Source organism: Euprymna scolopes, chromosome 23 (assembly GCF_053919585.1).
Source record: "Euprymna scolopes isolate OS-2025 chromosome 23, ASM5391958v1, whole genome shotgun sequence".
Taxonomy (NCBI): Eukaryota; Metazoa; Mollusca; class Cephalopoda; order Sepiida; family Sepiolidae; genus Euprymna; species Euprymna scolopes.
In genome coordinates this window covers 78,137,737-78,255,404 of record NC_136504.1, presented here as the reverse complement: position 1 = coordinate 78,255,404, position 117,668 = coordinate 78,137,737, and the positions used below count along the sequence as shown (strand labels likewise).

Below are 117,668 nucleotides of genomic sequence, written 5' to 3'. Positions count from 1 at the left end.
TGGTATTGATGACTACTGTCTTCAGTAATTTCATTTTCCACAGTCATTAGGTAATATAGTCTTTTGTGTTATCGGCAGTTTCTTTCATTATCAGAGATAGGTTTTTATCACATAACAACTGTACAAGTTCTGCATAAGCTTCTTCATTTTTCTCATTATCAATTCCGTCTCCAATAAGATTTACACCTAAAACAGCATCTTTTAGACCAACCGTATGTAGATGATCTAAGAATTTAATTTCCCAAATTTCATATTTTGCTTCATCTCCATCAAATAATAATCTGCTTCAGTGGTTTCCATTATCACTTCTGAGCCCATAACCTGTTGCAAGTTGCATTGTCAGTAAAAAAAGATTAGAAAATAACAGAAATTCAAAAGAGGAAATATATGAGACGTGTGGACAGATAGAGAGAAGAGATTTTATTGAACACAAGCAAAGGATTATGGATATTTACAAACAAAGGGAGATAATTAGAAAGACAAGATTTATCAGACTTCGAACAGTACAAAAAAAAAATCAAATCCAATGGTACTTGGATTTAGTCCTGTCCGAAGTTAATTGGTTTATAATATATTGTTAACATGTAAAACTTTAATTTTGGATAACAAAGCTGAAATATTTCAGCATTTATTCAGGCAAATTTTCACTATTAAAACAGTTAATTGAGTTTTTCCCCTTCCAACATATTAAAATATTGTCTTTAAATATTTAAAGAAAAATGTTGGAATTTGAGAAAAAGAAAAAGAAAAAAAAAAAAGAAAAGAAATAAAGGATCAATCTTCTAAGAAAAAAATGGTAAAGTGAACACTGGGACATTTTTTGATTTATGTATTCATGTTTTTATGTGGACTTTTGATTTTTCTTTTCTTTTTTTTTTTTTTTTACCTCAAAGCATGTTTTAAATCCTTGTAAAGAATTTTTTTCAGCATATGACAAAGAATTCTTTGTAACAAAGAATGGTGGCTGTATGCAAATGCCTAGCTGTATATGAAGTGACATCATAGTAAGGAAAAAGGCTATAAAAAGAACATATGCACAGACTGACAATGATGTTCAAGAAAACAGCGGTCAGAAAGAAGAAGCACAATCACATTTTATTTGGGAAAGTACCTAGAAATAAATGTTGTTATAACGGAAAAAAGTGAGTTCAGTTATAACTTTTCTTCTATTCCTTGCAACATGCTCTGCTACTGTTGCATAAGATCCCCGGAGAGTGAAGTCAAACAATAAATTTGGCCAGAAAAGTGACCAAAGATCACATGCTTGATCTTCGTGTGGTCAAGTGATTGCAAACAAAAAAATCGGTCACAAGTCCATGCAAGACTCAGGAGATGACTTCAGTGTGAGGTGTAGGGGACTAGGATATATAAATACCCCAATCCCGTTACAAGAGAATAATGAAACGAATGAGGAATTGAAGGAAACCAAGACTCAATTACTGGAGAAGGTAAGCGTGGTTTATTTGCTATTGAAAGAAATGAACGTTTTAGTTATGACATATCCGCGCGTATGTAACCAATGTTCGTTGCAGGACTGGTGTTGTAGCAAGAAAAGGAAATGTGTTTTCATCTCAAGTTCGGGTCACTATTGTTTGTTCGCGCGTAGGAAGAGAAATAATTGTTGTAGGAAAATTGAGAATGGTAGTCCAGCGTGTGTATGCATTGATACGGAATGAACTTGAGTAGGGTAGTATAATTAAACAAAGCGTACTTATCTTTTCAGATGACGGGGTGGTAAGTGGGCGGCTGGTCGTGCTACTTCGGTGATATGTGTCAGGCTTTTAACTTGAGAGCGGCGACTACATTTATCAACCTAGCAGCGCGGCGTTTTCGCCTCCTGTGTTTTTCTTCTTTTTTTTCTTCTTTGGTTTGTGTAAAATAGGCATTGTTAGAATTGAAGGCGTCTTGGCTCATAACGTGAGAGCGGAGTTGGCTTCAGTTCACTGGTGCCTTATTTCTTCTTCTTCTTCTTCTTCTTCTTCTTCTTCTTCTTCTTCATCTCTTTAGGTCTGGTGGAAGACTGTCCGTGCGTTCACTGACGCAGCTGGGCGAATCTCTTTTTCTTTTCTTTTTCTTCTTCATTTCTTTAGGTCGGGTGGAAGACTGTCCGTGCGTTCACTGACGCAGCTAGGCGAATCTCTCCTCCCTTTTCTTTCTGGTCCCCTCCTTTTATAGTCGTAAACCGGCTCCCAGCGGCTGTGATAATTTAGGCCTTTATTTTCGGTGGGGAGCTCTGCCATTGGTTCATAATTCTTTTATTGTTTCTTATTTTTCTTTTTCCAAACGGAAACGATGCACGAAGCCATGTGCAAACGACGATTTTTTATTTTGTCTCTTATGCTGGAGACGTTAGCATCCGGTTGGCATGTTCCCACAGAGGTCAAATTTTAGGACACAAAATCTCTGATCAACATTTTTGTGAAACAGTGCAGTTTGGGCCAAATAAAAAAAAAGATACAAAGGAGGTTGCTTGGCTGGTTGGTTGTTTTTGTTTTACGGCATATCAACCCTTTTCGGGTTATTTAATGCCGAATCCAAAGATTTTAAAGAAAAATTTTTTAATAGAATATATTTGTTGTTTTCAAGTCGGTTTCTATTTAACCTATAGTTGGGTCAGAGTGGACCTGGGAGCAATGGTAATTAAAGGGTGGCTCCACACTCCCCAAAGCCCACAAGCTGGGACCTCACCACTAGATATAGTTTAAGGTCATATCCAGGACCCCCATTGAGGGACTTTTACCCTCTGCAGGGGGGCAGTCGGTGTATTCTAATGCCCCACTGACAGGGCCTACAAAGGAGAAACAGAGAAAGTCAACAAAACGACACAAGAGGGATGCTAGCAACACATTTTTCTGAACACCACCTACCAACCCCGTCACACCACCATTCGTCAATCTGTCATTGAAAACTAAAAGCCTATATTTAAAAAATAAATGACATATTTTTATCACCAGCTGCATGTATTTTTCTATTTCCAAGTCAAAGGAATGATAAAAATTGTTACTTTTGAAATTAAATAGACTTAAAAACAATAATTGTTTTGGCCATCATCAGAGTGAAATATAACCCACAAGTTTTGGTGCTGTGACTAATTTTATTCTCGCAAGAATAAAGAAAGAACAGCACCACAAAGACACAACCAGAAAACGGGTCCTTGAAGAACAAAGAAAAAAAAAGCAAGGATAAAAACAATGTGGCGTTCAATATTTTTTCCCTGTGTTTCTGCCCTTGAAAAGATATATATATATATATATATATATATATATATATATATATATATATATATATGCAAACGAAAACAAACAATTTATATATGTGTGTGTGTGTGTGTGTGTAACATGTATTTGTGTATGCAGTAAGTAACAAGAAGAAAGAAAAACTCAATTTTTTGTTAAAATTAATAATCTTTTTGTTGCTTCGTTATAAATTTAATTGTGATTTTTTTTTATTGTTACATTGTTGATTTCTTTCGCTTGTTTGCATACTGTTGAATATGGTGATTAAAAAATAATGACAATAAAATGGAGCAACTATTCTTTTCAAATTTCGTTTGGGGATTAGTCGCGGAGTTAAGAAATGCGATACAAGGAATTTAGAAGGTTCTACAAGAAGAATCCCTTCTAAAGAATATAAGACCTTTAGAACATAGAAGGGACAAGGGACATAGAGGGTGGATATAAGGTGTGGTTAGAAGATATAGAAAAGTATTTTAGAACAGTTAGAGCTGCGGATGAAGAAAAATGCTAGGCAGCACTTTTGACCATTAGGAGCCTGGTTGGGCTATTTGTGAATGGATTAATGTTAAACAATGAAAGTTTAACATGGTTAGAATTAAAACGGTCTTTAGAAGACTATTACAGGATAGTCGCAAATCCCAACAATAGTAGGACAGTGATAGTTCCCAGTAAAGGGGATCAGTCTAGGACCACTGGCAGCTTTTCAATGGAAAGATATCAGAAATAAAGGTTGTTGAAGAAACAGCCCAAGATTTGTTGATTCATTGGGGTGAGTTTTCTTTGCATCTGTTCCTGAGGATTCATAAAATAAGATCAGGGATGGACAAGGTATGTTTCTCCGATTGCCTCGATGTTACAACTGGGAGAGAATTGTTACATGTCCGGTGTTACAAATGTATCTGTTGTTGTAATTTTAAGCATTGCTGCATGTTACACACGTACACAATATATACACCTCTCCATATCATACAGACCCCCCTCCCCGCAACGTAACACTACATGAAGGTCTACATGTTAACGCATGTGTAAACGTGTGTTCAACATTACAGAAGATGGTGGGGATGGAGGGGCACTTTTTGCCTGTGTGTCACTTTCCTGTCTCCATAGTAGTCTGGCCAAGGAGACAGGGATGAAACAGGGACAAAGGGTGAAGGTGTTCAAGAAAGTTTTTTTGGCCATTTTAATCAGTTCTAAAATCGCCTTCCAGTTATGTTTTTGGAACTCCATCTATAGAAATTAAAAACATAACATTTGTCAACCAGCCAGAAAAGCAAGTTTTCGGCTGTCCCCACTTGGGAATGAAGCAACTTTCTTTTGGAGAGATTCAAAAAAGAAATTCCCTTTTCATTCATCAAATTTATTAACAAGATGAAAACGATAATTTAAACCGGAAGTAGTTTGAATGAAATTCCCTTTTTAAGTAAAAGGACTTTTTGTAAAAACAGTCTTTTATATTAAATTTTGGTCAAGAAAGCCAATTATATTCTCTTTTGAAGGTACTATTTTTAGTATAAAAAAGCTGCATTTCACCAAATTAAGGTGCGTATGTAACCCTGTCCCCAGGTCTTGTCATCTGATGTAATGACATCTTCACAAGCAGCCATTGCCACTTAACCCTTTGCTACAAAACTCACCACCAATTTACCACAATGACAGCGACGAAGGGCTAATAGTAGTTCACTGCCTGTTATCCATTCATCATTATTGTCTGCACCTCTCTACTATCTGCTAAACTTCGCCACAGTGCTAAATAAGACAACAGCAGCAGCAATATCAAAAATCAATAACTCAGTGAAAAATCAGAGGCTACTTCGACCAGGATCATCATCATCTTATAGTAATGACCTATCCTTTCCTGCCAGTTCACTGAATCGTGAACTTTTTCCTAACAGGTGTTTATTTATTTATTTGAAATAATAATTTGTATGAATCGGTATGATATACCCGTGTTGGCTGGTTTGATTCTGTTGTTATTCTTGCAGGAGGGACCACATAAAGGTTACCAACATTCCTAAGTGAAAATGGTACTATGGAAGTGAGTAGATTTGAACACCAAAGTCGTCAGTCTGTGCTGTTATCCACTTGAACACTGCCACCTTTTATTCTTTGAAATAAATACTGTGTTTATATTTTGTTAGATACACAATTTTTTCTCCTTTGTTATCATATTTATCACACATCTCATTTCATTTCATTTTTTCTTGTTAATATTTTATTCCTTGTTAATGCTAACAACAGTGACATGGATGAATGATTAGGTCATCGCCCATATTTGTCATCTATCCCATTACAATAGTGACTGTTAGTATTTTAAGTAAGTGACACCTGTTGTATTTTATTTGTTGTTGTGCTTCGTTTAGAGCTTTGTTTAGGTTAAACGAGGCTATTATTTTGTTCTCTCTCGACCAATTATTGTTGAATTTTATTCTTACTTCAGCATTTGGACCGAGGATGGACAAAGACTTTTTTATTTGTAACTTTTGGTACTTGTTTCTTATAATGTTAGAAGATTTGTTTCTTGTTGAAGAAGTGTCATTGTTTAAAAGTGTGTTATGCTAAATAAACAATATAGGTATCATCATTGGTTTTCATGGCTTTTTTATAGTTTTTATAGTTTGCATGTTTCTTTATTCCATGTCATTGATTTGAAGATAGTTTGGGCTGGTAATTATGTGGTTAAAATCTAATTCTTTGGCAAATGTCTCCAAGGTTATTAGCGTGAATTTGAGTTCATTAACAGTGACAACTTATTAAGTTCTGCCAAATTAAATTTTTTTTTTTTTTTTTGTAATTGTTGATGATTAGAAGTCATCTGATTTGTTGTATAGTTTATGATAAGACTTTGTTGTATGGTTTATGATCAAACTTTCTTACATAGTTTATGATAAAACTTTGTTGTATAGTTTATGATAAAATTTTGTTGCATAGTTTATTATGAAACTATAAAGTTAATGATAAAACTTTGTTATATAGTTTATGATTATGAAATTTTCTTGTATAATAAAACATTGTTGGGTAGTTTATTATAAAATTTTCTGTAATGTTTATTATAAACTTTGTTGTATAGTTTATTATAAACCTTTGTTGTATAGTTTATTATAAAATTTTGTTGTATAGTTTATGATAAAACTTTATTGTATAGTTTATTATGAAACTTTGTTGTATAGTTTATTATAAAATGTTGTTGTATAGTCTATAATGAAATTGTGTTGTATAGTTTATTATAAAATTTTGTTGTATAGTTTATTATGAAATTTTGTTGTATAGTTTATTATAAATATTTGTTGTATAGTTTATTATAAAATCTTGTTGTATAGTCTATTATGAAAGTTTTTATAGTTATTATAAAATGTTGTTGTATAGTCTATTCTAATATTTTGTTGTATAGTTTATTATAAAATTTTATGGTATAGTTTATTATAACATTTTTGTATAGTTTATTATGAAATTCTGTTGTATAGTTTATTATGAAATTTTGTTGTATAGTTTATTATGAAATTTTGTTGTATAGTTTATCAGTAAATTTTGTTGTATAGTTTATTATGAAATTTTGTAGTATAGTTTATTATAACATTTTATTGTATAGTTTATTACAGAAGTTTGTTGTATAGTTGATTATTAAACTTTGTTATATAGTTTATTATAAAATTTTGTTGTATAGTCTATTATAAAACTTTGTTGTATAGTCTATTATGAAATTTTTCTATATGGTTTATTATAAATCTTTGTTGTATATTTTACTATGAAATTTTGTTGTATAGTTTATTATGAAACTTTGTTGTATAGTTTATTATAAAACTTTGTTGCATAGTTTATGATAAAACTTTGTTGTATAGTTTATTATTAAACTTTTTTGTATAGTTTATTATAAAATTTTGTTGTATAGTCTATTATGAAATTTTGTTATATCGTTAATTATAAAATTTTGTTGTATATTTTATTATGAAATTTTGCTGTATAGTTTATTATAAAACTTTGTTGTATAGTTTATGATAAAACTTTGTTGTATAGTTTATTATAAAACTCTCTTGCACAGTCTATTATGAAATTTTGTTATATCGTCTATTATAAAACTTTGTTGTATAGTTTATTATGAAATTTTTCTGTATAGTTTATTATGAAATCTTGTGGTATAATTTATTATAGTCTTTTGTTGTATAGTTTATTATAAAATTTTGTTGTATAGTTTATTATAGACTTTTACATAGTTTATTATAAAACTTTGTTGTATAGTGTATTATAAAATTTTATTCTTTAGTTTATTATACAACTTTGTTGTATAGTTTATTATAGAATTTTGTTGTATAGTTTATTATAAATTTTTTTGTATAGTTTATTATGAAATTTTGTTGTAAAGTTTATTAAAAAATTTTATTTCATAGATTATTAGTAAATTTTGTTGTATAGTTATTATAAAATTTGTTTGTATAGTTTATTATTAAATTTTGTTGAATAGTTTATTATAAAACTTTGTTGTATAGTGTATTATAAAATTTTATTCTATAGTTTATTATAAAATTTTCTTGTATAGTTTATTATAGAATTTTTGTTGTATAGTTTATAATAGCACTTTGTTGTACAGTTTATTATAAAATTTTTGTTGTATAGTTTATGATAAAACTTTGTTGTATAGTTTATTATAAAACTTTGTTTTATAGTTCATTATAAAATTTTGTTATATAGTTTTTAAAAAAAATTTTGTTGTATAGTTTATGATAAAACTTTGTTGTATATTTTATTATAAATTTTGTTGTATAGTTTTTATAAATTTTGTTGTGTAGTTTATTATAAAACTTTGATGTATAGTTCATTATAAAATTTTGTTATATAGTTTTTAAAAAAAATTTTTTTGTATAGTTTATTATAAAATTGGTATAGTTTATTATAAAACATTCTTGTATAGTTTATTCTAATATTTGTTGTATAGTTTATTATAAGATTTTGTTGTATAGTTTATTATAGACTCTTTGTTGTATAATTTATTATAAAATTTTGTTGTATAGTTTATTAGTAAATTTTGTTGTATAACTAATTGTGAAATTTTGTTGTATAGTTTATTATAAAATTTTGTTGTATAGTTTATTAGTAAATTTTGTTATATACTTTATTATGATATTTTGTTGTATAGTTTATCATAAAATTTTGTAGTATAGTTTATCATAAAATTTTGTTGTATAGTTTATCATAAAACTTTGCTGTATAGTTTATTATAAAATTTTGTTGTATAGTTAATTATGAAATTTTTTTTTCTAGTTTATTATAAAAGTTTGTATAGTTTATGATAAAACTTTGTTGTATAGTTCATGCAACTTTGTTGTATAGTTTATTGTAAAATTTTGTTGTATAGCTTATTATAGAAGTTTGTTGTATAGTTTATTATTAAACTTTGTTGTATAGTTTATTCTAAAACTTTTTTGTATAGTTTATTATGAATGTTTTCTGTATAGTTTATTCTAAAATTTTGTTGTATAGTTTATTAGTAAATTTTGTTGTATAGTTTATTGTGAAATTTTGTTGTATAGTTTATTTGATATATCCTGTGGTGGGTGGCCATAATAAAAGGATATTCAAGAAAGGTATTCCACCAGGGAAATAAATGGATAAAGAGGTTCTGAAGTAATAAAGAAATAGAGAAGTTTATTGAGAATATTTACAGAGACAGCATGTTACATTTTTAAGTGTTCCCGCGCAGGGAAGGCTCTCCCAACCGGTGACCGGTGATAACGTTCTTTCGATAAAAAGTTCCGCCGGTGAATTGCTCATCTCGCCATATCACCTCCCCCTAAGACAATTTCTCCCAAGAGAATTTGGCTTAATATCATTTGCTTTTTGGCTTGGGGCTCAGCCGGTTAACTTTTCTTTTCACCCTTGTACTTTTTCTCCTCAATATCGTTTGAGTGGTGGAGTTGGTGGAGAAGCTGGAACTCTCCAATCTGGAGTAAGTTCTGTTAAGGGTTGGGGAATATTAAAAGAATCATACAAAACCTCTAGGGGCAGGTCATTTTCTTCTGCCTGTTTGTAGTCATCAGTGTGTTGAGGTCTTAGCTGATTTATATGCCTGCGACTGTCGAATTTATTACTTCTTACAAATATAGCATGTGTCTGATACTTTTTATGATAATCCCCTCCTCCGAAAAATTTTTTCCACTCCTGTAATTCAGGAAGAATATTCTGTCACCAGGTTTGTAAAACCTTGTTGGAAAATTTTCTTTTGTTGTTGTTACTCTGGTTGCACTTGGTAAAATTCTGTCAAATACAGATCTGATTTTCCGTGCAAACATCAGTTCGGCTGGTGACGAACCAGTATCAGTGTTTGGGTTCGGAGTTATCCTGTACACCAATAAAAATTGTTCAAGACTCTTCTCGTCTGTGTCCATGCCTTGGTTTTTCTGCAAGGCTCTTTTGAATGTATCGACGAACCTCTCTGCTAGGCCATTTGACCTAGGGTGGTAGATTGCCATTGTTAAATGTTCAATGGCTAGAGCCTTGCAGAATTCTTCAAATTCTTTGCTGGTAAATTGGGTGCCGTTGTCGCTGGCAATAGTTTTAGGCACTCCAAAACGACTGAAGAGAACTCTTAGTGCATCTATTGTACTCATCGAAGTAGGGTGTTTGTATTTAAACACTTCTGGCCATTTTGTGAAACTGTCGACGACCACTAAGAAATAATGTCCATTTAAAGGACCTGCATAATCGATATGTAACCGAGTCCACAGTGTATCAGTCTTTGGCCACAGTTGTATCTGCACAGGTGGTGCCTTTGCTGCTAGCTGACACCCTCGACACTCTCTTACGAGTTTTTCAATATCCTGGTCCATTCTAGGCCAATACGTATATCCACGCATTAAAGCTTTCATTCTCGACATGCCTGGATAACCACTATGAAATTTTTTTTTAATTCTTCTCTGAAGCATAGTCGGTATGACGACTCTGTCTGCGTACATCAAGGTTTGAGCACAAATGGAAAATGGTAAAATTTTAGGGTCTTTCTTTGATTTTCCATTTAGTTGTACCAACTTTTTTATTTTCACAATATAATCATCCTTTTCTGCTGCCTTATTTATTTCGTCTAGAGCCACTGGTAACTCTCTGATTGTGTTGCACAGTAATCCGGAGAGTTCTTTTTCCTCTGTCAAAGCAGCTATTACTGTGTCTTCCAAAGGTTCAGCACACTTTTGGATGAGCCTGGACAGTCCATCTGCATGTCCGATATTTTTGGATGAAATGTACTCCATTTTAAAGTTATAATTTAGTAGAATTATGCTCCATCGTTGGAGTCTGTTCGCAGTGTGCGTAGGTATGCCATTTTTAGAGCCAAAAATAGTCAATAAGGGTTTGTGGTCGGTTTGCAAAGTAAACATCCTTCCATGAATAAATCTATGGAATTTTTTAATGGCATAAATAATCGCCAAGCTTTCTTTTTCAATTTGAGAATAGTTTCTTTCAGCCGGCAAAAGTGATCTGGATGCATGTGCTATTGGCTTTGTTGATCCATCTTCAAGTTTATGGAGAAGAACTGCTCCTACTTCGTAGTCACTTGCATCTGATGCAACAATCAATTCTTTCTGTGGATCAATATGTGCTAGAGCTAAATCTGATAGCAGGCATTTCTTAATATCTTCAAACGCATTTTGGCATTCTTTTGACCAAATCCACTTTTGTCCTTTTTTTTTAACAAATCATTCAATGGTGCTCTAAATTTATGCATGTTTGGAATATAAATAGCATAATATTGAGCCAAACCCAAAAAAGATTGTAACTGGGCAACATTATTGGGTGCTGGCATCCTCTCGATTGCTTCTGTTCTCTGAGGATCCGGTCTTCTGCCTTGGCTGTCGATATTTTGACCAAGATATTTTATCTGTTTTAAAAAGAATTCACATTTTTCGGCACTTAACTTGAAACCAAATTCCTCAATTCTTTGGAAAACTGCTCTGATGTGTTCCTTATGTTCCTGTACATGTTTACTTTTGACAAAGATGTCATCCAAATATGCGATTGCAACATCTAAATCAGCAAGCATCGTATCCATTATTTGCTGAAATAGTGCTGGGGCCACTTTTAATCCAAAAGGAAGTCTTTTTAGTCGGAAAAGTCCTAGATGGGTATTGATACACAAATACTTAGAACATTCTTCACTGACTTTTACCTGGAGGTAAGCTTCCGATAAATTGATTTTGGTGAAAATTCTACCTCCATTCAGCTTTGTAAAAATGTCTTCAGGAGATGGAAGTGGATAACTATGATCCATCAGACAGTTATTAAGGCCTGTAGAAAAATCGGCACATACCCGAATCTTCTTATTTTTCTTTTTAACATACACAGTGGGGCTCGCCTACTCAGAATAGTCAACTTTTTCGACTACACCATTCTTCTGAAGTCTTTTTAGTTCAATTTCAATATCTTCTTTTGAAGAAAAAGGCACATTTCTTTTTGGTCTAAAAACAGGTTTCACATTCTGTTTTTATTCAAAATTTACTTCAGTTTTGGTGCACACTCCTAATCCCTCTGAAAAAACTTTGGGGTATTCACTTTTTAACACTGTCAGAAAATGGTCATTTTGTTTGGAATTTTTCTTTTCCAACACTCTCACATTATTGCAAAATGAATTTATGGGTAGCTCCCATAAATCAAACAAAACAATCCAATCAATTCCAAAAAGGCAAGAATTTATTCCTGGAACAACTGAAAGGTTTGAGGAAAAAGTTTTCGATCCAAGCGAAACACTGTAATTAAATTCTCCCATGAACTCCAACATTCAAAACTTTTCCCTTTGTCTTTTGGAAATGTCTTCTGTTTTACTACCTGGACTTGGGATGTGACTTTTCCCTCTATCCTCGTAGTGTCCCTTTTTACATTTATCAATTTTTGACATTCTTCTGTCACTTTTTGCAAGTTCATTTCCGGGTCTTGTTCCATGATTGATAATATCCTTGACCTTAAATCCTTGTCCTTCGGTGCTGTCAGTCTCTGGACAAATATGTAGTACTTAAACATGTCCACTGATAAATCCTTTAATTTAAACAGTTCACACTGGGCGTTGACTTTGCCCGCATATGTGACAATGTCATCAGTTTCATCTTTTGACATATTTAAACACCTATACCGTGTATGAAAAAGACTATCTCTTTCACCGAATATAACACACAAAATTTTCACCGCTTCCGAAAAAGAGATCTCTTCCGGTTTTTTAGGCAATATCAAATTCGTGAATTTACTATTTTCTTCTGTGCACATTTTTTGTGTTATTTTTTCCTCATCCGACCACTTCTCGCATCGTTTTGTAAATATCGTTTCAAACCTACGATAATAGGCTGGAAAAGTGTCACCTTTTTCTGGGTCATATTTAAACTCTGAAAGCGAGTTCACTATACCCTCAGCCGAAAAAAATCTGGATGCACCCTCCTTAGATTTTTCTGACAAAATCGTTTCACAAAATAAGCGATTATCCGTCGTTTGTTGTATTACAAGAGTTTCGAAACGTTCTTGTTGAATTAGCATTTCTTTTTGAAAATCCATTTAGGCTTTTTGTTGAGCGATTAAACTCTCAGTTAACGTTTTCGTCAACGTCGCTATTTGTTCCGATGTCATTTTCTTTTTAAATGTATCAATAGCAAGTTAACGTATACCACAGAGAAAAAAATATATATATTGTTCAAAAACAAAATGCTTATTTTCACAGAAAATTGTCACCACATAGGAAACTTCCGAAAAAAAAAAATCACCGTTAAAATAACACTTGACAAAATTGCAAGAGACTCTTTTTTCGTCTACTTCAGCAGACACATGTAAACTTCTTTTAAAAAATTTTCTTTATTAAATAAAGACAGATTCCTCAGTATTGTTCATTTGTTGTTTTTTTTTATCGTATTAACCAAATACGAAAAACACGTAAAAATATCTCTCATGAAGAAAGTCACAATTTACACACACACACACACACACACACACACACACACACACACACGTTATATAATGTCAACTCTTTGGGAGTTTAAAAAGAAAAAACGGAGTTTAACTCGTCAATAATATAAAAATTATTTTTTACTTGCGTAAATTTGTGGCAGACACCAGTCTTTCGCTTTCTCAGAAGCTTTTTCTTCAATTAAAAGTGAACTTTTTGAACAACAATTTTCAGAATGTTCTCGGTTACCACGTGTTGTTTTTTTTTGTCTTTTTTTTAGATGAATTTACAGTTTGTATCTCATCTTTGTCGCCAGTTTATATATCCTGCGGTGGGTGGCCGTAATAAAAGGATATTCAAGAAAGGTATTCCACCAGGGAAATAAATGGACAAAGAGGTTCTGAAGTAATAAAGAAATAGAGAAGTTTATTGAGAATATTTACAGAGACGGCATGTTACGTTTTTAAGTGTTCCCGCCCAGGGAAGGCTCTCCTAACCGGTGATCGGTGATAACGTTCATTCGATAAAAAGTTCCGGCGGTGAATTGCTCATCTCGCCATAACATTATTATACAATGTTGTTGTATAGTTTATTATAAAATTTGTTTATATACTTTATTATGATATTTTGTTGTATAGTTTATTATAAAATTTTGTTGTATAGTTCATAGAATTTTTGTTGTATAGTTTATTATAAAACTTTGTTGTATAGTTTATTATAAAATTTTGTTGTATAGTTTATTATGAAATTTTGTTTTGTAGTTTATTATAAGATGTTGTATAGTTTATTATAAAGGTTTGTATAGTTTATGATAAAACTTTGTTGTATAGTTTATAAAACTTTGTTGTATAGATTATTATAAAATTTTGTTTTATAGTCTATTATGAAATTTGGTTGTATAGCTTATTATAAACTTTTGTTGTATTGTTTATTATTGTTAAGTTTGCAGGGTGAAACAAGTAACGTAGAAAGCAATACAAATGACGACTCAACAAACAAAGGTAGATCAAATAAAAAGTGTATTAGAAAAAGGTATATTTACAGGATATTTACATACTGGTGTCAAATAAGAGAGTCTTTGCTGGAGAAACATATCTGCTCTTGGCGGCCTTCGGTGGCTTCTGGTGAACACACACTCAGACTAACAGTCTTCCTATTTATGTGTAATTACTATCTACATATGCAAATGAATGTGTGCCACCACAACAATTATAAAATTTTGTTGTATATTTTGTTATAAAATTTTGTTGTATAGTTTATTATAAAACTTTGTTGTATGGTTTATTATAAAATTTTGTTGTATAGTTTATTATAAAATTTTGTTGTATAGTTTATTATAAACTTTTGTTGTATTGTTTATTATAAAATTTTGTTGTATAGTTTGTTATAAAATTTTGTTGTATAGTTTATTATAAAATTTTGTTGTATATTTTGTTATAAAATTTTGTTGTATAGTTTATTATAAAATTTTGTTGTATAGCTTATTATAAACTTTTGTTGTATTGTTTATTATAAAATTTTCTTGTATAGTTTATTATAGAATTTTTGTTGTATAGTTTATAATAGCACTTTGTTGTATATTATAAAAGTTTGTTGTACAGTTTATTATAAAATTTTGTTGTATAGTTTATTATAAAATTTTGTTGTATAGTTTATTATAAACTTTTGTTGTATTGTTTATTATAAAGTTTTGTTGTATAGTTTATTATAAAATTTTGTTGTATAGTTTATTATAAAATTTTGTTGTATAGTTTATTATAAACTTTTGTTGTATAGTTTATTATAAAATTTTGTTGTATAGTTTATTATAAATATTTGTTGTATAGTCTATTATGAAATTTTGTTGTATTGTTTATTATAAAACTTTATTGTATAATTTAATATGAACTTTTGCTGTATAGTTTATGATAAAACTTAATTGTATAGTTTATTATAAAATTTTCTGTATAGTTTGTTATAAAACTTTGTTGTATAGTTTATTATAAAATGTTGTTGTATAGTTTATGATAAAACTTTGTTGTATAGTTTATTATAAAACTTTATTGTATAGTTTAATATGAACTTTTGCTGTATAGTTTATTATAATATTTTGTTCCATAGTTTATTATAAAATTTTGTATAGGTTATTATAAAACTTTTTTGTATAGTTTATTATAAAATTTTGTTGTATAGTTTATTATAAAATTTTGTTGTATAGTTTATTATAAAATTTGTATAGTTTATTATATAATTTTGTTGTATAGTTTATTATAAAACTTTGTTGCATAGTTTATTATAAAATTTGTATAGTTTATTATAAAATTTGTATAGTTTATTATAAAACTTTGTTGTATAGTTTATTATAAAATTTTGTTGTATAGTTTATTATGAAACTTTGTTGTATAGTTTATTATAAAATTTTGTTGTATAGTTTATTATGAAATTTTGTTGTATAGTTTATGATAAAATTTGTATAGTTTATGATAAAACTTTGTTGTATAGTTTATGATACAACTTTGTTGTATAGTTTATTATAAAACTTTGTTGTATAGTTTATGTTAAAACTTTGTTGTATAGTTTATGATAAAACTTTGTTGTATAGTTTATGATACAACTTTGTTGTATAGTTTATTATAAAACTTTGTTGTATAGTTTATGTTAAAACTTTGTTGTATAGTTTATGATAAAACTTTGTTGTATAGTTTATTATAAAATTTTGTTGTATAGATATGATTTTGTAATATTGTTTATTATACAACTTTGTTGTATAGTTTATTATACAACTTTGTAATATAGTTTGTAGTAGACCGGTTGTATAGAAGGAAATGCATGTTCATCTCACGTTCGGGTGTCACCAATTTGTAGTGAACTGGTGAATATATTATATATATCCCCCAGTCGTACAAAATAGGAAAAAATTAATTCAATTGAGAAAGGAACGAACAACGCATTTATTGAAATAAACGAACTAGAATTTATTTCATGAAGAACCAAATGAAAGAAAAGGGTACACCACGTGTTTAGTTTGGTGTGCGTCTCTCACTGTTAGCTGGTGAGAGGGAAAGTCTATTGTTTAAAGAGAGAGAGTGAGAAAGTCAATTCAGTTTGGCGTGCTTCTCTCACTGTTGGCTGGTGAGAGGGAAAGTCTATTGTTTGTAGGGAGAAAGAGAGAGAGAGAGAGAGAAAGTCAATCCAGGAGAGAGAAAGTGTGTAAGGTACACATACTGTCTGTTGGCTCTTGCCCCACACATAGTAGCAGGGGACGTGACGCACGCACCTGCGTGTGCCCCCCGAAAGAGAGCGGTTGGTCCGTCAACTGCTTAGGTCGGGAGCCGAGTCGAAAAAGAAGGAAACACCTCAGTTCTCTTGCTTTTATAGTTGTTTCCGGAGATCTTTTGCGCATGCGTGGATTTCCTTTAAAGGGAAGTGACGTTGCCCATGTCTGCGTACGTGTGCGCGTATGTGTGCATACATGTGTGTACGTTAGCGTGTATGTGTATGTACGTGAATGTGAGTGTATGTATGTGAACATGAATATATGTACGTGTGTGTATGTGCGCACGTATGTTTGTGTGCGCATATGTGTATGACAAGAAATGTGGTTTGAAATGTGAACGAATGTTTTGTGTGGGACTAGAAAAGCTTGCACAAGTTTATTATAAAATTTTGTTGCATAGTTTATGATAAAACTTGCCATAGAGATGGAAGATGTCCATTACCATATTTTTTTTATGCTAACAGCATTCCCCATAGGTTGGTTGAACCGGCTTTCTCAGAAATACCAAAGGAAAATTTACAAGCAGTCCTGAGTTCCGTGTATATCCTGATAAGGCGAGATGACCACGTTGTCCAAGAAATTACTTGCATTTTATCATTAATTGCAGTACATTGCTAATTTTTGTAATCAAACATCTCAGGTGTATGTTTACATGTTGCACTTGCTCACAGAATTGTCTTCATCTTCGCCTTCAATCATCTCCAAAACAAAACAAACATTGTGCAAATTTCTGAAAAAATCACAAGATCCTTGTTGTGAATATGGATTATCTCCTCTTTGATAATCCAAGCTATAAAAGCTGTACATTTCTGTCTGTCAAGTAAAGGAGTAGTAAGATTCTAAACGGAATCTCTTGTCCTGTTTTCATTACAATTTATTCAATTAAAAATGGAATAATTTATGCAACAAATCTAGAAAGTGATTCAGCCTACATGTACTGGAATCATTGGCGAGAAGACATTTACAAATTTCATCAAGGTTCTACATTCAGAAAGACCAGGACATCCCATCAATAAGTGTTCGCTCCTAACCAACTACCTGTCTCACACAGTCAACAAAATTATCTTGGATTGCATTACCTACGAAGAAGCAATCGATGTACTGAATGCTACATACATAAAGCCCAAAAATGAGATATTTTCTAGATACCTACTTGCGACTCGCCGACAAGAATCAGGTGAAACATGGGACCATTTCCTTAAGAGCCTTCGGACACTGGGCAAAGATTGCAACTTCTGCCCAATGATGGCATTAGAAGCCCAAGAGCAACACATTTTGGATGCCTTCATTAACGGCTTACATAATGCCAGGTAAGATGTCTTCTTGAGAATAAGACTCTTACACTTAGAACAGCTAACGAGCAAGCCTATACCTGTGCTATACAACAGTCTAGTTCTTATTTACAGCCAAACACAGTGGGCACCACGCTAAACCTACCTGTTCCTACTGCTCCCCCCCCCTCATGACGATAGTCTGATGAAGGTTCAAGAACAATCGGTCACTGCCGCTTTGAAAAGGGACACCTGCTATTTTTGTAGCTTATCAAAACACCTACGAGTTTCATGCCATCAAAGATACTCGTCATAAATGTGGAAAACTTGGTCATTTTTCAAAGGTATGCAGGTCTTCTAAAATCCTATACAAAGCCACTCATCAAAATACATCTGAAACTTTAGCTGCCTCCCCTGACTGCCTTTCAAAAACTTTTGTAAAAGTGAAAATTAACGTGGAGATTTATGAATGCTCTGCTCGATACCCAAAGCTCAGAAAATTTTATCGAAGAAAGCTTGGTAAAAACCAACAAATTGTATTTTGTTTCTTCCTCCAGAAGGGTAACAATGGCAAACACATCATCGTCTGCACAAGTAAGTGGTTATTGTTTGGTAGACTTACTATTTAATGATGTCTCCTATAAAACCACTAAATTATCCGTAATGAAAAACCTTTGTTGCAAAATAATACTGGGACACAATTTTTTGCAGCAACACTCACAGATTGAAATTCCATTTGGCCGTTCAATTCCTGCATTGAAAATTTGTGCATTGGCGACAGCAAAAAATCCAGTACCCGTCACTTTTCAAAAACCTAACTGAAAACCGGAAATCCATAGCAATGAGAAGCAGACGTTTTCCTTATAATAATAAAAAATTCATTGACTCTGAGATGAAAAGACTACTTGAGGAGGGTATAACTGAGCCTAGCAAATCACCCTGGAGGGCTCAGGTAGTTATAACCACTTATGAAAACCATAAAAAACGAATGGTTATAGATTATATATCCCAAACCATGAATAGATTTACTCTTTTGGATGCCAGGATAGATGAAATGATAAACAAAATAGCCAAATATCGTATGTTTAGCACTTTGAACTTGAAAAGCACATACCATCAGACCCCATTAGACTAGAGAAAAGTTATACACAGCTTTCTGGGCGAACAGTCGACTATATCAATTTCACAAGATTCCGTTTGGCGTTACAAATGGGGTAGCCACCTTCCAAAGGATAGTCAATCAAATCATAATGGATGAGAAACTGGAAGGCACATTTGTGTACGTTGTTTTTTGCTTTGATGTCAAGTACCGGCCTAGCAAAGAGAACTTAACAGCTGATACACTGTCAAGAGTATGCTGTACAGCATCAAGCAGGGACGAACTCCAAATGCTACAACAGTTGTTGAGGATAAGAAGCTCTGTTTATGTAATTGGGATCCCATCCTCTTTTGTTAATGAATGGTAGGTGATTGAGAAGCATGGTTCGCATAACAAAGAGATGAAATGTACCGATATACGATAACAAATAAATGTAGATTTATTTACATAAAAATACAAAAGAGAGAATGAAGTTAGAGATAGTAAGAGTTCATTGAGAAGAGAGTAACATTGCTTGCAATATCGTATTTGCTGATAAGCTGATGGCGGTCAGAAAAGCCGGTTGGCTGGCCATGCCAACTAGAGCGCGTTATCATCACATCTTGACTTGTTGAGAGTCCAGAAAAAAAAGAGAAAGAAATCTATAAAACAGGAAGTGACATAACTGCATTGCCTTCTGAGGGGTAGGCATAGTGTTATCAGAGTTAAAGGGCGATAATTGAGTTTAGCTTAAGAGTATCATTTTGTGTCTGCTGGCTGGGAGATTTCATTTCCCACATAAAAATCTCTGTCACCTCGGCATTACTCGAGTGGTTCATGTTGTGAGGTGTAGAAACTTGCCTTTCTCAGTTGAGGAGGTAAAAATAATTATAAATTCCTACCGAATGTGTGCTGAAATAAAGCCTCAGTTTTATAAACTCAAAACTGGCATTTTAATAAAAGCAACACAACCGTTAGAAAGACTCAATCTTGATTTCAAAGGATCACTACCAAGCAAAATAAGGAACCAATATATATTAACTGTTGTCGACGAATATTCACGGTTTCCTTTTACCTTCCTTTACTCAGACATATTAGCTACTGCAATTATACAATGCCTCTGTTCACTATTCACTGTCTTTGGAGTTCCTGCCTATATATATATTCAGACCGAAGGGTTTCTTTCATGTCAAAGTAGCTTCGATAATTTCTACAGGAATGGAGAGTAGCCATAAGCCAGACAACTCCCTACAATTCTAAGGATAATGGCCAATGCGAATGATATAACGGCATTTTTTGGAAGACCATTCAATTCGCTGCATCAAATAATGGATATTTGATTCATAATTGGGAAAATCTCCTTCCTGTCACATATGCCATTCAATCCCTATTGTGTACCACCACGAATGCCTACCCTGTTTTTACCTTTTCAGCGATAGAGTTCGGCGGGAGCTTCGCTTCCATCTTGGGTCTCTCGATCTGATACTGTGTTTCTGAGACAACATGCATGTTACACCAAGAATGATCCCTTGGTGGACGAGGTAGAGTTCATAGAGGTGAACCTTCAGTACACTTGAGTAAGACATGCAGATGGCTCAGAGACCTAGCACCTGTCAAAGACATACCAGGACCGTGGATAACTTCTGAGGACAGACCAACTTCCCTGACACTATAGCCCTTCTGGAAGATCATGGCACTGAAATTGCTCCTGACACGTCATCTAATGACACTGTATCCATTGAGGCTCCATGAGACACTTTGGATGGGCCAACACCTGAATCCCTGACAGATGAAGGACTAACACCGAAAAAACATGTTCATCCAGAGACTGACTCTGACGTGGAACGGCTTGCTCCTCTGAGAAGGAAACATTTCGGAGCGCGATATTTTAGAGCCCACAGACAAGCTCACACTGAAGAGCCTTCCTGTTTAAGTACTCTGACCCCAAATCATGGACTGCTGAGCCAGCCACCGCGAGCTCGTAGGGAGCCTGAGCATTTAAGGGATTTTCTTCTCTATCAGTGAGAAATTTGGTGGGGAAGAATGTTGTGAATATAGATTATCTACTCTGATAATCCAAGCTATAAAAGCTATACATTTCCACTTGTAGACGAGTAGAAAGATTCTTAATTAAATAAAAGATTACTAGACAGAATCTATAATGTCTTGTTTTCATTTCAATACTTTTTATTCACCTTTTTCGCTAAGGTTTATATTTGTGATGTTTTTAATGTTCAAAATGTTGACTGTGACAACGTTCTTTTGACCAACATTAAAACAGCACTGGTTATCCTATATTTATTTTTATTCCGATACAATGAAAAACAAAGTAATAACTTGAAAACAAAGAAATATATAAAATAACATTTATTGTTTGTGAACCTGACTGGATTTTTTATGAAGTTGTATTCTTGAGAATGTGTACAAAGAGAGTCTATAAATGGTGTGTGTGTGTGTGTGTGTGTGTGAACAGAACAAATCTTACATATAAAATTGAGCGACAGTTTGACTAATGTTCTTGGTAGCCAATCCTGAATGAAAGAGGGAGAGAGCCTGTTGTGTATTCTATCAAGACCAGGCTGGATGGAAGCAATTTGCGTGTAGTACTTTTTATAATCATTAATACTAGTGACACCTAGCATTTTTAAATAGAAGATAATCTGAGTTTGAAAACGTCCTCTGGTGAGAGTCTGTATAATTGTGTTAAGGAGGGTAGTTAATGCTATAAGTGGCTTGTCCACTCTAAGATTGATGATGAAGAAAGTTTTTATCATGATTTTTCTCTTGCAATGAGCTACACATATTATTGAAAAACCTACATGGATACTCGATATATTTTGTAGGCCTTTTTATCTTTTCTTGACACCTTGCCCTGAACAGTGGGAATCTTCTCTGGGATCCTTTGATTACTCAGTTGTCTTTAAGATCAAATCGAAGTTCAGTAAAGTCTCTGATGTTCCTTTATCAATGTAAAGGGACATCAGAGACTTTATTGAACTTCGATTTGATTGTAATCAAGACAACTGAGTTATCAGAATCTGTCGTAGAGGAGTAAAAGGTGTGTGTGAAAGTGCCAATCGACTATACAACTAATAAAGTAGACAAAAGGCAAAGGTAAATGACAATAGCAAAGAAGGATGACAAACACAGATGTTTTCCTTTTCAATATGTTTTCGTCTATTTCACAATTCATAAGTTTGGAAGAGTTTTCACTTTTCTCTTGTGCACATTTCATATATCGAACCCTAAGCGACCTTTTCTTTTATTCTTTTTTTTATAATTGTTATTAACTGTGCTTCTTCATTATTATCCTAAAAAAGTATGCTTTCATAACACTTGCAAGCATTGAGTACAGAAGTGTAGTTGAATTACAGATAGGTTGAGAAAGGATAGCCAGTTTATATGCAAAGAATGCAACACGATGAAGATGGATGAAAATCCAGATGTGGTGAAAGTGTATCTGGCTGAGAAAATTATTGAGGTTCTCAAGAAGTTTTGTTACCGTGGTGATACCATTGGAGCACAAGATGCTAGTGTGATTGGAAGATTTATGAGTAGATGGAGTAAGTTCAGGAAACTTCTGCCATTACTAACCAGCAGAGCATTACCATCACCAACTGAGGCATGTGTATGCAATGTGATCATGTATGGAAATGAAACCTTGTTAGTGAAGGTTGAGGACATGCATTGCATGAAATGTGAGTTTTAAAGATAGGCTTAGTTCTGATGACCTCAGAGAAAAATTAAATCTGGACACTATTGGGAGATGTGTGCAGAAGAGTAGACTTTGCTGGTATGGTCATGTTGAAAAAATAGATGAGAGTTTTAGGATCAGCAGATGTAGAACAGTTAAAGTAGCAGGTCCAGATCACAGGGGACCATGAAAGGCATAGAAGAAAATGATAAAAATGAAATTCAGAGCAAGAGGGATAAATAAACGTTTGGCAGAGATTTGGATCACATTATCACATTATCAATAATGAAACTGACACAAATTCTTGTTGCACCACTCTTATAAATAATCTAATTCTGACTAGTTTCAACCGTTGTTAACAATCATTATGTTCTTGTTCTACTGTCCTCCTGAAAAACTCATTAACTCTTATCCTCAAGTGGTATATGTGCCTTGATAAGCGTTGACTCGTTGATACATAAAAATAAAATAAATGATTGAATGATTTATTTAGGGTTGGTTCATCACCCAGATAGTGAGACTTCAGATGACAGTCAGTCTGAAGACAAGACTTTCATTGCTTCTCTTCAAACCCATGACATACACAAGCTGCACTGTTTCTGAACAGGTGTTATGAGTGTGATGATGAAATCCTAAAAAACAGAGTTAGTCATCTGTGTGTTTGTTGCCTACAGAGATGTGTCAAACGAGTTCAGTTGTGTCAAGTGTTGAGACATGTTGAACAGAGTGCAGTCTTGATACTGAGTGTGAAGTGTTTTCTAGTAAGAAAGATGGCGGCAGTAATTGCTAGTAACGAAGATGGCAGCCAAGAATCAAATGCGGTCTGTGACGTAGTTAACGACGAATTTGTATTTAGTCGTTACGGCCCCGACCTTGGCATTATCTACTGCCAAGGCCTTATTTGGGGTCCGCAACAACTTAGGCACCAGGGCCAGTAGGGGGAAGTGGGGAAAAATAGGGGTCTTTGCTAGTCCTAGGCTAGACTTGCGTTTGATAGCAAGTACTTTATTAAGTAAAACCTACACTAGAGTTTCTATCACGCACTAATTGCATAACCGCCTCACATTCTTACCAGGACCTACTTAAAATAACAGCTCCCCAGCTTACACGGATGGTGGGCGACATTTATGCTGAAAAAATTTTAAAACAAATATATACAAGAACAAAATAAAACTTATTTATATACAAAATAAAGTAATACATTTTTTTTTTCTTTTTTTTTTTAATAAATAATAAAATGGGGGTGAGATGATGGGGAGGGGAGCAAACTAGAAAACACCCAAAAAATAAAGAAAAAGAAAGCAAATAAACAAAATGCCTATGGGGGCAGGTTAGTAAGGGACCCTCCCTACCTAACAGCTGGTCTGTCGTGTGAAACGCCCACTGTCTTCTGCTCCTCTCCCTCGGGGGGGAAGAGGTGAAAGCAAGCAGGTCGTTCCCTAGAGGGGAGTGGAGGACCTAAGGTTATGTGTGAAAAATAACTTGGGGTTGGGGTAAACCGGGGTGGATGGCATCTTCCAAGATAAAAGTGCGTAATGGGCAAAAATAGGCCGGGGACAAAATAAACAAGTGGACTGGGCATCTTTGGAAGCTCTCTTAGTGCCAATCTAACGAAAAAATAAAAGACTACGGGAACAGGATAACATGCATACTACCCTAGTCTAGGCCCTAATAAAGCATAAGCTATCCACTCTTGGTGGTTACACACCTACCTAGCCTACTCCTACCGATCGTATAAGGTTAACCTTATATTACTTTACATAAGGGGCTGGGTTCCGAGAAAACCAAACCTCAGCACCTTAGGAACAATACCACTAGGGGGGAAACACGAACTCGAACCTAGCTCCTCATCGGATGCACAAACTAGTGCTGTGCACCCATCTCCTATCAAAGTCTATGCGGGACAATCTCTTCCAATCACATCTGATTTTTATTTTAAGTTGATGCTTAAAATAAACAACCAGATCCTGATCGGAAAAAATCGCCCCTCATAGACAATGCCCAGACGTGTATACCACGTCACTAACCGAGCTACCGCTAGGATTGCTAGAAACACCAACCGTTTCTCCCTGTCAAACGGCGGGTCCACATTGTCGACTACGTACGCTAAATCAAGTGGCACCGACTGCTCGGGGTCGATGCGAGCCGTTACCCCTTCGACATACTCCCAGAGACTCCGCACCCCGCTGCAAAGAAAGAACGCGTGTTCTCTCGTTTCCTCCTCCTCTACATCATTGCAGCGTGGGCACGGGGGATAATAATATTCGCTATCCCTACAATCCCTGGCTAATCTGCCAAAGAGTGGCAGCGCGTCCCGGACTAGCCTCCACGTTATTGAAAATTCAGAATTATTGATGTAGCTACTGGCAGGCGCCCAATTCCAAAGCGAGAGAACTTCCCCCCTCGACAGATGTAGCCGCTCCACCAGCGGGTCTTTTTCAGTCCCCACCACTAATTCCTCATATAGCCTCCACCTAGGCCGTGCAAGGTCCCTGGACCTCGGCAATGCCCTAAGGGCGGCTCGGCATTCGGTCAGGAAACACCGTTCCCCCGCCGGTCTTTTGCGACCTTCAGCGGCAGGGGCGGATATGAGCCGTGGAAAAGCCTGTTCCACGACTGGTACCCATGGCGTTTCCTCCATCAGTGTCCGACTCAGGAACGCCAATCTTTCTGCATGTTTATGGCTTTGCAGATCAGGCATCCCCAAGCCTCCCTCACTAAGCTTCTGCGTACAGACCTGTCTACGGACAAACGGCTTTCCTCCTTCCATAGCAGTTTGAAAAGGAGGCGCTCTAAAGCCTTACAGCGGTCCGCAGGCAGGGGAAGAACAGATAAACGGTAAAGGATCAAAGGAAACACGTACGTAGCACATGCCTTCGCGCGACCCTTTAAGGACAATTTCCTCCGAATCCAAGTCCCAACCGACGACTCGACCTTAGTCTGTACTTCCGACCAATTCTTGTCCAACTGGAGGTCCAGCCCGAACCACACATCGAGGATCTTTACTGGGCCATCAGTCCAGCCGAACGCACCTGGAAGCGAGTTTATCCCGGTCCAGGCGCCCAACCGCAGGCCAACGGACTTGCTGCGATTGATCACGGCCCCTGTAACAACTTCATACTCAGCGATCGCCTCTATCACCGCTCTAATATCGCTATGGTGACGTCATCGGCGTACGCGGACACCCAGAGCTATGCTGCGCAGGACTGGTCTCGCCGCCTCGTCCCTTAATTTGCGAAGGAAGGGCTCCAACGCCAGGACATACAGCAGAGGCGACAGCGGGCAACCCTGCCGCACCGACCGGGAGACCCCAAAGGGCTCCGACAACCTACCATTTACCTGCACCACTACCGCGGGATCACGATACAGGGCGGAGATCCACTTGCGGAAGTCCGGACCAAAGCCGGCGGTTTCCACAACAGCCCTCAGGAACCCATGGTCCACCCTGTCGAATGCCTTGGACTGATCTAAATTGATCAGCGCGGCTTCAGCGTCGTCTTCTAACCCCTCTATGATCGTGCGAATCAAGTGCAGATTGTTCTGAATTGATCGACCCTTCACAGCGTAGTTCTGATACGGTTCGACCAAGTCACCGATAACAACCTGCAGTCGGTTCGCAAGAACGCAGGCCAAAATCTTGAAATCTGCGTTAAGCAGAGTAATGGGCCTATAATCGTCTAGATTCCCCCCACCATGTTGGTCCCCCTTCTTCAGAAGCGTGACCACTCCTTTGGTTACCTGCCTCGGGATCGAATCCTGGGCAAACCAGTGGTTAAACACGCCCGTCAGAAGGGGCACAAACATGGGCGACAGCCTCAAGAACAATTCGTAGGGCAAACCATCAAGCCCCGGAGATTTGTTGTGGCCAACCTGCTTCAACGCAGTAATGACCTCACGCTCCGTAACCATCCCCTCGCAGCTAGCCGCTCGGGCCGCAGTAAGGCGGGGCGAGCCAGCTAAATAGCCGCCAAAATCCTGGCCGCGGAGTCTGGGTAGTTGGGTGAAGCGTTCCTCCAAATGTTGCCGAAACCCATTGCAGATCTCCCGTGCCGACACGAGAGAACGCCCTTCCAGGTTTTTCACCTCCCGAATGTACCCATCCGAGCCACGTCTTAGAGCAGCCTTACGCTCAACAGCGTCAACATTCATGGCTTCGTTGGAGACTCTGTTTAACCTAGCCCTAACTACTTGACCTTCATATCGCTCACTAGCCAAGCGATTGAAGTCCCCCTTAACTAGAGCTAGATTTAGGGAATACCCCCCTGCCACCGCCCGGGTCAGTCTATCCTCTAGGTGCCTTTTGGTCCGAGCCCTATCTAGCGCGAGGCGTTGGCTGTATTGAACACAAAAGTGCCTAATGGTGACCTTAAGTTTAACCCACCAGCTACTCCCGGTAACCGCCCCCACTAACTCCCTCTGAATTAGTGTTGTCAGCTGCTCCCGAAAGTCGTTCGACTCCAACAAGGAGACGTTCATCTTCCAGTAGCCCGCCAACCTAGGCCTATTACCTAATTTCAAACGGGCCAACACAAGTTTGTGGTCCGAATGACCTAACCAGTGGAACGTGGGACAAGATAGGAAATCTACGTCGCCCCTTCTAATTAACATCCGGTCCAAGTAAGTACTCGGACCGGCGGCCGAACTAGATTGCCACGTCCACATCTCCCTCCCTGGGTGATCCAGACGGAACCTGTCGACTAGATCGCACGAGGCCATAAAGCCAGACAGGGTGTTGTCACACCTTTCCAATCCACTAGCCCCCCCGACCTTATCTATCTTGGGGTCCAGGATGGCATTCCAGTCCCCCATTAGCACTACCCGCTCCGGACCCGAAGAGACAAACACCTCCACCCGCCGAAAAAAGGAAACCCTCTCGCTTTGGATGTTAGGCGCATAAACTGCCATGATCCGGAACGCGCCGCTTTTAACGGCAACATCGACCACGACCAGCCTCCCATGAGCGTCCGCGTGAACAAGCGTAACCGTCGCAGCCAGAGTGCGACTCACTAGTACAGAAACCCCCCGGCTATGGAGGCTGCCATATGCTGAGTAAACATGAAAATCGTCTACCAGCACACCGCAGTCCCCATCCCCAACAAAGTGGGTTTCTTGTAGGGCAGCTACGTCTACCTCAAGGGCCACGAGATCCCTCAGCACGCGAGCAGCCTTGCTTCGAGATCTCATGCCCCTTGCATTAAAACTAGCTAGGTTCAAGGCCATGCTTCCCTAACTAGTAATATTCTTCTACTAAGGGTCTAAAGTCCTCGGGAGTGAGGACGTCGAAGGCCTGACCAAGACTGCCCGTGAGCAGGTCGGACGTAAGCCGTCCGTCTCGAGCCAGGCCCCCCACGTCCAAGGGGAACGTCATTTTCAGAGCCCTATAAAGGGAGGGGTGAACATAAAGCGGGACCCTCCCTTCGCATTGTGTGGTTATTTTTCCAAGTGATGGGTGCTCCCCGTCCACGATTTTGAGGCCCCCGAAGGCCGACTTGGCTGCTTCTATCATGCGCCATAGCGCTTTCGCTCTTCCTCCCCTATTCACCCGGACGAAAGTGATGATAGACGGAGCATCCTGGAAGTTTCTGGGGTCTGTCACCTCTTTTCTGTCCACTTTCCGGAGACTTTCCAATTCCTTTAGGTATCGCCTCTGTCTCCCATTTAAATCAGAGACCGCGTTACTTAAGTCGGCATTGCATAATTGTTCCCCGGGTAGGAAAGGGTGCTTCCTGGTTTTCCCCTCCCTCGGGGCTGCCGACTTTTGTTCCTGCCTTTGTTCCTTTGCTTCTTCCTCTTGGACTTCTTGGACAACTTGTTCTTCTACTGGAGCTTCCATTTGCTCCGTTTCTTCGTTAGGAGTGGTGAATAGGGGAGGGGTTTGCTGATCTTCTTCCTGGGGGCTTTGCGGCTGAAGCTCAGTGCTCGGGTCTTGCTTGTCATCTTTCTTCTCTCTCTTCTCCCTCTGTTTGTCCTCGGCCCCTTCACTGTCGGAGCCCGAGGAGCTTCCTCTCGCCTTTCTTTTTGTAGCTGTTGCCACCGTTCTTGTTGTTGTTTGTGGAGCCGGCTCTTGTTTCTTTGCCCCCTTTTTGGCCGCCACTGTGCTCCACTTTTCTTTTGCTGGGGCTGCTTCCTCCTTCCTGGTCTCTGTTGGGGGGGTTTTCTCTGCCGATTTGCCCGTCTCGGCTATTCCGGCTTGTCTTTGAGGGCAGAACCTCGCTACGTGGCCTGTTTTTTGGCATTGCCAACACTGGGGTCTTCTGCCCTCCACAATGACGGCGAGTGACCAGCCCTCGCAGGTGAATTGGGCCGGGATCCCGTGGAATTCCTTGCGGGACAGCCTCATCTTGATCTTGTAGTCTCCCGACATTATATTCCGGGGGCCCTTTACCGCCTCGATGCCTTCAACTTCTCCATATTGGGACATGATTGCCTCCAGCTGCTCCTCCACAAGAAAGCACGGCACCCCTGTAATTGTGACCAGCGTCCTCCTCTTTGAAAGGTACTCTGGCCGTACCTTGATGTTTTTCCATGTGAGATCCCCTCTTGCCAGCTTCTCCGCATCGTCCTTTGTTGGCAAGAGGACCTCCCACATGGCGTTAAAGCGTCTAACGGCGTACTGAGCGGGGATCCTCAGTTCCCCCAGCAGCTCCATCATGCGGTCTTTCGGTACTCCCAGAAGGCCCTTTCTGGTGGCATTCAGAGTCAGCAGGGACACTGATCTCTCCCTTATCTTCGACAGTGTCTCTGGGACCACCTCTATCTGGTTCCCTTTTGTTAGGTCCTTATATTTCTCTTCAAAAAGCCTTCTGTAGTACTCTGGGGACTTCGCTGGTGCTGATTGCTTCAGCCCCCAACTCTGCTTGCTCTCGCTGGCTGTTGCCTCCACTGTTACCGCTGCTGCTGGGGTCCTCTGTGCTGCTGGTATCGGGGAATCCGTAAATGAGAGAGCTGGCCACTCCCCTTTCTTTTCCGACTCCACCATCTTCGATCCCCCCACACCCGGGGAGCACCCATCCACTACAAACACCTCCATGGACCTCGTTCTCCTCAGGCTTTCTTCCGTCGACTTTTTAGGGCTACTCCTAGCCGACTGCGAAACCGTTGGCGTTTCCTTGTCCCAACGCCTTGCGGGACGCCTCCTTTTCTTTCCTTTCCACGGTCCACCTGGGGTTTCTTCAACAAATCTTTTCCAGGCCTCGATCTCCTCCTCCCTGGACGTTGCTGTTCCCGTATCAGGCATGATCCAAGGCCATCCTGCATTTACTGATCTAGGGATGTCCTCCTGGGAGGTCATCCCAGCGCCCGAAACCCAACCGGGCGCACTTGCACTGGGGGTGCCCTGCACGGCGCCTGCAACCCTGCCAGACGCTATTGAGGTGGAAACCGACCGCGACGCAACCGAAAACGACCCTTCTGAGTTGGGGGTGGCGACCCCCGGAACCGCACCGGCACTCGACCCTTCCGAACTGGGGGTGGCGACCCCCGAGACCCTTCTCGACAAGAAACCCTTCTCGGCACCTACACCTGGGGCGTCCCCCAAGGTGGCAGGAGCAGCGGCCTGCTCTATCTATTTTGATGTCCCAAGGCCCAACTAGATGCCCGCCGATTTGGAAGCCAAGGGGACCTTCGCCTAAAAAGGCACGTCGGTTTCCCTTGGTCCTGCCGGCTGCTTAAGCACTAGCTGGACCCCGGACTACCTGGAATAAAAACGAAAACAAGAACAGTTAGTAATTTGCCCGAGGGCAATAACAAAAACAATCAGACTAAAACAATGAAAAGCAAAACTTTGCTGGTCCAAATCCCCAAGAAGGGGCTGGTCCTTGCGAAGTCAAGCGTAAAAAAAAAAGAACTCGGACTCTTAGAGCGTGGACTGCAGTCTGAACTTTAGTCTTGGCCGGCAGAGACCGAGCGTTGCCGTCACTAACGAGTAGGGAGCGGCGAATTGATTGAATCTAAAATTCGACAATTTTTATAGTGACTGTGGAAGATTTTCATTGGTTGGTTAGCACAGCCGGTAGTTATAAAAACGATTGTCAAAGTCATTGGTGTCATCCCCCCACCCCTATTTGGAATCAAAAACATTTTACACACCCCCTTTTTTGATATAATGGAAAAATCCTTTCGGATTCAATTTTTGTTTGACTTGAGAAAAGGAAAGAAAAATAAATAAATAAATAAAAATAAACAAATAAATGAACGAATAAAAATAAACCAATAAAATAATTGTTTTTTTTTAGGGGGGGGTATTTGTCTTTATTCTCATTGGTCAAAAAGAATTAATATATTGGTATAATGTGTGCAAAAAGATGCCATCTTTTTTTGTAAATCACATGGAGTTTTTTTATGCACTTTTCAAATATATATATATACAAACACACAAATAGAATCCTATTCAAATACATATAAACATATATGCATAAAAATTCAAATATACATTTTTTTTTTTAACAAAAGCTGGAAATATTATGTTAGGTATTAGTTGGTTAATTTGGTTAGTAAGATAGAAATGGTCGCAGTTTAACCTCATGCCCGGAACAATTTACAATTTGTTTTTGTTTTTTTTTGGTGTGATTTCGACTGTTCATGCTTCTCTTTTTGGGTTTCTGAAAAGAGATTTATTCATAATTAGATTCCAAAAAGTTCGGTTATAAAATGTTTTAATTTTATTCTTTTTATAGGTTTAGTGAAAATGTCAGCTATATTATTTTAAGATGTCACATAAGTAAGAGTAATAGATTTTTTACTGGTTTTATACCTTATAAAATTATATCTGATATCAATATGCTTCGACCTTTGATGAATCATAGAATTATTTGCTAATAAGATACTGCTCTGATTGTCGCAATGAATTTCTATAGGTTATTTACTTAGATCAGGTTTTAAAATAGATTTTAGAAGGGTGTTCAGAAAAATTGCCTCCTTTGTGGAATGGGTAAGGGCCACATATTCTGCTTCAGAAGTAGAAAGGGCAACAATTTGTTGCTTTTTAGTTTTCCAAGAGATCATAGGTCCAGTCTTTGACAGTCTAAAACAATACCCAGTTATACTTTTTCTATCCTTAGAGTTACCCCAATCTGAATCTGAAAATCCTTCTAAATTTAGAGGATATGTAGACTTTTTAAATATTAAAGATTGTTCCTTAGTTCCTTTTAGATAACGAAGGATTTGTTTTGCACGATTAAGGTCCTTAACTATCGGTCTCGATAAGTTTTGAGATAGCTTTGTTACAGTGTAACATATGTCAGGCCTAGTTGTGGTCATCAAATAGATGAGGTTTCCAACCATTTCTCTATATAATCGATTATCTATGGATTTTGTTTCAGTCTCTATATTTTTATTTATATCCATTTCGACGGGAGTTTTATGCAGTTTGCAATCTTGCATTATGAACTTGAGTAGAATTTTTTCAATGTATCGTGATTGGTTCATAGTTATAGTTTCATTTTCACAGGTAAATTTTATACCAAGGAACCATGACAGTCGTCCAAGATCGGCCATTTTTAATTTTTTATTTAATTTATTTTTAACATTTTTTAAACTGTTGTCGCAGTTTGAGGCAAGTAATATATCGTCAACCCAAAAAACTAAAATCAACAATTTATTACCTACATTTTTGGTATACATGCACGCGTCTACGGGACATTGTTTGAATTCCTGTTCTATTAAATAATTATGGAGTGTTAAATTTCAATTGTGAGCACTTTGTCTTAGTTCATATAACGATTTATTCAGTTTCCACACGCAATTTTTATTTTTCATTTTAAATCCTTCTGGAGGGTAAATACAGATTTCGCAGTCAATCGGAGCATTTAAATAAGCATTTTTTACATCCATTTGATGTATTTTTAAATTGTATTAAGTGGCAAATTGTAATAAAATTCTAATTGTCGTTAAATTTGTTGTTAGTGAAAATGCTGCAAAATATTCCACTCCAGAAATTTGTGAAAAACCTTTTGCAACAAATCTTGCTTTAAAAGTTTCACTGCCAGAAGCTGTGATTTTTTTGGAAAAAACACAGCATGAAGAAATTATATTTTTATCTGTTGGTTTTGCCACTATTTCGTATGTGTTATTTTCAGATAAAGCTTTCAGTTCGGATATCATAGCTTGTTTCCATTCTTGGTGATTTTCTGAATTAATCGCCTCATTATAACTTTCTGGTGCACTTTTCAACAAGTAACAGTAATCTACTGCATAGTCATGTATCTTTTCAATTTGTAAGAAGTCTCGCCTTTTTCGCTCCCTTATTATCAATGTGTCTGGTTAATATTTTCGTCAGTAGTTCTACTGTAATTGTCGTCGTTATTAATATTTTCATTGTGATCGATTAAGATACTAGGTAATATTTCACGTTTTTCATCCACTGGATCGCCATTTTTTAAATTTAATGTATCATTGAATTTTACACATCTAACCCTTTTTATGGCATTTTGGTAGATTAAATATGCTAGACTGTTTTTATCGTAACCTACAAAAATACCTTTTTCACTTTTAGTATTTAGTTTAATGACATTTTCTATAACTGCAAAACAATCTGAACCAAATATATGCATTCTGTTCATTTTAGGTTTTACACCACAAAACGCTTCATACAGCATTTTTCCTAGCCTCTTATTGAACGATCTATTTCTGATATATGCTGCTGCTATTAAAGCATATGTCCATAACCTATGCGCCAATTTTGATTCGATGAGTAGACATCTTGTCATCTCAAAAAGGGTTCGCCATCCTCTTTCAATAGTGCCATTTTGGAAGGGGGAATATGGTACAGATTTATTGTGTTTAATACGGTGGTTAATTAATAGAAGTTCAAAGTCTTTACTAGTAAATTCAGTCCCATTGTCTGAGCGAATGCATTTTACCGAGCCGTACAGAGCAATATCAGCTAAATATTTCTTAGTGGCAAGGATAGTGTCGGATTTATTTTTTTAGAAAATAAACTATAATTAAACCGGAAAAATCAGCAATTAAGTTCAAAACATACCTTAGATTATTTCTCCCCATCGGGCTGATCGGGCCTGCTAAGTCACAATGCACAAGTGTCTGGCATTCTGCTTATATATTTTGTCATTTTCCCTTGTGCACACACATCACAATTTGGGAGATCGTCCGAAGGTATTATTTTCATGCTTTCGGCTACATTTGGTAATTTTTTAATATCAGCTGTATTGCAGTGTCCTAGAATTTTATGCCAGGTTTCCAAGTCATGACAGGCAGTTTTTGAGGGAACCATACTTTTTAAATAATATAGTCGGCCATTTTCTTTAATGTCAAATACAGTTCCATTAGGGTATATCAATTTTGACTTGTTTTGGCCAAATTTTATATCCGTGCCTTGTTTAATTGCAGCCTGCACAGAAAATATGTCTTACTTAAATGTAGGTATGAACAGAGCATTTCTTTAGAATACAGTTACAGATTTTGCCTTTATTATTTTTGGGGGATATTTTAGCATCGCCTCTTTTCAAGACTATATCATTTATTTGACTACCGTCGGCAAGTTCGACAAAATGACTTTGAGGATTAAAGTTTGAATCAAAATTAATAAAATCAGGTTCCTTGGTGTAACATGTGCTGTAGCACCACAGTCTACAAGGAGATTTTTACCGTTTGTGGTATTGTCAAAGTTACATGTGAATAGAAATGTATGTTCTTCCTCAAAGTTCCCAACGTTTTTTACGGAGGCCATTTTAGAGCATTTATATCAACATTGGAAACTTTTGTGGTTGGGTCGTCCACAATTATAGCAGATAATTTTATTCTTTTTCTTGGGAAAATTACTTTTGGGACACATGTTGCGGTGAGGTGCATAATTTGGTGGTGTCTGTTTTCGAGAAGCATTCGAACTTCATAATATTGCTGGAGTTATTATTGTCCACAAGCATACGATTAGTCTCTTCGTAACTGCGCAATTAGTGGTGGGACGATTAATCGGAATCGGAATCGTTAATCGTAAGAATCGTCTATTTTGGGAGGTATCGGAATCGGAATCGCATCGTTAAAAAATACCTTAATTTTCCGATTCCTTCATTACGATTCTTTTAGTCTGATGTTGAAAAAAAGAAAAAAAATTCCTGATATTTCTAACCGCAAGAGAGAAATAAAAAGAAACCAAAGAAATTCATTATTAACAGGGCAATGCTTAGTGCCCCTCCCTTACAAGGTTCATTCATTCAGATCTATTGTAATCAAAACTACAAAAGAGTTAACTTGAAAAGAAGTGGCTCTACATTGCAAGTAAAAATAAAAAAAAACGCTTATCTTTTTAGCGATTGTTTTTTTTTACTGACAAATCTTCTAATACTGAATGAAAATGCTTTTTCAACTTATATTTTCTTAAAATAAAACCGAGCAAAGTCAAATTATTTAAACAGTAAACGGTTTAATAGAACAATATACTTTTTTTCTCTTTTTTTAAAAGAAGGCTTTTGAAAGAAATATCTCTAAAATGAAATTGATCACGTTGTATTATTTCGCAAAGTTTTGACAGTAGTCGGTTTCTTTTGAAGTTTCAAAAAAATCGACCCCATACCTATCTCTTCCAAACCTAAAGTTATTAAATAACCCCTTCGTTAATTTAAGGGTAATTAATTCAATTCAGTCAAGTTTTTTTTTTTTTTTAATTTCATTGAAATAAAATCCATTATATTTTTTTCTCCACAAAGATAAAACCCTGAATTTGATTATATTAAAAGCAGAATAATATAATCTTTTTTCTAGAATTTTAAATTGAAAATTAAAAGTGTTTTGTGCAGTTCTTTGCCGAACGAAAAAGAAATTAATATATATATTTTTAAAAGGTTTTGTAATCAGTTAATTTTTATGTCATTTACGATTAATTAAATAATTTCATTTTAAAAAGTATTTATAAATAGAATTTTACTAAGGACTTATAGTTGGGTTTGTATTACTGTACCTACACATAGATTCGAAAAAGTTGTCAAAAAACAAATATATAACAAATAAATGTTATCAAAGGCAAGATAAGTTATTTTTCTACCTAACTGGATATATTTTTCGGGTTTTTATTCAATGTAACATGTTTATTCAGCTCGAAAAGCATACAGTGTTTACCGATGTATTGGAAAATTCAAAATGGCGCCCGACACTCTCTTTAACACGGTAAGTTTGGGAAAAGATGTTATAAATAATAAACTATACAAAATACTGCTAGAAACTCGCTCAATGTATGTTACCGTGACATATTTTGATATATATTCGGTGTTTTTTTTAATAGTATTTTGTCTAGTTTATTATTTATAACACCTTTTCCCGAACTTACCATGTTAAAGAGAGTGTCGGGCGCCATTTTGAATTTTCCAATACATCGGTAAACACTGCATGTTTTTCGAGCTGAATAAACATGTTACATTGAATAAAAACAAAAAAAATGTATCCAGTTTGGTAGAAAAGTAACTTATCTTGCCTTTGATAATATTTGTTTGTTATATATTTGTTTTTTGACAACTTTTTGGAATCTATGTATACAGTAATACAAACCCGGTTATTTTGTATCTACGGCGCCATGTCACGTGGTATATTGTTTTTTTTTTTTCATTACGCACATTCATTTATAAATTATTAAATTAAATATTTATCTTTTTTATATTTAATTAGTATATATTTTCTTTCTCTTCCGCTATATTTTTTTTATTTAATTTATTAAATCTGTTAATTATGAGGACCAAAATAATGAATCGTGTGTATTTATTCTCTAATTTTCTTGTTTTTGTTCTGTTATATAAATTCTATTTTATTTGTTTTTTCTCTGAAGGATAAATTCTATTTTCTTTGAGTTTTTATTTTTCTGTATTCCAATTAAGTAAAATAAATTTTCTCTAGAATAAATTTTGCTAATTTTTCCGTTTAGTTTGCTATATAATAATTTTATTTAATCCAAAACACGACGGTGTAGACATAAAATATCTCTTCCAAAGTTAGGGAACATATTTGGGAACTACCGACCATAACAATAAAACTACCTGGTATATTTCAAAACAATAAATTCCCTAGGAATCGGAATCGGAATCGTACTTGGTATCGGAATCGTTAATCAATATTTTCCTGGAATCGGAATCGGAATCGGAATCGTATAAAAATTAGGAATCGTCCCAACACTATGCGCAATGCCACTTTAAATTCACTGAAATTTATGGGTTTGTCTTTTTGCGTTATAACAGTTGAAAATAGTTTAAAATCAGCTGGAAGTCCCTTGAAGGTCATTGATATCAACAAGCTATCGCTTATTATTTCACCTGAGAGTTTTAAGGCATTGGCGGTTGTTTCTGCCCTTATGACGTAGTCGGTGATCGTTTCATCCTTGTTACGTTTCAGAGACGTTAGTTCTGTTATAGGGATATAATTTTCGGTTTCCCTTTTGATAAATAATGTTCTCTTAATATGTTTAAATGCTGTCCGTCCGTCGTCCAAGACGTCTCTTATAATCAGAGACAGACTTCTATCGTCTAAGCATTGAATCAGTTCTGCAAAAACAGTCGCATTCTTTTCAAGAAATTCGGAGTCGTTAGGATTCTCTGTTGGAGATTGTATGACTTCGTGTAGTTTTCAAATCCTTAGATACCCCAAAAATTTTACCTGCCACAATTCGAATTTAGATTCCGATCCATCAAAGAAAAGACGATGACTGGGCACATAACCTGTTAAGTGTTGAGACATGTTGAACAGAGTGCAGTCTTGATACTGAGTGTGAAGTGTTTTCCAGTAATAAAGATGGCGGCAGTAATTGCTAGTAACGAAGATGGCGGCCAAGAATCAAATGCAGTCTGTGATATAGTTAACGGCGAACTGATTGAATCTAAAATTCGACGATTTTTATAGTAACTGTGGAAGATTTTCATTGGTTGGTTAGCACAGCCGGTGGTAATAAAAACGATTGTCAAAGTCATTGGTGTTATACCCTCTCCCTCCCCATTTGGAGTCAAAAACATTTTACAAGTTGCATCAGTAAAAGAAGGAAACAATATATGCCATGTCAACTCAAGTTGAATCCAAGCATAGAAAATTAATTTATCATGAAAGATTGCCGTCGAAGGAAGAGACATTAAAAGAGTCAGTTTTCTGTTGACAGGCCCTAAACTTTTGAGTTATGTGCTAATCAGATCAGATTTTATGGGAAAACTCTTTGGTTTCTACATAAGTAAATACAAATCCGATATAAAATGTTGTCCTAATGTGGTGCTAGAGTATATTATTTACATAACCTTGAGCCAAACTTATAAAAGAATATAGCAAATGTTCAAATATTGCCAGGTTATCAATGAAGTTGTGTTGATATAATGCTGAGAGTCATAGAGTGCAAATAGGTCAAAGAGTAAACTTGTTAAGTTTTTCTATGTGATAGCCTCTAACCCACATTTGCCTACAAAAAGAGATGGTAATGGAGAGGTGATAGGCAGTTCTTTTCCGTATCTTATTTAGTGAGAGAAAGAGTTTGTTCTGTAGACAATGATAAGCAGAGATTGAGACAAAATAAATTTAAATGGAAAAGAAAATATCTTGTTTATGTCTTATTCGGCAATTCCACTTCAGTCAGACCAAATTCAATCTTACAACATTCTTCTCTGGTAGAAAAGTAATGAACAGACCCCCCCCCCATTTGGATCAGTGATTCAAAAATAAGTTTTATGGATCGGAATCATAAAACTATAGGAAAAGAACTGGAGAAAATAAATGTAACTTTTGTGGTCTCACTGTATGCCAAATAGTATTATAATGAGCCTCAAATTAAGATTCCACATGGAGATAGTCCCTGAGGAATTCGTGTTAGTTACTAGTTGGTTAAAGCTACTTATTCCAAAGATTTTTTTTCCTCTCAACTTACTTTAGAGGGTGGATGAGTTTATTGCCTGCTGCCTCCGGTGCTGACATTTTAAATTTAGGGAGTTAAGCAAATTTTTAATATTGACTGCATTTTAAATTCAAAATATCAGTGCAAAAAAAGTTTGCATATTTTAAATTTTACTTGATTCAAATTAAAAGAATCCACATTATTCAGAGCAGGTGTTTTTTTAAATTCAATTTCAACTGTTTGCCCTTTATATTATCACTAGCATTTTAGCACGGCGTTGCCCTGGTGTTTGGAGGTGTGTGTTGTGCAAAAAAAAAAAAAAAAAGTGGTAGTAGTAAGGCAGGCTCAAACCCGTACTGCGAAGGAGGAAAAGAATGGGGGAAAAAACGTAACGTCTATGCTGTTACGACCACCGCCAGACCGGAAGTGACGTAGGTTTAAATTAAGGCTAGACAATCGAAAAGAGGGGATGACTTTCGAAAATATCGGCGAAAAAAGCGACCCCTCCCTGTTGAAAAGTGTCCAGTTGAGGGTGAAAAAATTAATGTTTTTAGCCAATTTTTCAGTATTTGTCGTCTGAAGAGTCGAGCTTCAAAACGATACTGATCTTGTGAAAATCTGTCGCCTCTGTCAAAAGTTTTAGGCACACATGCAAACATACATATATACATTTATATATTGGTAGCTCAAATTTTCGACCCGAACCGATTAAAAAGCTTGCCTTATCTCTGAATACCCTTTATGTAAAATTTCAAATGTTTAGACCAGAAATTGTCTGAGTAATTTGGTAGAGACCGCAGAGGTCAAATTTTTTTAAACTTTGATTCCTATTATGATCCCTTAACATTTATTGTTTTGGGCTCAAATCAAGTTATTAAGTTAGATCCATGTCCTAGGAACCTATATCTAAAATTTCAATTGTTTATACCCAAAATTGTTGGAGGAGTTTGGTAGTTCTCAAAAGTCAAATCGTTGAACTTTGACTCCTTAACAGCAAATTTCTGGCCGAAAATGGATTATAAAGATTTTCCCAAATCTCAGTATCCTGTATATCAAATTTCGAGTCTGTAGACTTAAAATTGACAGAGTTATTGCGTAGGGAAATGTACACAGACAGACACACAGCCAAACCTGTTCACTTTTATAGATATATAGATTTTATTAGTCACCTTTTTTAAGATTAAAAATCGTGGTTAATAAAATGATAATATATTTTATTAGTCACTTTTTTAAATATTACAAGTGGTTTATAAAATGATAATATATATAAAACAGAGATGGTTTATCACTCTTAATTATTTGCAATGTAAATTTATTGACCAACATATCAGTTTGGAGCAGTAAGTTGATTTGATGATAATTTTAATGTATTTTCTTGGTAAAGAACCAAGAATCAAATAAATATATATTAGTAAAAAGTCAATTGTATTTGGAATTATTATACGTGTTGACCAACTACCTTTTTTTAATTATTTTTTATTTTCTCCTTCTTCTATTTAATGAAAACCGAAATGAATAAAAAAAACAACCCCCGAAATGAAATTAAAAAAAATATAACTACAATGAAAAGGTTTATTCATTAAAGTTACCCATGCCGGTGTTGAAAAAGATTAGGAAAGTGTCCAAGTTTTTTCTTTTTTTTTTTTTTACATGGGGGGGGGGGGGGTCACCACTTATCAAGACCCGGAAGCCACTCGAGGATAAGGGTTATTGCATATACAGTAATCAATGGGATAGTATCGTAGTAATCGTTAGGATTGGAGATTTAATAAAGTGTCTTACTTAAGGGGGCGATTCATCAGGAATTTGTTTATGTTGGACTTGAAGACATCCAAGTTGTAGTCAGGTGGGAAACAGGCAAACGGAAGAAAGTTCCACAGGCGTGCACTTCTAAGAAATGAGCTTTGTTCATGGAATCTATGTTTTGATTTAGGTACAGATAAAGAGTGGGGAAAATTACTGACAGTGGTTTCAGCTAGGCAGGTGTTTTTCATGAAAGATTGGCGAGGGGAGGGGACTAAGAGATTGGAGCTCAGACGAGCACTTGCCATGGTAATAACAATAAAACAAAGACATGCTCACAGTGTCTCTTCTGTGGGAGAGAGGTTGCAGGGAAGAGAAAAGGGCATCCCCACTAAACCATGAAGTCTATTTTGTACTCTGTCAAGGCAGGATAGGCCCAGCCCACGTGGCAGCAGTACTCCATCCTTGGACATACTTGGCTTTTATACAGATAGAGAATTGCATCAGTAGTGAGATATCTTCTAGAGTGGTAGAAAGATCCCATAATTTTCCCTGCAACCTGGGCAACAGACTTGATGTACGTATTCCATTTCAGATCAGGGATAACGGTTAAACCAAGAAGCTTGTCAAAACATGGAGCCTCCCAAGATGAGAGCCATCCATTTCAATTGATGCCAGATGGGGATCAGAGCGTTGATGATGCAAAGAGAGGAACTTGGTTTTAGATGCAACCTCTTCCCACACTGTACCACGCGCTCAAGATCAGAGGAGAGAGAATCAGAGAAAACTTTGTCATTTATGGTCTTAGATGTGCTGCCATAGATGGTCGTGTCATCAGCATAGATGTCAACGAATGACTTAAGTATGTGCTTTAGGAGATCATTGATGTAGATCAGGAAGAGAGTTGGGCCCAGGATGGACCCCTGAGGGACTCCAGCATTAATACTGTGGGCCTCTGATTTCTGCCCATCAACCACTACTCTTATGAGCCTATCAGAGAGAAATGATCTAATAATTGAGAAAACATTGCCAGTTATACCATAGCTGGAAATCTTGTGAAGTAGGCCATTATGCCATACCTTATCGAAGACCTTTGATATATCAAGAGCAATTTCCCTAGAAAGGAAGCCTTTGTCGAGAGATTCACTAATCCTATGAGATATAACCATTAGCACATCTATCGTAGATCTAGCAGAACGGAAACCATATTGCATGTCACTAAAAAGGTTATTTCTCTATTTAATATGGATTCCAGCAACTTACTCATGACACACAGGAGACTTATTGGTCTGTACTGAGAGGGAGATGAGCGATCACCTGAAATTCTTAAATACAGGGCATACTGATGAGATTTTCCAGGGTGTTGGGAAGCACTTCTCCTTAAGGCAACGCTTAAACAGTTTTGTAAGTATGGGGGCAAGTTCTGGTTGGAGCTTTTTCAACACTATAATTGGAATGCCGTCTGGGCCAGTTGCTTTACTGGAATCAAGGTTCTTGATTAGCTTGGTGACATCACACACAGATATTTGTATGTTGCATAGCGTGTTGTCTGTTATAGGTGGAAATACGGGGAGTTGATGGCCTTCATCGCATAGGGTAGAATAAGCTGCAAAGTTCTTGGCAAATAGTTTGGCCTTATCTGATGCTGACGAGATGACCTCAGGTCCATTGATGATGGTTGGGATAGAACGCACGCTTCTGTTCAGGATCCTGTTTGCTATTTGCCAAAACCAAGCTGCTGCTCAGCTACTTTGGATTTAACGGACTAAGCATATAGCTCTCTTGTATTTTTTATTACTCTTTTACAGTGATTGCTGGTAATCCTGAAAGCAGCTTTAGTCTCAGTACATCTATTACATTGATAACAATGGAAAAAGTGATTTCTGTGCACGATGGGAGCAGCACATTCTGGGGAGAACCATGGCTGGCTGTTAGGCTTTTGTTGAAATTTTTTAGATGGTGAAGAAATGAAGAGTTAGAAAATTCTTTAGCTGTCAAAAATCAATGAGCAGTTCTTCAGATGAAGATAATTGATGCTTGTGAATTCAGAGAAGGATGACAGAGCATCCTTCTTGATTTCTTTCAAGAATCTCTTTCTGTTGACTGACTGAAATAGTTCTTCTTGTGATTGATAAAATAAATATGCTCTACAAAATGATTAGTCAGTGTGCAACCAAATTGCATAACATGGACATTTCTCTGTAAGAGAAACTAAGTCATTATTTATGTCTGCTATATCATTACCAACTATTACTTAACTAGCGGGCCTGTCGAAATTCCATGGAATAAGAAATATATTTAATCAACAAATATGTTTTGATAAAGCTGATACTTTTCTGTATAGTGCAAAAAATTAGTTTTTTGGACAGAAAAACCAATAGGATGCACCAAATATGAATTTATTAATATTTCTATGAAAATAATATCTATTTTATTTTAAATATAGGATAACTCAATAGATAACTCAATAAGTAATAATAAATACTCAGAAAATAATATTATGTTACATAGTTCAATACAAATAATAAAATCACGTCTTAGAGACAATAAAGACAATTTTAATTTACTCTTTCAATCCAGCACCTCTTGGCAGACAATATTTTTTTATCCCTGTTTCTTTCGAATGTTCTTTTTTTACATAAGGTTTTGCTGGCTTCATTCTTTGGCGAAGAATCGCGGCACATTGAAATTACTATGATTTCTTTTCTCACACCATTACCACTATGATTATATATTATTATAATGATATTCAAAAACGAAGCTACATCAAAGAGAGGTCACTGTCATATTCTTGTCTAGAGTTATCAGATGAGTGTTTTGCAAATTTGGCCTTTTTTGAAGTGGTTTGGCCTTCAAAAATTGTATTTTGCTTTTTTTCAAAGTGTAACGTACGGACTAACTAAGGAAGGAACCAACAAAATATTATGTAGATGTTATTATATAGAAAATTCTGACGGGATTTTGAAGGGTTACATGTAGAAAAATAAATATTAACCAAAATTTATTTTAAAATATCTAAGGAAGAACTCTGATTATTTTATATTTAGTCAATACGACTATTTATGTGAAAAATTAAATGGAAGTTAATATTTAATAAACCAAAAGACAAATAAAGATTTATTAAACTTAGTCATGAAATATTTGATTTTAAATTTTAACAGCTGTGAAATTTACATTTTAGTATTTAAAAAAGAGAGAAATATAGATATATTGATATTAAGTTAGTTTCGGAATTTTGAAAAATTATCACTTGAAAAAAAGGAAAGAAAAAGAGACATCAGACAACATTTTTCCTAAGTATCATCTGCTACCAAGAATATTTTCAATGAAATTTGTCGTTTGTTAATAACAATTTTATGAATATTTATCAGAACTGATATATTTGTGTCAATTTCTATGCATAGGCATTGGCACTGTAATAGTTAATGGAAGCAACGTTTTTTTTTGCTCTGGATAAAAAACAGTATAAGACCTTTTGTAAAACAAATAGATTTTTATTAACAAACTACATAGATGAGAGATAATAAAATAAAATTAATTTAACGTCTTCTGTTGACACTTATGTTTCTAAAGATAATGTTGCTTACAGGCCTCTGTACTTTTTTTTAAAAAGGCGCAAAAAAATAAAGATCACCCTCTATCAATTTAAATAATAAAATCATAATGAATTTTTTTAGGCTGATTTTGGATTTGCAATTTTTATTATCTCAAAAGTCATATATTCTATTATATGAATATATTTTTTTTTATTGGAAGCCTGTTATTAAAAAAATCTTTGTTTAGACTTCATATCGTGCAATATTTGAATTTAATATCATTTAAAGCTTTTTATAAATAATTATTTTTTAGAATTCTGTTTTTTTTGTTGTTGTTGTAATTTAAATAATTATATTAGAGAAAAATTATCAAGAAATTTTTTTTCTTAACATAATATTGATTTTATGTCTAATTTTATTTACAACTTTAAGGTAAGTGAAAAAAATAACAGGATTTTATATATATATATATATATATATATATATATATATATATATATATATATATAACTCTTTTCAGCTTTAAAAAATGCTGAAATCTTTATCAATTTACATTTATTTTGTTTAGTTTTCGTAACATGAAATATAAGGGGGGGGGGGGGAGTAGAACATCTAAAAAAAAATTTCCTCTAATATATTTAACGAAACCTACTTTTATTGTGTAAGTTTGTTTAATAATAAATAAATATCGAAAATTTTGGAAAATATGACTATTATTTGACTTTTCCCAGATTTTTAAGACATGGGTATTTTTTATGACATGGGTATTTTTTAAGACATGGGTATTTTTTACGACTTCAAAGACGTCACTACATAGGAACGTGGTTTTAAAGCGTCAATAATATAAACACGATTTTTGTCTTGCATTTTCATTATTTTTGTATGCTGTAAAATTTTTATTTTTTTTAATATTTGCATTTATTTGAAGTTTCTTCTTCTAAATGGTAAAAATGGTCGGATGATAATCTATCTATACTCCTATAAATTCGTTTTTCTTTTGTGTGTATTGATATTCATATTAAAACCCCTTTTTTCTATTTATTTAAAAAGAAAATACAATTTTCTTATATATAGGTTGTGAAATTGAATTCCCTAGCAAAAGATCTAGTTAATTTGCATATTCTTTTAAACATTCATTTTAATTAATTCCCTATTAGTTGCTTCGGTTTTCTAATGGGATAATCATTTTAGGTATTTTAATTTTAAGTATTACGTGTAATTATATTCGTGCAGATATGAGGGGCGTGCAATAAGTAATGCCCCTGACTCACTTCCAGTTGTCTGATCTAGCTGAAATTTTGCATGTGCAATGATTTATATCTCTACGGGTTATGTGGTAAATTACAGCTCTGAACTAATTGTGGTTTTTGTTTTACAGGTGTTTGAACTGAGTCACGTGTGAAATGGAGACTGTTGAATGTCGAGCAGTGATCCGTTTTTTTTATTTGAAAGGACGCACACCACAGGAGACTTTTGATGAAATGAAAGAAACTCATGGTGATGATACCCCATTATATGACCTTGTAAAACGCTGGCATTGTGAATTCAAACATGGCCGGAAGTCTGTGGAAACAGCTCCCAGACCTTCTGCCATTGATGAGACATCTGTCCATCAAGTTGAGCCTGCCATTTTGGAAGATCGGCGCATTACTATTCACCAAATAGCCTAAGATGTCAAGATTAGTACAGGGTCTGTGGAAACTATCATTCATGACCATTTGCATATACATAAGGTGTCTGCCAGATGGATTCCCAGGTTGCTCACATCATTCCAGAAGCGAGAACGCATTGAGTGCTCGAGGATGAATTTGGAGATGTGCCAAGAAGATGAGTCAAAGTTTTTCAAAAGACTGATTACACAGGATGAAACTTGGGTTCATCAATATGATCCAGAGACCAAAGCCCAGTCAATGCAGTGGAAGCACTTGGACTCACCACCTTGAAAGAAGGCAAGGGTGCAGCCCTCCGCTGCCAAGGTCATGCTCACAGTCTTCTGGGACCAGGACGGAGTAGTGATAACAGATTTCTTGGCAAAGGGTACCACAGTTACAGAAGCCTATTATGCTTCACTTTTGAGTAAATTAAGGGAAACTATCAAAATCAAGAGGCAGGGAGATCAGTAAAGGTACCCTCCTCCTCTAGGACAACACTCCGGTCCACAACTCGCATGTCACCAGATGAGAAGCACGGGCGTGTGGTTATGAAATCCTCCCCCATCCTCCCTACTCTCCTGACTTTCACTTCTTCCCAGCCATGAAGTTGTTTTTGAAAGGAAAGCATTTCCCAGATGATGCAGCCTTGATTTCTGAAGTCACGTTGTGGTTGGAGGACCAACCTGGGGTGTTCTACAAAAACGGTTTCCAGAGCTGCATCAAACGATGGGAGAAATGCATAACTCTAGGTGGTTCCTATGTAGAGAAAGACGAATAACTGTGCCAAGTTTTGTTGCTCTACTGCTATGGGAAGTGGGTCAGGGGCATTACTTATTGCACACCCCTTGTATTCTGCAGGATTTATACTTGCATAATATTTGCGTAAAATGTTTATAGTAGACACAAAATTGTTTCTATATATATTTATGTATACGTATATATTTTTGTTTAACAAATTTTGCCTACCAAACTCCTCCTAGAGTTTTTGGTCTACCGATATGAAATTTCATATATAAGGTATTTGAATCCATGCAAAACTTTATATTTGGGTTTTAGCCCAGAAAAATCGGTGCAAAAGTGTGAAAATTAAAAAGAATGAAACTTGCCAGGTGAAGGTCGAATGCCGGCATTACAAATGCTACGTAGTAGCTACTGGTTTATATTTTAATTTTTAGCCTTGCAGTAAACATGTTTTCATAGCCCAGTCATTCACGGCAGAGGCAAAATAAATCATGAACTGAACGTTTTGGTTTCGATTCTCGGTGGTGGCGCAGCATTCTTTTTTTTTATACTTTTTAAATCATTACTATATATTACATCCAATCTATCTATAAAAGGGAAAATGTATTTTCTCTATGGTAGTAAAGGAAGACTATTATACAGAAAAGCATTCCTTTGCATATTCACACTTTTTAATATGTACATATGCACACACAGTACATAGGGCTCGAGCAAAGTCGGGCGGAACTGCTAGTGTATCTATCTATATATTTATAAATGTGAACGTGTCTGTGTGTCTGTCTGTGTACATTTCCCTACGCATTAACTCTGTCAATTTTTAGTCTACAGACTCGAAATTTAATATACACGGTACTGAGATTTGAGAAAATCGATGTGATCGGGTTTCGTCCAGAAATTTGGCTATTAAGGGGTCAAAGTTCAACGATTTGACCTTTAAGAACTCTACCAAACTCCTCTGACAATTTTGGGTCTAAATACTTGAAATTTTACATATAGGTTCCTTGGACATGGATCTAACTTAATAACTTGATTTGAGCCCAAAACAATAAATGTTAAGGGGTCATAATAGGGGTCAAATTAAAAAAATTGACCGTTTTTTTGCGTGTTTTTTTTTCTCAACATACACCTCCAAACACCCGGGCAACACCGGGCACACATGCTAGTATATCTATAAAAGTGAAAATGTCTGTCTGTCTGTGTGTCTGTCTGTGTACATTTCCCTACCAAATAATTGTCAATTTTAAGTCTACAGACTCAAAATTTTAGATACGGAATATCGAGATTTGGAAAAATCTTTTTAATCGTTTTACGGCCAGAAATTTGGCTGTTAAGGAGTTAAAGTTCAACAATTTGACCTTTGAGATCTCTACCAAACTCCTCCGCCAATTTAGTGTCTAAACACTTGAACTTTTAGATATAGGTTTCTTGGACATGGCTCTAACTTTATAATTCAATGTGAGCCCCAAACAATAAATAATTGAGGTAAAAGTTTAAAAAATTGATCTCTGCAGTCTTTACCAAATTAGTCAGACAATTTTTGGTAAAAACATTTGAAATCTATCTATATCTATCTATATATATATAAAAGTGAACATGTCTGTCTGTGTGTGTCTGTGTGTGTCTGTGTGTGTGTCTGTGTATGTACATTTCCCTACGCAATAACTCTGTCAATTTAAAGTCTGTTGACTCGAAATTTGATATACAGGGTAGTGAGATTTGGGAAAATATTTGCAATCCGTTTTCGGCCAGAAATTTGGCTGTTAAGGGGTCAAGGTTCAATGATTTGACCTTTGAGAACTCCACCAAACTCCTCCGACAATTTTGTATCTAAACACTTGAAATTTTAGATATAGGTTACTTGGACATGGATCTAACTTTATAATTTGATTTGAGTCCAAAACAATAAATATTAAGGGGTCAAAATTGGGGTCAAATTTTTTAAAATTTTACCTCTGCGGTCTCTAACAAATAAGTCAGCCAATTTTTGGTCTAAACACTTAAAATTTTACATAAAGTGTATTCAGATCTAAGTCAAGCTTTTTATTCGTTTTTTTTTTTCTGAAAATATGGCTTCCAAGAGGTTCAAAAGATTTAACCTTTGCGGTTTCTAGCAAACTATTAAGCTAATTTTGGGTCTAAACATTTGAAATTTTACATAAAGTGTATTTAGACTTTTAATCAGTTTTTGGCCGAAAATTTGGCTGCCAAGAGGTCAAAGTTGAAAGAGTTGACCTTTGCAGATTCTACCAAACTCCTCTGCCAGTTTTGAGTCTAAACACTTGAAATTTTAGATGTAGGTTACTTGGATATGGTTAGACATTTTAATTTGATTTAAGCCCAAAACAATAAATGTTAAGGGGTCAAAATAAAAGAAAATTTGACCTCTGCGGTCTCTAGCAACTTTTCTTTATGGTTGTTAAGGAAGTCTATTATATAGAAAGGCATTACCATACATATGCACACTTTTTAATATATGCATATGCATGTATGTACATTTCTCTAACAAATAAGTGTCAATTTTCGGTCTAGGGACTCGAGATTTTACATTTGGGAAAATCTTTTTAATCGGTTTTTGGCCAGAAATTTGTCTGTTAAGGGGTCAAAGTCCAACGATTTGACTTTTGAAAACTCTACCAAACTCCTACCCCAATTTTTGGTCTAAATACTTGAAATTTTAAATGTAGGTTTCTTGGACATGGATCAAACTTTATAATTTGATTTGAACCCAAAAAAATAAATGTTAAGGGGTCATAATTGGGGTCAAAGTTTTAAAAAAATTGACCTCTGCAGTCTCTACCAAATTACTCAGCCAATTTTGGGTCTAAACATTTGAAATTTTACATAAAGTGTATTCAGACAGAGGGCAAGTGTTTTAATGTTTTCTTTTGCTGAAAATTTGGCTTTTCAGGGGTCAAAGTTCAAAAGATTTTACCTTTGCGGTCTCTAGCAAACTATTAAGCCAATTTTGGGTCTAAACATTTGAAATATTACATAAAGGGTATTCAGACATGCAACAAGCTTTTTAATCAGATTTTGGCCGAAAATTTGGCTTCCAAGAGATCCTCTACTAATTTTGGGTCTAAACACTTGAAATTTTAGATGTAGGTTACTTGGACATGGGTAAAGTTTTGTATTTTGATTTCAGCCCAAAACAATAAATGTTAAGGGGTCAAAATTGGGGTCGAATTGAGAAGAAATTTGACATCTGATACATAAAGATAAACAATAGTAAAGTTATGAACAATACATAGGGCCCGAGCAAAGCCGGGTTGAACTGCTAGTATTATAAAAATAAATTAAGTATTTCTGGGCTGCAGACATTAAATTAAACGTACAAACACATATATTTTTTTCCTTTTTATTCATTTATTGTTGGATAAACAAATTTTTAATTCTTTGACACTTTTAAATAATTAACTACCCTGACTAAAATACAAAATATTTGGAATATTTTCCGATATTATCAATAAATATAGGATACATTTGGATTTTGTTTACTCCAAATATAACCTTTGTTAAATAATGACATTGTCATCAACTTTTTCTTTGAATAAAATAGTTATTATTTGTGTTTTCTCCAAATATAACTTCACATAATGACTTTTCATCACAAATTCTTTTTGTAATTCTCAGATCCTTCCAAGAAAAATAAATTCAATACATTAAGTATCTTCAATTTTTTTAAATTAAACATCGACTCTCTGTCAACATATCTTTTTGTAATTCCCAAAATATTTTTCCAAGAAATTAATTCGTCTTTTGAAATTGTCTATAGCTCAAAATATAACTTAATTATATTTACTTAACTTTGCTTTACATAATCTCAAGAAACTATGCGCAAGCGTGTGCCTGCATGAAACTATGACTGACAAATCGAGTTTCATAATTTTTTGGCAGGGGTGGGGAATAAATTCGCCATAGTAAAGTCTTTTTATGGGGGATTCAAATCTTTTAAATCATTTAATTTAATTTTCCTTGGTTGGGAGCGTCAGCCAGGGGAAAAATAAATAAAATAAAATGAAGGATATAGAATTAAATTAAATGGACCTATACAATGAAGCCTGTTGGGAGGTGGTATGGAGATGCGCCAATCAACCGTACAACTACAAAGTAGACACAGAGGCAAAAGAGTAATGACAATAACAAGAGAAGAATAACAAACACTGAAATTCATTTTAAAGACGAGAAATCGTCTTTTATTTACCAAATAGAAATAAATGCAAATGGCAAATTCATAAGGCCTGGAAATTGTGGTTGGTTCAAGTAAATCAGTATCAATCTCTGGAATGGGACAGTTTGATGTTAGTAGGCACTGGAGGAGGTAACCAGACACTGGGTACTGAAATAGAGCTGCAGGAAACGATGGAAGACTGCAAGAAGATGTAGGGGGTGCTGGAGGGCTGCAGGAGGCGCTGAAAGTCTGCAGGAGGCACCAAGGGCTGCAGGAAGTACTGGAAAGCTGTAGAAGGCACTGAAAGCACTGAAAGACTGCAGAAAGTACTGAAAACTGCTGGAGGCGCTGGAATGCTGCAGAAAGTTATGGAAGGTGCTAGAAGGCTGCAGGAAACACTGGAAGGCTGCAGGAGATGGAAGGCTGCAGGAGGTGCTGGAATCCGCTGGTTAAAGGAGAGTAGTCTCAGGGAGCAGGCAGGCAGTAGTAGTCGCAGAGAAGTAGTTCATGGTTGCCATAGGAGTAGTTTATGGTTTGCAAAATGTAGTGTAGAAAAGGTAGCCCTGAAAATGGCTGTTTGAGCTACCGCTACTGCTGTTGAGTCTTTTTAGCTGCTGGGCTTGTTGACAACTGGAAACATCAAAGTCACGGATTCCAGCTGCGTTGAAAGATTTGAAAGAAGTTCACCACAGACACGCTGTATTCATGAAAGAGTGTTGTTACATCGGGTGTCGTTCTTGGTAAAAAAAACAAAAAAAAAAAAAAAAAAAAAACATGAATAGATTTAATTCCCAACTGAATTTGTCACAATAAAATGAGATGTAAACTGATTGTGTGTATGTTCGATTCGATTTGGAATTAAAAGTTTATTGTTATTAATTATTTGAAAAAAAATCAAATTTTATGTTTCTTTTCGTTTGCAGATAAAATAGATACCCTCAACCTCCCCATGTTAAGAATGACTTTAAAAATAAACACCCGATTTTGGGGAGGGTATGAAAATATTTGCCCCAAATTTAACTATGATATTCATTGTCAGCATACCCACCCGCAAATACTATTAAAAAAAAAAAATTAGGGGCAGGCAGTGTCAGTCGCAGAAAAATGGATTTGTTTCCGTTAGATGGCAGTATCGGTTTCAGATAAGTATATTTGTTTATTTCACGTACGTGCAACTGCAACATATCGTCCAGTGAATTACAGTGCATAATATAGGTCGTTATATCTCAAAAACTACTTCAGCAAAATTTAAATGAGATTTTCTTATTCAGCATAGTCGAAAACCTGTGAAAGTCGTCATTTTAAAGAAAATTGTGGAGGTGGACTTAATGTAAAAATTTACCAAAAATTTAAATGCAATATTCGTTTTCAGCATATCCGAAAACCTCTAAAATCATCATTTTAAAGGAAAATGTGAAGGTGGAAACCAAGTAAAAATTTACCAAAGACTGCTTGAATAAATTTCTATTTTTCTATTTGCTAATACAGTATATGTTGGTGCTGTTGGTCATCCGTACCTTATAATTTGTCTGGCGTCACTTTCGCCGAATGGTTTTGTAAACAAAGAAGTGCGATTCTCAACGAAAGCCCGTCGGGTCTCCCTGCTTGTGTTACTTATGAACAAATGCATCTCAATCATTTGTTTTTCTTTTGCAAATGAAAAGAACAAGTTATCAAAGATTTTTGTTCTCGTCATTTACGTATTTACAAACTAACCTTTTCGTTAACTTTGACCTTGCGACGGTGGCGGGGCGGGGGATAAAAAGAGGTCACTTCCGGTATGAAGTTCTATTCCTCAAACGAACAATTCACCAACATTTCTGACATGTAATTCTTTTCGATATTTGTTTTAAATCTTTTACGTTTTTCTTTATTAATGTTTTAATATTATTTTAAATATTCTGCTATGTCGTCGTCTCCATCTGAAAGAATGAGCGACGAAGAGTTTGCCCGAATCTGTTCGGACGAGCAAAAGATGAATGTCATGTATTGTTCGTTACGAGATAAATCGGTGAACCCGCAATCCTGGCAACAGAAGATGGACTTTTGGCACGAAGCCATTACTCGTCACTGCCACCAAAATGGATTGATCATCATCGAAGCGGATCGTCTGGCCAAACAATTCGTTCGTAATGGACGGACACCCCAATGCCTGGAAGCGGTCATTGCCGACATGAAGAGGTCAGTACAGTTGATCAGACGTGGTTAGAATGTTTACAATACTTCTCTTGATTTCCGCCGAAATGCTGAATAGAATTAAGTTTTGTCTTTAAATTGTATTTTCTCTTCTTTAAAAAATTTCGAATTCATTTTTTATAGTCTTAAAAATCGAACTTTTATTCAATGTTTATAGAAAATCAAACTTTATTTTTTTACATATGATTTCAAATGAAATTCAATTTTTACTTCATCATTGTTTATTAAATTGTTAGGGGGCGATAACTCCAATTTCTTCTTGGTCAAATAACAAACAAGATTTTTTGTTTTTTTTTCCGAATACAAAAATATTTCGAAAGCATTTATTGTATAAAAATGTGGTACTTCTACAGTTTATCGCCGAAAATAGAGACGACATTTTTTTTTTCGAGCACCTATCATTAGAATCAGGGGGAGAAATCAGTATTTTAAACTATGGCCGAAGTAGGAAATAAATAAAAAAATTTAGATATTAATTACTTCCGGAAAGAACTATGAAAAAAGTAAATAAAGAAAGTGAAAGTGTTTGGGTGCTAATGCAGAGAGTGATCCGCACTATTTTTTAAATCGTATTTCCAAGTTTAATTAAAGTTTTATGATATGTTTTTTTTATTCAATTGTAAGGTTGAAGTATAGAATAGGTACAAAACACCCTCCCCTCCGGCCCTCCATATGTTAAGAATGGCTTTTTGGTAATTATTAAAAACAGAAAATGAAAATGACATATTCATAATTGTTTACACTGGGCGAGTCCCATTAGAAAACCAGGCCCTCTTACAGTTTAAAGAAATAAAAATATGAGAAAGAAAATGGGATATGTCGTGTTTGGTAGTAAGAATGCCACTTGATTGGATTCGGCGTCATTTTTTAAAATATTGATAGAAATTTAAAAATTGAAATTATTCTAAGTATTCAATAATTATTAGTATAAAAAATAATTGTAAAATATTTTTTAAAAGGTAATCATATTTAAGTAACGCAATTCGATTGCCTATTTATAGTGAACTATTTTACTTTATTTTTAAAAAAAATTAATTAGATCTAAAAAAAATCGAAAATGAAAGGAAGTGGACAACAAATTGCTGATCAGATATTAACGCCGCAAACAATGACGTAAAACGGAATTTGTAAAAAAAATCTGTTTTTATTATTGTCAATGTATCGTTTATTTTTATAATTTTTAATTATTTTTATTTGTTTGTCATTTTATTTATAAAATTACGCGGGAGTTGGGTTTTTTTTTGTTTTTTTTACACAGGTATCACCACATTATCAAGGCCAAGAGGCCACTCAAGGATAAGGGTTAAAGAGTGTACAGTAGAAATTGGAAAATATAGTAATCATTAGTAATGAAAATTCGGTAACTTATATGGAACGGCTCATCAAGAACTTATTTACGTTAGACTTGAACACAACCATATTGTAGTCAGCCGGAAAGCAGGAAAACGGAAAAGAGGAAAACGGAAAACAATTCCACAGGCGTGCAGTTGAAAGAAGCTTTGTTCATGGAATCTACGTTTAGGTTTAGGCACAGATAAAGAGTGGGGGGGGGAATTATTCATAGTGTTTTCAGCTAGATGAGTGTTTCTGGTGAAAGTTTGGTGAGAGGGGACCATAGACTGAAGCTCAGTCGAACACTTTCCATAAAAATAACGATACAAGCTCGCAATATCTCTTCTGTGAGAAAGAGGTTGCAGGGAAGAGAAAAGGACATCTCCTACGAGGCTACGAAGTCTATTTTGAACTCTATCAAGGCAGGACAAGTTCTTTCTAGCAGCTCCTGCCCAGATGTGGCAACAGTATTCCATCCTTGGACGTACCTGGCTCTTATATAGATAGAGAATTGCATCAGTAGTGATATATCTACTGGATGGATAGAAAGATCCCACCATTTTTCCAGCGGCCCTGGCAACAGATTTGATGCATGTGTTCCATTTAAGATCAGGAGTAATTGTCAAGCCCAGAAGCTTGTCAAAGCTTATTCAATAAAAAATTCTAAACGGTTAAAAATCATTTTTTTTTAATTCCTGTATTTAATTAAAAAACATTTAAAAAAGAAATCTGTTTTCTAACATTGTCAATTTCAATATTTCATTTTATTTATAAAATGACATCAATTTTACTATCCAATCAAGTGGTATTCTTACTACCGGTGTAACACGACTTATGTCCCATTTTCTTCCTCATATTTTTGTTTCCTTAAACTGCAAGAGGGCCGAAAAGGAAAACATTTATTGTATAAAAATGTATCAAAATATAATTGTAAAGATATTTATTGAAAAGTCTGCGTAAGAAGATATAATTCTAATAAAACAATTTTGTAATTTTTTTATTTATTTCCCACTTCGGTCATAGTTTAAAATACTGATTTCTCTCTCTGATTTTAACAAGTGCTCGAAAAAAATGGCGTCTCCATTTTCGACAATAAACTGTAGAAGTACCAAAAATGTATCGATATATAATAGTAAAAACATTTATTTAAAATCGGTACTCATGCACTTATTGATCCGTGCTGAAATAATAACGTTATTTAAAAAGCCATTCTTAACATGGGGAGAAGAGGGTGTTTTGTAACTATTCTGTACAATTGAATAAAAAAACATATCATAAAACTTTAATTAAACTTGGAAATACGATTTAAAAAATAGCGCGGATCAGTAAGTGCATTAGCACCTAAAAGTCTGCATAAGAAAATATAATTTGGCTGATGTACATGTGTGATGTGAGGCCGCCATAGCAAACTATGCATCTTGTATGCAGCGCGTTCGAGGGAGCGTTTATTATTCTGAAAAGGAAAGAATTTTGATGTGTGTGACCTTGTTTTTTTTATTTTGGCTTGAACTTTGCGCTTTTTGGATTATTTTGTTAATTTTTTTTTAAACATGGATTGAAGAGGTAGATCTGATATAAATGTACGAAAGCTATCCCAATCAGCCATAGAGTATCAATATACTGTACGATGGAGAGGTATGTATGTATACTGTGAGCTTCTGATTTCTGCCCATCAACCACTACTGTTATGAACCTATCAGAGAGAAATAATTTAATAATTGAGAAGACATTTATGTCTTATGAGTTATGGAAATGTCTGGACATGATTAAGGGGTATACATTTGGTTAACTTCTGGAGGATGGGAGCTGTGACAGATGGAAGCATAGTTTTTGATGGTGAACAGAGTTTTGTTTTTGTCGGAAACTGGGTGCAGATTTTGGATGTCGGCTGTTTTGGAGGGGGTTGTAGAATTTTTTTAAAGGAAGAGGGTTACAGTTGTCTGGAGGATTCAGGTGTTCACTTTCAGGTCATCCAATTTCATCTTTAAATTCACTACTTCCACATACTTCTCCCTCCCTTGGTCATGTTAACATGATTTCTTCCCACATTTGTTATAGGGTCAGGTAGCCAGGGATCTTCTTTCTTGGCACAATTTGCCAAGACTTGTAATGAGTCCTCCTGGGGTGCATCATCTTTGACAGTTTCTTGGCAGAGGGTGTTGTGACCTAACATAAAATAAATTTCTTTTATACAGGAAGTGCATAAATTAGAACCATGATATTTTATTTTTTATTTTTTCCTTTTCAAACCTTAATTTCAACTGGAAAGTTTGAAGGTCTAAAAATGACTTTTGATCAATAAAGTGTAACGATAGTAATTACAAATTTAATTTCATACAAAATTTCTTTTGCGTTTTTTTCTATCTTTTGACATTTTCATTTTGAAGATCTGGAAAACTGAAACCTTTGTCTGTTGTGGAATCTGATGGAGCTGCTGTTGGTTGGCTTTATTGGGGTTATTCCAAGTTGATCCGGAACCCTCTCTCTTGGGCAGTGACCTTAGCCAGCAATATGATAGTGAAAAACAATAAAATTCAAGAAGAATGTGTCATGGAAGTCTTGAAGGTCAGTAACACATTCAAATAAAAACATTAAAATTTTGTCTAAAAGCATTCTTACATCGATTAGTAATGGAGACTTTAAACTGAAACTATCCTATTTTTTCATGTTCAATTAACTATGCTATTTCAGACTAATATATTTTCAGTGCTCAATTTAGGAGGATGGAAGTTAGGGTTAGTGTATATCTATTCTGTTATCATTAGACACCCTCTCAGGCATTACTTCCTCCTTTTTTGGAGGTCAGTAGTGTATTTCTTCTGTGGTCATGATTCTTTTCATCATTGTACAAATGTCTTTGCATTTTTGTAACAGCCATTTACCATTGAATTCACATTGGTAATAGTAGTTTTTTTTTCTGGAATTTTAGTGACTACATACTTTCTATGCCCTTTTAATAAAGTGCTTTCCTTTCTCATTCTTTCCATCTTCTTAGACCCTTAATGAACATTTTGTGTAATAACTATTAATATTGGTGTCATCATATGAGAGGGGGGGGGGCAAATTATGGGATTTTCATCCCATTGTTTCCTCTTCTTCCTCCTCCACCATCATTATCATGAATATTTCAATAAAAAAATTGGTAATATAGAAATTATAGTATATATTTTTTGTCTGTTTGGGTATCTTTTATTTTAATGAATTTTGTTTCAATTGAAATTATTATCTCATTGAATATCTTCTATATATACAAAGCTGTATTTTATTTGCCTGTTTGTTCACAAACTCTTCCTATGGTTTTGGAAATCAACCCACCCACCCCTATAGCCATATATATTTTGAAGTAACATTACTCAAGTTATGTGGGATAAATACATTTCATTTTGATTAAAGGGAATACAATGATATTGTAGGATCTATATTCACGCCCACACAAAATGTTACGTGTCTGTCCAGGGATATGAACGAACAACAAACTAAAAAGAAAAAAAAAGAAAACACAGAGTTAAAAATATAAATATTAGGTTTAACATAAAACAAAACATACAAATAATATTTACAAGTAAATAGACTTTATTAGTACTACTGCTAGTAGCTTTGAAAGCAATTATAGGATATATAGCGTTGATGGTAAAAGGGAGATAAGAACTTCAAATCATATGTTTTATGTACGGTAAATCTGATAAGAAGAATATTAAAATATATACTGCTTTGGTCAGTAAGAAAGTATACAGAAATTTTTGTATTTACAGAAATTCCATTTTCTTCAAATGATGCAGTGGTTGGCTTTAAAGAAGTTTCTTTCAGCTGAATTTTCATCTTAGAAACATGTCCAGAGTTCTTAACAACTGATGTGTCTACTAGTACAGCATCCTTACATGTTTTTGCATGGAATTTTTTTAATTATTCCAGATTGTTTTAGACCTTTCTAAATAGAATAATTTAATGTTCTATTAATTTTTATGTGGAAAATGAATGTTATAATACTTTTTTATAAGGAAAATGCACTCTCATAACAATAAAATTACATTGACACACAGACTCTTATTAGATTACTAAAGTTAAGCAATGTTGAACCTAATCAGTACCAAATGAGTGACCATTTGGGAATATCAGACATGTGTCAGTGGTTAATTATATTTTAAAAATAAATATATATATATATATATATATATATATATACACACACATGTATAGGGATATCAGAGTTTTCCTGTTTATTTTGAACTGCCATATCTATCCAGTGTATGTTTACATACAAATAATTTCTTGTTGTTTGCATGTGTCTTAATAAGTCTATTCAGTTTTTCTAAAGTTTGGCTGGTGCACTTTGTCATTATTAAAGCATCAAACATCACATTTTTTAATGTATAATTTTAAAAACAATACATCAAATTGTTTAGAGTTTATTCCTGAAAAATAAAACGCTGAGTTCACAGAAAAATCCTGAAAAACATTTATGTTGAAATCAAAACGTTATCAATAATAAATTATAAGAATGGAAGAAAATGTCTTGTTGGAGCTTTTAACATTTCAGGAATCATTTGGACTTTGAACTATCAACTACACAGCCTGCTCCTTTCTCTGTTGATCTAAGCAAATATGTTTTTGTTTTCTAGAAAAAAGCTGATCAGTTGCTAGAGAGCCATCTGGAAAGAGTTTGCACACATCGTGAACAACATTTAATTGACTATGACCATTTAATGGAGTTGTATGCCAATTTATGCACAGACAAAAGGGAATTGTCATTGCTCATAACATATTTAGTGAAACACAAAAAAGCTCTCATCATACCACAAAGCTCATCCAATGAAAAACCTGTGAGTATCCTTGATTCATTCTCTTATTTACCGTCAACTTTATTATGCTCTCTCTATCACTTTCCTTTAAATATATATATCTATTATATTATAAAACTCAAATTGTCTTGCTTAGGCATTGAAACCATCCATCTGGTTTCCAGTTTGGAAAATTCAATAAATAATAAAATAAAAACAAAGCCATGAAAGCTTTTTTTTAATCAGCAATTGTTTTGTGTTTAAAATATACTTATAAAAACGATAAGTAACTGTTACCAAATGAAGTAAAAGTGACCTCTCATAGTTAAATAGTTGATTAAGAAAAAAACTAAAATTCTATTTCTCACTGTAACTATATCCACACACAATAGCACTTAATACTTAAGTATTTGCTTTAGTTTTTACAATTTAAACTATTTTAAAGCCTTTTTATTGCATTACATTCTGTAAGTGGCAGTTTAAAGACGTTAAAATTCTTGCAAATTGTGTAATACTTTGAAGATTACTTTTTAGCCTGTTAAAAATAGGCAAAAGTTATAGCCGTTGACTTGTGATAAGAGTTTTTGCTAAGAGTCGCATTTCTTTGTTTACAAAGCTATTTGCCGGAAGTGACGTCAAGACAAATTTTAAGGTTTGGATGACCAACATTGTATATAATATAGCTCTTCTTTTTTTTTTTTTTTTTAAAGAAAATATAGAAATAGAATTTTTAGTAAATTTTACCTGGTTTATCATAACCATTTTCCTTCAAAATGATGACTTCTAAAAGTTTTCTGGTATGCTGAAAACAAATATCACATTTAAATTTGCCTCAAATGAGTAGTTTTCTAAATATTAAGCAATGTAATTCCTTATGCTAAAAGTGGTGATCATTGTTGTACGTGCAAGCGTGCATATTTTTGCCATAATTAACATACTCACTATTCCATAGTTAGCCATGACATATACTGACCTAACAGGTCACTGGTAGTCTAGTATATTATAAATTTAGATTTAAAATTAAAGATGGCGACATGAGAATTTTCCAATATGGCATCAGATGTTTTGAGGGAGATTTTCTCTGATTATAATCTTTAAAGTGAGTTTTTGTGTTTTTGACTTGCCGTACTTCTCATCTTTCATAATTACCTTTCTTCTATTTTTTGTTTTGGAATATTACCTGTTGTTGCTTGTTTGTTTGTTTTTTTATTAATATTTGATTGTCTTTGAAGAGCAGCCAAATAAACCAAAGACAATAATTTCCATTACCGGTTGCGAAATGTGCAAAGATGGTGAGGCAAAAATTATAGGCATTCATAAAAATAAAATTATGATTTTGGTTATTAGGATGCAATCACCCAGTATATATCATATGAAAGTGAAAACATAACTTCATTGAGTTTGTTATTTAAAAAAAATATTTTGTATATAAACTCTGAAATATATATGTGTGTGTTTGTATACAAAAATATGTATATATCTCTGCTTCGTAGATATTCTTTATCTATTTAATATCAATTTTCCCTTGTCCAGATGATATTTTGCAAGCTTACTTTCTAGTTCAGCATGTCAACTGTCTTCAACGTCCACTCTATATGATCTTGTGTGATTACTTGCTTGCAAGTTGCCTGACTGGTGCTACCAGATCAGGCTCTCTGAAGATACAGGCTTCATGACTAATAAATGCCCCAAACATTGATATTGTTTTTTTGCTTTCCCTTTGCAAAACTCAATCATGTTCTGCAAAGACATTCACAAAAATAATTTTCCTCTACAAAATAATCAAACCAAACACCATGAATAAATATTTGCAGATGTAAAGAACTTAAAGCATAAAACTATTATTATTAAAAAATTATTGGATTCAAAATTAAATAACTCAAGAAAGGGTTGATTGTCATAAAACAACCAAACCAACGAGCATGAATAAATATTTTAAGATAAAATTTTTCTTTTCCTCATGAACAGTGTCCAGAAAATGTACTGAACGGGTCAAAATAAGTATAGACGTATTTAGCTCAACATGATTTTTTTTTTTTTTAGCCCATAACCTTTTTGCAATTCAAAACATCCATGCTTCTTCAACAGTTTATCCAGTAAGATGAATGCTCCACATGATCATACCAGCATAACCAATTTATCCTTTGAATAATATTTATTAACTTTAATGTAAGGTACTATATAATTATTTTCACAATCCAATACAATATTGCAGCCCACGCAGATCATAAAATCCAAAGACCTAGACTCAAGTTTTATCTTCCTTTAGACTCTTCAGTAGGACACACCCGAACTTGAGGCAGGTAAAATGTAGTGTTTCCAGCAAATCATCTGACATGATGGTTTTTTGTCAGATTTCACATTGCAAATCTAATGATGGATCAATCATTGCGCTGTGAGATACAACTTAGTCTGGATGTAGAGAAAGACATCTCATTATGTTGTCAGCAACAACAGCCCACAAAATTTTGCTCATGCTCTTTTCACTCTCGTAATTGTACTGAGTTCACATTCATCACATGCATTCACCACATTTTTCCTAGATAGCAGTAGTACTACTATCTCTTTGTGGAGATGAATGTAAATAGGATATGCCTTCGTTCTCAAGGCTAATTGATCCTTCAAGTCACTACTCTTTTTGTGAATTCACATTCTGTACACATTACATTGTATCGCATTACATCTAACACCCTTCTGGTACAGAACAAGGATATCAACCAGAAATAGTTACCCAAAGAGAAATACACACCTTCGTTTTGGTTTTAGGTAAGTTCATCTTGACTGTTATTCCATATTTTCAGTTTATCCTATTAGTTTAACTGAATTTTTGAGGATTGATAATTTGGTTTATTCAGACAACTTTTCTCATTTTCAGTGTTATTTGCATAACATTTTGGCCGCTGTATCCTCTGATCATCTTCAGATGTATCTTATTGAATTTGGAAATCTTTCTGTTGAACTTGAGATATGAATGGAATTTTGAATGGAATCAAACATTTAATCCACAGGCTCTCATTCCATCAGCCATAACCGAGTAGAAGTCTTAAGTAATTTTTTATTGTATTGAGCATTAAACTTTCAACCTCCAGCAAAGTGTCGCCTACAATTTTATCAAGTACTTTATCTGTTACACTACAGGCCCTTGCAGATAATTCTAGTATGAATTTTGGGAGTCTTAATCCTATTTTTGTTTGATAAGAAGTAGTGCTATACAAATGGTGATATTGGTAAATAAACGTCAGTAATGTGAGGACATAGTAAATAAAGAGGAATACTGTCTGTGTGGGGAATACATTTTTTGAGGCAGTTTCATCAGAATTAATGTAATAATTTTTAAAAGTGAACACACTTATGGAAGTGGTGAGTGTGGAAGATTTGTTTAGGAAGTGTTCAGCTGTTTTCTCTATTGGAACTGTAGAGGCAGGGACAAAATCAAGATTAAATCATTGTATAGATGATAACAGATTATTGTAAAATAGAAAAAATATTTCAATTCTGAAGTTCTTCAATTTGTTTTTAAGTAGAAAAACTTATTTTCACATTTTTACAATCTTTTTTAAAATGCTATTTTTTTTTAATCATAAATTTGTTCATGCCATTGAACACGTTTTATCCAAAAGAGGGACTCATCAACTAAAATGCTGCTTATGAGTCATTAAAGAAGTTTTAATAATTTGAATTTTTTGCATTTTAATATTGTTTGTAATTAATGTTTCATCTAATATTAGTGGCCTGGCAAGGCTACAGGGGAGACAACCAAGCAAAAAAGATCCAAAGCAAAATTCATCCCAAAGCAGCAAAACTAAAGCTGACTTGCTAGGACACTATATAAATGAATCTATGCTAATTTGAGCATATTTTATTGGTTTGAAAATATAGGTTCTTTTTAACCAAGTGTCATAAAATTTTAACCATAGAATAGTATTATAATCTTCTAAAAGTCTGCAAATTTTCATGTAGTTTTGTCCCATAGAACCAAAGATATTCAATTCTGCTATGAGTATAGATATATCCATATACCACTTTTTGGGTCAATTTTTTAGGTTCGAAATCTCGGCAACTACTGATCAGAAGTTAACAAATGAGGGCTTGTTGGAAAGCTAGTAACCTGAATTGTGTAATGGGCTATATGACATTTGCGCTTAAGGTCACACATAACTGTTTCAAGAAGTGGGGATCACTTTTCTATTTCTATATTAATTTAACGTAAAATGATCACCCACTTTATGGCCACCTTGATCCCCCACTTTATAATTTCTTGATATCTTGGAAACAGCAAGCAGAGACTTCATTCCAAATATTTCTCATATTTTATATCTCCCCTCTTTGGTTTTCATACATAAAGTAAATTTCAGTGTATAAAGCTTATTTGATACTGGAGATATTTATGACCGTATCCTATTTCCAAAAGAGAGGAGATATAAAATATGAGAAATATTTGGAATCAAGTCTTACCTTGCTGTTATTTCAACTCATTTGAAACCATAGCAAGTTTTTGTCTCCCCTCCATCAAGACTGAAGGTTTTGAGGAAATATATATATATATAGAGAGAGAGAGCATAAATTATCATTTTATATAGAAATCCTTTTACTCCGTCATCAAATAAAAGCCACTCAACGATAATAAATGAGATGAGTTAATTGACAATTGAATGATGATGAATATTATTAGATGATTGAAAATAATGGAATGAATAAAATTTTATATGTTTATTGATATTTGAAGATGTCGTTTGATGTAGCCCTACATTTTATATATATATATATATATATATATATATATATATATATATATATATATATATAACGGCTTAATTCAGACCAAAAGACCAAAAAGCATAATGAACTTAAAAAATGAAAATAAAGGTTAGCTAACCAGGTTTCGTTCCTCACTTATCAAAGCTAAATCGATGAAAATACGATTTAAAACAAACAAAAAAAGTCATGAATATGGCGGGGGTAGGAAAAAAAAACAAAAAAAACCCCAGAAATAAACAGGAGAAAAACTTACATAGACTAAATTAAGTCCAAGAAGATTTTCTTTTTGCTTGCAAAGAGAAGGTCTCCATGACTTAATAAAAAGAGTCTCTAAAATTTTCAAATGATAGGGAGAGTGCGACTTACTAAGGATCGTAAACATGTCAGCACTAAAATTCGTGGCACACGATGGTTATTTATAAGATGGTCACAAATCGCAAAACCATACATATTACATCCGAGGGTGAAAAATTTGCATAACGAATCTTTGAAGGCACATGCTGTTTCAAACGAAAATCTAATCTTTGCGATGTTCGCCCAACATAGTGCACACTGCAACTAGATTTAAATAAATAAATAATAGAATTATTATGGTGGGGGGAAGAACATCTTTGCGAATAGACGGCAACATAGTCCTAGTTGAAAAAACAACACGCGGGTTCGATGCAAAATAACACCGTTGCACAGACAAAGAAATTTGCTTAGCAAATCAGTCACTGGTTAGCTAACCTTTTTTTTATTTTTTAAATTCATTATTTTTTTTGGTCTGTATTTAGCCGTTATAAAATTCTGTACCCCCCCCCCTGGAAAATTTTCAAATATATATATATATATATATATATATATATAATTATAAAACTCAAATGACTTTGTAACAGGTGTTGTAACCCAACATCCGGTTTACGACTCTGGTTGCGCATGCGTACATAAATAAATAATCAACGCGACAATAAAACATTTTTTACTGTGTATGTTTTCAGCGTCCCAATTGTTTGTTTTTGTTTTTTTTTGTGTTTAAATTATCCAAATAAACAATTGTTAATACTTTCTGCATTTTTTTACATCGTTCATTTCCATATTATGTTTATTAAGTTATTTTAATGCAATTTTCTTACAAATAAATCTACTTTAACCGGTTGACTACCATAAAAGCATTTTACAACAGCGATTTACTCACTGCTTTCATATTTTTAATTTATTCTCCATTTTTTAATACACCTTTTTTAAAAAACATTCATACATTTTCTTCTACACTACCAACATAAATAAATAACCCCAAAAATGTTTTTTTTTAATTTGCATTACAAATAAATAATCAACGTGACACTAAAACATTGTTTTACTGTGTACGTTTTCAGCGTCCCAATTGTTTGTTTTTTTGCGTTTTAAAGTAAAAGATATATCGAAATTTGAATTTAACTTTAAATATTATGGTATCTGTTCAGTACACATTTACCTATAAGTATGGCAAACCACTTATAATTCAATGGCTGTAATTTTTTTTTTTTTTCAAAAATAAACAATTATAAACAGAACGACTCATAGAAATCTATCTATATTCTTTTTTCATTTTAATATACTTTCATAGAAATGTTTCTGCTATGTCACAAAAAGGGATTTTCTTTACGTCACAAGTGTCATGCTCATACATTAATTCCATAGCTAATATAACATACTGACCCAACGGGTCACAGGTAGTCTAGTATATATATATAATCTCAAAAGACTTAAAATCAGAAGAGAACCAAGTTAAGACAGCAGATCTTTAAAGGGCTGAATGTGCTATAGGATAATAATAATAATGATAATAATGATGATGATGATAATAACTTCTAATAAAATGTACATAAGTTTAGTTTTTAGTGTAGTTTCATGATATTACCAATCATGAGAGGTCATTTCTTCATAAAATGTGAGACTTTTTAGTTGAAACTAATGAATTTATTTATTATTTTATGATTAAAATGACTTGGATTTTTTTTTCTTTCTTTTTTTTTTTTTCAGTTGGTCAAGTTTACTGAAAACAAAAATGTTGATGTATCACCAGTGAAATATACAGATTTAAAAATATTTCAGTAAGTAATAAATATTTTATTTGAGAATATACTTTTTTAATTTAGGTTTTGAATTTTAGAAATCTCAATTTTTATATAAAGCAATTTTTAAGAGCGTCTGTAATATATACATTTATAACTGAAATGATTTTCATAAAGTAATATTTTCTCGTTCTAAAAGGTTCTCCTTTTTCAAATTAAAATGAGTTTTTGCATTGAATATTATGTAGTTTCTGATTTCGGATACACACAGATTTGCAATTTTCCTTTTTATAATAGATTATCAAACAATTATCCCGATTTTTATCCAAAAGCAGATTCACAAAAATGATCATTTCCTTAATTTAAAACTCAAAAAATAAAATTGTTTCCCTTTACAGAATACAATGTGTTGAGCAACGACTGGATAAACAAGTTCACACGCTCACAGAAGATATCAAAAGGTTTGCTTTTTAAATACTTATGATTTTCACAAAGGCTTTCATCACTTTTTCATTTGGAGATTTTATTTAACAGATTATAGAACAATTTTAGGTTATCTCATACTGAAACACAAAAGATTCATTATCTACAGTTAATTGAAGACAAGTTGCTATTTTAGTACTCATAGCTTTAAGGAAATTGCAACTTCTCAATGGAACATGGCCATTATGCGCAAATCATGTTACAGTTCAAACCTCTCTTGGACCCCCATGCCATCTGGTACCATCGCAAAAAAAATCCGACTCTACATTTTTTTCTGTTGTAACACAAGTCGTTTATTACCATTACTTTCCAAACGTCACCACGGGGCCACATCCATCTCGCCTGGCACACACTTTTTTCTCACCTCGACCATACACCAACTATAGCCAGCCATTTCTCGTCTTCGACTTTACACATCCATCTTTCCTGCGTGTGCACTTTGCTTCTCTCTCCAATCATGTGGAGTATTTTTTCTTTTTCTTCTGACACAAGCACGCTTCCTGATTTGTACTTTAACAGCTGCTGCTACTCAGTTTCACAAGCCAGCTATCCTACAGCTCCTGATATTTTCACACGTGCCTACATGCACTCTGTTAAATCAACAGTATTAATGTTTAAATGACCAAAATAGATTGAATAGGATTTAATCTCAGCTTGGTCGATCTCATAGTTCTCACCAGTATCCATTTAGCCAGTCATGCACTCTGGTGCTACCAGATCAGGTTGGCTTCCCGAGACGAAATGCAGCTACATCGATTTTCTGTTTTTGTTTTCTATTCTCTTTTGTAAAACTTAATTATGTTCTACAAAAACAAAAGCAACAACCCCTTCCCCTCCCTTTCCTTTTCCTTCCCTACTTACCAACCCCGTCACTCCCCATCTTTTCTTTTTTTTTTTGCCCTGTTAGTAGGGCACTAGAATAAGCCAACTGCCCCCCTGCAGAGGGTAAAAATCCCTCAATGGGGCAACCAGTTAGCCGTGGTTTGCTACCCGTAATGCCTTAAGACGTGATCATGGTGATTGAGCTAACCTAGACCTGGGTGCATAAAAGTCTAGGCACTGCAACACATTACTTCGGCTAGACGGGCGGTCGGAGAGGCCCGATCTGACCACTCGGTCAGTCATGCCAAGCCCTAGCACTTACACCCAAAGTACCAACTACCACAACAAAGAACAAAACTTAAAGGTACTCCCATCTTTTTTTTTTTTTTTTCCCCACTACAAAAAAATAGGCAAACCAAGTAAGTGCTAGAAGGCGGTAGCAAAGGTCAATCAATTGGAAAGACCAGAACTTAACACTCCATCTGAACAAATGTATTTTTGAGGACATATTGAACAGAAAATATAGTGCTTGAGAACTCCTTACCAAAAGAGTATATCCTCCACGTAGCCCCGACATGGTCAAAGCGAATGGGTTTCCTCTTACTATGCCCCAATTTTGGACTCCGAGGTGGGTAGGGAGTGTGGTTGATGAAAAATAAATCCCAAAATCCATGGCTGATAAAAACAAAAGCATCCCTCTCAAAACCCTTAAAAGAAACCATTCCTCCGACTCTGACCTCTCAAGCTCAGATGAAGAACAAAAATTAAAAACTAGAAAAACCGTTCCAACTATAGATGAAGGAAACTTCCCACGATTCTTGGTTATTGAATTAATCGAAAATAAAAAAATTGGAAATTTATCACCTTTCCTAATAGAAAAGACATTATCCACAAAAAGTAAACCAAAAATGATCAAAAAAACAAAAGATGGAAATCTACTAGTTGAGATAACCAATCTTAAAGATGCTCAATCTCTACTGAAAATGAAGAACTTCCATGAGTACAAGTACAAGTCTTTCCCCATAAAACACTAAACACTTCGAAAGGAGTAATTCGAAGTTATGAACTATCGCTAGCAACAGAAGAAGAAATAAAAACCGAATTAGAAAAACAAGGAGTAATCAACCACATCTGCATAAACATAAAAAGAAACAATAAAATAATAACCACCAACACATATTAACGTTTAACAAACTAACAATACCTAAAGAAATAAAAATTGGCTACTTAAAACATATAAAAAAAGAAAGAGAAATTATAGAAGTAAAGTACAAAAAAAACACAACCTTTCCAGAAGCCAGAAAAATAGTTGAGACGTATATGAAAGACAACACATATGCTGAGACAACAAAAAAAGACAACTAAACCATACCAACATAATGAAATACATGATCAATATAGAGAACTGATAAACAAACTGATTACATTAAACATTAAAGAATGGCCAGAATTTCAAAATAACCTAAAAGAAAAATATTCAAATCTGGGAAACAAAATAGAAATAACAAATCCAAACAAAGAAAATAATATTCCATCCACAACAGAACCATTAAAAAAATTATCACAGAAAGCAACAAAATAACCACCAGCAATTAATAAAAACATAAGCAATGATAAAACAGCAAATAAAGAACGTTCAAGAAAAGAAGAAAACCAAACAATAGACACTCAAAATAGATTCCAAATTCTAGAAAAAATGGAAACCGAAAACACCCAAGATAAAAAAAGAAACCAAACACAAGTAATCAAGAGGGAAAAAAATGAACAAGAAGTCAAAACTGCAACATCTCAAGCAAGATCCAGATCGACGTCCAGATCCAAACAAAAAAAAGAAAAAACCCAGCAAAACACTTCACCAAAGACACAGACTCCGACAAAAGATAAACCCTCTACTTCTAAAGAGATGGAAATTGAGGAAAACTAAACAACCTCATGGATAGAAATAAAACACTACAAATTATCCAATGGAATTGTCGTGGAATAAGATCTAATTAGAATGAACTTCTTATACTCATTTCACTCTTCAACCCAGCCATTGTCTGCTTACAAGAAACCTTCCTACAAAACAATAACCATTTCAAAACACCACACTATGAACAATACAACTATTTCCCTAACACAGGCCTTCGTGCTAATGGAGGCACTTCAATTCTTGTAAGGAATAACATACCTCAAAGCAATTTCTCTGTCAAAACAAATCTCTAAGCAATTACAACTCAAGTCACATTACACAAAACAATCACAATCTGCTCAATATACCTCCCTCCTCATGAACCAATAAATGAAAATGAACTAAAAAATTTAATAAAACAACTACCTTCACCATTCATTCTTCTAGGAGACTTTAACTGCCACAGTACGTTATGGGGATGTGAAATCACAAACTCAAAAGGAAACAAAATTGAACAACTAATTAACAAAAATAACTTATGCCTTCTCAATCAAAAAAATCCCCCATACTTAAATCCAACAAACGGATCAACTAGTGCCATTGATCTTACCATGTGTGATCCATCAAGCTTCTTGGATTATACATGGAGCACTTAGGAAGAACCCTGTGGAAGTGATCACTTCCCTATTATAATCAACTAGCGGGGGTACCCGACATTGCCCGGGTGATTGGGAGGGGGGGGGGTTTAGGATCGAACCTGAAGCCCTGAGGCGAAGTTTGAAAATAAAATCGGCCAGCCAGAATGAGTTAGTGAAAGCTGTTTGAATTTATTTAAAAACGAAATTGACAGGTGCACGGCCGGAAGTCGTCGAGTGTTACTACGACGACCTAGGTTTGTTTGTTATATGCGAAGTGAAAAAAGAAAACAACGTTAACACTTAAGTGGGAAAAAAAACACAAAAAAAACTAACGTAAGGCAAACGAATGATGAAAACAGAAAAACGAACACGTGAAAAATGGCTTCAATAAGCCTGTTTCGATATTAAAATTTAAAAAATCGGTGGGTACCCGGGTGTTTTTGGGTGTCGCTAATAAAAAAAAAAAAAAAAAAAAAAACAGAAAAACGAAACACTGGTTCAATATTTAAATTTAAAAAATTGAAAAAAAAAAAAAAAAATCTCACACCACGATTCGAACCCAAAACGTTTAGATAATGAACCAAGGCCTTAAGCAACTGAGCTAACGCGACTTACATGAAATTTGTTCGGTTTTTCAACTATTTAAAGTAAATCAGGTCATGACGTCATCTGACGCATGTGTAGAATCGGTCATTGTCACAAGAGGACCGTTTTTGTTGCACGAGAGGACCGTTTTTGTCGATTTCGAGGTGAAAAGTTAACGTTTTTGGCCAATTTTTCGATATTTTTCGAGCAAAGGATGGAGCTTCGATGTGATATCGAGTTTGTAAATTTTCGTCGCGTCTGTCGAAAGTTTTTAGCAGACATCCAAACATACACACAAACATACATACATACATACATTTTCGCTTTTATATATATAGACTAGCGAGGGGTACCCGGCGTTACCCGGGTGTTTTTCGGGGTATGTGAAAAAACCCCGAAGCGTTGACGACGCGCAGTTGGAAAATAGTAAAGTGTTATTAAAAAAACAGGTGCGCGTTTTTGATTGACGTGACGGGGATAGGTATTCAGCAGTTATTTTGTGCGGGACAGTTTTGAATAAATGGGTTTGTTTGTTTTTAAAAACCCGCTCCCAGCGAAATGAAAGCTACAGTCTGATATGACGAAGTCGACATTGACCAAACTGGCTCTGGGCCTGTGATTAGAGTCGAGGTTCGCTTTTTTTATACCGAAAACCGAATGTAACGCGTGCCGATGCGGGAAATGTGGAATAATTAAGGTTTGAAAGTCAATAAAATTAAATAGAGAGGCAAGCTCCGTGGATAGTTCGTAGATATTACAATTTATAGATAATATAAAAAGTTTTAGAAAGTTGTGAAGCGAGCAAGCGCTTTGAAAGAAGCCTTTTGTGGACATCGAGGAAAAGTGAACATACATACATACATTTTCGCTTTTATATTTATAGATTACAGTAACTCCATCCAAAACCACATATCCAGGTGGAACACAAACAAAGCCAACTGGGCCGAATTTAAAGAACTTTGTTCACTAAAATTAACAGAACATCAAATCCAAACAATAGAAGAATTCACGGAAGTACTCATAACAATAGCCAAAGAATGCATACCCAAAAATTCTCCTCCTGGAAAAAAAAAAACAAACCATGGTTCAATCCAGAATGTAAAATGGCCATTAGACAAAGGCAGCCTTAAGAAAATTTAAAAAACAACCCACAACCATCAACTTAATAGAATACAAACACCAAAGAACTAAAACTCGAAAAACAATTAAAGAATCCAAAAGATCCTGCTGGCAACAATTTGTCAACAAAATCAACATCACCACTAAACCCAAAACCGTCTGGGAAATGATTAGGAAAATAACTGGAAAATATAATCCAAATCCAATCAAACGCCTTCTCACAAATAAACAGAAAATAACTGATAAAAAAGATATTGCTAACAATGCAACAATAGTACCAATACCCAAACTGGGAAAAGATACATAAATCCCAGAAAACTACAGACCAATAGCTCTCACAAGCTGCTTATGCAAAACGTTCGAAAGAATGATTAACTACTGTCTTATATGGTATCTAGATGACAACAAAATAATTTCTGAAGTCCAGTGTGGATACCAAAAAATTGAGGATGTATAGACCACATCACTAACCTCGAAAATTATATCAGAAGCTTTTATCAATAAGGAACACGTAACATCTGTTTTTTTTGATCTTGAGAAAGCATATGAAACTACCTGGAAACATGGTATCATAAAAGATCTCCACAACATCAGACTAAGAGGCAGATTACCTGAATTCATAAAAAATTCCTAACAGACAGATCTTTCCAAGTTCACATAGACTCAACTTTATCAGACCCACAAAATCAAGAAGAAGGAGTGCCCCAAGGCAGCATATTATCAACAAGTATCTTTAACATAAAAATCAATAACATTATAAAAGAACTCTCTCCTGATATACATAGCTCCTTATATGTAGATGACTGCTCAATCAGCTACAGATCTAAATACACTCACACTATTGAAAGAAAACTACAACATAACATAAATAATAGTATCCCCTAACATCGACCCAAGTTTAAGTAAATATGAAAAAAAACATACTCATCCAATAACTTCTCATGATGATCGCGATAAAATCAAAGAAAAGTATCCAGACCACACACACATCTATACAGATGGGTCTAAACAAAATAATGCAACAGCCAGTGCAGCAATACTCAATAAATCAATCAAAAAACAATCAAACCTCCCAAAAGAAACCTCAATCTTCAGTCCTGAAATACATGCTCTAATCCTAGCTCTCAAACTTGCCTCCAATAACAAAAAAAAACAAATTTATAATCCTTTCAGACTCCCAATCTACTCTAAAAGCGATTAAAAATAAAAAGATGGACAACCCCCTAATCGCAAAATTACTCCAAAAATTAACTGAAGAAAAAAAAAAAAAGAAATGATTTTCTGCTGGATATCGAGCCATTCCGGTATTAAAGGTAATGAATTAGCAGATTCTGCAGCAAAAAACGCCTTAAATCTCCCAATCGATGCAAATTTTAAAATTCCATACATAGATCTAAAAATATCAATGCATATACAACAGAGAAATCGCAAACCTACTGGAATGAACACCTAACAATAAACTTCACGAAATCATGCCAAAAAACAAGAACAAAATACGAAATTAAACAGAAAAGAAGTCAAACTAACAAGAATAAAAATAGGCCATACTCACTTAACCCACTCATATCTCCTAAAAAAAAGAAAGACAACCCATCTGTATACCTTGTCAAACACCATTCACAATCAAACACATATTAATTGAATGTACTGATTTTGTAACAGTAAGAAATCGATTCTACAAAGAAAACAATATTAAAGAGTTATTTGATAAAAACAACCCCCACATCATACTCTCATATCTTAAAAAAATTGGCCTTTATAAAAAAAATTTAAAAAGAACCCTTTATACAACGGTCCTGGATATGACCTAAAACTATATCTGATGGTGAGGCCCCACCTTGCAGGCTTGGGGGAGTATGGAGTCACCCTTTAATTGCCATTGCTCCCAGGTCCACTCTGACCCGGAGTGGTAGTACCTGTTAGGGTCCCAACTATGGGTTAAATAGAATCTGACTTAAAAAAATATACTCCATTAAAAATTGTTCCTCAAAATAACTAGATTCGGCATTAAATAACCTGAAAAAGGTTGATATGCCGTAAAACAAAACCAACCAACCAACCGCTTATGCACTGCACCCTTTTCAAGATATGTTTTATGTTAACAAAATTCACATTTAAATCCATTGAATACTTGATATATAGGTTCTGATACAGCTTGTGACCCATGCTAAAAGTAACATTTCTTCATGCAACGTTTGTGGATGTTTATATAAACAGCTGGAAGATGTTGAAGCACTTAGCCAATGAGACTAAGACAGTAAGTGGTGTTTTTGAAATGTGAATTGAGTAAATCGTAAAATTCATTAAAGGAAGATGGAATGAAAAATGAACAACATGAATTTAAAGTTTCATATAAATAGAAATTATTATTTCCAAATTATTTGTTTACAAAATATATTCCTACAAAACAGATTAATCTAGAAACCAGTTGTAGATAAACATTTTTACGCTTTTGACATAAAATTGCCCAACAATGGTTTCACATACCCTAAAACCAACTTTATAAACTGTTGAATGTAGCTTTGTTTTATGTATGTTTATATTTTCATCAGATCTTGCTGAAGATGCTTATATAAAATATTTGGCACTGTACAGTTTAATTAAGACATTAAAAAATGAAAATATCAAAAAAGGTTATATTGTACGTATCCGTTTTGGACTGAAGATCTCTGAAAAAAAATTTCACTTAATTTGATCAAGTAGTTTTTTTGGGGGGTTTTTTTTTTTTTGACAGCGCATTGAAGGTAGCCATCTTTGAATTTTTTGAACATGCCACAGTTTAAAGCACCGACACTCCCTCCCCATCTTTAATATTAGCTTTTCTTCCTAAAAATCAAACCTTTTGCTCGGTATCATAACACATTGTTTTTTTTTTTTGCTATAAAAAAAACTACTTGATCAAATTAAGTAAAAAAGAATTTTTCGGTGAACTTCATTCCATAATGGATACGTACAATATAACCTTTTTTTTGTTTTCGATATTTTCATTTTTTTAATGTTTTGATTAAACTGTACAATTACCAAATATTCAATAATAAGTTGGGATGATTAAGCGGAATCAAGAATTGGAAAAATTGGATTTTTGAGAAATCAATTTCCGATTCACAGAAAAAAATATTTTTGTTGTTAAAAACTTAATATTCTATTGAAAGAATATATATTGATATTGAATATATATTGATATGAAAGAAAATATATTGATATTGAACTGTCAGTAAAATTAAAATCTATAGCTCATAATAATGGATGTAAGTAAAAAAAAAATATAGCAACAAAAGATTGAGAAATCTTAATTGCTTCATTATTTTCAATTACGGGAAAAAACTTTAAGAAAAAAGAGATCTTTTGTCATTTGTTTACTTTTTCAAAAATATATGCATACATTAGACAATTTTTATGATAATCTGAAAGTTAAAAAAACAAACTTTCTAACTAAATATTTAGAAATTTAAAAAGAATCTGAATCGCCCACTCGTTTGTAACAAGTAATAATCATATTAATATTCATTTAATTATATTATTGAATGTTTAGAAGAAAATATAACCAGACAGGTATAGACTTGTCGCAGCCATTTAATATGAATGTTATTCGAATGGAAAAACGATAGATCTGTAATGGAGAAATAATAAATGAAAATAAGTGTTTATTAGTGATAGAATATTGTTAAAAAGAGAAATGCCTTTCATTTCAGAAAACAGATTCCGCATTTTGTCTCCTTTTTATTGAAAAACTCTAATTTTATTCTTCAGACTAACAGAAGAAGCAAGAGGTTATGTGAAGACAAAATCACGTCATTTGGTGAGATATTCGTATTTATAAGATATTCATATTTGAGATATTCATATTTATGAAATATTCATATTTATGAGATATTCGTATTTATGAAATATTCATATTTATGAGGTGTCGCACTGTTGTTAATTCCAATAAACTGTTTATCTCCTCTCTCAACAATTAACCCTAACCTCTCTCAACAATTAAAGGTAATAAAACTAACTATAAGACTTAACTGGAATAATCTATTTTAAACCAAATGGAAATATCACTACAAATACTAATAGCTGGAGAAGTAAAAAAAATAGAAGAAAAGAGTGATAAAGAGAGGTGACTTGGAGGGACTGTTTTTTAATTTTATTTTTTAAAATTTAATTGACTTTGTTTGAATGAGGAAAATCAGTTTGCGATTCCAAAAAAGCTTAATTGGAGACTCGGCAGTTCATTTTATTTTGTTGTATATCTAAATGAATAAATGCAAGTTTTTTTAATATCTAAATTGTATTTATATCAAAATATCTTCATTTTATTTAATACAGCAAATATTTTTAAATCTCAACTCAGATCAGCTTGCTTGCTTGTGCATTTAAACCGTCCATCTGGTTTCTGACTTCCGGTTTCAAAAAATTTGTCTGCTTACCTATTTCATGGCCGCCTTATCTTAAGTCTGATATTAAAAGACATTGCTGCTATTCAAAGCATACACAAGATCATATTTAAAAAGATTTGAATGCTTGACTTTATCTAAAGCTAAGATTATTTTTAATAGTGAAGTTGGAAGCTTTTAGCAGATAAGTTATTTGTGACATGTATGCTGTTTTATTAGATGCAAATGTTAATATTATTTATATTTATTTCAATTTTTAATTGATAATTTGATTGCTTTATTTAATAGATTTACTCGTCTAGCAAGTTGATTTTAAATATAGCATAGATTCCACAATTCTATTTATTTTTAGTTAGTGAGAGGGGAATCTATCACCATACTTTCCCTTAAACACGTCAATTGAACTTATATCAAGTACAATATCATCATTCTTTTTTTTGATGGAGAGTAGACAATGCATTGTGGATGCGTTATCGGCAGCTCCCATTACTCTCGCTTCTCTTTATTTGTCCCCCAGTCCTCATTTTTAGAGTGATTTTTCTGACAAAGGGAGAAGAAAAAGCTGTATTCAAGGTTGGCAGTATTTTACCTGAACAGTCGCCAGAGATGTCAGAAATTTTCTGACTCTATGTCTATCTTTGTAGCCATGTCACTAATAAGAGTGCTGGAAGTAAACATTTTAACTGAGCTTATGTTATCTGCCTGATAATTAGGGACCCGAACCTTGGATTAACCTCTAAGAAGGTGCAAAGTACTGGGGCTGTTGTATTACCATTTGGTGAGTGGATTCTGGACCATGCAGTAGCTTCTGGTGGGAGCCTCTCGATGCCATATTAGTGGATCATTGTTACGGCTTTACCTTATGTGTTACAAAAAATATATATATATCTCTTTGTTTCTTTTTCTCTCTTACTTTCTGTCTCTGCCCTGCTCTAAGCAAATCTGTTGACCGATTCCACAACTTCCAAAATTCCATCATGAAAAGATAGCTTCCCTACATTTATATCAGATCTACCTCTGCATTCCATGTTTAAACAGGATGTGTCCTCTATAGTATCAGACCTGGCAGAATGGTTAACTGTAGGTATAGACCGTTTCATATCTCATATGAAATTTCATATCCTCAAAAAAATTTCAGCAAAAATCTAACAGCTAGCCATGGTTCTCTCCAGAATGTGCTGCTGCCATCGCGCACAAAAATCACTTTTTCCATTGCTTCCAACGTAGCAGACATACTGAGACTAAAACCGCTTTCAGGACTGCCAGCAACCACTGTTTGTATGCTCAGTCCGTTAAGTTCAAAGTGGCTGAGCAGTGGCTTGGTTCTCACCAGTTTTGGCAAGTAGCAAAGCGGATCCTGAATAGAAGCGTGTGCTCTATCCCAACTATCATCAATGGACCTGAGGTAATCTCGTCAGCATCAGACAAAGCCAAACTCTTTGGCAAGAACTTTGCAGCTAATTCTATCCTATGCGACCAAGACTGCCAACTCCCCATATTTCCGCCTGTATCAGAAAACATGCTATGTGACATACAAATATCTGTGCATGATGTTGCCAGGCTAATCAAAAACCTTGATTCCAGGAAAGCAACTGGCCCAGACAGCATTCCAATTATAGTGCTGAAGGAGCTTCAACTAGAACTAGCACCCATACTTACAAAGCTGTTAAAGTGTTTTCTTAAGGAGAATTGCTTCCTAGCACCCTGGAAAATCTCATCAGTATTTAAGAATTCAGGTGATCGTTTATCTCCCTCTAATAAGTCCTATGCGTTATGAATAAGTTATTGGAATCTGTAAAATAAAGAAGTAGTCAACTACCTAAGCAAAAATAACCTTAGTGACATGCAATATGGTTTCCATTCTGCTAAATCTACAGCAGATGTGCTTATAGTTATATCTCATAGGATTAGCGAATCTCTTGACTGAGAAACCCACTGAATATATGTCAGCCTATGTCACGGTAACATATATTCAGTGGATTTCTTACAGTATGTTGTATAGTTTTTTAGTTTTAACTCATTTTCCCAAACCTAACGTAATGAACAGAGAGTCCGTCGCTATTTGTCTTTTTTCAGATACATCAATAAACATTGTTTTTCGAGCTGATGTAACATTTTACATTAAATAAAAACACAAAAAAATTATCCAGTTTGGTAGAAAAGTAATTTATCTTGTTTTTGATAGCATGTATTTATTATATATTTGTTTTTTGACAACTTTTTTGAATCTATGTGTATAGTAACCCCCCCCCCTTTCACCCAAATACTAATTAAAAACTCACATTTTTTAATACAAAAAACAACAAAAAAAACTCTGTTTAGCATTTCAACGTTTTAGCAATGCTCAGATTAATCCAGTGATTGCTGGTCAAGCTCAAGCCATGATTGACGGAAACTCCCAAGGATCCAGGGCAAATTCTGCAAGAATATATTTTTTTTCATTTTTGGGGTGGATTATTCATGATTGCTGTACTAAGAAACATGCATTTTCTCTTTTAGATTTTTTTTTCATTCCACCAAATTGAGCCACAGCAATGTGTGGCAAGGTATAGTTACCACCTGACGAAGGCCAGAGGAATAGTTGGCCGAAACGTGAAACAATAACTAATAAAGATGAGAATAATAGTCCGCAATAAATAAATTGATATAGGGTATAGCTAGTATATAATAAAATGGCAAGATATTGCTGGTCTGCGAATTCACATTCAAAGATAAATTTTTAAATTAACTATTTTAAAGTATTAAAAAATATTAAAAATGTAGTAGCTGACTTGTTTAGAAAGAAACAAAATAGTATTTGTTTCTCAATGCATTACATTGTTGCATCTTTTATTTAAATAAATAACATATCAATATTAAGTAATAGCAATCCAACAATAAAGAATTTAAAAAAACAGATGAGGAGATCCTTGATTTTAACCAGGACCTTCACATCTTCAGTTTCATGTACTTTGACCCGAGTTATTCCAGCTGGATATGTCATTTAATTTTAAGTGCACATGATTGTTCTTTATTAACTTATTTTTATTTATTTATTTTTTTGATAATATAGATGAGAGTAAAGGATGCACTCTGTATTAATTGGGTGGAAGGGGTAATTAGAGTGAATTTCAGTAAATTCATAGCTTTTATCCCCTTGAAATATATTCAGCATTTCCTTAAAATCCATGAAAACCTCTGTACACTCTTACTTTAAGCCTTGAATCATTAAAAATTTTTATTATTTTTTAATTTCTATAACTTAAGTTATAAGTAAAATAAAGAAAACATAATCTATATTTTCTTTTTTATCATTGTCAAGTGTTAATGGAAATCTCATGATAGTGTTCGAATATGTTGAATTAAAACACTTATAAAAGTATTCTGGGTAAAGTAGTTTTAGAATATATATTGTTATGCAAATCTATCTATAAAACATGCCTACATATAGCAATGCACACAGACGATAAAAATGCTTGAGATAATTACGGATTTTAAAGCGGTTCTGCTAAAATCATCATATTTTAAAAACCAAAGCATCTTAAGTACCGTTTTGTTCGAAAATGAATATCCTTTCAAATAAATTAATAAATAATAATGTACATTATATATTTTAAGAGTTTTAAGCAAATAAAATACTAAAAATGTGAACATCATAAAACAGCGTTTTCGGTAAGATTTTGTAACCCCCCCCCCTCTCGATTTCTGATTTGTAAACGGTCGTACTACGTTTTTCTTAAGAATTTCGTCATGAAATTTGGAAATTAACTAGAACAGATATTACTTTTAATAGATTCGGTTGTCTGAAATTCTTTTGACAGCTCGTTTTTTTGTTGTGTTAAATAAAAGACTTCAACATGACGAGTTTGAAAACTGTTAAATAAATCAATCTTGTTATTACATTTATCCGTTAAAAATAAAAATGTAACCGGCTTTATCTTGTGGTACGGAGCAATTTAAAATCATGATACCTGGAAAAAATCGTTCTATCTTTAAAAAGTATCTAAAAACGGTCTGTAGAAGCAGCAGCTACTATCGCTGATATAGGTGTATCAGAATTTTTGTAGGAATTTTTGAACCCCCTAACATGAAACTGCGAATAAAATATAAAAAACTCGTAATTTCTCTTTTAAAAGTGGGTTGTTTATTTTCTTTATGGATTATACTTCCAAAATAAACTATTAAAGTTGTTTTAAAAGTAATAGAAATATTTTTTTTTATTTTTTAAAAAACAGTAATGAATTTTACGAACTCAATATTTTTCAATTTTTAAACTTTAAAAATCTATCAAGATTTTTCTATTGAATCTATTTTTACAATATTTTCAGGGTCAATGTGAAATTTTATGCTCTTTCCAATAAACCAAATATAATATTTTAGACACACGTTTTTTTTTTTAAATAACACCCCCCCCCCATTTTCAAGTGTCTATTAAAAAGTAAATAATTAATTTACTCACCAAAGTTTTATATATCACAAATTGAAGAGAAAAGGTCAATAAATAATATATTCAAATTTAAAACAAAAAAAAAAGTAGTGTTTTTTAGAAATTTACCTGTAAAGTCCGAAGTTTAAAATCTTTTAAAAAAAACACGTTGTTTGTTTTTTTGTTTTGTTTTTTAATGAAACCTTGGTTCTTGCTCCTTTAATTGAAAAAAAAAATTAGGGTTTGAATTACATTTTTCGAGGAGTTATAAGCTTGGAAAGACGAGGTGGAATTATTCACTATTTTTCACGAAATTTCTGACACATCTATCGCTGATATTAATTATTTTACTGTAAAAAACTTTTTTTGTTTTGTCTTTTATTCCAGAACGAATTTAAAAAAAAATGAAAATATGAATATAAAAAAAAATTTCTTACATATTTAATTGGAGCTCATATTATTAGAACATAATTAGCTTAACTAGAGCTCGGTTATCAGAATATATAATTTTAAAGCAATCCGGCATTACTTTTAGTCAAATTTAAAAAATATAATTGAAAAACAAATATGTAACGTGTGCACTTTTGTCCATTACATTAGTTTTTAACGGTGAATTAAAGTATATTTTTTTTTGTTTCACGTGTGTGAGCAGTACCCCCCACACACACACACACACACATATACACACTCCAAATATATTTTTTTTGTCTTTTTTTTTTTTACAATTTTTTTCAGCGGATTATAATCGAATGGACACTAATCTACCCAATTATATATATGAAAAAAAAAATACAAAATCAATATTTAAATATTTGTAGGAGGTGCTCAGTTTCTAGTTAAGTTGCTATTTACTTGCCTCCCCACGAGGACAGTTAGACAAAAGGTCAGTTTTTAATGCAAGGAAAATCCAGCTTCCCAAAAAGGATAGAAACAAACATAAAAATTGTCTCAGTCATGAAGGATTTCTCCTTCACTGACAGAGGACAGAAAAAGTGAAGTGTTACATCACGCATCAGAATACTACACAGTGATCTTGGGCGGAAGTCCAGGTAGAGAAATGAAAAAAAAAGTCTTGAACTGGAAAGTTTAATGAAAATAATGTGTCACTCGGACAAGAAATGTAATTGAAAATAAAACCAAATTTATCAAAAATTTGTGAATGATTTGTTAGCTTTAGCAAAAAAATGTTTTTTGATATTTAAATAAGTGGGCAAAAATACTTAATAATTTTCCAAATGTCACGTTTTTTGTTAGTGACGTCACATGTTTTAAATGAAATTTATTTTTGTCTATTTGTTGCAGTTCTTCTAAAGTTTCACACCTCTTAAGAATTACAACAAACAAAAATAAATTTCATATTTTAAAAATAATTTGATGTCCAAAATCTAAGGCATAACATTTTCAAAGGCCAATAATTATGACCCACTAACCGTAAATATGGGGATCAAACGTCTTTTATAAAAAAACAAAAAATAACTCCCTTAATTCTACCTCTAACCCTAGGTACGAGTGGCAAGCCTCCTCCTCTTAGAACCTTCTTTAGCCCTAACAATAACGCTAAGTGGCAAACAAAGTGCCTTGGTAAGCTACATATAAGTGTCTAAAAAAAAAAAGAATCCTTCCTTAAAGAAAAGTGCACCATTTATCACGCATAAAAAAATAAATTAGTCAACTGTCCTAAAACGCTACAATGGTCTCAAAATGGTGAATTATTTTACATTAAATTTGTGAGACTAACCCCCACTCTAAATTCTAAAATTGTTTTTGTTTTGTTTCTATCAAGTCTTCAGGATGTTCACACATAATTTTCCTTAGCTCTATCATTAACCCAAAGTCAGTGTGGCAACCTCCCACCCTCTCATAATTGCACAAAGACCCTCTTAAAACCACACATAATCGTCTTTAGAAAAAAAAGGTGCACAGGATTTATCTTCGATAAAAAAAAAAATGGTAAACTGCCCTAAAACGCTAGAATGGCTCAAAATAAGGAATCACTTTACATTAAATTCTAAAATAATACTTGTTTATCTTTCATTAAAGTTTTTTAAGGTATTCACAAAATAATTGCCTACAAAGGTAAAATCGCATATTTTGGAAAGGTGGCCAGATGGGGGGGGGGGGTTAACGGAGGGTATTAATCTACAATAATACCAAAGAAATATTGCTATATATTCATTTTTAAACAGTCTTAGATTTCGATTTTTTTTTTAATTTTTTTTTATTACAGTTTCACCCCAAACAAGACACATTGCCACTTTGGTGTAAGGGGCTACTATCAGGGGCAACAACTACTGGGGTACTATGTAGGGATTTGGGCAGCAAGATGTCAGTTCACGTTGCACTTGAACTTCTGCACGTCAGTACAGTTGGGGAAGCAGGGACCTGGAATGGAATTCCAAAGTCTAGCGGTTCTGGGGAAGAAACTACTGGAGTAGAAAGATCTTTTACATCTAGAGATCTCTACAGTGTGGGGTGAGATTTTACAACCTGTCGAGTTAGTCAAGGGTGTTCACGTCGTGGGGGCACAAGTGCTTTCAGTTCGTCAGAGCATTCACCGTTAAAATACTTGTAGAACAGGCAGAGGGATGCAACGTTTCGTCGATGGGACAGAAGCTGAAGCTTAGATGCCAGTTCAGGGCCTATCAGATTTGCGACTCTCTTTTGAACCTTGTCAAGGAGCTAGAGACTAGTAGCCGATGCACCAGCCCAAATATGACAGCAGTACTCCATACATGGGCGAATGGTTGCCTTATAGAGGTACAGGATACTTTAAGGTGTTAGTAGTTTTCTAGCATGGTAGAGAGAGCCCACCTTCCTTGCAGCGGCTCTCGATGTAATTGTTCCAACTCATGTTTCCTGTGAACGTTAGGCCAAGGAGCTTGAAAGACGTACTCTCAGATAAAGAGTTGTTGGCGATTGCTATAGGTGGTAGAGAAGGTTTCTTGTAGTTATTGAATGAAACTAGTTTAGTCTTGGTGGCATTGAACATGACCATCCATTTTTGTCCCCATTCCACTACAGATTGGAGGTCATCCTCTAGTGTTTCTGCCATTTCTTTAGATATGCGTTCATTTGTTTTCCTGTCGTGCCTGTTATAGAGTGTGGTGTCATCAGCATATATACCCATCTCAAAGGAAATTTCGTTGGGCAGGTCATTTATGAATATCAGGAACAGTAGAGGTCCAAGGATAGACCCCTGGGGCACTCCCGCATTTATATCATATTGTTTAGATGTACGACTGTCGAGGACAACCTGAATTTTTCTCTTATCTAAGAAGGATTTAATTATGTTATGTATTCTACCAGTGATACCGTATGACCTAATTTTCCTGAGGAGACCCTCATGCCATACCTTGTCAAAAGCCTTAGATATATCTAGAGCTACCGCTCTGCCCTCCTCCGCTTTGTCCAGTGAATGGTATATACGTTCAGAGATTACAGTTAGGATGTCTGCTGTGGAACGAGCTTGTCTAAATCCATATTGTTTGTCAGTCAGAAGTTTAGCATCTGTAAGGTGATGGACTAAAGCATAGTTAATTAAGGTCTCAAATATTTTGGCAAAAAGTGGGAGGAGGCTAATGGGGTGATAATTTAATGGGTCAGTTCTTTCGCCAGAATTCTTGAATACTGGTACCACAGAAGCAGTTTTCCAACAGCCCAGAAAGCAAGATTCATTAAGGCATTGTTGTAGAGTTTGGAGAGAACTGGAGCTACTTCGGCTGAGCACTTTTTTAATAGCACAGCTGGGATGAGATCGGGTCCACATGCTTTTGAAGTGTCAAGGTTTTTTATGATAGCATGCACCTGAGCAGGGGTGATTTTCAGATCGTCTAGCGTGGTGTCTGTCCACATAGGAAATTCAGGTAGGGGGTGGTTGGAAGGGTCCAGTGTGGAGTTGGAGGCAAACCGACTGGCAAACATGTTACCCTTTTCGGTTGCTGAGCAAACAACCTCGTGACTGTTGGTTAGTGGGGAAATTGTTGATTGCCCATTATTTACTACACTGTTGTAGATTTTCCAGAAGTCACGAGTTCCTAATTTTTGTTCTTCGATGTGTTTTTTAGTGGTTTCTGTAAATTCTCTCTTAGCTGTCGCTATTTCTTTCTTAACCTTACTTCTAGCTTCTATGTACTCTGTCTGTTTGAACTGGACTTATGTCGGTTAAATCTGCGGTATGCATGCGTCCTTTGAGCAATGGCAGTTGCACAAGTTGAAGTAAACCATTGGGGAGAGTGGGGCTTGCTATAAAATTTCCGCATTGGGCACGTGTGCTTCGATTGCTGTTTTGAACCATTCAGTGATTTTGTTTGCGCACTGTTCAACAGGATGAGAAAAAATATTTCCCCATGGGGCATCTCTGATAAGATCTCTGATGGTTTCCCAGTCAGCCGTTTTATAATATCTCGTTGTTTTGAGCACTGGCTCTTCAGTTTTGGCTCTAGAGTTTAGGACAATTTCAACCATTATCACTGCATGATCAGTGTTCCCAAGTGGGCTGTCGGCATTCATTATACAATCATCAGGAACTGTGGTCAAAAACAGATCTAAAAGTGATGCGTGTTGTTCTTCCTGGTCAGGGAAACGGGATTTCGGTTATTTGTACATATAATGCATTACAATTCAGCTTTGAGTTCTTTAATTTTTTTTTCTTTTAATGGATACATGGCATTTTTAAGGAATTGCAGCATATTTATGTGCATTTACTGCAGATTATTTGGAAACCATTCATTTTTGGAGATTTTCAGTAGCATATTCTAATTTCTTGCACAAAAATACACTTATGTGGTAAATTTAATCGCTTAGTCTTGTGTTTTAACGAAGATATAGCATTTTTACTGAAAAAGTAGTATAAAAAATGTGACAAAACGTATATGGTCTTAAAGAGGGGAAAATATCCAAACGTGTGAGGCACAAAAATAGTCATAACTTCCTCAATTTTAATTGGATTTAAAAAATTTAAAGATTCGTTTTAAGCTCATCAAGCTCTTTCTATTGATATCAATATTGAAATATTTTAAGCTATTTCAATTTTTTCATGTGTATGATGATTATATGGTATGTCAATTTTTTCATGTGTATGATGATTATATGGTATGTCAATTTTTTCATGTGTATGATGATTATATGGTATGTCAATTTTTTCATGTGTATGATGATTATATGGTATGTCAATTGTTTCATGTGTATGATGATTATATTGTATGTCAATTGTTTCATGTGTATGATGATTATATGGTATGTCAATTGTTTCATGTGTATGATGATTATATTGTATGTCAATTGTTTCATGTGTATGATGATTATATTGTATGTCAATTGTTTCATGTGTATGATGATTATATGGTATGTCAATTGTTTCATGTGTATGATGATTATATGGTATGTCAATTGTTTCATGTGTATGATGATTATATGGTATGTCAATTTTTTAATGTGTATGATGATTATATGGTATGTCAATTGTTTCATGTGTATGATGATTATATGGTATGTCAATTGTTTCATGTGTATGATGATTATATGGTATGTCAATTTTTTCATGTGTATGATGATTATATTGTATGTCAATTTTTTCATGTGTATGATGATTATATTGTATGTCAATTGTTTCATGTGTATGATGATTATATGGTATGTCAATTGTTTCATGTGTATGATTATTATATGGTATGTCAATTGTTTCATGTGTATGATGATTATATGGTATGTCAATTGTTTCATGTGTATGATGATTATATGGTATGTCAATTGTTTCATGTGTATGATGATTATATGGTATGTCAATTGTTTCATGTGTATGATGATTATATGGTATGTCAATTGTTTCATGTGTATGATTATTATATGGTATGTCAATTGTTTCATGTGTATGATGATTATATGGTATGTCAATTGTTTCATGTATATGATTATTATATGGTATGTCAATTGTTTCATGTGTATGATGATTATATGGTATGTCAATTGTTTCATGTGTATGATGATTATATGGTATGTCAATTGTTTCATGTGTATGATGATTATATTGTATGTCAATTGTTTCATGTGTATGATGATTGTATGGTATGTCAATTTTTTCATGTGTATGATGATTATATGGTATGTCAATTGTTTCATGTGTATGATGATTATATGGTATGTCAATTTTTTCATGTATACGATGATTATATGGTATGTCAATTTTTTCATGTGTATGATGATTATATGGTATGTCAATTGTTTCATGTGTATGATGATTATATGGTATGTCAATTTTTTCATGTATACGATGATTATATGGTATGTCAATTTTTTCATGTGTATGATTATTATATGGTATGTCAATTTTTTCATGTGTATGATGATTATATGGTATATCAATTTTTTCATGTATATGATGATTATATGGTATGTCAATTGTTTCATGTGTATGATGATTATATGGTGTGTCAATTGTTTCATGTGTATGATGATTGTATGGTATGTCAATTTTTCATGTATATGATGATTATATGGTATGTAAATTTTTTCATGTGTATGATGATTATATTGTGTGTCAATTGTTTCATGTGTATGATGATTGTATGGTATGTCAATTTTTTCATGTGTATGATGATTATATGGTATGTCAATTTTTTCATGTATATGATGATTATATGGTATGTCAATTGTTTCATGTGTATGATGATTATATTGTATGTCAATTTTTTCATGTGTATGATGATTGTATGGTATGTCAATTTTTTCATGTGTATGATGATTATATGGTATGTCAATTTTTTCATGTGTATGATGATTGTATGGTATGTCAATTTTTTCATGTATATGATGATTATATGGTATGTCAATTTTTTCATGTGTATGATGATTATATTGTATGTCAATTTTTTCATGTGTATGATGATTGTATGGTATGTCAATTTTTTCATGCATATGATGATTATATGGTATGTCGTATGGTACATCAATTTTTTCATGTGTATGATGATTATATTGTATGTCAATTTTTTCATGTGTATGATGATTGTATGGTATGTCAATTGTTTCATGTATATGATGATTATATGGTATGTCAATTTTTTCATGTGTATGATGATTGTATGGTATGTCAATTTTTTCATGTGTATGATGATTATATTGTATGTCAATTTTTTCATGTGTATGATGATTGTATGGTATGTCAATTGTTTCATGTGTATGATGATTATATTGTATGTCAATTTGTTCATATGTATGATGATTATATGGTATGTCAATTTTTTCATGTGTATGATGATTGTATGGTATGTCAATTTTTTCATGTGTATGATGATTATATGGTATATCTACTTTTGCTTTTGGTTGTAATTCTTTACATTTGGCAAATAAAAATTAACATAAAAGCATGTAAAATTATAGATGCTATTATAATTTTAATATTTCAAGCTGTCTTCTGCTCTTCATCAAAAAATGATTTTTCATTCATTTATTAATGTAATCCACTTATTGCTTTCAGTAAAATGACCTGACAGTGTTGGATTTCACAACTATGCACAAGTAAACAATGATGTTATGAGAAAATGGTGTTCTGCATCTCGTCTAGTGCATAGCAGCATTTGCTGTGACTATACAATCGAAGCTGGAGTTGCTTCTCCAGATTTCCAATTTTGATGATATTAACAGAGATCCTCATTGTAGTTATAGTTTTATCAAAATAAAAGTGATAATTCTTAAGTGATTCTTCTTAAGACTCTGGCGAAAGAAATGCTGATTCCATAATGGTGAAAATTTTTAAATATTTCTCATTTTTCACAAAATTTATATAGTTATGGTTGTTTAAGGGATTGTTTATTAGCACCCCTAATAAAATAATTGTTTATTAGCACCTTTAATAAAATAGTTTATTAGCATCCTTAATAAAATAGTTTATTAGCACTCCTAATAAAATAATTGCGTATTAGCACCCCTAATAAAATAATTGCTTATTAGCACCCCTAATAAAATAGTTTATTAGCACCTTTAATAAAATAGTTTATTAGCACCCCCTTCTGTAGCAATGTCCGGCATGTCTTGTTCTTCTTTCTCTTATTACTGAAAAGATTCTGCGCAACAGACCAAACAGATGGCTAAAAGTTGGGTGTGTTTTCCAGTTTAAGTTTAACCCTGTCTCGTGCAGTTTAGTGTAAGTTCCATCTAACTTATTTTCAAGTGTTTTACTCAGAGTCCATGCTGGTGAACCATAAAGCAATACCGTCTCCACTATGGCTGTAAAAAAGTTTTGATTTGTTCTGAGAGAGCAGATTTCCATATAACTTTCAAGCTTTGTCTATTCTCACGTGGACGTCTTTTTCTGTGGATGCAATGTGGCTGCCGGGATATTCAGTCATCTACTTGTTTGAGTGGTGTTCTGTCCAGTGTTTCGATTGGGCCGGTTTGATGAGAGGACATATATTCTATTTTAGCTATGCTTGTATGCAGTCCAATCGTGACAACTGACTCTTTTGTGCATTAGCATTGTCCTAAAATTGCTGCAGCTTTTTTTTTTTTTATAAATATTTATAGAAAATAGACCAAAAAATCAAATATCCAGAAAATGGAAAGACATTGTCAAGGAAACCGAAGAGAAATAAACGAGAAAGTGTTTTTAAGAGATGAAAATGATAAAAAGTAGTAAATATATTTTAAAGGGTCTGAACAGAGATGAGAAGAGTGAATGTAGTTTTAGTGTTTATGTGTGAAGAAGTATAGAGAAGTGAAGTTCACTTTGCATGTATAGAGAAGTGAAGTTCACTTTGCATGTATAGACAACTTTCCAATACTTGCATGTTTTGGCCAGGAGTTAAAAAAAAAGAACATTTGTGAAAAAGTTTGGGTTTTTTTTTTTATTGTTTTTTATTTTTTTATTTAAAGGGGAAAGAGTTCTCTTACCAGTTTTGTCCAAGTGATGACTTGTTGCCTGCTGGCTACTATCTATATGAATAATAGAGATGAGAAAATTCATGTCATTTGTTTAGTAGATGGAAAATGGTTAAAATGTTTTGATTTAAAAATATTTTTTTATAATTCTGTAAAACAGTCTGTCACAAAATTGTTTTTAAATGTATTTAAGCCGAAAGATAACATTGTGCCAATTTCTACTCCACCACCATCTTTGTGTGTGTGTGCATCTTTCCAGCAAAAGAAAAACTTCTTTCAGCTGTCTCCGTGTTGAGAAAAAAATTTTTTTTTCTTAATTGATTTTTTTTGTGTTAGTAAAAACACAGGAATTTTGGATTTTGTGTTCAATATGTTCTTTTTTTGTTGTTGGGTAAAATAGAATTTTTGTGTCTTCTGTTACCTTTTTCTTGGAATGTTTTTTCTTTCTTTCTTTTCTGCTATCAGTTGAATGGAGTTCATCTCTTTTTTTTTTTTTTTTTCTGAGTGTCTGCTGGCTGAATTTTTCTTTTTCATTGTTTTCAAATACTTCAAAAAAAGTTTTTTCATGCTCTTTTTTTTTTGTTTTTGAAAGGCTTGTGTTAACAAAACCTCTTAAAACAAAACAATGAAAGAATTTATTTGACCAGCAAAAAGTCGGAGGTTTGACTATATCCGGGTTGGAAAAAGGTGTAGCAAGTTCGTTGGGGTGTGTCAGTCAAGCAACGATTCTTTGTGTAGTTCTGGGTTGGCCAGCAGTTATTGTCAGTGAAAATGGATGCTGGAATGTCCAGTGGAAAAGGGATGAGAAAAGAAGTGTCTGCTTTCGTTGTTCAGTCTATTTCTGAAAGTCAACAGACGGGTCATGTCACTATAGAATTATGTTTACTACTGAAATGGTAGCAGAAACTCATAATGACCCAAGCAACTGACAAAAGATGTTGTTTAGAAGAAACAGCTTACCTTGTAGATATGTATATAATGAAGCTTATTGACTGTTTTAACTTGTGGGGTAATTCATTCTGATCTCAAAATAATGTTGGGTCATCAGGAGAGAATATTCCCCTTTTCAGGACCTACCTCTCAACAGCTTTTTCATGTATCGATTTCATGTATCATGTATTGATGTGAAACTCCATTATTTGAATTGCATTTAACTGTTACATAGAATAAAAACTGGACATATAATAATTTAGTGTTTCTTGCTTTGATCAATGGCTTAGTGTTTCACTTGTTGTTTCACGTGTTTAATGGCTGCATCTCATATGTTGATTGAGTTGAGATGTGCCCATATCAAAAAGAAAGAAGATAAATAAATAGAACTCTCCTATAGACACTTGCTACTATATCACCATTTCTTTTTAGCTAGATTCACATTGTTCAGTTATGATATGTTGGATGCAACTCTTTTTTAGCTTTAAATTCTAAGCTGGCTTAAAAGTTGATATAGAGAGCCAACAAGGAAACTCCTTTGCTCCAATCTCAACAGCTCGTAGGATTACAATATAACTTTTATAGGTCAGCTCTCTTTTTAGATTTTCCTATTTCTCCATTTTATATTGATGTTTTTTTTCTATCAAAATATATATATATATATATAATGTGTGTGTGTGTGTGTGTAGTGCTATATATTGTGTGTAATTTCTGTGTCATTTTTACTAAGTTGTCCTCTCTTGTTTCAGGCTCTTCATATCTTAAGAAGGAAGAAAAATCATGAAGTGATCCTTAACAAAAAGCTGACAACTTTAGATATCCTCCATGAGTTGGTGTTCAAAATTAAAAATGTTTCTTCAGATCAACAGGTAATCCATTCTTTCGTTTCTCGTGTTTTTGTCTGGTGAGGGTGAAACACTTTTGATCAAAATACCTGGTAGGTCGCCTTTGTTTTTTTTTTGTTTGTAGCATCACACAATGTAGTATGTTTGTAATATGTTTGTATCACAAATAAAATTAGCTCGTTTTTCTTTTGTTTGTTGATGAAATTTTTCTAAATCTGACAAAAAAAAAAACTTAAGTAATCTGAGCAGTTTATTTATTTTTAATTATACAAGTAAATAAATTTATACAAGTAAATAAATTTATACAAGTAAATAAATTTATACAAGTAAATAAATTTATACAAGTAAATAAATTTATACAAGTAAATAAATTTATAAAAGTAAATAAATTTATACAAGTAAATAAATTTATACAAGTAAATAAATTTATACAAGTAAATAAATTTATACAAGTAAATAAATTTATACAAGTTAATAAATTTATACAAGTAAATAAATTTATACAAGTAAATAAATTTATACAAGTAAATAAATTTATACAAGTAAATAAATTTATACAAGTAAATAAATTTATACAAGTAAATAAATTTATACAAGTAAATAAATTTATACAAGTTAATAAATTTATACAAGTTAATAAATTTATACAAGTTAATAAATTTATACAAGTAAATAAATTTATACAAGTAAATAAATTTATACAAGTAAATAAATTTATACAAGTAAATAAATTTATACAAGTAAATAAATTTATACAAGTAAATAAATTTATACAAGTTAATAAATTTATACAAGTTAATAAATTTATACAAGTAAATAAATTTATACAAGTTAATAAATTTATACAAGTAAATAAATTTATACAAGTTAATAATGAAAAGTATATTGTGCCCATTGTGTATGCAATATGATAATGATGGATGTTAATGATGTGATGTAAATCTTAAAATGGGTTTGGTTTGGATGACCTCAGAAGAAAATAAAATCTGAACATTATAACGAGATACGAGTAAAACAGGAGACTGATGTTGAAATAATGAATGAAAGTTCTTGGGTTAGTAAAAGAAGTTGAGGCAGCAAGTTTCTTGAGAAAGAGGGATAAATAAAAACTTGGTCAGAGATAAATTAATTTGGAAGTCAGTTTCTAAAAGTATCTACAAAAGCAAGAAAAAAAGCATAAAAACAAATGTAACAAATTGATATGAAAAAAAAGACTCAATATATTTGTTGGAATTTGAGTTTCTAATGTTTGCGTATGATTTTAATTTCTCTGAATTTTTGCAATTGTTGGATTCAACTGTTTTCATAATTCAATTGTTGCAAAAGCCAATGACAATAACATGAAAAATATGAGAAAATGTCTAATAAATAACCTGAATTCATAACTAAAAACTTTTTTTTAAATATTCTATTTAATTACAAATGTATTTTAGGTTGAATTTTGTTTAATGAATGAGCTTATGGTGAACCGTGAAAATAAAAATAATAAATATAATTTTATTATCTATTAAGTATTCCAGATGGTTATTGCAAAAAGAAAATAAAAACCTTTATTTTCTAAATTTATTGGGGAGTTGTATCGATGTGAATTAAATTTTGAGATGATTTGATTTGAGAAATTCAAAACCAATCTGCTATCATAATTTCTCAATGATTTTTTTATTATGATTTTATTTATTTATTTATTTTTTTTTTTGCTGGAGTTTATATAATCATTAACAGGAAAATTGGTGAAAGTCAAAATGGAATCCGCACTATTTTTAAATATTATTTTCAAGTTTAATTATGTTCACGAGACTGTAAACCATTCACACAATTTTGTGAATCTGCTTACTGGTGTTTGCACCAACAATATTGAAGCCTAATGGTCTTGTATTAAAAGAAGACTGAAATACATATCGGGATCCGTAGGAGAAATGAAATGATCTCATGTCGATGAGGCCATGAAAAGTGAAAAATATTAGATAATTTTGAAACATTTTTAGAGCATATTCATGAAAAATATGGTAATTAAAAAAAATCCCAATAAGGTTTGGGAAAAAAACATGTTTAGAACAATTTAAATTTTTATTTTTGAATAAAAAATAATTATTAAAACAAAGACAGTAGTGTTCTCATCGAGTAGTTTTTTGTGGGTTTTTTTTATTCAAGAAAATAAAAGGTATTCAAGCACTTATTAAGCTGTGCTGAAATAATGACATTATTTAGAAAGCCATTCTTAACATGGGGACGGGAAGGTGTTGTGTACCTATTCTGTACTTTCACCTAACAATTTAATATAAACAGGTATCGTAAAACTTTCATTAAATTTGAAAGTACTATTTAAAAATCGTGCGGGTCAATAAGTGCACTAGCACCAAATAATATTTCACTGTGTTTTGATCTATGACATTCCATGAGAGGTACATACATGCTAAAGCTTTTTGTTTATTTTTGTTTATCGCCACAAGTGCTAATTTTAACTTTCACCAATTTTCCTTTAAAAAACAATTAGAAACTCTTCAAACATTGGCCGAGGCACTTAACCATTAAAAATAATGACGGTAACATAAGTGCATAAGCACCAAATTTTTTTGTTTGTTTTGCTTTGCTTTTATTTTGTTTGTTTGTTAAATCCAGCCAAAAAAAAATAAATAAATAAATAAAAATAACAAAAGAATACAAAAACAATAATAAGAAGAGTATCGTTAAACTTTAATTAAACTTGAAAATAATATTTTAAAATAGCACGGATTCCATTTTGACTTTCTCCAATTTTCCTGTTAATAATTACATAAACTCCAGCAAAAAAAAAAATATCCATCCAAAAAAAAAAAACAGATAAAATCATAAGAATAATCAGTGAAGCTTAGATAAGTACGTCCGGTAGACGAGCCTCATTCTGACATTCAGAAAATTTAGGTTAACAACCGGTGAAGCTACTGAAAAGTAACCTTTTTGTTTGAATGAAGATGGATATAAACAATATTTTTAAAATTTATTTTCTTAATTTTATTTAAAAACAAAATGTAAACATATATAAACAAAATATTTTAGAAAATAATTTCTTAATTTTAAATAAAAATTGATTATAAAGAATTTTTTAAAATAATTATTGAAAAATATTGCAAAGTGTTTACATAGCTGGTTCTTTGGGATAATAGGGGCGCCTGAAACCTCCCTTCCAAAACGAAAAAAGCTTTAGTGTTTTTACTATTTTAAAGCACTTTTCTTTTTTTTTCTTTTTTAAAGTTTGAAACACAAGTAGTGGCTACTTAGAACAACAAGGGCGCATGGCGGAAATTCTTCAGGGTTTAAATGTATTGTAATACTTTTATGGTGATCGAAAAACGGTTTTCAGCCGCCATATCACTTCCTATTTACTTGCCTCTCCACGAGGGCAGAGTTAGACACAAAGACGGTTTTTAATATTATTAAAAAACGAAATGGTTAATATTATTAAAAAACGAAATGGTGAAATTTAAAAGTAAGTTAAGCTAAAAGTAAAAAAAAAAATTTTTTAAGTCAAAGAATTAAAGAAAGAAAAAAATTCCAAGAAATTTCAAAACTCATTAAGATAAATAAAGATTACCTTTAAAGTAGTTAATAAAATTCTTGTACATCATATTAAATGTTCTATGATGTTTTTATCATAAATTTTTGACAGCATTAATCTTACTTTAAACAAACAATTCAACTTAAAAATATAAGAGAATTGTAATAAAAAAAAATCGTAAATCAAAGGTATTTTTTTAACGATGCGATTCCGATTCCCCCAAAATACATGATTCTTACAATTAACAATTCTGATTAATCATCCCACCACTAGTTTAAACATTTGAAATTTTACATTTACAAGGATATTCAGACATGCAGCAAGCTTTTTTAATCAGTTTTTGGGCTAAAATTTGGCTGCCAAGAGATCAAAGTTGAAAGAGTTGACATTTACAGACTCTACCAAAGTCCTCCGCCAATTTTGGGTCTAAACACTTGGAATTTTAGGTGTAGGTTACCTGGATATGAGTCAAACATTTAATATACATATGCACATAGTTATGAACAGTACATAGGGCCTGAGCAAAGCCGGGCTGAAACAGTACATAGGGCCTGAGCAAAGCCGGGCTGAACTGCTAGAATCGTATAAATCCAAAGATTCTGTTGTTGGCTTTGGAATTACAGAAGGGACCACATGAAAGATTTTTGTGGAATAAACTGGTTTCAAACTTTGATGATCTGTGTCATTAGCCACTAGACCACCATCACCTCCCAAAACACACTTAAAACCATACAATAAAAAAAAAATTGTTTTAGAAAATTTGTAAAATCCAATTTTTGTGTTATGATTTTTATTTTGTATATGACATTAGTTAACAGATGATGGACAATGGAAATCTGGTAATTAGCTCTGCAGAGTTGGGGAAAGTAATTTTTCAGAAATTTGATAAACAAAAAATTCTATAAGAAAAAAAAAACGTCCTATCAAAATTGAAACCAAAAACTGATGACACAAGTCTAATACATTTAAAGACAAAGTTTGAGAAACAGGACCCCCCCCCCCATCCCCAGGAGAAGATGGATAGATACAAGTTTCTTCAGAATAGCCAGGAGACAAACGTGGAGTACATGAGTTTGTTGCTGACTGCTAGCATTGAATCAATTCTTTTTACAAATTTCTTCCAACAAATTGTTATCTTTATAACTTTGGATCAGCAACCAGAAAGAACTCATCAAAAGGGTAGCATAAAAACTACAGTGTGTATTTCAAAATCATGGTTCTTGCATCATTTTCATTTTATAATTAAGACAATTATAATCTCTGCCAATCACGCTACAAACAATCATCTTTGCTATGTATGTTTTTCATTAAAAAAAAGTAAAACCATTCAAACGAATTGATGCATATCAACAGATTTATGATATAACTTTTGAATATTATTTAGTTATGTGTTCTGGTCATTTACTCTTACTGTTGCATTCGGTGCTGGTCATAGTAACAATGGTTAGAATGGATTGTTGGATATTCTTTTCTAGTGATCATCTGATTTCAACTCGACTATCTAGACTCTTTATCTGTTGACAGTATTGTCATCTTTGTACCAGTTCAACTGCATGTTTTGGGATCAACACCTGAATGCTAACAACATTGAATTATTTGTAGAATGAATTCAGTTCTGCAAACTATCATCTCCAGCTAGTTGATTATATCATAAATTCTAGGACCTTCTAATTACTATTTTGTTTATCTGGAAACAAAAACCTGCTCACTGGTTTCGGCAGTGTACCACTGCCACTCACTAACTGATTTATTTATTTTGCAACCTCCACCCACGCTTCACTATCTAACAATATATATGTAGTAGATTATTTTTTTAAATACTTATCTTTTTCAGGTGTTAGCAGCTTATGAATGTGGCGTTGCTGCTATGAAAGATCTGACCAAAGATATCAATCTTGAAAAAGCCGAGAATGTTATTGACGAACTTCATGATGTAAGTGGACATTCTTATTCAATTACTGACTCTTGTAGTGCAACATTATCACTTTTTTATGGTTGTTTTTTTTTATGCTATTAAGAATTCTATATAAGCATCTGCTGAAGAGAATACATAAAAAATGAAATGAAATATCATTTGAAGTAAAAAAAACTTTTTTAAATTTATTTGAAGCCATATTATTTTCATGTCTATGATTTTTATAAATGAAATAATTTGCTTTAGGAAAATTATTTTTTTTTACTCCAGCCTAATTTTCCTCTAAACAGAATTTTTGATGCTTTGAACTGTGACCCAACATGACCATGAACAGGTCACCTACCCCAAACGTTGTGTGCCAAGGCTTTTTCCTTCATTTTTTAGTTCTGGTCATGTCGTCATCTTGTTCACTGGTGACAGTTCACAAGTATAAAAATAAAATAAAACACAGGAAAAACAGATACTGATGCTTCACATATATATCGATTGAACTTTGAGGTGTGTGTGTTTCTATATACTAATGTTACATGCGCATTCTGTTGAGGCCAGATGCTTCTGTTGCCATCAGTTCCCTATCTCCTTCTGGAAACTCAGAGTGACCGACTTGGCCATATCCAAAATCTAATTGTCCATCTTGGAGTTCACGCCTCAACTAACTAAGCGTCCAACTGACCCCACTTCCACTCATCGTGTCGTTCCTATTGTTCCCTACCTATCAGTCATATGGTCACCTGGTGCTACCAGATCAGGTTGTCTATTGGCTTCCTGAGATGAAATGCACCTACATTGATGTTCTTTTTTGTTTTTCTATTCTCTTTTATAAAACTTAATTATGTTCTACAAAACCAAAAACAAAAACAAAAGCCCCCTTCCTTCCCCGCCTCTTTTTTTTCCCCCCTACTTCCCAACTGGCCCTGTCGATGAGGCATTAGAATACATCGACTGCCCCCCCCCCTGCAGAGAGTAAAAGTCTCTCAATGGAGTCACCTGTTGACCGTAGGTGGCAACCTATAATGCCTAAGGACGGGATCCTGGTGGTTGAGCAGATCATGTTCAAGGTCTTATTAGGACATAAGGTGCAACACACTACTTTTGGCCCTTACTTGGGTTAAGACAAGCGGTTTGATAGGCCCGATCCAATCAATCGGTTAGTCATGACTAGCACTAAATCAGACAAACACAACAAGAGAATACGCTCACGCTCCTCACATTAGGCAAAAAACTAATTTAGTAAGCGGTGGATGGAGGGTCAATCAACTTGCTGAAGAATGGATAAAACACGTCTGGAAAACCAGCGTCTTTTCTAGAAATGAGGCCATTAGAAAGGACGAAGGAAACATGGGTGCTTGAGTCCATCAGCAGGAAGAGTATACTTCTCCTGTATCCTTGTTGTATTGTGAATGGATCCCCCCCCCCAATACTTCCCAAATAGGGCTCCGAGGTGGGTGGGGAGCAGGAGAAATGAAAAAATTAAAAATATTTAAATGGCAAATAAAAAACTTCAAAAAAGAAACCGTTGTGAAGTTTCAGACAAATCTCGTTCAGAAACAGAATCACAAAACCAAAATCTTGTTCAAAATCTACTTTTTTTCATAATTATTGAAGCAACCGAAGGAGAACTGATAACAAAAGTGTCTCCCTTCAAAATAGAGAAAATTTTCTCAAGTATCAAACCAAAAATGGTCAAAAAAATTAAATAACGGCACATTACTAGTGGAAGTAGAAAGCCAAAAGCATATCACAGAAATCTTTAAATGGAGACTTTTTAATAACAAAAAAGTACAAATCTATCCCCAAAAATGTTGAATACTAGTAAAGGAGTGATTAGGAGTTCAGAACTATCACTATGCTCCTTGGCAGAAATTAAAATTAACTTAAAAAATCAAAATGTTATCGATGTAAAAAGGATCCAAATTAAAAAATATGGTGAAACCATCGATACAAACTCCTATATTCTAACTTTTAATACCCATCAAATCCCAAGTAACATTAAAATAAGATACAAAAAAATAAGAGCCAAAATGTATTAACTGCCAAAAAGGCCATAGTACAAACTCAAAAGAATGCGACAAATGGAAGAAAGAAAAAGAAATTAAAATAAAATATACAAAAAATATAACCTTCCAAGAAGCTTGTAACCTAGCCGGAAATATAAAATACTCAGAAATAACAAAAAAAAAAACATACAGCATACCACCGGATCAAATAACCAAACAACAAAAGCAAACCTATTAAACATCAAACCAGAAGACATTATGAAATTACTCAATGAAGTAAGGGAACTAATGGAAGAATTTAAAAAAAAAAAAACTATAAAACAAATCAACAATGAAAATAAAGATTACAAAACTGAACAAAACTCCCAAACCAAAAAAACAGAACCAACAAACCAAAAAACTCAAATTAAATCAAAGAAAAAGAAAAACTCACCAAATGAAAACAACCCTCATAAACAAACCAAACAAACATCACCATCATCACCCAATAAAACGAAAACTAAAGGGAAACAATAAACAAACCAAGATCTAGATCCCAATCAATCTCAAGGGGAGGAAACAAAATAGGAACATTGGAGGAGATGGAGGTAGAAGATAAAACACCCCCAGACAAATAAAAAGACCGACAGAAACAACAAAACACAGAAGAATAATAACACAAAACTTAAAACCAACCACCAACTATGGGAAAAAAAATAATCCAATGGAACTGTCGTGAAAGCAAATATGAATGAACTACAACTATTAATAACACAGAAATAACCTACAATAATCTGCCTTCAAGAAACCTTTCTGAAATATGACAGCATCAACATCAAGAACTTCCAATCCTTCAACTACACCCATAATTCCGGAGGCAGAGCCTCAGGGGGTGTGTCGATTCTGATCCAAAACGATACACCACACAGTAAAATAAATATCACTGCAAATATCCAAGCAATTGCCATTAAGGCCACTCTGCACAAAACTATAATAGTATGCTCTACATATATCCCACCAAATGAAGATATAGACAAAGACAAATTAAAAAAAACTAATCGATCAACTGCCCAAACCCTTCATCCTGTTAGGTGACTTTAATAGCCACAATATACTATGGGGCAGAACAATAGAAGAAATCATTAACAAAAACAATATATGCTTACTTAACAACAGTTCACCCACATACATCAGTCCAGCTAATGGAAATTACTCTGCCATTGATATAAGTATGTGTGACCCCAAAATATATTTGGATTTCAGTTGGAGTGTGCATGATGACACCTGTGGTAGCGACCACTTCCCAATTCTAATTGAAACCCCCGAACTCAGTAGTCAAAAACATCCACAATGGAACCTAAACAAGGCCAACTGGCAAATATTCAAGGAAAAATGCAAAACTATCCATGACACAGTAGAATCTTTTACCAAAACACTGATAGAAATAGCAAATGAGTGCATCCCAAAAACCTCGACAACCAAAAAACACAACAGACCCTGGTTCAACACTAAATGTCAACAAGCTATCAAGTTACGGAAAGCTGCCCTAAAAAAATTCCAGAAACAACCTACTACTCCAAATCTTATAGGATACAAGCAAAACAGCTAAAGCTCGTAGAGTTATAAGAACAGAAAAAAAAGAATGCTGGCAAAATTACGTCAGCAAACTGGATTCCTCCACTGAACCAAGAGTAATATGGGAAATGATCCGAAAAATTGCAGGTAAACAACAATCCATACCAATCAAACACCTCGTCATAAATAACTCTAGCACAACTGATAAAAAAATATAACAGACTTACTAGCTGAAACTTTTTCACAAAATTCTTCTAACCAAAACTACAGTACAAAATTTACAACAATCAAACAAAATGCAAAGAAATATAAACTCAACTTCAAATCAAAAAACCTTGAAAACTATAATAAACTCCTTTCACTAACTGAACTAGAAGATGCAATCAAAAGATCCCATAACACTGCTGTAAGACCAGATGAAATTCCCTACGGATTTCTGAGATAACTGCCTACGGAAACACTAAGACTCCTATTAAAAATCTTTAACAAAATATGGATAGAAGGCGAATTCCCAGATATATGGAGATTAACCACAATAATAGCAATCCCCAAACCAGGAAAAGAAAACTCAAACCCGGAAAACGACCAATTTCACATTTCTTAACGACCTCAATCTAAAAGGCAGACAACCACAATTTATAAAGGGTTTCTTATCAGATCGCAAATTCAATGTTAGCATTGGATCAACCTATTCAGATACCAACATCCAAGAAGAGGGAGTCCCCCAAGGGAGTATTTTATCTGTAACTTTGTTTAGTGTTAAAATAAACAACATAACAAAGTATTCTATCTGTAACATTGTTTAGCATTAAAATAAACAACATAACAACATATTCTATCTGTAACCTTGTTTAGCATTAAAATAAACAACATAACAAAGTATTCTATTTGTAACTTTGTTTAGCATTAAAATAAACAACATAACAAAGTATTCTATCTGTAACTTTGTTTAGCATTAAAATAAACAACATAACAAAGTATTCTATCTGCATTAAAATAAACAACATAACAAAGTATTCTATCTGTAACCTTGTTTAGCATTAAAATAAACAACATAACAAAGTATTCTATCTGTAACTTTGTTTAGCATTAAAATAAACAACATAACAAAGTATTCTATCTGTAACCTTGTTTAGCATTAAAATAAACAACATAACAAAGTATTCTATCTGCATTAAAATAAACAACATAACAAAGTATTCTATCTGTAACTTTGTTTAGCATTAAAATAAACAACATAACAAAGTATTCTATCTGTAACCTTGTTTAGCATTACAATAAACAACATAACAAAGTATTCTATCTGTAACTTTGTTTAGCATTAAAATAAACAACATAACAAAGTATTCTATCCGTAACTTTGTTTAGCATTAGAATAAACAACATTACAAAGTATTCTATCTGTAACTTTGTTTAGCATTAAAATAAACAACATAACAACATATTCTATCTGTAACCTTGTTTAGCATTAAAATAAACAACATAACAAAGTATTCTATCTGTAACCTTGTTTAGCATTAAAATAAACAACATAACAAAGTATTCTATCTGTAACCTTGTTTAGCATTAAAATAAACAACATAACAAGATATTCTATCTGTAACCTTGTTTAGCATTAAAATAAACAACATAACAAGATATTCTATCTGTAACCTTGTTTAGCATTAAAATAAACAACATAACAAAGTGCCTAACTCCTGGTGGTGATGGATCTTTATATGTGGATGACCTCCTGATATATTGCAGGTCAAAATATATACATACCATAGAATGCAAGCTCCAACAATGCCTAAATAGATTAAAAACGTGGTCAATAGAAAATGGATTTAAATTCTCTGAAGCAGAAACCAAATGTGTACACTTCTGCCAAATGAGGAAACTCCGTAACAACCCTTGTTTGAAATTTGAAAATGCAGAAATTCCCATTGTAGACGAATATAAATTGCTAGGTTTTACATTTGATAAAAAACTGATATTCATCCCCCACCTGAAGAACCTGAAATAAAAGACTGCAGCCGCTGCGTATTATAGCCCACGCAAAATAGGGTGCAGATCAAAAAACCCTTCTGAAATTATACAGATCATTGATCAGGTCAAAACTTTACTATGGATGTTTCATTTATCGGTCGGCCAGAACTTAAAGACACTAGACCCGATCTGCCACGGAGGACTGAGACTGGTACTGGGGGCCTTTAGAACGTCCCCAGTGGAAAGTCTACACGTAGGGGCCAATGAGATACCAGTAGATATAAGGAGCCATAAATTAGCTACCAAATACTATACTAAATCGTGTCCAAACAACCCTGCATACAATGACACATTCCATCCAAGACACAGTGAACTATTCGAAGCAAAAGGAAAGGCTATAAAACCCTTCAGCCTATGAATGAAAACGATATTATAAGAATCAGAGATAACAACCCAAAATATCCACGATCATACATTGTCTGAAATCCCACGTTGGATTCTCAAAAACCCAAAATGATCTTTGAACTAAGTAAACTCCCCAAAGCAAAAACCCACCCCCAACACGTACCAGGAAAAACTCCATGACATACTTCTAGATTACCCTGATCATCTGCACATCTACACAGATGGCTCTAAGGACCACTACAGGACAGCATGTGCAGCTGTTCTGAATGGAACAACTCACCAGAAGGCACTACCAACTGAAAGTTCCATTTTCACCGCAGAAGTTTGTGCTATTGACCTTGCTCTCAACATTCTAACAGAAAACGAACGCAAGAAGTTTATAATTTTCTCAGATTCGCTCTATGTTCTATCATCATTGAACAATATAAAGTTTGAGAACCCACTAATCACCAAACTATTGAATAGACTAAACTCGATGACTACCCACAAAGAGGTAATCATGTGCTGGATTCCAAGCCATATCGGAGTGAAAGGTAACGAAAGAGCAGACTTAGCAGCCAAATCAGCTTTAAACCTAAACCTTGAATGCAAAATGGCAACAGTGTTGGAATAATAACACAAATAGCAAGCTCTTCCAGATTAAATGCACCTTAGGAGAATGGGGACCATCCCCACAAAAATCAAGAAAAAACAAGTGGCTATAGCCAGAACACACATTGGCCACACAAACCTTACTCACTCCTACATACTCAGGCAAGAGCAACCACCACAATGCCTAACATGCCAGAAGACCTACACAATAAAACATCTTTGTGGAATGTGGAGCCTACGCCACCACGAAAAATCGCTACCTAAAAAACAACAATATGAAAGACATTTTTAAAAACACCTGCACAGACAACATTCTCTCATTTCTGAGAAAGATACAACTATACCAAAAAATATAACCTCAAGGCCTTACCAAAAAAAAAAAAAACTTTCAACTAAAACAGATAAAACTTGTTCTCAAAACAACAAAAAAAAAGTACTAGGGAAAAAAACACTATGGAAAAAAAATGAACCAAAACGATCATCAGCATTAAATGACCCAATGAAGGTCGATATGCTGTTTAAATCAACCAACCAACCAACCATATGGTCGTCACATCCTGAATTAAACCCTACCCTTATTTCTCTTTGTCTGCATGAAGAACAAATTCCTATCCATTGTCTATTTATGAGGCTTTTTATTACTCGCTAAACCTACTTCCTTTTTTGTCATCCTTTGTTCTTTTCCGATCCCCACCCTAGCACTCAATGAACATAGTGTCATAGAACAAAAATAGTTTAAATTTAAATCTGTCATACTATTTGATTGTAGAGTTTTTGGTTTATTATTAAACTAATTACTTTAAATAACACTTTATCTTGGATATAAAATTGATCCCCCCCCCCACTCACATTTTTGTGATTTACTACGAGCTATAAAAATCTATTTAATTCAGCTTATGGCAAATATTGGTTCATGTTATTCAAAACAAAAAAAATTTATTTGCAATCAATTCTTATATTTAATCCAGATCAATATTTTATTTTTAATTAGCCATAAATAAAGGAAGGCAGACGAGTTCTTACTCTCCCTATCATCGGATACTAATTTAATAACAGTTAATTTTTCAAAGATGAAATCGAAGTTTTGATTTGTCCTTTTCCCTTTGTTTCTATCTTTTCTATAATTGCCTTTAGCTTCTCAACATCCAAATTTCAAAAACAGAAAGAGGAGTTGCAGAGGAAAAACATGTACCACTCTCGTTTATGTATTTGATGTCTTTCGGATTTGACAATGTGTGTCATTCTGTTACTGCGCGATACTGAAAGATAGAGATTATGAGTCTACACCTCATCTGGGCATGCATATTTTTATTCTGATTTTATCCCAAAGTGAAATTAAACATCCCAAGTTACAATATTAAATGGATTGTTTAGTTTTATTTATATTATTTTTGTAATTTATGGAAATTAGGATTGCTGAGGTTTAAATCCTTTATCATATAGTTTTATTTGTATTTTAATTAGAAAACTTCAAATCAAGATTAAATTAGGTATCCCAAACCAAAATTTTATTTTCATTATATCTAAAAAGAAATCATATGAACACAGATCTTTGCAAAACATAAACAATACTACCAAAGGTATTTTGGTACCTCAATCAACCACAGAATTATGATTGTTCAAAATTAATTAAAAATGAAAAAAATTGCTGTTGGTCCAGAAACCAATTTTAACAGTGTATAACTAAAATGCAATCTTTAAACAAGTAAAAAATCCTAAGAAATGTATCATGTCATCTTGTGGTAAATGAAAAAATAATCCTAACGAAAGCAATAACTATTGGATCAAACCAGTCTAAACAATGGGGAAAATTCTATTATCCTTATGTTTTTGACATGTAAAAACTTAACTGTTCATATTTCAAAAATTAACACATTGAATCTAATATGATTTATAGAACACTAGAGATGAAGTGAAAATTATCTTTTAATAGTAAATGAATAAAATCCTTAGATGTAAAAACAAGCGTAAACACAATTTGATAATAGTACTTTAAACTAATAAACAGTGGAAAGAATTGCAAAAAGAAAAATTTTGTTTACATCTAAAATTTATCAAAACAGCCTAAAAACTAAAAGTCCTATGTATTCTTTGCAAGTTGAAATTGAAGAAAATTTCGCTATATTTACCTGTTTATGCACTCTAAACTGGTTTGTGATACCTACTCTTAAAGATTTTTATGTAATTTTATTTTATGTTTGATAGAAGATGAAATTAAGATGCTCTAAATTTATTATCGGTTAAGTGATAAAATTTGAAGAAAAACCCAATCTTGGGATCCTACAGCTTAGCATTACCATTTATTAAGAAACTGGATCCCAATCGCACTTCCTGGGACCCATTCCAATTATGATCTGTGATTTTAATAGGAACTTCCTACAGCATCACTGCCATGCATGAATATGTTTGAAGAATTGAAAATATCCGATTAAATATAATTTTCTACTATTTAAAGCTAACAACTGTTACTGTTTCTTTTGTAGACTTTGAACGAACATGAAGAAGTCAATCAGCTGCTTTCCAATACAACATTACAAGATGCCAATGTGGACATGAAAGAACTAGAGGAAGAACTCTATGAATTAATGAAAGAAAACCAACAGGATATGGAAGCGAATGATTTAGCAGAAAATTTATCTGGGCTTAGAATAAAAAATAACGGTAGGAAAGATTTTGATTTAAACCACAAAAAAATAATTTTTCATCGGAAATTCTTTTCTTTAACATAAAAATATATTTAACCAGTTTACCTCAAGCAAAAAAACCCGATCTATAGAATAAAAAATGTAATAATGTGACCAAATAGAATGCTTTATTTAATGTGTGGGGGGATAATTATTGTCATGATCAACTTCATTATTATTGACACATGTGGGTTTTAACTGATTCATGGAGTTCTATACTTCAGCAGATTTGAGCATGAAAATTTTTTACAAAAGTCATAGGTGTGCAGTTTAAGACGTGTAACAGTGAAATGAGTTATGCAGATTCTACCTTTTTATTAATGTGTGTGTATGCATATATATATATATATATATATAGGATTGATATGTAGTTTGCTTGAAGCATTGTGTGGGATAGGTATGTGAAAGAGATTTAGAAGGCTGTCACAATGCGAGGAATGAATTATAGTCGCTGTTGGTAAGAGGAGACGAGAACAAGGGGTGATTTACAAATCAATCAGTACATATATATATATATATATATATATATATATATATATATATATATATATATATATATATATATATTTTTATTATTTTTTTTTTTTTTTTACATATATACTTATTCAGTTGTATGGTAAAACGTCTTACTTGTATTCATGCAACGTATTCCATTATTAATTTCGGAAAAATTTTCCCTTTTCAAATGGTGTGCGTAACAGGTCGATTCAAAGCATATATATACACCTTTTTATTAATATGTGTGTGTATACATATATATATATATATATATATATATATATATATATATATATATATATAAAATAAAAATTACAATTAAATTTACCAAAATGATCCAAGAGGGTAAACCTAAAGTATATTATAAATATTAAAGAATTAATATTTATAAAGTAATCTCAACCAGATGTAAAAGCTTGATAAAACATTATTCCATGAATTTCGGCCTTTTGGATTATTTTGGACCATCTTCCAATTACGCGATTTCCTTGGATTTTACTTGTGCGAATGGAAATTTAATTAACTTTCTTGGATTTACATTTTTGGATTTTACCGTCATTGGACTATCCATTCACGTGAAATCACCTTTTTCTTCACCCTATTCCCTATGCTTCACTTTTTGTTATCAAGTAAGATCTTTGACTTACTTGCAGTTTCATCAAATACTTTTGTATGCAAAATCCGATCCCGCATTTTGCTAATTCCTACCCTCTGATGAGAAGGAAAGTATTTCTTCGAAACTCTGCGGATTAAGGACTATCCACTTATTAAGTGTTTCCTTTTCAGATTAAATATGTTTTTAACTCTTTTTCAAAGTGTTTTTTAACATGTTTTATTAACTATTTGCTCATAAATATATACATATATATATATTTATATATATATATATATATATATATATATATATATATATGTTAATATAATGTGTGTGTATGTATGTATGTGTGTGTATATATATATATATATATATATATATACCATTTTATTAATATGTGTGTGTATGTATATATATACATACATACATTTTTATTAATATAATGTGTGTGTGTATATATATATATATATATATATACCATTTTATTAATATAATGTGTATGTGCATATATACTTACATATATATATATATATATATATATATATATACATTTTTATTAATATAATGTGTGTATATATATATATATATATATATATATATATATATATGTGTGTTTTCTTTTTTTTATTTTCCTGTTTTTATACTTTTCTCTCCATATATAATATTTTTATTGCAGAAATTCACCTCTGGACTAAAGTACTGTAGGTTTGCAATGACAGATACCACATACAAATTTGTTAATGTTATGTCTAGATTATTAAACACTATCTTATATAACTTTAGAACAACATTTTAGACACATTTAGTCGCTATAATAAAATCCTACATTATATCCTAGGAGCAACACTATCACAATCATATTGTCTTTAGAGGAAGTAGTTCCTATTTTTCCCTCTAAATATTAAATCTTCCTACCATCATCAGTCAAGACCGGGAGGAAATATACACATTCTTGCACCCTTCGTAACTAGAACATAAACTCATAAACTTGCACCCTTCGTAACTAGATAATAAACTCATAGACTCAAATTCTGCCCATTCTCATTGGCTGAGCACTGAATATTCTCATATTATGGAATTCTTTTCTTCCCTATATAAAGGAACAGTTATTAAAATATTTTTAAAAAATGGCATCACTAAGGAACATTATTTGGCCCGGCAATAGGTCTGATACAAAAAAAACATAACATCTGTTGTTAAAACTATTGCAACAAAGAAAAAAATATTAAATGTATATAAATATTTCACAAACAACTTCTATGGAGAAAAATATGTATGCATTTTTAGATTTTCAGTAAATTTACATGTTCATTCTTGTGTTCGATTCAGCATGTGTTCGTCTGTTTTTACATACTTTGAAATATTAAATGTAATAGCAACTGCAACTTCTCCAGAGAAAATTAAATGTATATAGATATTCAGTAAATTTTCAATATATTTAAAAAAAATTTTTTTTTTTTTTTTATATATATTTCTGGCCCGTTACGTTGTTTACATTTTTAGAGCTGTTGAATTCAACATGCGTGTTTCTGTGAGCATGTGTTTGCATCGCGAAAAGAACAACTTTTGCTTTTATATACTTTGCAAAACATTTCTATTTAGACAATTAATTTTTTTGTGGAACTTTGTACTGCGGGGTCTGCTTTCCAGCTGAATACAGCATGATCATCTTCAAGTCCAATACAAACAAGTTCTTGTTGAGCCATCCCCTTAATCAAATTCTACCCAATTTTCACCACGAATGATCACTAGACTATTGTCTCACTAATCACCTTACATTCATTAACAATTACCCTTGAAAAGTCAATCAGATTTATACCATTATTATTGCCAAGTCGATATATTTAATTTTGAATAGCCATTTAAAAATTTATCAGTATTCCTTACTAGAAAATAAAAAATGAAATTTTATTTGATTTAATCACTTATATATTCTATCTAGCCTGATAATTCTTTCGTAGATGTTAATAAACATTACAAACTGCAAATTCTTTTTAGATAATTAACTATCTATCTAATCAGTATTTTACATGTAAATATTACACAAAACAACTTCTATGGAGAAAACAGTTTGCATATTTAGATCTTCAGTAAATTTACACATCCATTATTGTGTTTGGTCCAGCATGCATTTGTAAGTACAAAAAAAAATTCAACTTCCATAGAGAAAATTATATGTATAAAGATAGAAGAATAAAGAAGATAGATATTCAGTAAATTTACAATATATTTACATTTTTTTATAATTTTTTTTTTTTATTTCTGGTCCGTTACTTGTTTACATTTTCAGAGCTGTCGGAATCGTGCATGCATGTTTCTGTGTGCGTGTGTCACCAAATAAAAGCACAACGTTTGCTTTTAAATATTATCCATGAACATTTATTACATATTATTATACATTACAAATTTTTAAATACTATGCATAAACATTTATTACATTATTAAACATTACAAACTTTTAAATACTATGCATAAACATTTATTACATTATTAAATATTACAAACTTTTAAATACTATGCATAAACATTTATTACATTATTAAACATTACAAACTTTTAAATACTATGCATAAACATTTATTACATATTATTAAACATTACAAACTTTTAAATACTATGCATAAACATTTATTACATATTATTAAACATTACAAACTTTTAAATACTATCCATAAACATTTATTACATATTATTAAACATTACAAACTTTTAAATACTATGCATAAACATTTATTACATATTATTAAACATTACAAACTTTTAAATACTATGCATAAACATTTATTACATATTATTAAACATTACAAACTTTTAAATACTATGCATAAACATTTATTACATATTATTATACATTACAAATTTTTAAATACTATGCATAAACATTTATTACATTATTAAACATTACAAACTTTTAAATACTATGAATAAACATTTATTACATTATTAAACATTACAAACTTTTAAATACTATCCATAAACATTTATTACATATTATTAAACATTACAAACTTTTAAATACTATCCATAAACATTTATTACATATTATTAAACATTACAAACTTTTAAATACTATCCATAAACATTTATTACATATTATTAAACATTACAAACTTTTAAATACTATGCATAAACATTTATTACATATTATTAAACATTACAAACTTTTAAATACTATGCATAAACATTTATTACATATTATTAAATATTACAAACTTTTAAATACTATCCATAAACATTTATTACATATTATTAAACATTACAAACTTTTAAATACTATGCATAAACATTTATTACATATTATTAAACATTACAAACTTTTAAATACTATGCATAAACATTTATTACATATTATTAAACATTACAAACTTTTAAATACTATCCATAAACATTTATTACATTATTAAACATTACAAACTTTTAAATACTATGCATAAACATTTATTACATATTATTAAACATTACAAACTTTTAAATACTATCCATAAACATTTATTACATTATTAAACATTACAAACTTTTAAATACTATGCATAAACATTTATTACATATTATTAAATATTACAAACTTTTAAATACTATCCATAAACATTTATTACATATTATTAAACATTACAAACTTTTAAATACTATCCATAAACATTTATTACATTATTAAACATTACAAACTTTTAAATACTATGCATAAACATTTATTACATATTATTAAACATTACAAACTTTTAAATACTATCCATAAACATTTATTACATATTATTAAACATTACAAACTTTTAAATACTATGCATAAACATTTATTACATATTATTAAACATTACAAACTTTTAAATACTATCCATAAACATTTATTACATATTATTAAACATTACAAACTTTTAAATACTATGCATAAACATTTATTACATATTATTAAACATTACAAACTTTTAAATACTATCCATAAACATTTATTACATTATTAAACATTACAAACTTTTAAATACTATGCATAAACATTTATTACATATTATTAAACATTACAAACTTTTAAATACTATCCATAAACATTTATTACATTATTAAACATTACAAACTTTTAAATACTATGCATAAACATTTATTACATATTATTAAACATTACAAACTTTTAAATACTATGCATAAACATTTATTACATATTATTAAACATTACAAACTTTTAAATACTATGCATAAACATTTATTACATATTATTAAACATTACAAACTTTTAAATACTATGCATAAACATTTATTACATTATTAAACATTACAAACTTTTAAATACTATGCATAAACATTTATTACATATTATTAAACATTACAAACTTTTAAATACTATGCATAAACATTTATTACATATTATTAAACATTACAAACTGCAAATTCTATTTAGATGTTTAAATATCTAATGAGTAAATTTTAAGTATTTTTTTTCAATTTCCCATAATTTTTAAGGGTCAAATTATGTCGGTATCTATTGTACGGGTTGGCCAATACAAAAGGGTGCTTCTTCATTATTGTAGCGATATCATACAGCCAAAATATCTGAAGATGTATAGAATAAAAAAAATTTTCACAAAATTATTGGATTCAGTATTAAATAATCCAAAAATGGTTGATATGCTGCAAAACAAAACAACCTTCCAAAATGGACTTGCCCACGACTTTAAACTAATTTCCAGTTTCTTGTATGATTTCTCCTGCTCGTATATCTCTCACTCGTAAGAAACGTGCAGCCACCTTGTGCCTGTTTATAGGTTGCCTGCTCATGATCATTCCCCTTTACGTTAAAGGTTCAACAAAAACAAAGAAAAATCTTTGCCTTAATGTTAAAATCTAATCACAATTTTAAATCGGTTTTTGTTTTGTTTATTCTATTTTCAGAATTGCCTTCAGTTCCAGTTGAATCTCCTCTTTCTCGGTTGAATGGACCAACCCGATCTTTAAGTTCTTCTCTACATGAAGAAACGATGCCACTCCTGAATGATAATGATAAGGAAGAAATAAAGAAGAAAGCGCAAGAGACACATCTAAAAGTTTCTGTTAGCAATGGCAACACCGGTGATAAATCAACTGTAGCAATTCCAGCCTCTTGACCCTGAAACGTCTCTACCCATGATTCCACCCTATTACTTACATAAGTAATCTTATATAATAATTAATAAATTTATATCAACCATATCTTGATTTCAATAAATTAGACATCTTAATTGCATAAACTCTTATTTTGTCTGTAATAAATATTCTATCAGGCACAACAAAAATGATGGGGATATATATATAACTAAATGCCCCACACACATGCACCCTTCTAAAATTGTTGTTATACACATTTTTGGAGAAAAAAAACATCTCTGATCCAATGAGTCCCAAAGTTTCAATTTTAAAAATAGGATTTTGAAAAACTTGTTAAATTTTTAGATGGAATTCACTTGTAAATAAGGTGAAATGATCTACCTATGCAAAATTCTGAGATCAACATGGGATTATTATAATTAAAATAAAAAAAGATTTGTCAAAAAATTACTTTTACAGCAAACTTGCACAGAAAAGTGAACATCAGCTAAAAATTTTACAAAATATTTTTCTAGCATTTTTTTTTCTAATCTAATAGATGATGCTATTTGTATAATTTCTTGAGTTTAGATTTAGAATTACAATCTACTTTCATTTGAGTTATCTGAATTATTTTTCAATAGAAAAGCAAGAGTTACAGCTTTGGAGGTTGTTGGCTTTTTTCTTTTGTTATTCATAATTATTTCTGAATTAATTAGAATTCTGTGATTCTTTCATGACAGCTTTTACACAAAATCCTTGAATCAATCTTATCAGATTATTTTTACTCATTGGACATTTTATAATACAATGCAACATAAAAATATTTTCAAACATCCAATCTCATCAGAAAAACATTTTATATGGTCACAAAAAAAAAACAATGTTTGAAAATTTAACATCTTAACATGGTATATGATAATGGATTTATTCTTTTGATTTTTGTTTTGGTAAAAATTTAACTTTCTTGAACATTGTTGGGTTATTTTTCTGGATACATATGGTATGCTATTCCAATGAGAATCAATGTTTGAAAAATGTTGCATTGTATGGCTTAAAATAAACATTTTCTTGAAACAGCTGTAAACAACTTTAATATCTTTGTGCACATTCTTACACTCTTTATTTGGAATATGGTTTGAAAATAAATCAAATTATCCAAAATATGTACATATGTATATAATGCAAGAAAAGAGAAAATATCAGATGGTATGAATAGAAAAAACATGTTTCTGTATAATTGGCTTTATTCAGCACATATGATGTTTCAGCAAAATATATACTTTTATCAGATAACTAAAATCAAAGAGAGAGAAAAAAAAGGCTGGGTGCTTCTCCAGTAGTACACCTAGATGAAATATGTCTCTTCAAAAGAAAATAGCAAGAAACCTTTTAAGTACTTACTTGTGAGGAAAATAAAATATGGAAATTAATCCAATAGTTTTGTTTTTATTATATAAATTCAACTTTTATGGAAAATCATCGCCATTGTCATGATATTCAAGGGAGATAGTATACTTTTGTATGTGTGTGTGTTTGATTCCATTTTAAAACATTTCTCTCTCAAAAGTTTGAATTATCTCCCTTGATTTTCATAATGAGGCTGACAATACAGTGAAATTCTACGTAGAGATATTAAGATGGTGCAAAAATAATGTCATTTTTTGACGTTCAACTTCATGTCGAAAAACATTATTTTTTCACCAACCTAATAAGTTGAATTTATTTGATAAAAACAAAATGACTGGATTAATTTCCGTGAATTTTGGTAACTGTAATTTTTTTTCACTCCTAAGTTCCTTGCAATGTTTCCCGATTTTTTACATACTTGAAGAACGTATATGAATAAAAGTTGATTACACATAAATGTTTTTTTATTCATTGTTTAAACTATAAAAAAAAAAATTCTATCCACTTATAAATATTCCTGATGTTAAATTGACATAATTTTATGACCTATTCAATCCTTTGAATTATTAAGACAATTCAAAGTGTAATGTCTGATTCCCCTCACACGTGTGATTTTACCTGTAATTAATTTGGAATCATAATTCTTTTCCTATTTGCTATAAAGGAAAAAAGCTGATCTTATTTTAATTATAATTTGTAAGTGTAACCAAATTAAATGATTTTTAAATATTGTTATTCTAAATAATAAACCTATTTATAAAGCATGACTTTATTTTTACTTGACTTCAAACACTTCTTTCTTAAATTTCAAATTTGTAAAGAATTTTTTTTTTTCATGAGTTTTGAATTTTTTTTTCTTTTTCATTCTATGCCTAATTGAGTGGAATTTATTTGATCTTCTACATCCATACATTTGTATTTCCAAACCAATTAAAACTTAAAATTTAAAAAAAAGTCCTCATTTTTATTTTCATCTGAATTTTTTCCCTTTTTATGCTTAATCGTTACATGTCACAGGAAAACCACAAATTTACTTTTTACAGTTTTACTCTTTAAGTTTTATTAAAAAGATAAATATTAAAACTTTCTCTTTCCATTAATCTACATTTTAACTTGTTTTTTACCTAAATTGGAGGATTTCAAATGGTGAAAATATTTCATAATGCAATAGAAAGAGTGAAATTCTGATTAATTCTTTAATTGTTTTCTTTCACTAAAAGAACTTCAAAGAAATTCTTTTCTTTTTAATGTTTCGTTGTTACCTTTAGATTTAATCAGTCAATGCCTTAAATCCAAATATTTGTTTTGTAGTTTATCTTCAATCTATGCCTCCCCCCTCTCATGTAAAACATTCACAAAAACTCATCTGCCTACAATCACTGTTGGTAAATTCCCTTTCTCCCTCTATATACCTAGAAGTTAATGGTATAACCCTAACACCCTCTCTCCGTCCGAGGGCCGGGCCGCATCCGACACTATCCTGGTTCACGGGAGCATACTTGTCATGTACTTCTGGCCGTGTTTGTCGTTCCCAGCTCACAGGACCATAGATGCAACCCAGCAGAGCTACATTCTTACTTGTCTAGTGGTGGACCCCCTCAAGGGGGTGACCAGACTCTCACTGGTCACTGGAAAATATTTCTCTGCTGCTCAGGGCACGCGAAATGTGCATGACTCTAAGTCCGTGTGGCAACATTGTCGATTTCGGCCGTCACTCTGGCTTTGTGCTGGATCCAGTCTGTCTCCTTCATCATCTGGCATCAAGGCATACCTAAAATAAACTGCATCTTCATTCAGGCTGGCAAATCGAGAAACAAAGAAAAACTCTGGGACATTTTTATATAACGAAACAAAATAATTATTCATAAATCGTTTTACACTTGTTTAAAAGTCGAGTTCTTTGATTCAAGCTTCATGATTCAGGTTGCATACTTAAGTTCCACTAATCAATTTCCCAGCTAAGAACAAGAGCTTTTCAACTTAGCTCTTATGAGGGTTTCGCCCCCCCCCCCAGGCGGGGTGAGAGCGAGGTGGACGCCTCGAATGCCAGTCAGTAATAAAGGACCAAGGACCCTAACTCCAAAAAGTCAATCGTTTTTATCAAATCAGAAATTCCTCCTTCCACCTTTTTGGAGTCTTTCTTTTTTTTCCTTTTAGAGCTTATCTCTACCAGACCTCAAACCCCCACCTGCACTGAGGTTTTTTTTTACTTATTACCAATTAGGCATGATTAGTCACCGCAGGTTGAACAATGCCTGGCGGCGACCCCTCACCCTTTGACCCCCATTCTTCATACCTATCAACAGAGGTTTTTAAAAACAACTTTTTCATTGTTAACAGATATATTCTCGTTTGTCTTTCTCTTAAAAACCCAACCCCAGCACTGATGTGATAAGCGATAACTATTTATTTCCCATTGAAATGTTTTATTTCTTCTGGACATTTTTCATAAACATCTGTTTTTCCTTGACCAAGTGTCAGCCTGCCCCCCCCCATACCTCATCCTCTCCCATCCTCTCTTCCTCTATTTGAAAAGCAAGATCATCTCGTGTCGCCTGGGATCTCGTCATAAATGGAACTTTCGAGGAAAAAATACTGCTTAGAATTCTCATTTGAATACCTTTGATGTTAATGAATTGCGGGAAGAATCAAACTGATTTGTTGTATCCAGTGGTAATGTCAATTGCCACTGCACACTCTGAGTTTTTTAATTTACCAAATTTCACTTTTTTACTCTGTTTCAGATTGAGAATAGTGTTATGATGCTAAATTTATTATTCTTTATAGTCTTATCTGAAAAACCTCCAACGGTCTGCCTACCATACATACGAGGCATCTCCGAAAAGACTCAGAGAATATGTGCCCCCTACAACATCAGGACGGTATTCAAAAGCGAGTCAACACTCAGACGACACCTGGTATGAGTGAAGCCCCGCATGGAGGAGAACATGACCAAAAACTGCATATACTCCATCCCATGCAGTTGCAGAAAGGTTTACAAGGGTGAAACATGCCGCCCCCTTAAAGTAAGGGTGGAAGAACACCGAAAAGTGGTAACTAAAGGGGGGACGGAAAAATCGGGTATAGCCAACCATGTCTGGATGGAGAGGGGGGACCATCGCCCCCTATGGGATGAAGTAAAAATAATAAACAGAGAGACCCACTGGAAAGTGAGAAAACTTAAAGAAACAGCTCACATGCTCGGACATAACAACCTACTGAGCAAACCAAGCATAGAGCTGAATGCAATTTGGACACCTCTGATAGAGAAAACCTTGAATAACAACATAGGTTTAACATTAACAAAAACCAACTAAGAATTGTCCTAGTGACATGTTACCCAAAGGTGCTGAGTTCAATCCTGAACGAAGGCAGTGAAAAAGTAACATTGAAAACAGAGAATCAGCAACTATGTCCCAAAGCCTAGCTGGAGTCCGAACATGGTACCCCCGTAATAATAATAAAGGGTTGGGTTCGAGACTCCTAACAAACGGTTCACCTGACGAAGGCCGGAGGGCAAAACGGCCGAAACGTTGTGACAATAACAACCAAGATGAGGAAGTCAGTCCGACAATCTCAATCAATGAAAACACCTCATCTCAAAAATACAGACAATTATTATCTGAAAGTCTTTTTCACAATAGTCCCTAATAAGTGACAAAATAAGAAATAGATTTTTTTTAGAAAAATCTAGAAGGTTGTTGGCATTCTCTATAAAAAAAAGTTTTCATACTAACGAGGTAGTTGTTTTTTTTTTTTTTTGGATGTGATAAATTTGACTCCTACTCTGGCATAATTTGCAATTAATCTAGCTGAAAGAATCTATGGAAGAACCTCTTGTGACTATTTTTTTTAAAATTTTCTCTGATAAAAAATACTATAAATTTAATATTTCAGATTTCTTTTTGTGAGAGGTTAAATTGACAACTTAGCACACTTATTTCTTATTAATGTACCTTAACCTCCTTTTTTCCTCCCTCATACCACTTCTCTGTCACCAGGGGGACTGAATTAGCCATTGGCCTAAGTTAAAATTATTATTTTTTGTTTGTATTAAATGTTTTTGTGTTGTAAAGTAAGTCTTATATTTAAAATGATTTATTTGTTGTTGTTTGAATTTCTTGTTTTCTTCCACATTATTAACAATATAACAATAGCAATAAAACTGTCACCTACAATAAACTGTGAAACAGCAGTTGTAATTTCAAAATCAAAATATTCAGTAAATTTTTGTTGATAAATATAAACTGGTTTCTCTTATATATTTTGTGCAAGGTTTTTGAGAAATTAATAAATCCTATATTTGTGTATATTTTCGTAGATGTTTATGCAGACAACACCACAATCTATGGCAACACTTCAAAGGCCAGTAATGACCAAGATCTTTCTGATCTTGAGAACATGGTGTTATGGGGAAAAAGGTGGCTGGTTAATTTTAATGCATTAAAAACCAAGCTTATCTCATTTCATCATAATCACTCTGACTCCGATCACACCCCAATTCAAATGATTGTCTCTTGTTTTGGGAAAGCGCCATGTCTTGACAAGCTTCTGGGACTGTTCTTTACTCCTGATCTGAAATGAAACATGTACATCAAATCTGTTGCCAAGATCACTGGAAAAATGGTTGGATCACTGTACTATTCCAGCAGGTATCTCACTGTCGATGCAACCCTCTATCTGTATAAGAGCCAGGTACGCCCTAAAATGGTATACTGTTGCCATATCTGGGTAGGAGCTGCTCGGCAGCCTTAATAAAGTTCAAAACTGTCTTCAAAACTTAGTGAGTGATGCCGTTTTTTCTTCCCTGCAACATCTTTCCAACAGAAGATACTTGCGAGCCTGTTTCTGCTCTCTTGTTATTTTCATGGCAAATGCTTGACTGAACTCCAATCTATGGTTCTCCTTTGCCAAACTTTCACAAAAAAAAACTCGACTAGCTGTATACAATTTATCCCACTCTATTTGTACCTTAATCTAAACGCAGATTCTATTGAACAAAGCTTCTTTCTCAGAACTGCCTGCCTGTGGAACACTGTTCGACTGTCCTGCTTCCCGATTGAATACAACATGGTAGCCTTCAAATCCAATGTAAACAATTTCTTGTTGAGCCGTGCTTGTATATAATCAAATTCTACCCAATTTACACTATTAATAATTTCTATGCCAGCATTTTACATTCGAACCTTGATAAGTTGTGACTCCCAAGTAAAAAAAAAAAAAACTGGTATAAACCTTGGACATGGATTTGTCTATAAGAAGTCAACCATATCAAATCACTTAGAAAGTATTAATGTTGTAAA

The 117,668-nt window shown here is 33.2% G+C and overlaps 1 protein-coding gene and 1 long non-coding RNA gene across 2 annotated transcripts; one reads left to right on the top strand and one right to left on the bottom strand.

Moving 5' to 3' along the window:
* Nucleotides 1-50,085: 50,085 nt before the first annotated feature.
* On the bottom strand, nt 50,086-51,744 carry LOC145246029 (uncharacterized). The gene is made up of 2 exons (XR_013863066.1): nt 51,605-51,744; nt 50,086-50,823 (listed from the first exon to the last, which is right to left on the bottom strand). It is a non-coding gene; the product is annotated as an uncharacterized LOC145246029 (long non-coding RNA).
* A 64-nt stretch (nt 51,745-51,808) lies between these two features.
* Nucleotides 51,809-112,822, top strand: LOC145246028 (charged multivesicular body protein 7-like). Its single transcript, XM_080107855.1, has 10 exons — nt 51,809-52,268; nt 56,003-56,180; nt 58,235-58,435; nt 65,156-65,226; nt 65,586-65,648; nt 74,476-74,524; nt 90,066-90,185; nt 95,531-95,629; nt 104,610-104,787; nt 110,785-112,822. The coding sequence occupies exons 1-10, from the start codon at nt 51,994-51,996 to the stop codon at nt 110,994-110,996; spliced, it is 1,446 nt and encodes a 481-aa protein (XP_079963981.1). The 5' UTR covers nt 51,809-51,993; the 3' UTR covers nt 110,997-112,822.
* The last annotated feature ends 4,846 nt before the right edge of the window (nt 112,823-117,668 follow it).

Coding starts and splice junctions, on each gene's coding strand:
- LOC145246028 (XM_080107855.1), top strand. CDS start 51,994: ATGTCGTCGTCTCCATCTGAAAGAATGAGCGACGAAGAGTTTGCCCGA. Junction 52,269..56,002: donor GTCATTGCCGACATGAAGAG/GTCAGTACAGTT, acceptor TTCATTTTGAAG/ATCTGGAAAACTGAAACCTT. Junction 104,788..110,784: donor GCTTAGAATAAAAAATAACG/GTAGGAAAGATT, acceptor TTCTATTTTCAG/AATTGCCTTCAGTTCCAGTT.